Source organism: Miniopterus schreibersii (genome assembly GCF_964146895.1).
Source record: "Miniopterus schreibersii genome assembly, chromosome: 4".
Taxonomy (NCBI): Eukaryota; Metazoa; Chordata; class Mammalia; order Chiroptera; family Miniopteridae; genus Miniopterus; species Miniopterus schreibersii.
In genome coordinates, this window is record NC_138105.1 from 98,525,853 (window position 1) to 98,656,522 (window position 130,670).

Genomic DNA, 130,670 nt, shown 5'->3' on the forward strand with positions numbered 1-130,670 from the left:
TAATGGATGATGAAATGAGTGGATTAATGGATACAGGATGCCATCGCTTTCTCCGGGCGATGCGTTGGCGTTGCCAGTAAAATGTGTGTGTAGTCAGAACAGCCCGGGAGAGACTCTTTCGTGGCCCAAAGAGAACCAGGATAAATGTCGCGGTGGCAGAGATTTGTGGTCATGTTCACAAGCCCTTTTAGGAGCTTCGCTTCATCTCTCAGAAGGGCTGGCTTTGCACCCTGGCAGGCCAGTCCTGTGCCTGGCTGCGCCCAGAGGGAGGGAAAAGTAGGCTGGCTGGTGCCTGGGTGCCAGCCGCACAAAGCAATCAGCTCAAATGCCAGAACCCACTCTGCCCGGCCTCGGAAACAAATGCAAACTTCCCACGCATTTACATTAGTATTTTCCTGTGCCCCTACCCACCCTTCTTATTTCAAGGTCCAGAGTGATGATTAAATTCTGGAATTTTAAACAACGACGGGAGGACGTTGCAAAATAGAGCTGGCTGCTTGAAATCCCAGCAGCTGTGAGCCTCCTCGGACCCGGGAACTGATCGCTAGTTCAGGCCCAGGGCACCGGCCCGTGGGTCCACCCCGGCAGGGAGCCCGCGAGGCCGGGAGCTCCTCCCAGCTCCTGCAGGTGGTGCCGGGAAGCCCAGGGCGTTTCAGGGGAAGGGTGGAAAATTACGCCTGCCACCAAAAGGTAAGGCTGCCTTGCCAGCAGAGTAATGGAATGGTCTTCCATAATCCACCGGTTTACACTAAAAATTCCGAAATGAGAGAAAATGAGAGGACCTGGAAAACAGTCACTCTGTGACTGCGTGACTCAGCCGCACGCGTACCAACGCCCACAACACCCGACCCCGGCCTTGACCTTGACCCCAGCCACCCTCCTTCCTTTCCTTCTACCTTCTCTTCAGCCAGTCGGCCTCACCGCCCCCCTCCCCCGCTGTATTAATTTCCTGCGGCTCCTGTCACATCGCACCACAAGCCAGCTGGCCCAAAACAACAGAACTCTAGTTTCTCACGGTTCAGGAGGCCAGAGCCCACAATCAAGGTCTCCGCAGGGTTGGTGTCTTCAGGAGGCCCTAGGGAGGACCTGCACCAGGCCTCTCTTCAGCAGCAACCCCTGGTGTTCCCTGCCTCGAAGGCACCCCATTCCCCCCCTGCCTCCGTGTCACACGGCCTTCCCTCCCTGTGTCTCTACTGCCCTCCATGATCTTGCTTGAAAGACAAGTGTCATTGGATTTAGGGCCCATGCTAAGTCCAAGATGATCTCATCTCAGGATCTTTACCTTACTTCCATGTGCAAAGACTCTACTTCCAAGTGAGGTCACGCTCACAGGTACCAGGGCCAAGGACTTGGACATATATTCTTGGAGGGAGAAGTTCATTATTCAACCGACAGTGAGGTCGTCAAGGTTACCGGTGACCCCATGTTGCTGGATCCGATGTTGATTCCCCATCCGCATCTCATCTGACTGATGATCAGCAGCACCCCTTTTCCTCGGTGCCCCTTCCCTCTGCCTCTGGGGTCCCCTCTTCCCATGGTCCTCCTACCTCCCCGGCCTCACCCACCAGCCCCTCACCTCGGGGCGTCACCCCCCGATCCTCCTCTTTCTTTAGGTCAAAGTCAAGGCAATGCTATCAACTGCTCTTCCTCTCACACGTCTAATCCAACAGCTGGGCACCGTCTTCAGCCCAGCCCAGCCCAGAGTCCGGCCCTGTCCCACCACCCCCTGGTCTGAACGGCCCTCGGCTCTCTCTCGGATATGGCACGAGCTCCCTATGTCACCTCCCTCCTTCCACCCCACACAAATCCGTTCTCAGCAGCAGCCCGGGTGACCCTGTTCACACCAGCTCTGCTCTAAATCTTCCGATGATGCCCATCTCACTTAGAGAAGCCAGCGCCCCACCCCCTACCCCCACCCCCCACCGCAGGCCTTTGCTCCACTGTCCCCTCGTCCTGGGATGGTCTTTCCCCAGGTCCCCGAGTGGCACCCTCCCTCACCTCCTCCAAGTCCTTGCTCCAATGTCACCTTCTCCAAGAGAATCCCTGACCAGCCTGGGGAAATCACAAACTGCTCAGGGCCCCCCTGGTCGCTGTTGCCTCTGTCCTGCACTCAAACCGAGGGTCCAGGGCAGGATCTTTGTCTGGGTTCACCCCAGGGGGTCCCAAAGGCCTGGAATAGAGGAGACCGTCTCCCCTGGATATGTTTCTGTCTCCCACTTCCCTTGGCTCCTTTCTTCTTTCCTAAACTGCAGAGGAGCTGGAGGCCACCGAGCCAAACTGCCACACTGGTCCCCCATCCTGGCTCTGCCTCGTGGAGCTGGTCCCCCACAGCAGCTCCCTAACCTGTGGGTGCCTCTGCTTCCCCATCTGTGAAATGGGAATAAAAAACAACCCTCATGCAGGGGCCTGTGGGGAGGACTCAGAGCAGCCCCCGCACGCGTGAGCTCCGGGTGGAAGCCGCCTGTGTTCTGCCCTCCTCTCCCCCCACGGCTTCGGAAGGTCTGCCTCCTGTTTCTAGCATTTCAGCAGTGGGCCTGGCATTTTTAACATGGGCACTTAACCTAACAAACCTGACGTTATTTAGCACCTCCAGAGTTGTGAAAGGTGGCCCTGAACCATTAGGGTTTGGGGTGTTTCAATGCGCCTTACACATCCTTACTGCTGCTTCTGCTTTTCATGATGTATACATTTAATTCGCCTTGTTTTTAAATCGGCAATGTGAGTCTTTTGTTATTGCATTAAATATTTATCTGGCAGTGAAGAGACTTGGGTTTTTCTCTGGGAGCTTCCCCTGCATTGGCACGCATGCACCCACACACGCGTGCATATATATTCATACTCATGCACACAGGGGCGCCTACAAACACGCACACACAGAGACACGCCTGCACACATGCAGCTGCACACAGGAACACAGCCACACACTCATGCACGCAGAGAGTACGTCATTCCATGTGCTCAGAGGCTTTCCCCCAAAAGGACTGTAGCTAGAAGCTCCCCCCATGGGACACGCCAATATTTAGAGACTCAGCAAAGGATGCTGACGAGAGGCCAAGATTTAGAGCAACTTGTCCTGAGTTTTCTTAGATTCAATATTTGTCTATTTGTCTATTAATCATGGGACCAAACTAACGGTCAAATTGGTTCTGCTCCCCTCTGGTCTAACTTTCATGGGCACAGGAAAATCCTATGACAAATCTTCCAACAATTTCGAATCCGTACCCCCGGCTACCTCCTTCCTCTAACTCTCACCCACAAGCCAATGTTTCCCCTGCCCTAAATCACCCAGGCTCCGTAGGAGATAGCTAGAAACCGCCCGGGGCTCAGCCTGCCAACCTACTCCAACTACCAGCCCTGAGCCATGGCCCCCGCCCTGCCCAGTCTTTCCCTCAGAAACACAATCGAGGAGGTGGCCTACGCCGTCCCCTCCCCCTGGCTTCTGCCCCCGGACTCCTGTGCTGCCCCACGTGGCCCTGCGTGGACCCGCGGCTTTTGTTTCCGGGAGGACTGTAATAATAAACTTTTCTTTTAATGGCATTATCCTCTCCGTGTTCTCACCCAGTCGCTTTAATAATTTTTTCTTTTAATCTTCACCCGAGGATATTTTTTCCATTGCTTTTCAGAGAGAGAGGGAGGGCGGGAGGGACGGAGGGAAGAAAGGAGGGAGGGAAGGAGGGAGGGAGGGAGGGAAACATCGATGTGAGAGAGACCCATCGACTGGTTGCCTCCCACACCAGGGCACCAGGGATCGAGTCTGCAACTGAGGTGCGTGCCCTTGGCTGGAATGGAACCTGGGACCCTTCAGTCCGCAGGCTGATGCTGTAACTACCGAGCCAGACAGGCCAGGGCTCACCTTTGTCGTTTAAGACCTAGATAGAGATCACAGGCCCAGGGAAGGTGAGGTCACAGGCGCTAAGAAAGAAAGGAGGCAACCGCCAAGCCTGCTGGATGCTGCCGAGAGCACCCATTCGATCCGGGAACCCAGAGCTCAGAGGTGACTTTGAGCACTTATGACAGAGACGGGGACGGGGGTGCGGGACACACGGCTAACGGCCTGCATGGAGACACATGGATTCAGCAAGTGCAGAGAGCCGACCGGGGCTGTGCTCTGACCAGGAGGCGGGAAGAGGGCCGAGCTGGGAGGGGGTCGAGGGAGGGCTGCGCACAATGGGAGAAGCGCGTGGGCCTTGGCAGGCTGGCAAGAAGGGCCTGGGGCGAAGGGCACCGTTGCCGGTGCCCCCTCTGGCACCTTCCTACACAGGCTGGGCCGGTGAGTCCCTGAAGACCGTGAATAAAGGATTAAAGATCAACATTGATCCACAGGCCTGAGGCCCATTTGATTTCTGACTGTTGTCTTTTCTGGTGGTTGCTCTGAATAGGTGTGGAGAAGGCAGCCCCGGGAGCCTAGTAAAAATAGCAGCTTCCCTGCGCTTGTGCAACTTCAAACCCCTTTCCCAGCACCCTTTCCTAGCTGGCAGCTCTGCTCGCCCTGGCAGTGGCCCATGGGACCCGGGGTCTCGGGCCCTGTCCCCCCTTTGCAGAGAAGGGGGGTGGTTGGAAGGATGCCTTGCGGGGGGCAGTGGCCTGTCCCCAGAGCTGCCCTAATTCTGGCAGACGGGCTTGTGGGGTGTGAGGACAGGGCCTGGAGAGGGATGGGGCTGGGTGGAGAGTGTCTATGGCAGCCAGGGACCCTTTGTCTCAAGGAAACTGAAACACATGTTTAACAAGAGGCTTTTTTTTTTTTTCCAGAAGAACGTCTCTGTGAGGCTTCTCTTCAAACGACCGAGACACGTCTGAGATGTTCTTTCCCCAGCTCTACAAAGACATAAATTTTCCTCGCTCGTCTCCTCTCCTGATCTGTGAGTTACAGCAGTTTCTCGGTCATTTATTATCCCTCATTCTTACAGGGACATACCCAGCCATCTCATTCATTGTTTCCAAGAAATGCCTTCATCTTGCACCTTAAATGCTCGCCCGGCTGGAATTTCTCCTGGCAAACTCCTGGCCCTGCTCCGGCTTTATCTTTCCCCCGGTGGGCACGCTTGTGCTGGAACTTTATTGGAGATCTTGTAAAACAGCCCTTTGGAAACAGCCAGGGCTCCCATGTATCACGGATCATTTAGCACTCAGGGCGGGCAGGCGAAGGCAAAAATGAAACGGCCTGTGCTCTGCAGGCCGTGGAGGAAATTCAAGGCGCCACCATCGCCGTCGCCCCGGCCTGGGGAGGGCACCACACATGTCCCCTGGCTCATAGTGACCCCACCGGCTGCCACATCGGTGGGATGCCAGGGAAGGGTGAGGGGTGAAGCCAACATCGGCATTCCCCGTGGCCCGTCCATAGTCGGGAGACCCGCGCTGCCTGTGGGGTCCCTGAGCTGGAGGCGGGAGGGTGGGAGATTCAGGGGTTTCCCCTTTAGGTTAAGATCTGGAAGGGAAACCGGTGTGAATTTAGCAAAGGTGAGCAGAAGGGAGCAGATGCAAGGAAAGGGGCGGGCGCGGTGAGACGGGGCAGGCGCCTGCCTTGTCTCCAAGTGGCGGTCGCCAGTTTACTTCTGCTATGGTGCGGCATGCTGGCCCACCGATGTTTTTAATGTTGACAATTCTTTCCAGTTTTTTAAAGATAATAAAACCGTGTGGGCACGTCGTGTAAGAACCAAATAAAGCGTGTTTTCTGGCTGAGTCCAACCACTAAAAGGATAGAAGGACTGGACACTGGGAATGGGGGGGGGAGGCTAGCAGGGCAGATCATGCAGGATTATATTTATTTTCTAAGAGAAACGTGTTCCCACGCCTGGGAAGCCGTGACAGGGCCGTGGTCAAGGCAAAGGCACCGTCAGGTTCGCGTCCTGAGGAGCCACCACTGGATGGCATGTGGGGTCTGGCCCGAAGGAGAGAGCGTGGACGTGGGAGACCAGTTAGGAGGAGAGTGGACGCGAGTAAGGAGAGGTGTTTAGAAGGCAACAGTGGTGGGATTTAGAGACAGACAATCATTAAATAAGCCCGTAGTTTATTCCCTGGCAGAAGCCAAGACTACGCACTAGCATCAGCCCAGGAACGCACAGGGATGTGGGTCCGTGGCAGGGCTCAGCCACCGCCGAAGGGAACCGGCTGTGACAGGCCCGCCTTGGAGAACGGTCTGAGGGTTTCCTTGAGGAGTTAAACATACGCCCACCATATGACCCATCCTTTCCACTTCCAGGTAACTACCCGGGAGAACTGAGAGCTGTGTCCACACAAAGGCTCGTACATGCGTCCGTAGCGGCTTGCTTCACAATAGCCCCAAACTGGAAACAACCGAAATGCCCATCAGTGGGTGGGTGGGTGAAGGAATTGTGGCTTCTATTTTCCATACCATGGAAAGCTACTCAGCAAACTATTGCTACCTAACCGTGTGAAAGAGTCTCCAATCATTATGCTGAGTGAAAGAAGCCAGGCAAAAGCAGAATGCATACGGCATGCCTCGTCTTTATAAAATTCCAGAAAATGCCAGCTAATTAAAAGACCCATCAGCAGTTGCCTGGAGATGGGAGAGAGGCGTAAGGAAACTGTGTGCATGTGTGTGTGGGGGGGGTGATGGGAATTTTTATCTTGAGTGTAGTGATGGTTATTGATACAGATATAGATAAACTGATCAAACGGTATACTTTTAAAATGTACAGTTTAGCATACTTCAAATATACCTCAATAAAATTGGGGGGAATCAACTCCAGAAACTGGTATAAAATATTCTGAGGAGAGCCCCACCTCCACAATGGCCCTGCATTTTCGGATTTTCAGGTCTTTTAACCCAACTTCTAATTTTAGATAGAAAAGAAGAGAGGGGGGAACACACCAAAGTGAGACATTGCTTTCGAAAGGTGTTGAAAATATATTAGACACTGAGATGTTACCATAATAAGTTAAATGAAAAATTTCAGATCTGTTTTGTCAAATACTTTTAAAAAAAATTAAAATTAGCAAGTAGAGAAAACCGCTAGTGTGAGCAAATAATTTTAACAAATCTATCCTATTACGTCCTAATGAGCGTGGCTTTTAAAATTTGATCCTATTTTTGTAACAGAAGCTTTTATTTCCAAGTCTTCTTAAAGCGACTTTCCCCCTAGTGCATGTTCTTAAAGTACAGTTGGAAGACAAGTTCGTTTTTAAACAAGGATGTTATGTTTCCACAAGGCACAGGCCGAGAAGTTAGCCAGTCCTTAGGTTCAGTCCTGCGTCTGGTTTCTTGCTCACCCTGAGGCCTCGGACAAGTCCCTGTGCCTGTCAGAGCCTCGGTCTCCCCGTCGTAGCACAGAGCTAGCGACCCCTCACCTCCCGGTCACCCGATGGAGCACACACTGCAGAGGCCTCTCAGGGATCTCCTCTGCATGTGGCGGGAGCTGATAATTATGCAGTTTTACACCTCTTGAGCCCTAAAGCTGCTGTCCCCCAGGAGGCTATCGGGAGGGAGGAGGGAGGACACTGTTCCCGTCGTTCAGGTCTGAGCGCTGACCGCGCCGTGTGCCCGACCCTCCGGGCGCATCGCTGAACATCTTCGCCGGTCCGCCCGGCGCCCGCGCCTGCAGGCGGCTGAAACGTGAGGCGGCCCCTTTCACAGCCGGCGCTGGCCTTCAGGCTCCTCGGCATCCCAGTCCCTCCCAGTTATTTTCTTATTTCCGAGAAGCAGCCCCTGGGCACTGGTACCCGCCTTCTGCTGTGAAGCGCGACCCCGCAGACCGCGCGAGCCCCCGGGAGAAAGGCCGCCTTCGCGCCTGGGCCCCTGGAGCCCGGTCCCCGCCGGCCAGCTGACCCTCCCCACAGCGTCACTGAGCTCGCCTGTCCCCCCAGGAAACCTGGAGAGTGGGGAAGGCCTTTCCTGGCCAGTTCGCCAGGGGCCTGGGGGCCGAGGGAAGCCCCGGTTAGCAGATGGGAGTCTGGTGGGCCCCGTCCAGGCCAGGCAGCCGTTCCTGGGCCGGATGCTGAGCTTGGACGAGATGGCTGGTCTCAGCCACCCCTCACTCTGGGTCCCCCGCCTTCCTGACGTTCCAGGGCAGGACGCCAGCTCTGTCCAACCTCGAGGTGGCCTCCCCTCTTTTCCTTCTCATCTCCTTGTTCCAAAGAGACGGACCCGGTTTCGGTTTCCTCCCTTGCTGGGCCTCAGTTTCTCAGTCTTTAAAATGAGGGTAGAAAACCTGCCAGCATGAGGTTTTTTGCTTTTTGCTTTTAATAAGAAGCAAATCAGACGCTGGCAGCCGGCACGCTTTGTAAATTACCTGGGGGTGATCTGTTATTGTCATTGTCATTCCTCCTTTGCTTCAGGGAGCCACACTCCCCCTCCCGCCCCGGGCCCCACGGCAGGCACAGAATTGTCAGTGTTGCTGACTGTGTCCCTGCAGAAACGCTCCTCTGGGGAGCTGGCGCAGCCCGAGGCCTCTGAAGGAATCATTTAGTGACTCGGGGAGCGCCAGCCTCCCCCAGGCAAAACTTCTGAAAAGTAATTTTAGTCTCATTAATTCTAGAAACACACAAGCACAGAGAGAGAAGGAAAACGATTACCCAAATTACAGGACAAGGCAGAGAGTGCCTCAAGGGACCACGGGACACGGGGACCCCAGACTCGGCACAGACACCTACAGCCAGGTGGAGGGAGTGAGGGGTGGGGCCCACAGGATGGGGGGGGCTCTGTGGGCATAGTGGGGCTTGGGAGGGGCAGGGCCCACAGAAGTGGGAGGGGAAGGAAGGTTAGGGTTAGGGTTAGGTTAGGATTATGTTAGGGTTAGGGTTAGGTTAGGGTTAGGTTAAGGTTAGGGTTAGGGATAGGGTTAGGGTTAGGGTTAGGGTTAGGGTTAGGGTTAGGGTTAGGGTTAGGGTTAGGGTTAGGGTTAGGTTAGGGTTAGGGTTAGGTTAGGGTTAGGTTAGGGTTAGGGTTAGGGTTAGGGTTAGGGATAGGGTTAGGGTTAGGTTAGGGTTAGGTTAGGGTTAGGGTTAGGGTTAGGGTTAGGGTTAGGGTTAGGGTTAGGGTTAGGGTTAGGTTAGGGTTAGGGTTAGGTTAGGGTTAGGTTAGGGTTAGGGTTAGGGTTAGGGTTAGGGATAGGGTTAGGGTTAGGGTTAGGTTAGGGTTAGCATTAGGGTTAGGGTTAGGTTAGGGTTAGGGTTAGGGTTGGAGGGACAGGCCCTTGGTCCACAGGTGGGGAGTGGAGGGAGGGTGGGGCAGGGTTAGGGCAGGAAAAGCCAGGGTCACCGGCCTTATCTGAATCTTCCAGGATGACTGAGTTATGCAGATAAAGAAATAAGGGAAAGGACATGGGGGGAGGGGAAACATACCCAAGTGTTATGGGTTTAATTGGGCCTCCAATATTTCAATGTTAACACCCTAATCCCCCCACCTCCGAAGGTGATCGTATTTGGGAATGGGGCCCTCACAGATGTAATTAGCTAAGGGAGGTCATTCCTGTGGGCCCTAACCCAGCATGACCTGGGTCTTGCAAGGTGAGCGTTTTCCTGGGAACTCGTTTCTGTCTGGGTTCACCCTCCCCAGCACGCTCAGAAAGCTAATTTTCATTCATTGAGCTGGCTCCACACCAGACTTTGATTTTGTGGGCACAGTGAAATGGCTGCATCTCTCTTGGGGGTGAACTGGCATGAACCAAGTTCAAAGAAAGGGGTAGATGAAAACCACAGCGCCAGCTGAGTTATCTGCCCTGTGAGACACAGCCCTCGGGGTGCAGGTTACAGGCCAGGACCCTCTGTCCTTCAGACAGGCCCCGTGACCGTTGGCTGCTTGCTTTGGGTGAACAGGCCTCGCAGGCCAACTACATTTTTTTGTCAGCAGGCAGGCCTCCTGGAAAAGGACCGTGATGTCCCAAATCCACCCAATTGGCCCAGAATCAAAACAAGCAGAGTGAGGTAAACCTGGGTAGGGGCTCTGGGCCTGGGCAGCCTGAGGCTCCCTCTCCTGCACCGGCGACCAGCCCTGGCAAGACAATCTCTGTGTCTTAGTCAAGATGCCTCAGCCTGGCTCTGGCTTGGTGGCTCTGCTCACTGCTGTCACCAGGCCCTGGCTCCCTCCCCCTCTGTCTGCGGGATCTGTCTTTGCACAGGGTATGATTCCATCGGCCAGATTCCATCAACTCAAACTGCAAACCCACATCAGGTGCCTCCAGGCAGCTGCCCAAATCCCAGGGCACGGGAGTTCTGAGTCTCCCAAATCCTCCAGCCTCTCACTCACTCCCAGACCCTGGGTCCCACCAGCCGTAAATCCCAGGCAGGGTGGAGATGCGACTTTTCTGGGAAGCCTCATTCCCAGAGGCAGATTTTTGCTAAAGCTAAAGGAAGCCCCAACATTAGGACCCTTCATTCGCTTGGGCTCCTGTGAAAGCTGGGAGACGCTGGGAGACACAGAGCATGCTAGGTGGGGAGAGCAGCCAGGCTGGGATCAGCAAACACGTCTAGCAAATTACCTGAAGAGATCGCAGAAGAAAGGGACCTGAATTCCCGGGGCTCCAGTACATTGGGGTGATTTCCTTTCTTACTCTAAATACACGCTCACTGTCATACCTAAGTTTATATTGTCTTTATGTACTCTTTTCCCCAAAGGGAACCCCTCAAATTGTCTGAGCTCACAAACCCTGGATCGCTCCTGCTAGTTTCCCTGGAGTCTCACGCCAGTAGGTGTTGGGGGCGGGGGTGCCCCTCTAAGACAGGTGGCTCCGTGCCTTCCGGGCTCCAAGGGACTCGGGCCAGGAGGCGGGTGGACAGGAGCCAGAGAAAGAGCCTGGAAGTTTCCAGCACATAAACCCTCAGCGTAGCGGCCATTGGACCTGACGTCTGCCCCACGGAGACCACCACTGCTGGCAATGCCACTGGGCTGGTGCAGCCAAGCTTTTCCTTCATTTCATTGAAGGGAGAGGCTTTCTTTTTTTTTTTTTCTTCTTCTTTTATTATTATTATTATTCTAACCCTCACCCAAGGATATTTTTTCCATTGCTTTTCAGAGAGAGTGGAAGGGGGGAAGAGAGAGAGAGAGAGAGAGAGAGAAACATCAATATGAGAGAGACACATTGATTGGCTGCCTCCTGCATGAGCCCCAACCAGGGCTGGGGATTGAACCTGCAACCAAGACACGTGCCCTTGGTCACAGTCGAACCCGGGACCCCTCAGTCCACAGGCCAACTCTCTAACCACTGAGCCAAACCAGCTAGGGCGAGGCTTTCTTTTTTAAATAACACGTCTTCATGTTCCTTTCCAGGGACATTTTTAAGCTTAAAAAAAAAAACAAAACACAAAACTTTGAAAATTGCTTTAAAAGTTAAATCACGAATTTCTGTGCCTCCCCCTCAAAATCAAGATAATGTATTTTTGCAAACGACAGAAACACCAGAGTCTGCCCTCCAGCATCTGTCTGTGGGACTGACACATTTCTAGGGGCTGGCAATGGCGGGCTTAATCTACATCTTCGTGTGTTTGAACGAGCTCTGTGTGGATCTGGGGGTTGCTCTGTGGTCCTGCACCTCCCATTAGTCTGGCTGGGCGTGGTCTCCTCACCTGCCACGACTGCTCCCCCACCCCGAGCTTTGTTTCATATCTGCCGGTCCCTCCCCAGCACACCCCCGAGTCAGCTGGGCTCCATATGGGACGGTTTGAGGTGCCAAGTCCTCAGATCAGGATAAAGTCTGTCACATACCGACCACGTGTGCGGGCGTGGCTGAAGCCAGAGACCCGTCGCCACTGTGGCAGGGCCCTGGGGGGCCAAGCTTCCCCTCCGGGAGCCCACATCCGTCTCCCCATTCCAGGGCCCGCTTCCTCCCGCCCCCTGGCCCACGCCCAGCTGGAGTCCCTGGCCCTGCGCCTCCCACGCCGCGCGGCGCCCACCCTCCCGTGACGGGCGCCGATGCATGATTCATGGGCGGCTCTGGGCCTGGGAGCGAGTGCCGAGGGGGAGAGGATCACGAGGCCCGCGGAAGCACTTTGGTTCAGAGAACATCCTCTCACTGCACATCTGCGCCCTCCTGGAAGTGCATTAAAGAGAATCCAATGTGCCGCTACTTCTAAAATAGCTTCTGAATGTGCAAAGCGCCCGGGGAGGAAGGGCATGGCCAGAGCCAACGAGGCGCTGGGCTGTTGGGCTTCACTCTGGCTGTGTCCTTGAAGCACAAAGCACAGAGTGACCTGTAGTGGCCCTCCTGGGCTCTGGGGACCCCAGAGGCCTGTCTCGGCAAGGGTGGGCCACCCACGTGGGTGGAGCCACGGTCCCCGCTGAGCCTCAGGCTACACTCTGGCAGCAGGTGCGGCTCTTACAGCTGGTGCCTGTTTCACAAGCAGAAAAGGCTGTGTCATCCTGGCCTAATGAGGAGAAACACACACACACACACACACACACACACACACACAGCTAAAGAGCTTGACAACCTGGCTAGTCCCAGCCCCACCACCGTCCTGGCCTTGGGTAAGTCCTCAAGCCTGGGATGGGGAAAGGTACACCCTCCTGACTCTAAAACCCCAAGTGGTGTCCCGCCAACGTCTGATCTGCATATCTCTGTGCAGACCACACGCTACGGAGGGACTACCTGCCCTGGGACCAGACCTCCAGAGCTGATAGCCAAGGGACACCAGGTGGAGAAGGTGTGCGAAGGCCAGGACTTGGGTCCCTGGCACAGGAATTAATCATGACTCCCAGCGTAAGGGACTGAAACCCCAGCACAACTGGGCCTTTCACAAAGAGGGAGCTTCTAGGTGTCCATGGTTTTAGAAGTGGCTTCAGGCATAGCTGTATCCAGGCTGTGTTGCCCAGACTCTCCGCTGCTGCGGCCCATGACTCTACTTTCCCTGTTGGCTTCGATCTCAGGCAGGCCCGGTCCACGGGGTGCCTTCACGGTCTTGCAAGTCCGGGGGAAGATGGCCACTCTGGTCCAAGGACTCAGCTGAAGTCCCAGGGCCAGACACCGTGTCCGGGAAGGTGGATGGTGCAGTGAGCTTGGGGCTGAGAGGTGTCGGCACTGCCAACCCACAGGGAATGGGGGAGGGATCCCGAGAGGGGACTCAGAATCATCAGAAGGACGCAGGACAGTGTGCTGGGAGGAGAAGAGCTCCAGGGCCCCACCACTGGTCTGTGCTGTCCAGACAGACTGTTCAGACAGACGGAGGCAACCGTTGCTTCCCGGCCATGGAGTTTTAATTGTGCAAAGTGAAAACGTTCGGAGGTGGGTGGTGGTGACGGTTGAACAACAGCGTACATATACTTAACACTACTGAACGCACACTTCAAATGTTTAAGATCGTCAATGTTATGTGTATTTTATCACAATTTTATTTTAAACTGGAGGGCAGGACGGCAGGAGAAGCCAGGGTCTATCCCCCACCTCTTTCCTGGTGGCGTCACCAGCATGGCCCCTCCTCCTCCAGGGCTCTGGCCCCGATACACAGTCCCTCCCTCCACGGTCCCAGCTCCCCACAGGCTCTGGCCGTGACCCCACCTCCCCCCAGATGGCTCCAGGAAAACCAGTTCCTCCGTCAGTGTGGCCAGGGCCGGGGTGGCTGTGGCCTCCTGCGTCGCTAACCTCTGAGCCGCCTCGTTGGACACTTTGGCTTCTCCGCTCTTATCCCCTGGGTAACCAACAAACTCACGCAGCCTTCAGCACGCGGGTGGGCTCTCTTTTCCTAACGCAGGCTGCCTGTCATTCGCCCTAACGAATGGCTCTCCTGTGGCCAGCGGGGGCAGGGGGCTCCCCGGCAGCAGCCCCCAGCAATCCCTGGCCGGCTGGGCGCACGGCAGGCCAGGCAGAGGTCTGCGCTTTGGCCGCTTCGGGGGAAATCTGCCCAACCGTGAACCGAATTTCACCGCGAACAGCCAGCCTGGAGCCTCGGCTTCCCGGCAGGTGGGAAGGCACCTGGCAGACACTCCACAGGTGCAGGGGAGAATCAGGGAGAACCCACAGGTCCCCTCGGGTGGGGCCCTGGCTGCAGGGCTGCATTATTTACACCGGCCTGCTCCTCGAGCATGGGCTGGGCCTCCACCGGGCCCTTTCCTGCCCTGGGCTGCCCTTACGGACCCCCTGGGAATTGTCCCAGGGCCCCTCGAACCCCTCTACTTTTCTTCAGATTGGACTCTGATCTCCCCCTGCATCCAGGGCCACCCACACTGTCCTCTGGGGACAGCCCTTCTGCAAAACCAGGAGAGAGGAAAACACATCCTACTCCCCAGGGGGCCGAGGCCCGGCCCAGTCCCGGTGCTTCTCATCAATGGAGACTCCAGCCTGCCTCCTGGACACAGACGGGAGCATGGAGGGGCGGCCTGTACCCTGGACCAAACTCAGAGACACAGAGAGCAGAGGTGAGAAGGGAGCCCCCTGAGGACCCCAGGCACCCACCCCCCATGCAAGAGGAATGAGACACGAGGAGAGAAGACGATGTCTGAGGTCACACAGCCAGTTGAGCAGCCAGGGCAGGGTGGCCCGGGAGCCCCACTCCCAGGAGAGGATTGAGGGGGTGACCTGATGTCAGGTTTGTTTTCACCGGGCCTCAGGGGGGTGGGACCCAGGCAGCCTGAGGTGCCCCTGCCAGAAGGGTCCCAGGAAAGAAAGGCCCTGCCCACCCCTCTGTCTCTCTCCTCTCCCGCTGAGTGCCTCTTGGGACTTCCCATGGGCGAAACCAAATCAGACACCAGAGAGCAAAGGAGCCCACGGCTGGGGTCCCTACGGAGCCGCCTCCGGGGCGCAGAGCAGGTGGGGAAGGGCGCAGGGAGGGCCTGCAGGGGCAGGCTGGAAACGGACGACGCCCAGCCCCCACCCAGGGAACAGACAGAAGGCACACGGCGAGCACGTACTTCGGACTACAACACAGCCGTCGGAAGGAGGGAGACAGAGGCACAACGTCAGCGGGTCCTAAAATCCGGTATTGAGTTAAAAAGGGAAGAGAGACATAAAACAAGGCAGCGAGCACACCGTTCCTGCACATTTAAAATGAGCACATACGTGAAACCAAATCTTTCCAAAGACACGCGTACATCCAAGGCAGGGACCGGAGGAGGACCCTGGGGATGCGGGCGGGAGGCAGAGGCGGGAAATACAGAGTAAATGGAGCAGGAGCGGGGCCTGCCAGGGACCCACAGGACTGACCAACTGGGGAGTGTGATGGGCGCAGCTCCCCGCGCCTACGGGCAACTGACCGGCGCCTGCCTGCACCCCCAACCCTGTCCTGTGAGCGCCGAGTGCAGGTGACAGATGACAAGCCGGTTCACCCCTCTCTGGAGGGAAAATATGACAGTGGTTTCAAAATCTTGGGGTCAGCCCGGCCGGCGTGGCTCGGGTTGAGCATCGACCTGGGATCCAGGAGATTGGGATTCGATTCCCGGTCAGGGCACGTGCCCGGGTTGTGGCTCGATCCCCAGTGGGGGGCGCGCAGGAGGCGGCCGATCAGTGGCTCTCATCATTGGTGTTTCTCTCTCTCTCCCCCCCCTTCCTCTCTCTCTAAAATCAATACGATATATATATATTTTAAATCTTGGTGTTAAATGAACTGGCCTGAGCCCAGTGTTCCTTAGTGCTGCAGTTCCATGAGCTCTTCGTTGATCCTGCCTCTCCCTGGAGGAGGCGTTGTTGGGATTTACTCTCGGCCTTCATTTCCCTTGCAACCCAAATACACTGGGCTGTCCTCAGGGACTGGACTGGTCCCTGCGCAGGGCACACGAAAGAAGGTCTTTAAAATGGGCCTCATCGAAGGGGAGGCCCAGGCTTTCGCACAGAACCTCACATGGAAATTTCCTGAAAGTTGTCTAAGACATCTCCCTCCCTCCCCCAAGTCTCCCACCACTGGCATCTGCTAAAATATATCTGGAGCTTATTCGTGCCTCTCTCTGGGCCATTTACTTCTCCCTCGCCCTGGCTGAGCCCCTCACCCACCCGGCGTTTCCCCGACACCTCCTCCCACGTGGCCCTTTACTTACCCTTCGTCTGAGAATTAGCCCCTCCTGGGAGAAAATGAATCGGGATTGCCACTCGTCACACCCCCAAGTTCACACTCACGCTCACTCTCATGTCTACACACCAGCTCGCACACACACTCACACTCACACATATTCACCCACACGGTCACATATAAACACTCAGACGCACTCGGACACAAATCCACACGCACATACACAGTCATAGGCACCCACTCAGACATACGGGTCCCCACTCACAAGACACTTACACACATACATACCGTTCCTACGCAGGCACACACACACTCACACACTCTCATACCTGCGTGCACATGCTTACACACGCACTCGCACCAACAAAACTCCCCCCTCTCATTCAGACTCACCCGACACGTGTTTACAGACACTCACACATGCATACTTAAACATCACATACACACACAGGGGCAGCGTGCACACGCACACATATCCGCTCACACACGTCTTCTCCCACTCACACACTCACACAGGATCACACCCTCACACCTGCACGCACACGTCCCCCTTGCTCCCCGGGGCCTCTGGAGACGCTGTCCGACCCCATCAGCTGGCCCGTCCCATCGGGCAGAGGCTGGGGCGTCAGACGTCCCCCAGGGGTCAGAGCCCTCGCGGCCAGCGCCCCTCCGGCCCGGGGCCTGCCAGTGTTGGGAGGGGAGCTGCATCCAGCTAGGCCCTCCCCTGGGAGGACTGCTGGCTGCTGGATGTTCCTTGCTGCCAAACCTGACGAAGGCGCTGGACTATCCCCACTCCCAGATTTCTAAAAAGCCCCTGGGCGGTGGGTCCATGACACGCCAGGGCACAGGAGACCAGGCCCCGTGGACATGCGTTCCTGGCCCACCCTCCCCACTGGGCGCAGGCTGCCCACAGTTCACCCTGCACCCCCCCAGCTGGTGCACGCAGGGCACCCTCAGGGCAGGGCAGGGATGCCTGCCGCCCACACCCGCTCTCCATCCAGAAGCAGCACGAATTCTGCACAAATGAGACACCCCCGAATCAAGGCTAAAATTACTCCCAGCCCCCAAGTCACGAAGCTTTCAGACTCTCGGTTTAGGGAATCGTGTGAGAATCGGGTCCCCCAAATCTATGGCGTTTCCGAGCGTCGCCCCTTCGGCAGCAGCGGTACCCTAAGCTCCGAGAATCCCTTTAGGGACATGACATTCCACAGTCAGGCGGTGCGTGTGGCGTGTGGGGCACCCACCACCACGCCTGACACAAAGGAGGCTCTCGGAAGATACTTCTTTTTTAAAATCCTCACCTGAGGATGTTGTTTCCATTTCTTTTTCAGAGAGAGTGAAAGGGGGGAGAGAGAGAGAGAGAAATATCGATGTGAGAGAGACACATGGATTGGTTGCCTCCTGCACAGGCCCTGACCAGGGCTGGGAATTGAACCTGCAACCCGGGTCCATGCCCTTGACTGGGAATCAAACCCGAGACCCCTCGGTGTGCAGGCCACCGCTCTAACCACTGACCCACGCTGGCCGGGGTAAGATTAGCCTTTGAATCCTTAGACTCAGTAACGCAGATGTCCCTCCCCGACGTGGGTGGGCGTCATCCAGTCCACTGAGGCCCGAATTGAACAAAAGGCCAAGGAAGGAGGGATTCACCCCCTCTTCTTGCCTCACTGTGCCGGAATAGCTCATCTCGCTCCGTGTTCTCGCGCCCCTCCAGCCTTGCTGGGCCTCCAGCGTGCAGATGGCGCCGTGGGGCTCCTCAGCCTCCACAGCTGCGTGAGCCAACTCCTCGCAATACGTCTGTATAACTTAGCGCGTTTTCTGGAGAGCCCTGACTAACAGACCGGCCTAAGCTGGGCTTAAGAAGACGTGCGGTCCTGTCTCCTCGGGCACCCCCGCTGTGATTACAGCAGCCTGCGTCTGCGCGGCCATCTGAAAGTCAAGGTGAGAAGACAGGGTGAGCTTTACGATGCCCTCGGATGATCCAGAAAGTGAAGGCTGCTCTGGTCCCCTGTCACAGAGGAAAGAGTGCAGCTCAGGGCAGCCCCGACCTGCCTGGGGCCACACAGCCCGCAGGCGACAGAGCCCGCCTCCAGCCTCCGTCTTGGTCCAGGGCGTTTCCAGGCCACCGCGCTGAGCCCGCACGTGTCAGACCCTGACCCAGAAACGCCGCGAGATCCTCAGTAATTCAAAGAAAGCTGCGGCCGTATTTATTCTACTCCGTGGACCCACATGGGCGTTCTGGAGGATATTTTTCAGTATGAATTTGAAAGTTGGGGCCCAAGGGGCCCCTGATGAACACTCAGTTAATAAGCACTAAGACACCGCCTCCCGGCCCCCGCCGGCCCCTCCGGGTCTGCAGAGTAATTAGGCTGCATTCCTGCCTCCGGCCGCTCTGCTCCCTGAATCTCTAAGCAGCCCAGCGCCCGCTGTTTGAAATGGGGGCGAGGACAGACGGCGTGTCTGCCGGGCTTGGGCATAAACTGAGCCTGCAGACATTCCGAGGTCACTCTCCACGGCTTACCCCCCAAACAGACGCGGGCCAGGGCACCCTTTCCTGCCCGGGGCTCCTCCCACAGCCTTCCAATACACTTTTTTCTTTTAACCCTCACCTGAGGATATTTTTTCTATTGCTTTTCAGACAGAGTGGAAGGGGGGGGAGAGAGAGAGAAACATGGATGTGAGAGAGACACATCGACTGGTTGCCTCCTGAGCTCGCCCCAACCGGGGCCGGGGATCGAGCCTGCAGCCGAGGCTCGTGCCCTTGGCCAGAATGGAACCCGGGACCCTTCAGTCTGCTGGCCGACACTCTAACCACTGAGCTACACTGGCTGGGGCCCAATACACTTTTTTTTTTTTTGCCTTTGAAAGGGGTCCACACGCAGCTCCGGCCGGGGAGCCGTGGCTTACAGTCCGTAGAGCAAGTTCAAATGCAACCTCCACAGCTCGGTGGAGAACCTCAGGCGCGGTATTGGGCTTGCCGGGCTGTTTCTCTGCCCACAAATTGGGGGCAAAAGGGACTCCCATACTCAAGCCCACCCAGCGCGGGGCGTAGGGGAGCCGGGGATGAGAGAATGAACCCCATTCACACACACACCCCGTCTGGAAGCCCAGCGTAAGTGTGGCTGGTGAGATCACTGGAAGCCTGAGTGAGCGGACGCGCTCACGTGCTCCCTCGGCCTGAGCCGGGGAGGGGACGATGGCCGCCAATGACATGGCCCAGTGGGGGCTGGCTGAGCAGAGGGGTCTGTCCCAAGGGGGCCTCTTGAGGAAAAACATTGAGTGGACTCAGAGGCACTGTGAGCGGAAACCGGACCCCTTCAGATGCCCCGCTGGGATCACTGGCAGAGCCAAACCAATAATATTAGTTCAACTCGAAAGCCAGTTTTGCACGACTGTGTCCATTTTCTCCCCAAGAAATGTCACACCTTGACACACATGAGACTTTAAGAAGGAGGAATTTAATGTTAAGTAGCATTTCCAACCGTGGAGAGGGATTTGAAAACGGGGCTTCTCTCTTGTGGCCAGTGGGCCCTTCCTCGACAGTAAAACCCCACGTCGGCTCCTCACACAAGGGCCGTGTACATGGACGGTGTCTTTGTCTCCCCGAGGATATTTTTCCCGTTGCTTTTTCAGACAGTGGAAGGGGCGGGGGGAGAAACACCGATGTGAGGGAGACACACTGATGGGTCGCCTCCCGCACATGCCCAAACTGGGGTTGGGGATCCAGCCTGCAACCCAGGTACGTGCCCTTGGCAGGAATCGAACCCAGGACCCTTCCATCCACACTCTTACCGCTGAGCCAAACTGGCCAGGGCCAGGTGGAGTCTTTTGAAGGGAGGTTAACGAGAAAGATGCCTGCAGCTACAGTTTAGGCGGCATCACCCAGCGTCCAGCGGGTGCCCGATAAATGTTGGGTGGACGGATAGGTGAGTGGGCCATTCAGTGGTCCCCTCACAGGCCAGCACTCGTCGCAGCCGTCCCCTGAAGACCCAGGCGCAGGAGAGGCGTCTGTGGAAAAGGCAGGAAGGAAACGCGCAAACCCTCCTGTTGGCTCACTCTAATAATTCACGCTCGCCTGCGTCTAATAAAATATGGAAGCGATTTTACAGGAACATTTTGTGCTTTAGCAATTCATTTAACTATTTCCTCCAGGGGGCAAGTCCTCTATTCCCATCCAGATGTGCGGGGAGTTCCGTGAATAAATCTGCAACTAGCAAGATGAGCTGCTACCCACCCCCACCCGAGCTAATAAAGCACGGAGGTGGGGACCGACGAGTCACTCTGGCCTCCACCGCTGCTCAGCGTCTCCAGGCCCCAAGTGCTCCGGGCCTGTCCTCCTGCTGGAGTGACCTCGAAACTGCTAGAGGAGCCCGGTGCCCAAGTCGCTCTCCTCCAAGGACTTTCCTTGGTCAAGTTCAACCCGATACTCAGCAGGGCCTGGAAAGATGAGCATCTCTCCATCCCACCTGCCCCTAACTGGAGAACACAAGAGGGGACACTGAGGTACCACAGTTGCTGCCACTGTCCCCTCAGATGCCACGCAGGGTCCCTTCCCTGGGCTGCAACCCCCCAGGCCAGCAGCCTCCAAACTCCTTGCACAGTTAGGAGCTGAGGAATACAGCTGAGTAACTTTCCCAGAACCGCCTGTCATTCCACTCGCGTCTCGATTTTGTGGGTCACCACGTTTTTTAATTAAAGTTTTAATTTTGAGATCATTGTAGATTCACACGCAGTTGTGAGAAATTACATGGGGAGATCCGAGTACCTTTCACTCAACTCTCCCCCTCCCTCGCTGGCAATATCTTGCAAACCCGTCATACAATATTCAGTCTCCGATTTTAAAAACTGTAGCATCCCACACCTATTGGCTAATGTGTGATAGGAAGTGACCAGATCGAGACCCTTGACTCCCCCCGCCCACTCTCAATCCTGCCTGACTGGACCACCCAGTACTTCCCACTGGGAGACGCCCCCCACGAGCACACAGCCCCACATCCGCCCTTGCGTTCGTCTAAATCCTAACTAGCAACCAGGCCCACACATCCTGGTTCACCCACTTGTCACACTCTCTGCCACGGTGACCCTGGCGTCCGCCTCTGCTCTTGAATTTTCAGGCCCAGTGGAAAGTGAACCTATGGAGCCCCTCGTCCAAAAATTACTAAGAATTTCTGCCCTGGCTGGTGTGGCTCAGTTGGCCGAGTGTCGTCCTGTGCACCGAAAGGTCGCTAGTTCCGTTCTCATTCAGCCAGGTTGCAGGTCTGATCCCTATTCGGGGCGTGTGCGGGAGGCAGCCAATTGACGTTTCTCTCTCTCTCCCTTTCTCTCTCTCTAAAATCAATAAAATCAATCAATCAGAATTTCAATAGGGTGGCAGCACAGCCTCCAACCAAGCACAGGGCCCGTCCGAGTACAGGGCAGTGGACGGCACGGGCCCTGCACCCACGAAGCCCGCCCTGCCCTCACCCAGAGGCCACCAGGAGCCCAGGATGATCAATACGGGGTCTGTTGATTCGATCTGACCAGCGTGAGCATGAGCACGCAAGTGGGGAAGCCCAGGCGTCTCAGGCACGTGTTTCAGGACTGGGGCTTCTGTGCTATGATCTGGGGAGGGTCCAGGGGAGCGTGGCTCTGCTCTGGGTCGGGTGCTGTCAGGAATCAGGGGAGATGCTAGGATCGGGGACCTTAGCGATTCTTATCTGGAAGTCAAAGGGACAGAGCCAGAGCTGCGATCGATTTTTTTTAAGGAGTCGCGTTAGCCGGGATGGAGGCTGTCTGGTTAATTCTTGGTTTGGACGACGTCCAGGTTTCGTCTGTGTTCAGACGTGGTTTCCGGGGGTCCTGTTGCTGTCTTGATCCCTCGTGGTCACAGCTTGGCCTTGTCTCAGCTGGTGATCCGTGAAATTGTTCACGCCCCGCGGGCGGGGGCCCTTCTCCCCCTCGCCCATCGCCTCTGGCCCAGGGTCCAGCAGGAGCCCATGTCGCTGGCCTCCGGCCTGGTCTCTTCTGCACACAGTGGCCAGCGGGCCTGTGAAATCAGAAGTCAGATTAGTCGCCGCTCTGTTCCAACTGCGAGGGGCCCCTGTGGTGAGTAGAAGTGTGTCTCCCCAAGAGGATATGTCCAGGTCCAAACCCCAGGACTTGTGAATGTTACCTTATTTGGAAATAGGGTCTTTGCGATGAGATTGGGTTAAGGATCTCAAGATGCTGTCGCTGGGGTCCTTATAAGAAGAGGCGAGAACACATGGGCACACGCACACACACACACACGCACACGCACAGGGAAGACCCTGGGAAAACGGAGACAGAGGCTGGAGTGATGCAGCCACAAGCCAGGGGCCACCTGGGGCCACCAGAAGCTGGAAGAGACAGGGAAGATCTCCCCGGGTGGCCCCGACAGTACCGTGACTTTGCGCGTCTGGCCTCCAGAACTGAGAGAGCACCTTTCTGTTTCGAGTCACCAAGAGTGAGCACTAACCCCTCGAAAGTACCCTGTCGGGTGGGAGGAAATAAAGGACCCGGGGATGCCTCCCATGTCTGCGTCTCACCCACCCAACCACCCCAAGGCTCTGGGCAAGTGAGGGAGAAAAGAACAGCCCCTCAGGAGGTTCTAGAACAGGCCCAAGGCCCCAGGTATGGATGGCCTGCCTCAAAGCGCCCAGCCCCGCTCTGTTCCCACGCCCCCCCCCCCATCCATGTCTCTTCAAAGTGCTGTTTGTCCATCCCTCTGCCCACCTGGGTCCTGAACTCCAAGGGAAGGGGTCCAGCTTTAACCAGTGGCCCCTGCAGGGCACCTGGGTGCTCTCTGGACCCCAGCTCTGTGGGCTCCGCCTCCAGCTGAGCAAACGCACCACGGCCTGGAGCTGCCCCTGGCACCCGGGCACCCCGGGTCTTCCTGGGCCTGGCCCCCTGCCTCCAGCTCCTGGGCTGCCGCGGGGCGGGGTGTTCCCCTCTGCGCTGGCATTTCCTGGCATGTTTCATACGATATTAGCATTTTGTTGCGTTGCTAAACAATCCCAGGAAGCAGAGACGAAGTGGGCGGATAGAGAAATACATTTTTTAAGAAGGAAAGGGAGCGATAGGGTGAAGGGTAACCCAAAGTGAGAAGGTGAGTGATGCCCGGGAAGAAATGAGGGGCGGGCAGGGCTGGAAATGTGCCAGAAAGGAAACCTGGAGAAAGAAAATGAAGCTTTCACACCGCGTGAGCCCAGTCCCGCCAGGAGACGCGGCCCCGGGGCCAGCCACCCGCACGGCCTCAGCATCCTTCCCGCCTCACGGTCAGCACGGCGATGATTCATCTGCCGCAGTGATTTTTTTATTTCCAGGTTAAAAAAAAAAAAAAGAATGCTTTGGTCCCTTTGGCAGCCTCCATTCCCTCAGCCCCAAGGATGCTGTAAACAGAGGCTATGGCCAACCTGGGTTTCTTTTTTTTTCCCATTGACTTTTTTAGAGTTCTTTACAGAGAGTGAAAGGGAAAGAGGGAGAGAGAGAGAAACATTAATGTGAGAGAGACACATCCGCTGGTTGCCTCCCGCAGGCGCCAGGACGGGGCCAGGATCGAACCTGCAATCCAGGTACTTGTCCTTGACTGGGGATCGAACCCGCAACCCTTCAGTGGGTGGGCCAATGCTCTAACCACTTAGCCACACCGGCCAGGGCCAACCTGGGTTTCTTTTGACAAACGTCTCAGGAGCGTTGATTTCCAGCTGGTTGCGGGGTAGGATTGGAGGTGAGCTCCTGGGCCACGGAGGCACCCGACGTACCTGATTTGATGCTCACGGGAGGCACTTTGAGATAAATATTCCATCTGCCGTAGGAAAATGTGCTAGAAAAATATCTGCAGCTTGTTCCGGGTGTGAAGGGAGGTATTTCCAGCGTCTCATCGTTAGCGCCCTCCGCCAGCAGCCGGGACCCGGGAGAGAGGCTGACTCACGGCTCAGCTTGGCTGCCCCGAGCTGCGGTGCGGGAGCGACCTGTGGGGCGGAGGCCGCGAGGCCCAGGCGGGGTCCTCCCTGCCCTGAGCAAGACCCATACGCTGAGTCCACGCAGCCCTGACACTGGGAGCCAAACAACGACCGGTTATTGTTTGAAGCCACTGTGTTGCTGTGGTTGGTTACGCAAAACTGGATCATCGGGTCACCGTGTGGCCAGTACCCGCAGCAGCAGGTGCGGGGAAGGGAGGCGGGCCATTTCCAGGTCAGCGTGCTGATGGCCCAGGTCACGGGCAAGTGGGTGGTCCAGGCCCACAGCCCACATCAGCCCAGCCCCTTGCAGGACCTCACTCCGGCCTGTCTGTCTGTCTGTCTGGCGCCCCCTTACCCTCGTTTCCCTCCTTCCCTGTGGATAACCATTCTGCTGGAGTCATGTGTACACTTTTTTTTTTAGTATATCTTTTATTGATTTCAGAGAGAGGAAGGGAGAGGGAGAGAGAGAGAAACATCAATGATGAGAGTCATTGATCGGCTGCCTCCTGCTCGCCCCCGACTAGGGATCGAGCCTGCAACCCCGGCATGTGCCCTGACCGGGAATCAAACCTGTGACCTCTTGGTTCCTGGGTTGACGCTCAATCGCTGAGCCACACCGGCCGGGCTAAATTTAAAAAATTTAAAATTCGGCTATGCACAGCTAACCCGTGACTCCTGACACCTCACACCACTCTGCAGCTTGTTCCCCCACCTTGCCCGCCCCTCCCTGAGCGAGGCCACCAGGCCGCCTCCGCCTTCCCGGTGCCCTGAAGGTGGGCACGTCCTCAGACAGTCTCTCCTACAGACCTGGGTGGGGCTGTCCCAGGAGAGTGAGCATCTTCCGAGTGCCAGGTGCCCTGGGTGTGTTGTCTCTTTGCCTCACTCGACAGCGATGGGGGTGGCAGGACCGGGAGGGAGGTCAGGTGAGGACATGGCTGGGACAACCTCGAGCAGTTGTTCCGAGTCAGAACTCATCCCTCAGGAAGCCACCCAAGGACAGCCGAAGACCAGGGGTCACCTGAAGGGCTGTACCGAGAGCAGCCCCACTGCTACGCTGGTCCCTAGGCAGGCGGCAACTAGAAAAATTCCTCTTTACAGAAAACTGAGTGACATTTCGGTCCCCCACTGAAAAGCCAGTTCTCTGCCCTCTGGTGAAAGCTTCCCGTTGCCATGAATAGAGGGACAGGGACAGCTGGCTTCGTAGAGAGAAGGCAGGACCCTTCCCTCGTGGCCGTGGGGATGGAGGAGACGTGCAGATGGGGGGGGGGGGGTGTGAGAGGGCTCACGCTGCCCGATTCTCATTTCTGGGTGGAGTTAGAGGCCCGGCTTCCCGGAGGCAGAAGGAGGGTTGGGGGGCTGGAGGCCAGAGGGGAGGCCCGAAGTCCTCGCAGAGAGGGCGACAGCAGGCCTAGGGGAAGCGGGGGGTTCCCGGGCAGCGCCCACTCGCTCGACGTCCCTGATCATGAGTTTAGAGCAAAGGGAGTCGAGCCCACGGTGCGATTTTCCCCGGGGATGCTCGGCCGCCCAGCCAGTGTGTGTCATCCATGCTGGGGTTTGCTCAGCCGGGGGCGATGGCAGGAGAGAGAGAGGCGAGGGAGTTGGTCAAATAAGGGCCCGTGAGCAAGGAGGGGAGTGACCCAGTGAGGAGGTGATGGGAGCTCTGGAGAGGCAGCCAGCAGGTGGGGCTGGGGCGGGGGCGGGGGCGGGGGTGGGGGCGGGGGTGGGGGGTGCTTGGGTCTCCTTTCTAGAAGGTGCAGGGTCCTGTGTGACCATAGGCAGGGCAGGCTAGGTCGCCGTGTTGGAAAGATCACTGGAGGTGAGGCCATCAGGGGGTAAACCAGGGGGTAGGGTGGCCATCCACATGGGTCATCGAAATCCGACAGGAGGAAACGGTTGCCCAGGAGCAGAAACCTTCAGTGAGTGACCAGAAGACCAACAGGCGGCAGTCCCCGAGAGGGACATGCCTTAGAAGCAGCTGTGGCAAGCATGGAGACAGCCCCAGCTCAGATTCTGAGGGGAAGGGGGGGGTGTAAGACAAGAAAGGGACCCCACAGGAGAGGGCACCAGGCGAGGTGACGAGCCAGGTAAGAGGGAGCAGAGCCTGCCCGGAAGATGCCAGGGCTCGAGGGGCTTGCTGGCCGCAGATCTGGTGGTGCCAGGGTCCAGGCTGAGCAGGTGAGCAGGATGGGGGTAGGGAGGTGAGTTGAGTCAGATTAGAGAATGTGCGGGTCTGGAAAGCGGGTCCGTGACTGGGAGGCTTGATCCTTTGGCGGGGGGGGGGGATGAACAGGGTAAGCAAGGCATGATGGGAATAGCCCTGCCTGGCCCCCAGAGGGAAACACCATCGTTTCAAGCTGTGCAGTTTGAAGTGTGGGAGCTTCAGGCAACTGGTGGGGTGGCAGCGCCCCCTGGTGGCCGAGGGAAGTAGGCGCTCTGCAGCGTCAGCCCCACACCTGGGCCCCAGAGCAGGTGGCAAAGGGGCTGGGGCGGCCCCAAGGACAAGCGCCATGGCGCACAACCCATGCTTTCCCCACTATTGTCACCTGTAGGAAGATTCCAGCTCAATAAATTCATTGTCAGGCATAAAAACCAACAACCTCCCGATGCGTCGTTTCCCCCCCAGGATATCTGCCCGCGAATGGCTTAACACCTGTTACCCCCGAGACACAAATGTATCTCCCTCCAAGTGGTAGGCTTTTTAATTCAGGAAAGATCCTGATTTAAAATATGTGGGCATAGGGTACCAGCATCAGAATTTCCCTCCAACATTTCATTATAAAATGTTTCAATCTTCATAAAAAATTGACAGAATTTTATAGTACATTCCCATAGACCCACCACCTGGAGTCTCTGATTAACATTTTATTATACTCACTTTATCACATATCTATCCAACTCTCCCTCCCTCCATCCATCCCACAAGCTGTCTATTTTTTTAATGCATTTCCAAACGAGTTGTGACATCAGCGTATTTCACCCCTAACCGCTTCAGCACAAATATTATTAACTAGAGTCCAGTGATTGTTTACAGTCCCTTTTTTCTTTTGAGGTCAGTATGCATACAATAAAACGCGCACATCTTAAACGTACCATTCAATAGATTTTGACAAACGCAGACACCTGTTTAACCCATGTTTCCATCAAGCCGGGGCAGCACGCCCACCCCAGAAAGTTCCTTCCTGCCTCTTCCCGGTCCACCCACCCAGCCCCTTCCCCCAGCCAGCCCCTTTCCGGCTGTTCCCCCCGTAGACTGGGGTTTGCCTGCCCTAGAATTTAATATAAACGGAGCCGTAAGGCACGGGCTCTTCAGCGCAGCTGTCTCTGACTTTGAGAGGCTTCCCAGCTGACCCTGATGTGCCGGCCGGGCTGAGGCCCGCTCAGGCCCAGGCCTTTCTCATGTTACAGAGGAGGAAACAGGCTCAGGGCGACTTGGCGACTTGGCGACTTGGCGTTAGGTCGCAGCTAACTGGCTGCAGAATTGACGCGAAGGGCCGACGCTGCTGGGCTACTGAAGCAGGTGCTTCTGTTCGGCGAAGTGAAGGCCTCTGAGGCTGCTGAGGCCTGAGGGGCGCGGCTCCGGTGGGTCCCGGGAACCGGGGGTGGTGGTGTCTCACAGGGCAGCCTGGCCCGGTAAGAAAACTCACATTCTTCTTCCTGCAACCTTGAAACTGCTGTACTAACTATACAAATAACTGTATTTATTTTGCATTTGTATTTTGTGACTTATGTTGCATATTGTTCTCGGTATCTTAGGACAACTTGTTTCTTTAAAATATGTGAATTTACATATTTGCTGTGATTTTAAAGTGGGATTTTTACAACATTTTGGGAGTGGAATTCTTTGTCCTGGAGGAACACATTTCCAGTATTCTAATGAAAGCCATTGGGAAAGTGAGACTCTGCATATAGAAAATTACTTTAGGGACAAATTTTCAATATCTTTTTTACTTAAAAAAATGAGTCGTGTTGTTATTAAAAACAACTTTAGTCTATTATGTTTATTTCTTTATTTTATACTCTTATTCCATATAGATTTGAAATGACTCTAGAATGAACACATGATAAAATAAAAATTAAAAAGCTAAAACTGGATTAAAAGTAGGACTCAAGGCGAATAAAAGTAAAAACACAAATATGCAGGCCCTGCAGACCCAAGCGGTCAATGTATCACCGTCGGGCTTTAAATTTGGCTCTGAGCTCCCTGGCAGCTGAAGGGAAAAGAGACACACTCTTTTAATGATGCTCATTTTGGGAAAAGAGGAAGCGTGTCAGTTCCTGGGAAAGTAGAGCTTTTCCCAGGACTCAGCAAAGGATGAGACGTATTGCGACGGAGGGAGCATTGCACAGTGTGACGGGCCGTGACCTTGACATTCCTAACCCAGAGAGAACAGAACCACCCCCCAGGAAGATCCTTTTCGGTCGTGCTCATCTGAGGTCCCGCGGGTGACGCTGCACTTGCAAGTTTCTCTTTATCACCAGCCGAAGTGTTTTAAGACGTTTAACTGTTGGCACCATCCTTCCGTCAATGACTCCAAATTTATATTCTCCCGACTCCAGACTCACACATTCAGTGCCGCCCACACATCTCCTCCTGGGCTCCAATCCACTTTTTAAAAATGTCTCTTTTCCGTTCTGTTTTAATTCTAATTGTAGCCAAGGATGTTTTTTTAAATTGATTTTGAGAGAGAGAGAGAGAAACACTGATGTGCGAAACGCTGATCGGTTGCCTCCCATACATGCCCCGACTGGGGATCGAACTCACAACTTAGGTGTGTGCCCTGACCGGGAATTGAACCCACCACCTTCTGGGGTATGGAATGATGCCCAGCCCACTGAGCCGCCCGGCCACGGCTCTAATCCGCATGTTAAACTCAACAGGCCGACGCTCCTGCTCTTCCCCTAAAAACCTGCTCCGCCTGCAAGCTCCCCCACCCTCAGCTGGCGACAATTCCACTTCGCTGTTTTCCGAGGCCAAAAGCCTTGATGGTTCCCACCCCCCACCTACTCCATCAGGAAACTTCATCCTTCCACCTTCAAAACCTACCCAGACTCCGGCCACCAGACCCCTGCTCGCCCCCTCTGCCATCACCACCCACCTGAGCTGCCAGTAGCTGTCACCTGAAACACGCGGTCACCTCTTAAATAGCCCCCACGTCCATCCTGTCCCCCACCCCACTCACTGTCTAGTCTCAGCCCGGGTGCCAGGCTGATTCTCTAAAAACACAAATCACATCATGGTCTGGGCTGAAATCCCTAAGAGGGCTCCCTCTCACTCTCGGAGAACACGGGGAAGTCCTTCCCCGGGGACAAGGCCCCCACTGCGAGGCCCTGTGACTTCTCTGACCTCACCGCACTTGGCTTTTGTCACGTCTCCCCTCTGCGGCTCCGTGAACCCGTCAGACGTGCCTCCAGCCTTTTGACCTGGCTGCTCCCCTTGCCCGGGACACTTCTCCGGACGGCTGCACTTTTCAAAGATCACCTACCTTGATGGCCTTTTTAAAGGTCCCTCTTCCTTCTTCCCCGACATCCAACCCCCTCCCAATACCCCGTATCCTGCTCAACGTTTCTTTTCCCTGTGGCTCTCGCCTCCTTCCGGCAATCTGCATAATTACATGGTATAGACTATTTCTTTGTTATTGCATCAGTCAGAATAGGCCAGGGGATGCCGCCGTATAACAAACACCCCCAAAACCTCAGGGACTGTAAATAAACGTTGCTTTTCCCTAGTGCTACGAGTCTCAGGGGCCTGGGCCGACCGTACAGCCTCCATCGGAAACGTTTCTGGTGTCCACATCAGGGGGCAGAGGGGAAGCTCTGGAGGGTCTCCACCAACGCATAAATGCTCTGGCCCGGGAGTAACGCGTCACTCCTCACAATTCACTGGGCAGAACTGGCCTGTGGTTCACCCAGCCTCAGCTAGACCAGGAAGGCAAGTCCCACCGTCTTCCCCCAGCGGGGAGACCTGGAACTATTTGGAGGACTGATGGCCCTGAACACGAATGACTACTATAGACGGGCCAGTTTTTATCATGTGCCTCCCACCTCTAGAACCCGAGCACCTAGCAGAACAGTGCCTGGAACATGGTAGGTGCTCGATAAATAGTTTTTTTGAGTGAACGGACCCATGGTTAGATCCCTATCTGGGACAGAAAGTTAGGAGTGACGTCTAAGCCCCGAATCAAACACAAACACGGCAAACACGTAGGAAGGAGGCCCTTAATCTACTCCTGTGCTATTCTTGAAGCTCATGAAATTATTTTCAAACTCCTTCCAAGGAGGGACCCAATAGTTTTCACCAGGTTGTCAAAGGTAACTTTAAAATAGATCAAGAACCGATCCGGGAACACAGGGAGTTGGGGTGTGTCAGGTGTGAGGCCAGAATCCGCAGCCAGTATTAATCAGGGACTGAAGGTGGCGGGCGGCCCTGGCGGTGCGGCCAGCTGGCTGAGCGTCGCCCGCGCACCGGGGGCTGGTGGGTCTGATTCCCGGTCAGGGCGCGCGCCCAGGTTGTAGGTTCAGCCCTGGGCTGGGGCGCGTGGAGGGGGCAACCGATCAGTGTTTCTCTTTCACACTGATGTTTCTTTCCCCCTCGGCCTTCCTTTCTCCCTCAAATCAATTTAAAAACGTATTTAAAAATAAACAAAGGATAGCAGGTGAGTGACTTCACCTCTCCGTGCCTCAGTCTCCCCATCCTTGAGCTGGGCTGCCCGTGGGCATCGGATGAGTCAATGTTCTCCCTCCGGCGAGTCACTCACGGAAGCTGGAATCTCCGAGGGGCGGGCGACATGCTCACCTGTGCGGCCAGGGCGCCATCTCGTGGGCACAGAGGGCACCGGGGCCGGCACTCACCCGGCCCTTCTGAGTCCCAGGGGGCAGCTGGCACTCGGGAAGGCTTACGGGGTTCCGAGTCTGTGCGAACGAGGGGGCGACACAGGTCCACCTGCACCCCTCTGGTTCTCAGGCAGCGACTGGGGCTCGTCCAGAAGGAACCAGACTGGACAAGTGAGGCGAGGGAGGCCGCTGACTGAGCACAAAACTGAAGGGAGCGCCAGTGGCTCGCCCTCGAGATACCTTAATGCAACGCTTTGGAAAAACCAAAATTAATGGTGAAGGGAATTTCAGATCTCTCCACCTGCCTCAGGCCATGAGAAGGCTCCCAGGGCGAGTGACAGACCCTGTGCCTTATCACCCTGGCCCTAGAAGAGCCTGCAGGGACCAAGGGGCACACCCGCCACAGCAGCCAGGGGCTGAGCTGGGCCAGAGCCGGGGCCCTGCACACACCACCCAGAACCAAGAAGCCCGTGACCTTGCAGAAGCTCCAGTCCCCGTGGGGACTCAGTTTACCCGAGAGAAAGCTGGTGTACGTTCTCTCTGCAGTGATGAGACAGGCAGGGAGCCGGGGGCCGGCCCTGCCCCCCAGGGCCCACCAGGAGCGGAGTATTAGGGGCCTCTCGGGCTGGGCTTTGAAAAACAGCCGCCTGGGGGAGACAGCGCCCAGCCTCGAGTAGCGAACTAGCCCACAGGGACAACTGCCACCTGGTGTCCTTTCCCCGCAGCAGCAGAGGATGCACTGCCCCCTCCCCAATGGCTGGAGCAAAGTCCCTGAGATTCTGGGGTCCCTTCGGTCTGTCATGTACAAAGTTAACACCCACAGGCTTGGTTGGTGTCTTGCCTCCTGGCAGAGGCCCAGGATGGGGGCGCCGGGGGGGGGGGGGCATTTATCTCCAAGTCAAACAGAGCTGCCTCCACACCTGTGACTGGTCGTGTTTACTGATGGTTGTCGCATCCACGGGCTTCCTGATCCCCGTGACTCAAGCTGCTGGTCAGGGTGCGTCATGCCTTGACCCACCCAAACAGGCGAGAATCTGCCTCTGGAAGGGACCCAGTCACCGGGCTAAGCTGGGGTGACACCCTGGCGGCAGCCTCGTCGATGCCACGTGTGCGAATCTCACGGCATCTAGCGCCGTTTCTCACGTGAGACGAAGGCTCCGCGCGGGCAAACGTCCTGTCCAAAGACACAGGCGGCAAGCGACAGGGGGGTTTGTTCACTGTCCGGTGACACAAGCAGCAAAACCAGGCCAGGAGCAACGGTCACAAAAGGCAGAGGCGGGCAAAACCAGGTTGGAAAAAAAATCTAGCAGGTCGCGGAGATCTCTTAAGTGTGGGCCCAAGTCCCAACAGCAGGTCCCCGGCTTCCTCCGAAGCAGCCTTTTCCAAACGGTGGCCTGGGAGCCACTGGTGGCCCAGGAACAGCATCTTCAGCCTGGTCACCTGGCCCATCTATGGCCGCCCCCTTTACCGTCGCAACTGCTGAAGGTCAGCGGCTCAGATTGGGTGTGTCACCAAAAAACAATTATAATGAACCAAAAAGTGTTAGAAAGAAGAAGCTGATGGTCCTGCCAGAAAGAGGAGGCAGGAGAATGACAGAGAAATATCTTCGGGGGGGAAATGACGGCTTCAGGAATGGCTTGATCCAGGCAAGTCAGGGGAAAAAAAAAAAAAAAGTGTTAACTCTGCAAAAAGTAATGATGGTGGTGATGATGATAATTAATAATAATAAAAGCTGAGCCGTAGCCAGTTTGGCTCATGGTTAGAGCGTCGGCCTGCAGACTGCAGGGTCCCAGGTTTGACCCTGGCCAGGGGCACGCGCCTTGGTTGCAGGCTCAGTTCCCGGCCCTGGTCGGGGCAAGTGCGGGGCAAATGTGTCTCTCTCACGTCGATGTCTCTCTCTCTCTCTCTCTCTCCCTTCCACTCTCTCTGAAAAGCAATGGACAAAATACCCTCGGGGGAAGATTAAAAAATAATAATAAAAGTTGAAATGCGGCTGCACAGTAGTTGTACAACCTGGGAGGGCCGTGGCAACTCCGTGCGACTTTCCCAACCAGGCTAGGAGCCCGAAGTGGGGGTGAGAGAGCGGGCCAAGCAGCCCCAGCGGAGTTGCGATCCCTGTTGACAGAGGCCTGGCGTGACCTAGAGATCAAAGGCAGACTGCACAGGGGAGAGGTGGGGAGCGGCTGCACCCTCAGCCTGGGGACCCACGATCTTCCCCCAGCCCGGCCGCCCCGGCCTCCTCCTGGCCAGCAGACGGCCCGGCCTGCCCGGCGGCCCCTCGCTCCTGCGTGTTCCGAGGGGGACCCGGGCAGGGCCGGGCCGGGGAGCTGCATCCCTGGGCAAGTGCCCCCAGAGAAAGCTGGCCGCTCACTGCCCCCAGGGTCATCTGGAGTACTGCCCACCTATCGATCGGGACACGGGGGCCCAAGTCACCCAGGGATCGCCATCACTGAGACAGAAACTAAATGCGCAAGACCTATGCCCTTCCCACTATGCCGGGCCCCTGTCCTCACGCCCTAGCTCATTTCAGTGGCAGAGGAGACCCCAGTCCCCAAGTCACGAAGGGGACAGGCCCCGGAGGGCAGGACTGCTTTGATAACATGAGGCTTACAGCGGCCTGGAAACACCATAAGCCCCACATGCTGCTTTCTCCCAGCTGCTGTTTCTGCGGAGGAAGGACCCGGGGAGCCTGCACTCGAGAGTCTCCCCGAAACCCCAGCGCCTCGCTCAGTCGGAACAAGAGGAAACACAGACACACAAGTATTTTGTCCGCTGAGTGTCACAGATCTGAGCGTTTCACAGCCCAAGGAGCCCTGAATGACACTGTGTCCTAAAACCCCACCTCCTTCTGGGTTTGGAAGGAAGCCACTGCGCTAGGAGAAACCTTCCGAGAATTATGGGCTCAATTACAGGCCCGAGATGGATGGTCGCCGCGAATCACGACGCGGGGACGCCTTCCTGCCCCGCAGCTCTGGGGATGCCGTTGCTGTCGTTGCTGTTGTTTTGTGGGGACAGTAAGTGACTCAAAAGCAAAGCCGATGATTAGTCTTTACAAGGTTTTTATTTGCCGACGTCGAAAACGATTCAGAGATGTTTTTCTTGGAAGAGTGGCTTTGCAATCGTGCTCTTCAATGAAAAAATAAAAGTGCTTAGACAAAGTAGCCTGAGGATAGAAACTCACAGATAATGGGGGGTTTCCCCCGGAGAGTCCCCATTTTAATAGCATTCCCCCCTTTGTCTCGATAATCCTACTCTTATTTGGCAGTCCCTGGGTCTTTTTGTTTGATCTCCGAAATACGGTCGTCCCCCAGATGAAGAAATCTAAACGTATTGAAATTTCAAAAGGCCCTTTCTCACTGTTTGGATTTTTCTCACTGTTTGGATTTTTCATTTGGAGATTCAGTACATTTGCGTGTGTGGACTTCAAATTCCCCCCTATTTTTTTTTTTTTTTTAAATATATCTTTATTGATATCAGAGAGAGGGAAGGAGAGGGAGAGAGAGAGAGATAGAAACATCAATGATGAGAGAGTCATTGATCAAGCCCACAACCCAGGCATGTGCCCTGACCCGGAATCGAACCCTGATCGCCTGGATCCTAGGTCAACGCTTAACCGCTGAGCCACACCCGGCTGGGCCCCCCAATTTTTTAAAAAATATGTTTTTATTGATTTTAGAGAGAGAGGAAGGGAGCGGGAAAGAGAGGGAGAGAGAAATATCGACTGGTTGCCTCAGTTTCCCCCCATACACACCCTGACCAGGGATCAAACCCACAACCTGGGCGTGTGCCCTGACAGGGAACCAAACCAGTGACCTTTTGGTGCATGGACCAACTGAGCCACACGGGCCAGGGCCACCCCCCCACCCCACCCCACCCCCCGCAACTTGACCAACAACATGTCACTTGGGAAAGCTTTCAGACGCACAGAACACAACACCCGGTGCTCCGAGCTGCTGGGTCCCGCTCTCCCTCCCTGCTTGCTGGCCTCGGTTTCTTGCTTTGAGCTTGCAGGCGGGGACTCTTGCACAGACATCACGTCTGCTTCCCAGGAAGTGACCCGGGGGCTGCCTGAACCCCAGCTGTTTCGCTTTTTACCCTCCTAGCGGATCTTCGTTTGCTTGACCTCTTTGGCCAGAACCGCGTGTATCCTGCCCCTGCCCACTGCAAGGGGAGCCGGGGAAACCCAGCTGTTGGCCCTGCAGCCCCCGTACGAGGAAAAGGGGGTGCGTATCTGCAGCCTCACGTCTGCTTGTTGCCTGACCAAGGCCACAGCAAGTGCAGACTTTCAATATCGCTCGATACAGCCAATAATGCATAGAATGCGTGTTTTTCGCTGGTGAGTGCACCCTGTTGGAGACTATTAAAACAGTGGAGCACTTTCCACCATGGATTCGCGTTTCCTATTTCTGGGCCCGGAGCACCGCCTGGCTTCATAGCCAAATGCATGCTTAAAGTTTTATAGTGATTGGGTCCTAATGGGATATGACGACCCGACCGACCGGCTTAAGTGGCAAAGGCTGCCCTTCCTGCTGGGCAGAGTTCCCTCCCATTGATTCCGAGGCCCCCTTGTGCTTCAATGTCAATATGTCGGGGACGTTTTTAAAGAAACACATAAATTACGACCCGAGGTTTTTTGCTTAATTATTTATAATTGCATGCATTTGCCTAATGGAAACGTTTGTTTTCTGCTGAATTTCAAGATCCGCGGGCCTCCTGCTTCCTCTTTTAGCGAAGCAGTCGCGGCCCCTCGTCCCGCGAGGCTCTCAGAGGTCCGTGGAAACTCGGAGTCAGCCGGAGCCTGGGCACAGGGCACAGGGGCAGGCACCGGGCAAGGGGACAGGAGGTCGGAGCTGCTCTGGGGAAAACGCCCTGGAAATGCCAGCGCCCGACGCTGAAGGGGCCCGTGTGGGGAGGTGGCGCCTGGCAGGCGAATGGACACAAACGTGCCTGAGAAGGCCGGGAGGTTCCGACAGAAACAGTCCAGCGGCCGGCCTTTGCTGTCCCCGAACCAGAAGGGGCTGCCCGTCAAACGTCCTCCTGGAAGGGACCGGCCTGCTCCTCGGCGCCTCCCTGCTGTCCACTTTGGGGAGCTGCTTGGCAACCCCGTCTCTGCCTTCACTGCAGAGGGGGAGAAACTGGGAATTGTTTATCTGGCTGGATAGGTTTCTGTAAAAGCACTTCAGCACAGTCTTTTTTCCAAATCTTCCCTCTCAGAAAAAAGCGCCCCCCACCCCAGGTAAAACCCTTCCAGAACTTACTGATCTTGTACATCAAGGGAAAATACTGGGTATGCTGAGCAAGGATTTCAGTCCAGTGAGGGGGAGGTTTGCAGATGTGGTCGATGTTTGGAATTTGCTAAACACAGAAAACAAATCTGCTTAGGACAAGAAAGTCTGGAACTTTCTCCGCTGACGTTTTCCCATGGGAAAAACGAAGACAAGAACAGAGAACATTACCCAGATCTCCTTCCACACGCCGGCCGCCCCCCCCTGGAGGCCCTGTCGCTCAGGGGTTTTCAGGACAGCAGCCCCTGCGGCTCCCTTTCCTGCCCTTGGAAAGGGAAAGAATGTTCAGGTTATCTCGGCCTCTGGCAAGCAGCCTCTCTTCCCGGAGGCCAACCGCACCTAGAGATAAGAGAGACTTTGGAATCAGTGCCGTGTAGAGAAGTTAAAAAAATATTATTTTTCAGACAATTTCAGAACTAAAAGTAACTTGACGACCAACTACCCTTGTTCAGAGGTGGAAAAAAACACACACCAAAAAAAAACCTGAGACCAAGAAGCGAAAAATGCCTCGCCCTGTCCTACCTACGGAGAAAGGCAAATAGGAAGGTGATCCTTGGCCTCCCGGCCCAGCCCTTATCACTCCACCGCAGTCTCCAATGCAAACGACAAAGGCCCTTTCAGGCTCCTGGGAGACTGAAGACCCAGAATTCCTCCAATTACAAATAGGTAGTTGTGGATAAAATGGAACAAAAATACTTTAACACGTAGCTGAGTTTGCAAGTAAAAGAAAAAAAAGGAAACGTCTCTGGAACCAACGCACAAAGGGAAGGCAAGGAGACCAAGCCCTGGAACAGGTCCTATGGCAGCCTTGGGGGTATGGATGGGAGGGTTGGAGCTGGAGACGGGCCCAAAGGGTCAGGTGTTTCCAGTGTTACGTGTTTCACCGGTGCCAGGGCTGAGCCCTGTGCGGGTGGAGGGCAGACACTAAGGCCCTTCGTGCAGGCGGGGCCCTCTGCGCGCCAGTAAGAGGGGGAAAAGGGGGGGGACAGGGGAGCTGGACTTAATTGAGATCTTTAGTAAAAGAAAATAATACCCTAAGAGAAATTGACCTATCGAGCCTGTGTCATGGGGCAGGTGCCGAGTCTGAATTTCACACTCTCCGCTGGAATGCCTGCCTACCAGGAACAAATGCAAACCCTTTCCAGAGCGACACTTTATAACCCAGGCCACCGGGCGCTTACAGACACTAAAAAGACGACTTCATAATAATAAAATAAAAGAGAAAGGCTGTAATCCACCATCATAGAGAATCGGCAGGCACAACCGTGACTGAAAGACACAATAAACAACCAAACAAAATAAAACAGACAGAAAGCACACAGAGCTATCTGGCAGGGACCATAAAGGAATATTGTAAATAATTAAAGAGGTAAAGAAAGAGAGATCATAAGGAAGCAACAGTCTGAAAAAAGAAACTGAAAGGCATGTAACAAAAGACAGGAGTAGTAATTTTAAAACTTTCCATAAAGCAAAGTTCAAACTTAGATGGCTTCGCTGGCGAATTTTACCAACCATTTAGAGGAAACATAAATACCGATTCTTCATAAGCTCCTCCCAAAAGCAGAGGGCGAGGGAGCACTTCCGAAACCCTTCTGCTACGGGGCCGGTGTTACCGTAATATCGAAACCAAAGACTTCGAACAACATAATGCCCCTTCTGAACAGACACGAGCGTCACCGACAAAATATCAGCCAACTGAATCCAGCGATAACATAAAGGATCATACACCACGGCTGAGTGGAATTTAATCCAGAAACGCGAGGTCAATTCAACATACAAAAATCAGTCATTGTAATACACCAAATCAACAAAATAAAGGACAAACATCACATGATTATCTCAACAGACACGGAAAAAGCATTTGACAAAATCCAACACCCTTCCCTGATAACACTCAATAAACGAAGAACTGGAGGGAATTTCCTCAGTCTGATAACTATTAGAACTAAATAAACAAGTTTAGCAAGGTTGCAGGTTAAAAGATCAATATACACAAATCAATTCTATTCCTATACACTGGTGATGAACAATCTGAAAATGAAAATAAGGAAACAATTCCATTTATAATAGCATGAAAAAAAATGCTTAGGAAAAAGCTGAACAAAAGAAGTGTAAAACGTATACTCTAAAAACTATAAAACGTTGTTTTAAAAAATGTCAGGCGGCCTAAATAAATGGGAGGACGATCATGTTCATGGATCAGAAGACGTCTGACAAGGATTTTCTTGAATCTGGGTGGTTCGAGAAGGCCTCTCGGAGGCTGCACTAGGCTGAAATCCAAAGTTATGGGGAAATGCTGTGGGGGCTGGGGGAGCACATTCTAGGCAGAGGCCACCCCTAAGTGGAAAACTGTGCAGCAGAAACGAACTGGGCAGGCTAGAGAAGTTAATGCTGCCTGGATTGGGAGAAAGTTACAGGAAAGTAAATGAGTTTTCAATTCACATTTGCTCTTTCAGAATAAAAACATTCATTCCTGACGGTTTAGCTGTGTACAGGAATCAGACCTCTCTTTCACACCCCCTCTCTTGGTATCTTACACAGGAATTGGCCCAAAACTACTGTTATTGGCAGGAATCTCTTCTGTCACAGAACTGAATTCTCGTGGACGTCCCAGAGGACCCATCAAGGCAGAGCAAGAGCCCCACAGCAGGCTCCACAGTCCGTTCAGAAGAAGTCATCCACCCGCAAAGCAGGGCCTGTTTGGAGCATGGCTTTCAAAGTCTTACTGACATTATCACCCGGAAATTGCGTCCTACAACTTTTGTTCATATAAACAGGATGTTGGATTATTTTATTTTTATTTTTTTAAATATATCTTTATTGATTTCATAGAGAGGAAGGGAGAGGGAGAGAGAGAGTTGGAACATCAATGATGAGAGTCATGGATCGGCTGCCTCCCGCACGCCCCCTGCTGGGGATCACGCCTGCACCCGAGGTCCGTGCCCTTGGTGGGAATCGAATCCGGGACCCTTCAGTCCGCCGGCCCACGCGCTCACCACTGGCCAAACCAGCCAGGGCACCCACTTGTTCTTTTGTTCAGCAGACACCTGCCAGGCACCCATGTGCTAAGCACTGAGCTGGGGGCTGAAGGGCACTGCTCTCCGTGACCATTCTCAGAGACGTCTAAAGGAACAGAATGGTCCTACCCGGGAAATTATTTCTGTAAAGGAGAGTTAAAAATGGCCCAATATCTGTTTGAAGATTTGCATACAATTGTGAACCTGGGTCCTTCGATCAAATTCCAAGTTTGGCAATCAAATGGGGCCATCTGAGATGCTTGCTGGTTTTATGGTGGTTTGCTAATCTGTCCTTTCCAGCCCGAGATCGCACTGCTGAGCTGGAGGGTGTTAAAGGTTAAGCCTCTGCCCTCTTTCCAGCTCCTTGGTTGACTGCCTTGCAGCTGGGGTCAAACGGCCCCACTCATCAGGAGTGAATTTCGAGTTTAAATTAAAACGAACAGACCTTCTTTTTTTGTTTTATTTTTAATCCTTACCTGAGGATGTTTTTTCAGAGAGAGTAGAAGGGAGAGAGAGAGAAACGTGGATTGGTTGCCTCCCACACTGGGGTTGAGCCTGCAACAGACATACGTGCCCTTGGCCGAAGTCGAACCCGAGACCCTTCAGTCCGAGGGCCGACGCTCTAACCACTGAGCGAAACCAGCCAGGGCCTCGCAGACATTTTTGAGAAGCCTAATACATAACGGTGGTAATTAGAAGGCCCTGCGTACATCTCAATATAAGGAAACCCAACTGGCAAATCTCACGAGCCCAATGCTAGAAACCTGTTTTTAAAAAGGAGGCAGCTGCTTCCACCGCCTGAAACTTAGACCTGATCTGTGATTTCCCCCAGCTTCCAAGAACACAGAACCTTTTGGTTGCTAAGCACGATATGTTTTAATAGCTTGCAAATCCGATAACACCGTCCCAGAGTCCAAGCGTTTGTCTCTAAGTCCAAGCAGCATCTCATGCGCTTGGAGCTCCCACCTGGGCCACACAGTGCTTTCTTTGTGTGCATTTTCCGGTGAACTTGATCACAGGAGCAGTTGAGAAGCTTCGCATCCTAACAGCCCATAAAAGGTGCAATTGCACCCAGGCAGTTTTTTAAAAAATCAGAATATAGCCCCTCCCGCCAAGCTTGTTGGATGAATGTCTCAGATGCTGAGTGGGGGTTCCGGCGGGGAGAAGCCTGTTCTGGGTGCGCAGGGCCCGGGCTGGGGCTGGGGGGACAGAGGGGAGGCTGGGGAGCCAGGGCACCTGCTCGGAGGGGGCGCTGAGGGGCCGAGCCGCCTGCACCCCTCGCCCTGTGTGGATTTCTAACTCCAGTAACGGTCTCGCGACCAGCGTGGGGAAATTGCATCGAGGGAAAAGGGTCGTTCTTAAGGCGAAGAACCAACTGCCATTCCTGTAACCAGATCTTGGCATTTGTTAACTTTTGACATGTGAGGGGCAAGTGGCAGGGCCCCTCTCTTCATCTATGAGAGCCCGGGTAATGGGGTCCCTCCAATCCTTGGGGTCAGCAAGAGGGGTGCGCGGGAAAAGGGTCCAGCGGGGAAATCAATTCAGCGGGGGGACGGGGGACGGGGGACCCCCTTCCCGCCGTCCACAAAAGGCAGGGCCGCGAGTGGGGGCAGCGCCCGCGGGGAGCGTGGGTCGCGGGGCCTCCGAGACCGGCTCCGCGCAGGACACGAGGGGCTCGGGGACCACAGGGGCCCGGCCGCCTTCCGTGCGGGTCAGGAACCTGAGCTCCCCACGCCCGCGGGGTCTCTGCGCCGCCAGGGGTCCCCCGCCCGGAGCGCAGGGCGCGGGGGCCGTCCCGCCCGCGCCGCGCAGGTGGGGAGCCCCGCCCCCCGGCCCGTCTCCCTCCGCCCGCCCCCGCCGCAGGCCCCGCCCCGCGCCCTCAGGTGGGCCCGTCCCGCCCGCGGCCCCGCCCACCCGGCCCGCCCGCCGCGCCCAGGTGGGGCGGCCCGTCCCGCGCGTCCGGCCGGCGTCAGGCGCGTCTCGGGGCCTCGCGGTCGTCGCGCGGCCGGCTTGACACTAAGGCGGAGACGCGCGCGGCGCTCGCGGGCCCACGGCTGCGGCGGCGGCGACCCTCGGGGCCCTCGGCCGCGCGCTGAGCTCCCGCCGCCCGGGGTCGGGCGCCCACGAGGCCCGGCCGCTCCCCCCCGCGCGCCCGGCGGCCGCAGCCATGTCGAAGGGGCCGGAGGAGGTGAACCGGCTCACGGAGAGCACCTACCGGGTACGCGGGCGCGGGGGACGCGGGGGGCGGGCGGGCGGCGCGACCGGGCTCCTTCACCTCCCGGCGCCGCGGGGACTTTCCGCGGGAATGGCCTCCCCTCCCCCTCCGCGGGCGCGGGGACGCCCCGGGAGCCGCTGAGTTTACACCCGACGTATTGGGGGCAGCTGGGGAAGGGGGTCTGCGCCGCGTCGGGGGCCACGTCCTGCTCCCGGCTGCTGCTCGGAGCCGTGGCGGCGCCGAGCGCGTCTCCTCCGAGGGGCGACCGCGCGGGGGCCGGGGCGCGACCCCAGGTGCCGCGGCCGCGCCAGGTGAGCGAGCGCGGGGCCCCAGGGCGCGGCGGGCGGGGAGCCGGAGCCGCTTCCCGACCCTCCTCCCCCCCCACCTCGACCCTCCCCCTCCTCCCCCTTCTCCCTCCGACCCGACCCTCCTCCCCCCCACCTCGACCCTCCCCCTCTGCCCTCCCCCCGACCCTCCTCTCCCCCACCCTCCCCCTCCTCTCTTTGACCCTCCCCCTCCGCCCTCCCCCCACCCTCCTCTCACCTCTCCCCCCACCCTCCCTCCTCTTCCCCCGACCTCCCCCCACCCCCTCTTTCTTACCCTCACCCCGACCCCCGTCCCCTCTCACGCAGCTGGAGGTCCCCGCAGCCCGGGAGCCCCGGGGTTTTCACAAACTCGGCCGAGCCCTGAAGGCTCATGGCCGTTCCCTTCGCTTGTCTTTATCCTGAGAGAATTTTTCCAGAACCTGACGTGGATTTGGGATTAGCGGCCGGTGGAGTAGCTTTCAGTACTTATAAATGAATTCCGGGGGAAATAAGATACATGTTTAATCATCTGCTATTAATAGAATACAAAACGACTTTTGTTTCAATTCAGCCGAGGCTGGTGGAGCCCCTGAGACTTCTAAAGTTTTCCAAATTCATTTGTAGTTATTTTTAAGGCCCACGGTGTGGTCATTTTTTATAGACTTAAAAAAACCAAACAAACAAACAGAAAAAAAAACCCTAAAATTTGGTTTCTAGATTTGCAAGGTCTTGTGAGCTCCTGAAATCAGAGGAGCTTATTGACTTCTGTTGGATAAGAATTTTAAAAGAGCATGGAAATACATTCATAATCCATCTTTTGAAGTTCAGAAAATTTTCCTCCATCTGAATGCCTAAGTACTGTAACATGTGAGTTATAACTTGCAGATACACAGGCACACTGGACGCAGCGGTTTTGAGCCCAGTAAGCCACGGTGACCAAAATCTGCCTTATTCCTGTCTTTCCTTAGCAGAGGGCATCTAGAAAGCCCAGAAATCTGGGTGTTAAAGTTTAACCTTCGCATTGGGGTTGTTAATATTTAAATGCTCCCACAGACAGTGGGTCGGGAAGTGTGAGGTCCTGTCAAAGTGCGTAAGTGAAACATTGTTACTCTCAGACTTGGGGAGGAGTAGCTACTCCATGACTCTCAGTGAAGGAGAAACTATGTAACTGAGGAACGCAGACCGTGGCAGGTTTGAGGCAGGCTCCAAGTGTCCGCAGGGCCACAAACGCTTTAAAAAGTGAACACGTAGACTCCTCTCCCCACTCCCCCCGAGAGGCCGGCACCCGTCTATCTGCCCCGTCCGGGTGGAGATAACAGCTCGGACGTGGAGCCATGGGCACCGCTCTGCTTTGCTCCGCGGGCGCCGACTTTCACTTTGAGCGGCCACTCCGTGGAGGGGCAGTGCCCTCCCGTGGGTTACAGGCCTCCGGTACCAACCACTTTGGCCTGTCGCCTTAACCCGAGGAACTGGAGCGGGGCCGGGGCGGTGGGTGGATTTCATAGTTTCGGTTCTATGTATTTGTTAGATGCAAGGCAGTGGAAATAATTTCTGTACTTTGACAGGTTGTAACACCCAAGATCAGACGCCAGGACATACCTCGTTGCTTTCCGTCCCCAGGTGTTTCCAAACATCCTAAAAGCTCACAGATGTTTGCCGAGCGACTTTTAATCACGCTTTCCTTGTTAATGTTTCAGGACCATGTTTTTTTTTATGTTGAGATAGTGGAATGAGAATTTTTCCGCTGTAGACAAGTTTATATGTAATCAGCCTGTGAAGTAAGTGCTGCTACTCCTGCTTTGGCTGTGGTGGAAACGCACAGTGAAATTTCACGGTCACAGGTCTAACCGAAAGCCTGAAACTCTTACACCCCCTGCTCGCTTGGGTTCTTGCTCCCCGGTGCCACCTCTCCACTGCCAAAGCTGAAAACAATTTAAGCCTTAATATGGTAAAAACCGACCGGCGGTGTTGACGAGTCTAGCGAGTTCTTTTTAAAAAAAAAAAAAAAAAAAGTCTTCCTTTCTGTTACCTAGCAATCGACAGTGTTTTACTAATAGAACTATAATCTAACCAGGTGCGTTTACAAAAGCCACCTGCAAGTGAGATTTTATGACTCGCTTGTGTGGGCTTTAGTTTTTGGGTGTTTGTTTTTTCTTAAACACTCAAATTTCTCCACCTTTGAAATAAAGGGAATAAATTCTTGAGAGAAAATGGGGATTATAAAGTAGTGTGATCCTCTGTACGCCGTATCGGATATCTTTAAATATTTGCACAGTGTACAGTTTTCCACATGATTACTGGAGACCCATGCTCAATCCCAGAAGGACGTTTGTTTTATCACTTCACAAACAGCTGGCCTGCTAATAAGCCCCACGATGTCGAGTCACGTGACCGTTGCTAATTAAGAATCAGACCAGAGATCCCTCCCCTTCCCCACACTTCAATCTATAGTGTGCCCATAATTTGTAGCTTGCTTGTAACTTTGCGTGGTTTTCTGATGAGTATGTGCTTTAGTGGTACAAGGAAGAAGTTAAAAAACAAAAAAAAATACACACAACACCTTAATTGAGAGTAACCACAACCTTCCTAGAAGGTAGAACCGTTCAGGCCTTAGGAAGCTGAGGAGGGATGGGTGTGATGCCGGCCGGGGATGCCATGCCTGCCTTAATCTTGCTAAAGCAGCAGCGAAGGGAGGAAATGACACTTAAAGAAAAGGGGACACAGAAGTCTGTTTAAATGTCACCTTCCCCGAGAGGCCTCCTCAAACAACGCTTTAAAATTGCAGACAGCGCCGTCCAGCTTTCAACCCTACCTACCTGCCTTTCCCCCCTCTTTCTACCTTAGGGTATAATATACTTATTTATTATGTTCGTCTCTCTTCCGGCGCCGACTAGAACGTGAGCAGCTCCCAAAGGAACGGAGCTTTGTTTTATTGTGTTTGAACATTAGGATAGGTCCCGGCACATAGTAGGTGTGCATGTGTGTTGAATAAATGGGTTTTTGGTAAGCACCTATCTTATGCCAAGTTCCCGCCCTGCCTTGACAGCTTTTATAGACTGTTTGCTTCATTCTAAATATATATTAGCCCTCAAGGTTTGTTTACCATTAAGAAACGGAGTCCCATGCCCTGGCCGGTGTGGTTCAGTCGACTGGAGTGTCGTCCCATACACCAGAAGGTGGTGGGTTCGATTCCCAGTCAGGGGCACATACCCAGGCGGTGGGTTTGATCCCTGGTCCGGGTGCATGCGGGAGGCAACCCCTCTCATCCAAAATCAATTTAAAGAAGCTGAGTCCCAAAGCCTGTGCGTGAGCGGCGCCCACGTGCCATTTACCGAGCCAGCCCCCATCCCTCCCATGTTTGTGGAGTGATTTAGTTTTTAGTGACTAACCAATACACAAACCAGGTTTTTATAATTTGGTGATCTAGGTTGTCACCAACATTGTCTGTCATTCTGGTAACTCGTCGGCGGCGTGTTTTGCACAAACGTTTTTTACTAATAAGATGAGATACTTTGTTTTCACTGGAGACAGCACGCGGTCCAGGCACGTGCGCTCGGTTTTGTTGGCTTGTGTGCTGGTTTTTTATTTCCTCCGCTTGGGTTTGGTTGGGGCTGTGAGCGGAAGTCCCTGCCCGGTTGGTTCCTCGTGCAGACGGGGCTGTACAGGTCTAGCTTCTGAAGCTCTACGCCACCCTCTGTGTTTATTGCGGTCGCTTTTCACGGTGTTGGATGTCTGCGTCTGTTCCCACCCCCGCACCTTTCCTCAGGCGTGCCGAAGGTGAAATGGGATTTGCAGAAGCCCAGACACCGTGCCCTCGGCTCCACGGTGACTAGGAACTGGGATAGCAGGACTCACGCGCCAGGTCGTGGCAGAGGGGTTGCCAGGTATCGATGTCCAGCAGAACAGCCCAGTATTGTAGCTTTCTGTCTGGGGAACAATGAAAATACAAAGCCAAACAATAGATGTCTTTTTCTGTCATAACATTTTTTCCCTTGGTTAGAAGGGAGGTGTTAGAACTGTGATAACATGATTTCTCTGCAGACAGAGCGGCAGCCCTTTCTTAAGAAGCCTGGGAGCCTGGGACCACTCGGACAGGTGACACCGCCTGCAAGTGTCGGGTTGCTTTCTGAGTTTGTGACATCCAGTGTTGGGCATGAATCCCTGCCGTGCGCTTCTGCTGCAGGAGCCACAGGCCCGCCTGCAAGGGACTCCTAACGTGTGTGGAGTTGCAACAAACTGGGTTTTTGTTTTCCTCAACATCCCACACAGCTGTTTCTTCTGCAGTTCCAGAGTACAAATGCTTCTAAAAGCATTCATTTCACTTCTGTTGGCATTTGCAAATATGTTTTTAATTTGTTTCTAAAACTTTTTTTTTTTTTTAATGAGATACAATGTATACCCAGAGGCCTGGCCGGTGTGGCTCAGTTAGTAGGAGCTTCGTCCCATATCCCTCAGGGTCCCGGGTTCTGCTCCTGGTCCGGGCACGTGCAGGAGGCAACTGGTCGGTGTTGGTTTCTCTCTCTCTCTCTCCCTCCCCACCTCTCTAAAACTCAATGAAAATGTCCTTGAGTGAAGATTTAAAAAAAACAACAACACGTACGGGAAGGTGTGCTGAGGTGTAAATAGCTCATTAAATTGTCACACACTGAACACCCCTGTGCCCGGATCGAGGCGCAGACCGTGACCAGCCCCCGGAGGTCGCGCGCACACCCTCCTGCAGCCCCTGCCCCTCCAGGGTAACTGCTCTCCTGCCTTCTGACGGCACCGAGACCAGTTTGGCCTTGTCGGCCTCCTTTCACTCTGCGTGTTTGTCAGGTTCGTCCCTGTTGTTGGAGTGATTGTAGGCGGCTCATTCTTCTCGCCGCGTAGTATCCGCTGCATGAGTATCTCGCGCTTCTCTCAGGAGGCGCTGGGATAGTTTTCCGACGACTCCAGGATATTAAGAACGATGCTGCTGTGGACGTGGTGGTGCATGTCCGATGGACAGAGGCGTTCCTTTCTCTTGGGCATATCCATGGGGGTGGATTTGCTGGGTTATAAGGTATTTGAATATTTAGCTCTGGTGGAAACTGTCGAGCAGTTTTACACGGCGACTGTATCCATTGGCATCCCCACCAACAGTGTGTCAGAATGCCTTTGCTGCATATGTTCCTTTTTATTTGGCCTCTCTGATGGGTGAAAGCAAATAACCATTTTTAATTAAAAACAAAACAAACAAGACCGTTTGCCCCAGGCTTACTGGCTGGACACCCGCCACCTCAGCAGGAGCCTGGTTTCCATAGGAGTTAATGTCCGAAGACAGAACCAGGCCCGGGGAACATGGGTCTGAGAGGCCGTCCGTTGTGGTATTTCAGTAGAATAAAACATGAATTTAACTTTCCGAGACTCAAAAACTGTCCCCGCTGAACACATGGAAGGGTTTGTGTGAGCGATGTTGGGGGCACACAGATGTACACTAACTGGAAAGCGGGGGGCGTGCGGAGTCACGGTTAATTGAGTTTTATTGCTCACTGAGTATTAATGAAAGTACCTTTCACTTATTTTTATGTGATTTTTCTTGCAAATGTACCTACTGGTACAGGCATAACAGACTCGTTTTTAGAAAGAATGTCCGTGAGTTGCAGTTGAATCAAGAGGTTTTAAGACTAGTACTTTCTAAAGGAAATGTTTTTTGTTTTTAATATATTTTTATTGATTTCAGAGAGAGGAAAGGAGGGGGAGAGAGAGAGAGAAACATCAATGATGAGAGAGTCATTGATCGGCTGCAGCCCGCAACCCGGGCATGTGCCCTGACGGGGAATTGAATGAACCCTGATCGCCTGGATCCTAGGCCGATGCTCAACCGCTGAGCCACGCCGGCCGGGCGGAAATGTTTTTAATTGGGGTCTTCTCCCTGCGTAGGTTGTACTTGCTTGAGAACGCGTCTGCCAGATTGTACGTGCTTCTTGGCATTTCCAACAGTTATTCATATTTTTATGTGTGTGTTTCGGTTTTAATCTCAGTTTTTTAAAACTTTATTCTCTGCAGCCAGAAATTAAAAAAAAAAAATTTTTTTATTTATTGATTTGAGAGGAGAGAGGAACATGGACTTGTTGTTCCACTTATTCATGCATTCATTGGTTGCTTCTTGTATGCACCCTGATCCGGGACCCAACCCACAACCTGGGAGTATTGGAACAAGACTCTAACCAACTGAGCCACCCAGCCAGGGCTGCTGCCAGAAAATGTCCAACATTTCTATGAATATTTATACTGCAAATGAAAGTCTCCTGGAAACCCACACCCAGAGATAACAGTATTAACTCCTGTTGTCTCTCTTCCCAGTATTTTTCAGTTCATCTTTCCACACCCGTCAGTATCCTGTGCCTCATTGTGATGACTCCACGGAGCTCCGTTTTTTATCATAATTTATTGATCCAGTCCTCTGTCCTTAGACATAACATCGTTGCCAGTACTTTGCTTTTAAGGTACTGCAGTGAACGTCATTGCAGATAAAGCTTTGCCCAGATCCCTGGTGGTTTGTTGAAGCTAAATCCCCAGGAGGGAATGTGGGTCGGAGGGTAGGTGCGTTTTAAAAACATATTTGCTACATGTTGCAAAAGTCCCTCCATAAAACATGCCCCAAATTGTGCTGTAATTTGATGGTGTGTGAATGAACTTTTCTGAACCCCAACCAATGAAGTAGATATTTTCAAACCACTTCCTTTCCCGTAACCCATAGAGGACTTTTTTTAACAGTAATAAAACACGTACACTTACAATATATAGTGACTTACGCACATTTACCACTACTGGGTATGATTTCCTCCATAAACTTTGTAACTTGTAGGTGTGTACAGAGCAGTTACAGCTCTGTGACCTCTCAGGCCAGTATACTTTTGTTATTTTTTTCAACCTGGGTTTATACTTCTATTTTTCTAGATCTTGAGTGTCTTTCTAGTTGATGTGTTTTTTTAGGGACTGTGTTCTGGTTGTAGCGTCTACTTTCTATCTTTGTGGATAAAGCTGAGATTTGTGTCAGTGAGATACAGTGTTGCTGAGAGATACAGTGTATCTCTCTCATTCATAACTAAATAGAAAGTGTTACCAGAATGTGTTTCCCAGCCCAGGGAACAGAATTAATGAGCACCCCACCGAGCCCAAACCAGGGGTTCACGGCCGCCTTCTCTTCTAGAGCTATCTGTGCCTTAGAACAGCAGGCAGGTGAAGATGCCCTCAGGTGTGTTGCTTTTATTTATATGGAACTTTGGAGGTTTAAAAGTCCCTAAACAGTAGCAATTCCTTCACTAAAAATATCAAAGCATAGTGGTGGTTAACACTTGAGTAGGGTTGAAGGAGACCGGACTTCTCACCTGGAGTCTGCCTTCTGGAGTGTTCACCTTTCCTTTTGTGAATGGATGACTTTTATAATGTTTAAGTAAGCTTTTTTTTAAAAGAGCAGAAATTGATATATATTCCATTTTAATGGGTAAAAAGTTTAAGGAACTAAATATATGCCCTTTTTCCCCTCTGTTTTGCACATTAACATTTCAAAGATAAATCTCACTTAAAATTGTGAGCGCTTTCTCTTAATTTTTACTTGTGGGGAGAACATGTTTAACATTTACTCACCCGAGACTGTGAGTGGAGCAGAAAAATAATTCTTAACTGAGAATGCCCAGATTCCAGTTCTTACAGTTATCTTTTCAAGGTCTTATTCCTGATGTTACAAGCAGCTGTATCCCCGAAAGATGCAAAAGTAGTCCTAATAGCCTGTCAAAGGCAAGTAGCGATGAGAGTTCGGATGATTAGAACACACAGCCTAGAATAAACCTGAGAAAGGTCGGGTTTGGGGGTCAGAACAGCGCTCAGGTGGCGAGTGGACTGCCAGGCACCCGCAGCGCTGCTCTTCGCCTTCCCCTGTCCTGGGTTAGGAGGAGGGAAGCCCCTGCTTGGGGGGGGGGGGGGCAGGAGACCACCCTGGTCACCTTCGGGTGCCTGTCAGATGCAGATACCCGAGACCTAAGCTAACAGATCGATTCATTTCTGGCCACAAAAAACTCAAGTGGCAAAAGAAAATCAGGAAAATCACAGTAATTCTTTATACTTAAATGCTGTGATTTTTTTTTTTAAATAAAACTTTAATGGTGTTAACAGACTCAGTGGTGTATTTTATCACAGCAAGGGCTTCCTCTTACCATTGGAACAGCTTAGGTGCGAGACACCAACTGCATCCGACAGTACGGTGTATTTAGGTGTGAAAACCACTCTAAACATGCCAGAGGTGCTTCTTATTTGACACTCCAGTTGTGCCCTTCGAGAAGACAGCTTCTGCAGCTAACCAATCCATCCCTCATGTCATCCCAGATTTTATTTATTTTTTTTGTTAATTCTCACCTGAGGATATTTTTTTCCATTGCTTTTCAGAGAGAGTGGAAGGGAGGGGGAAGGGGGAGAGAGAAACATCAGTATGAGAGAGACACATGGACTAGTTGCCTCCGGAACTCGCCCCGATGGGGGGCGAGGAGCTTACCTGCACCCCAGGTACGTGCCCTTGACTGGGGATCAAACCCCAGACCCTCCGGTGTGCGGGCCGATGCTCTAACCAGGGAGCCACAGCGACCAGGACTCTGCCAGATTTTTACATGCGCTCGGTCCCGTCACATTCCTCCGCGAGACCTGGTGGCTCGGTTTCCTCACCTGCACTCAGTTGTCGCAGAGGTGGGACATGCTAACGCAGGAGAGCCCTCGGGACAGGGTGCCGGCCTCCAGCTGCAGGGCCGCGTTTGCCAGACGGTAACCACCACAAGAGCGCAGATTTTCATCTGTTTACTGTTTATCCCTAGTTTCGTATCCCCAGGGCGAGGGACACAGAGGTGGAGCTGAGTAGATACTAGATAAAAGAACAGTGTTGAACAGTTATTGGCACGAATCTTTCTGTCAGTGAGCTGTCCATTCCTTGGGGGGGGGGGGGGGGGGTTACGCTTCATAGTGCTGTTGCATGGTAAGAACTCAGAAATATTTGTTGAATAAATAAATACTGAAGACCTCTGCGTTTCGCACAGCTGTTGCTGAAGCCCTCGCAGTGAGAGCTTCGAGTCCCGGCCCCGCTTATGTGTGCGCCTCGCTTACCGCCCGCACTCAGGCTTTCCGCACCAGTTTTCTTCTGTGTCGCAGCTGTGGTCACCCCTGGGGCCCACACTGGACGACACCCACAGCTTATAGCTCACGACAGGACAGCGGTGCCAAATTTTAGCGTGTCCAGCCTCCCCCCTCCACTGTGGCCGGCTCAGCGTCTCCCTTCCCCACCCTCCCTCCCAGAGTTCTTTGGACTTTATTTCGTCTCGTGATGGAAGTGTTGGAAGAGGGAAGGGAGCCAATAATACGACGTTTAGAGTTCCTTAGGCCGTTCCTAAGGAGTCTTTGGAAAGTTGGATGCGTGAGAGAAGTAGATGAGAAACAGTAACAACAAAATAATTTTGGAAATTTTGATTCTCGACTGGCATTTGAGAAATGTAAGTAATGAGCTTGAACTGTTTTATTTTTTTATTTTTAATCCTTGCCCGAGGATATTTTTTCCATTGCTTTTCAGAGAGAATGGAAGGGGGAGAGAGAGAGAAACATCGATGTGAGGGAGACACATTAGTTGCCTCCTGCACGCGCCCCGACCAGGGCCCGGGATTGAGCCTGCAACCGAGGTACATGCCCTTGGCCAGAATCGAACCCGGGACCCTTCGGTCTGCAAGCCCACACTCTAACCACTGAGCCAAACCGGCCAGGGTGAACTTGAACTGTTTTTTTCATTATTTTGCAGTTTTGAACAATATTTCTCAGACTGTAAGAGCGATGATTTTAATACAAAGCAGAATGACCCATCTCATGGGGTCTGGTTGAGGGAAGTTTTCCAGAATTTCTAGAATTACTCCCAATACTATTCCTAGAGGCATTTAAAGAACTAGTGAACTAAAATAATAATAAAATGTCACTTGCTATATGAAATCAGCAGCTTACTTTGGTCTAGTAAACGTCCTATTACCTGCTAAGTGCTTGGGGACTTTTCTAAACAAATGATGGAGCACATGAGACATTCTGTCCCGTAAACTCACTGCTGGCTCTGTATTTCCATGACACACCTTTTAAAAACAACTAGGCAGGCAGGAACCCTTAGCCAAACAGTCTAGTCTACTCTGTAACCTTCAACATGTGTATCTTTTGACAGCTATTTTAAAACAAACAAACTGGTAACTAAACAGTTACTGTTTCCTTAACATAGGACATTTGTCCCTGATAAAGTTACATGTTTCTAAATGGTATTCAAGTCACATTAGAGAAGTTTGCATCTGGTCTTTTCACTACATCAGCCTGGACCGCCTCGGGCTCTTCTCTCTCCTGCCTCCCTATTAGACACGCGTTTTTAAAGGCCCGGAACCCTTTCCTGATTTACCCCTGTGCTCCCCGCGCCCAGCGCAGCGCAGGGCTGGGCTTGGGCTCCGCGGGGATGCGGTAAAGACTGAAGTGTAGACCGTTTCAAAGGCCCAGACGTGAGAAGGGTTTTACAGAGTTGGTGGAGTGAAACGGGAGCGCACGTATTATCTAGTACTTGCCGTAATCTCATCCCCACCCACCCACCCAAACACACACACACACAGGAAAATACCAGAAAAGAGGCACATTTTCAGATTCTGACCGAAAGTTACATAGTAGCCTCCCTGGGATGTAGCTAGCTGTAGGGAGGATTGTGTGTCCATCCTTTCAAACAGGAACGTGTACCTCTATGCACCAAGCAGAAATGGATACTCGTATTATCTTAGTTGGAATTCAAACAAGTGGTCTCACTACTCCCCCTTTCTGAAGTTCAAGGTCCAAAACTTGCTTGAATCCTGGGACAGGGTCCCCTAGCCCCCTGTCCAGTGGAAGCCAGTGCGGCCTGGGCGTTGTTGTGTTGTCTGATAGCCCGCTGATCACTAAGGCTGGGAACGCCCGCTTTCAGCCCCCAGAGCTTTCTGGGCACTTTTGAGAAATATATATACACACACACACACACACACACACACATATATATGTGTATATATATAAAACTATGTGGAGTCGGAGAACAAGCTGGACCTTGGACCCAGTACAATCGTCTGCACTTAAACTTCAAGGAAAAGTGCTTTCAAATGATCCCACCCTCAGACAACTGTAAAACCTTTGTCTAGAATGAAACTTTCTAGTGTTAAACCGGGTTCAGACTTTTTTTTTTCTTCCAGGTTACTCAGATTGCCTGTAATTTGGTTCTCCGTCCACATTTTTAAAAAAAAGTTTGAAAGCCTATATTCTTACACTAATTTGCTGGGTGGGACGGCTCTGAGACTTAATTTTTCTAGATACGCTCGATCATTTCATCCAAGAGGTTTGCACGGTTATGAGACAAACGTCTTCCCTTTTCCCACCAGGGTGTTGGCACCTTTCTGTTTTGCTGGGTTGTGTTCTTGCTTCAGAACAGCAGTTCTTGCTGCCTCGGCGAGCAGGGAGTAGGGAACGTGGAGTTTGTCACAGGAAGCGGCTCCTTTAAACAGTGAAATAAAGGTCCCGGAGATGTGCTTTCAGTAATGGGTTGGAACAGGTCGCCCCCCACGCCTTTCTGGTGGATCACACCGGTTCTCATCACCTGCTTGGTCCTGAAGGAACTCGGGATCTAGGAGGTGTTTTCAGGGTCTTCTGAGAATATTCTAGGAGAAGCGAAGGAAGCCCAGAGGGGTGGCCCTGTGCTTGCTGACCACTGGCCCGGTGGCTTCTCACGCTCAGATCACGCGCCAGGGACGGAGCCACGTACCCCCGTGGGCCTCAGGGCTTCATCCCTAGCGTGCCCTTTGCCTCTGAAGAACCACTTTGGCGGAAATCGTTCTTTATAAACCAAAGTCCCGGTTATGGATAAAGAAAGGAAAGGAGGAATGAAGGTAGACAGTGTTTAAGTCACAGTGGAAGTTTCAGGGAGTGTTTTCTTGGGGTGGGGGGAGGCTGAAGATTTCCTATGAAACTACCTTAGAAGGACCCAGTAGTTGCCCAATCCTTAATTTATTGCCTGGAGACATGGTTGCCAAGCTCCTTCCCCAGTCACAGCTGGGAAGACAACTGCTAATCCAGCAGAGGTTGGTCTCAAAATAGCTGGGTTATCTTTTTCTGCTAATGGGTCCAATTGATTTTCACCAGAGGAGGGGAAGTTGCTGCAAACAGCCACGTGGGCATAAACACTTCGCAGGCCGGTAGCGCTTTTCTGGCAGGTCCTGGACCAGCGTTGGCGAAGGACAGCGGGTGGCCTGCGTCTCGGTTCACCCGGCTCCTCTGCGGGCAGGCTGGTGGGAAGGCGCCCGGGACGAGCCGGCCGCAGCTCTGTGGCAGTAACGATGGCGGGGGGCCTTCGTCCTCGGCAGCCTGGGACGTCCCACAGAGTCTAGGCTCTTTTTAAAAAAGAAATAGCTTCGGGCCTGGCCAGGAGAGTGAGTTGGTTGGTTTCGGGTTCGATCCCTGGTCAGGGCACATACCTACGTTGCAGGTTCGATCCCCAGTCGAGGCTCATATGGGAGGCAACCGATCGAGGTTTCTCTGTTGCATCAATGTTTCTCTCTCTCAAATCAATAAACATATTCTCAGGTGAGGATTTAAAAACTAATAAAAAATTAGAAGAAATCACTTTATCGAGGTGTAATTTGTAAACTATAATATTCATTCATTTTAGTAAATTTGCAGAATTGTGGAACCATCACCACTGTCCAGTTTTATAACATCTCCTTCGTCCCCGTTTGCTGTCATTTCTCATTGTCATCCCCAGGCCGTCACTACTCTATTTTAGGTCTCTATAGGTTTGGCTTTTCTAGATATTTTGTAAAAATGGAGTCATACGGTATGCGGTGACTTCGTGACTGGCTTTCACTCCGCGTAATGCAGTTCATCTATGTTGTTGCGTGATGGTGCCGTGTTCTTTTTCATGGCTGAATAATATTCCGTTTATGGATGTACCATGTCTGTTCATCTATTTCCCGGTTGATGGACGTTCGAGTCATTTCCAACAAGGTATTTTTTAAGGGCTCTATTACTGCCTAATACCTAAATAAAAGCCCCCCTGGAAAAACACAGGCTTAGGAAGCAAAACTCACAAGGAAAGCCCCGGCGTTTTGGGGTTCGGTAAGCCCGTTACGACTTCTAGGCAGAGGGCAGAGCCCCGTAGCCTCTGTGACCTGTGGTTGGCGCTGTCCCTTGGAGCTAAAGAAGTTGAAAGCAGTGGCTCCGTTACCTCTCCCCCGGTTTCGAGGCTGACTGGCCACTGGGTCGCTGCGCCTGGGGCAGAGTGTTCAGGTGCGCGGAAGGCACGTCACGCGGCCGACCCGGCCCTGAGCACGCACACGCCCGCCCGCTGCTGGGCGCCGGGGGGAGGCGGCCCGGGCTCCCTGGCCTGGTTACCTGCAGTTCCTTCTAAAGAGACAGAGTAGACGGACGGTAATATCGTGTGAGGTAGCGACAGGCCTTTTGGAAAGAGGGAAGCGAGGAACCGCCAGAGCCCTAGGGGGAGGCTGGGGTGCTGGCATCCGGGGTGGAGGGGGGCGGGAAGGTGTGTCTGAGAGGTTGGAGCTGGGACCCAGGTGGGTGGGGACCCGGGAGGGGCGCCTTCCAGCGGGAGAGCGAGTGCAAAGTCCCTGTGGCGGGAACTTCCCGGAAGGCGTGGAGCCGGAGCACAGGGATGGGGGGTTAGTGGCCGCAGCCCAAACCTGCTGGATTAGGTAATATCCAGGCTTTACACGAGTCACCGGTGACATTACTCCGTGACAGTCGTGAGAGCTGGAGATAACTCGAATAGTCATCGCGATTAGCAACCGGAAACACTGTGAGAAAGGCGTCGCTAGGCAGTGTCCTCACTGTGCAAACAGCCACACGGGCCGGCCGGTGCAGCCCACGGGCACCTCGGCCGCAGGCGACAGCCCCTCGCCCCGCCGCTCCCACCCTGTGGAGCCTGTTACTGCGCTGAACCCTGCAGGCATTTGTAACAACGGCAAGTATTTCTGTATCTAAACAGAGAAGAGATACAGTAAAAACACCGTGTAAAGATGAAGAGATACACCTGGATGGGGCACTCACCGTGACGGGACCTGCAGAGCTGGGAGTGGCTCTGGGCGAGTCGGCGAGCGAGTGGCAGGGATGTGAAGGCCGGGACGTTACTGTACACGGCTCTAGGCTTTGTAAGCACTGTGCACGTAGGCTTCACCACATCTATAAAAAATAGGATTTTTCTTCAGTAATAAATTAATGTTAGCTTCATGTCACTTTCTTTACCTTATAAACTTTTTACTTTTTTAACTTAAAACACACATTGTACAGCTGTACCAAAATGTTTTTTCTTTATGTCCTTAGGCTATAAGCCTTATTTCTATTTTAAAAAAAATTTTTTTAACTTTTTTGTTAAAAACCAAAACAGACACACACAGTAGCCTCTGCCTGCGCAGGGTCAGGATCAGCAATATCACTGCCTCCCAGCTCCCCGGCTCGACTGGAAGGGCTTCAGGGGCCCTGGCGCAGGGAGCCGTCCTCTCCGCGATAACAGCGCCCTCCCCGGACCGCCTCCTGAGGGCCCTGCCTGGGCTCTTCCTGAGGAGGCGGCACTCTTTCCAGAAGGCTGTCCATGGTCGTTTCCTTGGTTGGTTGCTTTTTTCATCACAGATTTCCTTAGAAGCGGATCATCCACCGTGCACGTTCCTACTGATGAAAACCTTCTTGGGTCAGGGTCCATGGCTGAAACTTTCCCAGGGGCTTGCTGAGGTCCGCAAAAGCTTCCGCTGAACCCTTCCCTGTGAATTCTCTGGGGGCTTCTTTCTCGTGTGCAGTTTCTGGGACACCGTAAAATGGGAATAAAGTCAGTGTGTACCAAGGTGGACAGGTCTCAGGAAAAATGTTAAATAAAAATAGTAAGATGTGAAATTGAAACGTATTATATACAACACCGTTTATTTTTACTAAGTGCACAAAGCAAAATTACGTATTAATCGTGACTAAATTCTGCGTGTGTGTATAAATGTGTAAAGTACTTTTAGTAAGTTAGAAAGTTAACAACAGTCTTAATTAGAGGTTCCCTCTGGGGAGAAAAAACAGGATTTGAGACTCGGGTGAGGTGATTGAACATCGTGTGGTTTCGTAATGCAGTTCTGTAATGTTTTAATTCCTTTCCAGCAAAGGAAATCAATATGCCAGTGTTCACCATTATTAATTCTTGTGAGGTAGTTGTGGGTTCTCCTTTTTTCTTTCCTTTTTTCTGTAAGGGGAAGGAAAGGAGGTTAGAAATATCTGTTTACCTGGGCAGAACCAGTCCACTATATTGCGATGCTATTAGATTAATTATATCCATAAAAAATCAGGGGGGAGATCACAAGAAAGCTTCTATAAAGAAAATATTGTAGCGACTCCGTAACTTCTCACGCTGAAACGGTCCTGCGTCATCAAAGCATTTTCATCTCACTTTTATTACACAATTCACGTCAAGGAACTTGTATCCGGGCCGGAGGGGTGAGAGCAAAGGTCAGTTAGGGAGGCTCCCCGGGCCTGACACCGCTTCTCGCTGCCTGTGGGGCCTTCAGCAAGGTTTTTAAATTTATTTACTCAAAGATTTGTTGTCTCTTCTGTAAAATGGGGACAGTAATAATCATGTTGTCAGGATCTAATGAGACCACCCCTGTGAAATAGAGCCTGAAACGTAGTAGCGCTCCGCAGGTGTCAAAATGTATCCCAGATGGAAACAGGAATGAGATGTCCCGGCCTGAATGAAGCAGATGATGGCCCTTTCCATCGCCTTTCCTCAGAGCAGGAGAGCCAGTATCGCTCGCTTGCATGTCACGGAGCGGCCATGAGGTACCGGGACCCCTGTGGACCCAGGCTTGCTCGTGCATTTGAAGAGCTGGCGGATATTTTAAAGCGTGTCTTTTGTTAATTGCTACAAAGTATCAAGTGCCTGAAAGAGCACACAGTGAGCGCTCCCTAAGGATTAGTTATGATCTCATTGAATCTTCACACCCCTCGAGCTGTGGAAATGATCGATATTCCCGTTGCCAGAGGAAGAGACTGAGGCTCAACAGGGCGGTGATGTGATTTGCCCAAGGACTCCAGGCCGACGTTTTTCTCATGCCATGTCCCCTTCCCCCCAGGCCCACTGCTGTGGGGATGGCATGTTACACGTTGTATCAAATTGATTTGTAGGTGGATAGCTAGAAGCATAAACACATAGCCCAGGCCGAAGGGGAACCAAAGCATTGTTCACGTTTGACTGGTGGGAAACATTTTTGCGTGCTTATATATTTGAATTATATATTTCAATCCAAGTGTTTCTGCCCTAGCTTAAACAAACAAACAAAAATCTCAGTTGTCTAATGTCCCTTTACTTGCTCGTGGCCCCCACTCTAGATGGGCGTGGGAAGCGTGGCTCTGCTGGCCGCCCGCGCCCACAGCGGCTGCCTTTTGGCCCCATCTACTCATTCGCATTTTCCCCAAAGGCAGGGACGTAATCCAGTATCGAAGCTCGTCTAGAACAGCAGCTCCCAAGAACACGAGGGCGGAGGAAGCGAGACTTTCTACGAGTGACGTCCATCTAGACGTATTCTCAAATATTTAAACATTATTAACAGACGTTCTTATCGCATGACATTGAATTAGTTTAAGCATTTGCAGCACTGCTAAGCCCATGTGTAGGAGGTGGTATAGGACAGAACAGTCTGGAAAATTTCAAGGGTACGTACACCACCCGAATCAGGTTATAAAACTCACTATTTACTTAGAGATGCTTAAATCACTTTTAAAGCTTATTTGGGGGCGAGTCGCATCCACATTTTCAACTGGGAAAAATAAAGCCCTCAAGTTTCAAATAATTTGTCCCTTGGTCATGAGGAGAACTGGAAAAAGAAACAGAAAGAGAAACCGATTCTTTAAAAATTTAAAGTCAGCTCAGTTTAGCTGGTCATAATTGTATCAATTTATGCTTCATCGTCTATAGGTCAAGGTTGGTCAAAGTAATAATTTTTCAAAACTGAAAGAAAAAGCTAAATGGGGAGGAGGTTAGCCCTAGCCAGTTTGGCTCAGCGGTCAGAGTGTTGGACTGAAGGGTCCCGGGTTCGATTCTGGCCAAGGGCACGTACCTCGGTTGCAGGCTCGATCCCCGGTCCAGTTGGGGCACGTAAGGGAGACTGCCGAGCGATGTCTCTCTCACATCGACGTTTCCCTCGCTCATCTCTCCCTCTCTCTTCCACTCTCTAAAAATCAATGGAAAAAATATCCTCAGGTGCGGATTAACTAACTGAATGAATAAATAAGTAAATAGGAGGTTAAAGCCATCAGAAGACGGTGTGATTCATTTTGAAATTATGGCCTGTAACTCCCAAGTGGGCCAGCTCGAAACCTGGTGAAAAGTGCCTGGCGATCCCAAGTGTCCTGTTCTTAGCAGTTTTTGTTTGTTTGTGGGTGGTTTTTTGTTAATCCTCAATTGAGGATATTTTTTTCCATTGATTTTTACAGAAAGTGGGGGGGGGAGGTGGGGAGAGAGAGAGAAACATCAACGTGAGAGGGACACATCGCTCGGTTGCCTCTCGCACGCACCCCAGCTGGGGCCTGGGATCGAACCTGAAGCCCAGGTACACGCCCTTGACCGGCAGTTGAGCCCTAAACTCCTCGGTGCTCGGTGCTTGGGCCAGCGCGCTCACCACTGGGCCACACTGGCGGGCCGGCTGGGGCCCTTGTTTTCCATGCAGCAGCTAAGCCCCGGCTGTCCAGGGCCGGGAGCTCGCGCAATAGGCCGGCGCCCGCGCCGGTGGTGGTGGTTCTCTTTCTTTCGGCCCAGGCTCTCCGGCCCAGGCTCTCCATGTTCGTCTCTGAGCCGAAACACCCCTCTTTCTGGATGAAACTAGTTTGGCAAATTACCCTCCTTGCCTGGCAGTAACCGATGGGATGTGCGTATTAAGCTTTCGTTATTGATTATAATAAAATAGTGCTTGTTGGCTGGTGAATACCTTTTATAATTTATTTTGCTTTTATACTTGGTATGTTAAACCTTTTGCTCTCCGTTTAGATTAAATTAAAATGGGTTTGTTCGTTACTACTGGTGACGCTCGCTAAATTTTAGCCTCTGTAAACATTTCAGGCCTTCACAGGCCTTCACAGCATGACCTTTGACCCAGCTGCTGTCCTTCCCCCCAAAATACGGGACCCATTCGATCCACAGGGACGTGCCCACGGCTACTGTAAAACTTCATAGCTTGTGGAACACAAAGGCAGCACTGCTTTTTTGTTTCTGGGTTTAAAAATACATGTCCTTCAGTGAAAATAGCTAAATTCATGGCCAAGAGCCAGTATAGAAACGGATTTTCCACTGTCCGGAGGCCAAAATTTACAGAGGGGAAATTTCTGTTGCTGAGCCTAAATAGTAAAGAATTGAAGTATATGTTCAACTTTCCAGCTTAAAAACTCTTGTGTGTTTTTGGTGAAGCTAGTTGTATTCTCAAGTCTTAAACGTTTTTTCTTTTTCCGGGAGGATCATTGGGATAGTGGTTTATGCTTGGTGTTAACTTTGGAAGTTCTCATTAATGCGTTGATTTTTGGCATTTTAAGATAGGAGTTATATGTAAACATTTCAAAAGTTGTATAAAGAAATCAAATTTTATTTTCCTTTTATTTGGATACTAAGAATAGTCATGAGAAAGAACAAAGATCTGGGCTTCTTTTTGTGACTTTTTATCTGCTAGAGGACAGGTTGGCTCTGTATCCGGTTCCTTAGAGTTTTACTCTGCAGACTTAGCCTCATAAGATTATTATAAGAATTTTAATGGGGTGAAGGGGATCTTACTATATGGTGACAGGAGAAGAGATGACTTTGGGTGGTGGGCATGCAGAGCAATATACAGATCTTGTAACATAGAAACCCACACCTGAAACCTGTATGTTCATATAACCACTGTCACCCCAGTAAATTTAATAAAGTGTTACTAAAAAAAAAGAATTTTAACTGTTATTTTAAACTTAGCTTTATCTTTTTATTAGAACTTATATTCTTGCCATCCAGACTTGATCTCATAAGATTATCGTAAGAACTTTAAGTGAGATCTTCGAAAAATCATTTTTTTATTGGAAAGGAACCGTTTTTCTAATGAAGTGATTAGATTTTTAAAAAATTATTGGACTCTCATACATTGCTGAGGGGACTGTAAAGTGATGTGGACACTCTTGGACACAGTTCAGCAGTTTCCCATAACGTTCAACAGGGACCCACCACGGGACTCAGCAGCTGAACTCCCAGGAGTTTACCTTGGAGATTCGGACACTTAAGTTCACACGAAAACCTGTATGTGATGGTCCGCATCGGGTTTATTTGAAATTGCCCCAAACTGGAAAGCAACCCAAATGTTCAGTGGGTATGGGATGAACAAATGGTGATGCTTCCATATTATGGAATAAACGATCGATACACCCAACAGCGTGGGTGGCCCCTCAGGGCTTTGTGCTGGATGAAAAGCCAGTCTCGGAAGGCCTCATGATTGCAGTTATGTAACATTTTCGCAGGTGACTGAGGTCAGTGGCTGCCGGGGGCAGGGTCGGGGGGGGGGGGCTGTGAAGGGGGCCTCGGCGTTGGCGTTGGCGGAACCTCCTGTGTTACAGTTGTGGTGGGGATTATACAAATCCGCGCACGTGATAGTTTCAAAGGAACGGCTCTGTTGTACCAACGTCCGTTTCCTGGTTTCGGTAATGTGCTCCATAATGGTTACAGAAGTCTATCTATTTCAAAATGAACAGCTTAAGAACAAAACAAGGGAATTGAGGAAAGACACAGAAACAGCCGTGAGGCTGTCGGTCCCTCGTTGGTCCCTGGTTCGGGAGGTTGGGGTCTCGCAGAGGCCGGCGAGGGAGCCGGGCTGCCAGTGAGTGAGGCTTGAAGGGCTGGCCGGCTTCAGGCGCACGGCGCGTGGACCCAGCGAGCGTGGTGCGTGGACGGGCCACGTGTTCCTGCTCTTTCTGAGAATACATTAAAGCGATGGCAGAAGCACTTGAAAAAAACACAGAACGAAACTGTAAATCCATAGTGTGGAGACCTGCAGAAGGAAATAATAGTTGGCAAAAGGCCTAAAGAAATTTGGGGTGATGGAAAACGGACGTGGAGTGGTAACTGTCTTAACCTGCAGAGAGGAGCACGGATGGGAGCTGGGCCGTTCATTCTGACACCCCAAAGGCGGGGGGCAGACCCCACAGACGGCGGGAGTGGAGGGGACACACGGGGCAGTAACAGGAGTTCTACAAGGTGGTTAAACTGCCAGGTCCCCTTGCCCACCCCAACCACCGTCACTTCCCGCAGTGCCCTCTGCCAGGCAGACTGGAGATTTAATCTCAGAATATAAAGTGGCTCAGAAGCACCCACCAAGGGTGGGGTGGGGGGAGCAAAACTCAGAGCTGAATAGAGAGGAATTCAGTAAAAATCCGCTCCATAAACTGGAATTGCCAGCCCCCTTCCCGGCTGGGAAAGCCGACCTCCTGGTGATTGCCCTTCCCCCACCCGGCGGGCGACCGGGAATTAGAAGCATCTCTGGAATGACCCTGTGGCCTCTGGGTCCTGCTGAGTGGCCAGTTTGTCTACAGCCAACCTGCTGTCAGTTGCTCCACAGGAAGCCTGCTGGTCCTGGGCACCCTGCGTGCGTCCCCCACCCACAGGCTTCCAGAAACAAGCCCTCCCCCCCAAAAAAAAGAGTTAAACAGAAAGTAGAAGACGTGATCGCCAACGTCTCTGCAGCAGCCCTGGATGCTGAAGACAGGGGAGCCGCATCTAAAAATTCTAAAGGGAAAATCACTTTCGATCTATAATACTCCAGCCAGCAAGTATCAGTCAGATGTCAAGATAAAGATAATTTCAGCCCGGCCCGGCGGGGCTCAGCGGTTGAGCGTCGACCTGGGATCCAGGCGATCGGGGTTCGATTCCCGGTCAGGGCACAGGCCCGGGTTGGGGCTCGATCCCCAGTCGGGGGCGTGCAGGAGGCAGCCGATCGATGACTCCCATCATTGATGTTTCTCTCTCTCTCCCCCTCTCTCTGAAATCAATAAAGATATGTTTAAAAAAAAAGAATTTCAGACACACGGGTGCTCAAATTTACCTCTCATCAGTTCTTAGGCCTTTTTTTTTTTAATATATCTTCATTGATTTCAGAGAGAGGAAGGGAGAGGGAGAAGGAGAGACAGAAACATCAATGATGAGAGAGTCATTGATCGAGCCCACAACCCGGGCATGTGCCCTGACCGGGAATCAAACCCCAATCGCCTGGATCCCAGGTCGCTGCTCAGCCCCTGAGCCCCGCCCGGCCGGGCTCTGATGTCGTTCTTACAGAATGATTCCCAGGAAATGGGACTAAATGATGACAGGAGGAAGCTGAGGAATCCACTGGTCAGAGCTCTAAGGCAGGGACCAGAAAGGGACGCTCAGGCCAGGCCGGGCCAGAGGGCGGAGCGTCCTGGAGGAAGGGCTGGGCAGAGGACGGAGTGGAAGGTTAGCTGACACCTCTGGGCGTTTGGAAAATAATATCGATGGGCTTCTGCTGGATCCGACGGGGCACGTGGAACAATTTAAGGTCGATCACATAGACATTTAAGCGTGGGGGGATGGGGAGGAGAGACGATTGTCACCCCCACGAGAAACAAAAGGCCGTACCAGGAAAGGAACTGTAATCCTCGGTACACGTCCGCCTTTGTGGTGACCAGTATTGACAAAGTAACAAAAAACCCTGAACTGTTGATTTACCAGGAGATTACCGGTGAACCTTGTGGGAAGGATTGGGGAAAGGAAAGAGGGTGGGGTGGAGAGCCACGGCCTCATCTGTGTGGCAGAACGCCCGTAGTTACGACCCCAAAACTGAGGCATTAAGACTAGTTACGGCCCCAAAATCGAGACGTTAAGACTACTCCAAACGACCGCAGTAAATGCAAGAACAGCACAGCGGACAGTGCCCTTGGGAGTAAGGCCGGCGGGGCGGGGGTAGGTCAGGCAGCGGTGGTTTTTCCTAATAAATAAGCCTTTATCACTGTTGGATAAAACAGTTCCGTCCCCCTAGCCCTGGCCGGGCGGCTCAGTTGGTTAGAGTGTCGTTCCAATACCACCAAGGCTGTGGGTTCGATCTCCAGTCAGGGCCCAGCAAATGCATAAAAAGCGGAACAACAAATCCGTCTCTCCCGCTCTCTCAAATCAATAAATAAAAAATTTAAAGAAATAAAGTTTCATCCTCTAACTCACAACGGAGAACCTTCATACCCAGAATAGCCCGTGTCAAGTGGATGCCCCTTTGTTGCCTGCTTGTCGCCCGGCCCCCCACAGGTGTCACACGCTTTGGGGGAGGGGCTGAAGGGACCGCGTCGTCTGCCCCGGGCGGTTAACGGTGAGACGCTCACTGTTTGCAGGTGGAACAAGTCCATTCAGTCGCTGTGCGTCTGAGTCAAGCCAGAGTCCCCCAGGGATGCTTTCTTGTCTGCGCTTCAGACTTGGGATATTTCCCCGTTCGACTGACAGTCTAAATGACTGCCCATCTCATACCTGTCACAGCATTTGTCTCTGAGTTTATGAAAAACGTGGCATCTGCAGAGACATGACATCATGAAATCCAGGAGGGGGAACCATGTCTCCCCGCCCCCCACTGGGCGCAGGACCCAGCGCACAGGAGTTACTCCCTAAGGACTTAATAAATACGCCGATTACAGGACAGGGGCGGGGGGGGTGCAGTGACCCCCTTAGAAAGTGCCCTAGAGCTCTCAGCAGCCCCACCCCCACCCCCTCCCCGGTCATTAGGCGTAGTAAAAACAAAATCTCTTGGAAATTTCTGTCCCGTTGAAAGCCAGAAATATAATTGCGCTCCCAACACTAGAAAGGCAACCGCGGACCTGGTTGAACCCTCCAGCTCCTGGGGCTCGGCCCCTGCCGGGCCTGCTTGGTCGAGGCGGCCTGGCTGCTCCTTGCTGCATGTGCAGTGGGTTCAAGGCAGCCCTCGGGCAGCTGGACAGCTGACCGGGGCGGGCCCCTGTTCACTGGGAAGGAAACGCGGGCCCTTCACTGTCTTCAGGTCGGGGTTCACGACGTGTAGACTCTACTGTGTGCACACACGTATCCCAGGCTGCGCGGTCACCACAACTGAAGACCACGGGGCCTCTGTCTGCTTGTCTGATTGATTCGTGTGTTGTTTTGTTTGTCAGAATGTTATGGAACAGTTCAATCCGAGGCTACGGAATTTAATAAACCTGGGGAAAAATTATGAAAAAGCCGTTAATGGTAAGTCCTTCTATTTTCTAAGTTTGTAAATATAGAGCGCACGTAAAAGCCATTCCGTAAATAGTTTACTTCATTATTTTAAATGCTCGCTATTGAGTTTTTAACATACCTATACATGGGTAGAGGTTATTTACAAGTAACTTAAGCTACAGAACTTTGCAATAATAGGATATTAATATATTTGAAATGAGTGAATTGAATGAAAAGCTACTCCAAGTTATGTATTTTAACGGTCAACTCACACTTTTTGACATAGTTCAGGCTTTTATATTGTTGCCAAAAACACGTTCTCTACTTTTTCAACCCAATTGTTTACGAGCTGATGACGTATTTAAAACGTATACTTAAGACATTGATGTCAGTATCCCGCAGCATAGGAATTATCTTATTTATACAGAGGAATCTCTTGCCTTCGGGTGTGTCTCTTTTGATAGTGATATGAGAAGTAAAACATTTAGCCTGAATGGAAAAACATCTAAATTAACGGTTGACCTTAGAGCCTCGTTTCACAGTGAGCGTGAGCACTGGCCGTTGCCTCTCTTGGAGAACCAGAGTCGTCTGCTGGTTTGAAGAGGTTTCCTTTGAGGAGGTTGACGTGTCTCTGCACGTGTGTTTTCCTACTCAGAGGTGAATCTAGAGCACACGTAAAAGCCATTCAGTAAATATTTCACTTAATTATTTTAAATGCTTGCTATTTTAAATGCTCCATGAGCCCCTCAGAAACTTGAGGTGTGAGCAATCACCAAACTCTAACGTGGTCAAAACAATGTTCCCTTGGTAGCTGCCATCGCCCCCAAAATAGACCCCGGTTTCACCCGCTACCCCGGTTCATTAAGACCCACAAGGGACATTAAGTAGAACCCTCGGTTTCCAATGGTTAGGTTTTAAAGAGGCTTCAGGTGCCGTTTTGTGTCTTTTGTGTCAGTTGATGTTTTTCTTTTCAGATTTAACCCTTTGGAATTAATAATTATTCAAAGTGTGTATACATTTTTGGGGGACACCCTATGTATCTCTTATTTTTCTCTTTCACCAAGCCCCACCTCTGGGTACTCCCTGCTAGTATTTTGAAAATAAACCTGTGGCCTCCCACACCTTCCCCGTGACCATGCCCCAGGTAAGGGGGGTGCTGACCAGGCCTGTGTGGTCACTGCAGAAGCAAACGGCTTATTTCCTTCTGGGTCTCTGTGCTGTTTGCCGGACGACAGGCCTGGGACTTGGTCTCCCTCACCCTCCAGTAGTGTGGGTGACTCCAGTGACTTCTGCGGGTACCCCCCCCCCCGTTTCGCAGAGCAGACGTCTTGCACAGCTGACTCTCCCTCGGCGGCGGCTTGGTCACAAGGCTGCAAAGTCATTGCTCTGAGTGCCCCTGGGAAGGAAGTCACCGTGACCTACAGTGATTTTCCTTCTAGCATTTGCTGCCTCTCTGAGGCAGAATTGTACAAGGTGACTCAGTGAGTGGCCTGCAGCTTGGCCTCCTGCTAAAAAGGTCCTTCCCAAAGGGCTCTTTTTTTTCTTTTTAATATGTTTTTATTGATTTCAGAGAGTGGAACGGAGAGGGAGAGAGAGATGGAAACATTAATGATGCGAGAGAATCATCGATCGGCTGCCTCCTGCACGTCCCCTACTGGGGATCGAGCCCACAACCCGGGCATGTGCCCTGACCGGGAATCGAACCGTGGCCTCCTGGTTCATAGGTCAGCGCTCAACCACGGAGCCACGCTGGCCGGGCTCCCCAAAGGGCTCCTATCACTTTAACACCTTCCGGGGACTATCCCACACTACCTAAAGTATTTCCAGAATTTCTGCAGGCATCTGGTTTTTGCTGAAGCCATTGAGAAATTTAGATAAATTTGTAAAGCCCCTGGTCAGGATTTTTCGTGTAGTTGAGGTTGCCAGGTGCGCAGTCAACAGTGAGGTGGTAACTCAGGATAACCCGCACGGCTAACACCGAGCGTGGGGTGGGCAGTGGGGGTGGGGGTGGGGAGGTGAGCGCGCAGGAGGCCTTGTAGGAGCTGAGCCAGCTGACAGGCGTTAGACTTTTGTAGGCGGATGGCTCCATGGAGTGCTTCAGGCAGGAAAGGCACTATCCAAGCCAGACCTGGGGTCCACGCCGGCATGGGCGAGAAACTTGGGGAACACTAAAATATAGTGTGGAATAGGTCAGATTATTAATGCATTTCAGCGCGGCATCCGCCGTCTGTTGCCACATTACAAACTGCTCCTACACCTGGTGGCTTAAGCCAGCAATAGTTTATTATTTCTCGGGGTCCTTTAAAGAAAGTACAGTTCTCTGGATCCCGGGGTCTCACTCCTGCAGGCGTAGCAGGCTGTCCTAAGAGTGCAAGCCCCGGTGGGAGGTACACTTGCTGGTCCCCCGTTGGCCAAAGCAAGCCGCATGCCCAAGCCACCCGTCCCTGTGTCGGGGACCCCGCAGGCTGGGGACCCTGGGAGGAGTGATTCATCGAAGGCCGTCGCTTAAAAATCTATCGTGGACTCGGGGGGGTGTGGGCTTACCTCTGAGCAGTGGGAGGCCCTTGAAGGTTTTGGAGCAAACCTGTAACCTAATGAAATCATATTTTAAGGAAAAGTCATCCGGTAGAAGAATGTAGATTAGGTTGATGAAGTAGTTGGTCTCAACCATTAAAACAGCACGAATATGAGGGTGGCATCAGCATCGTGGCAGAGTAAGAGGACTCCAGTGTTTCTCCCCTTCAATGTACAAGTCAGGCAACTGTAACTACACAGGATCCCCTGTTCGGCACCCAGACACACCTGAAAGACCCACACCTGGGGACCCCCGAAGGTGGGTAGGTTGGAGGCCTGACAGGAGGAAGGACACGGAGGGTAGCCTCAGACCCACGGGCGCCCCGGCAGTCGGGGAGGAGTCGGGCTGCAGCTTACGAGAGACAGAAGCAGCTTCCCTCCCAGAAAAGGCATCTCCCTTCCCCCTTCCTCGACGTGGCAGAACTGGGTGGAGGTGGCTGGGAAGCTGTAAACAGGGCGGGGGGGGGGGGGGCTGACAGCCCTATCTAGAAGGGTGGGGCAGAACTGCCAGATCACAGACTAGCCTCCTCTCCCCCACACTCCCTGGTAGGGCCCGGGAAAGCCAAAACCCCAGCTGAGAAAGGAAGTCGCTCTAGGAGTTCACAGAACTGTTCCCCCACCACAGTGGGGGTCCCCCATAACCAAGGTGAGCCGCTCACAGAGAGGACACCCCCAATCCCAGAGGTGCAGATAGTGCAAATAAGAGAAAACAAAAACTTGCAATGGAGCACCGTCTACTGGAAAACAGCCTGCTGAGTTGTTGAGAGCAAAATGGTATCTGAACGAGAGAGCACTTACCTCGGACGCGCGGGCAGAGAAACAAGCCGTCAAGCACCGCGAGCGTCCCGGGTACCGTGGAGCAGAGAGCGACAATGAAAAGTGAAATCTCGTCAAAGTCGTGGAAGACGGTGAAGCGAATGACGGGATTCAAGATCGCGGTTGCGGAGAAACTCAAAGCACACCAGAAAGCTCAGAAGGGAGTTTGCTGAACTCAGGAGTGAAACTAATGCACAAAAGGAGTGCTTGACCAGAGAGATCGAAACCGTAGCCCTAGCAGGTTTGGCTCAGTGGTTAGAGTGTGGGCCCACGGACTGAAGGCTCCCGGGTTCGATTCCAGCCAAGGGCACGTATCTCGGTTGCAGGCTTGATCCCCAGCCCTGGGGCAGGGGGAGGGGGAGGAGGCGCATGCAGGAGGCAACCCATTGATGTGTCTCTCTCCCCCTCTCTCCCTCTCTCTCTCTGGAAAAAGAAATGGAAAAAATATCCTTGGGTAAGGATTGAAAAAAAAAAAAGAAACTATAAAAAACAAACAAACAGAAACTCTGCGGCTAAAGAACTCCGTAAATGAAATAAGGAACGCATTAGAGAGCGTTGGAAATAGAGCAGTTCCGATGGAAGAGAGAATTAGCGAACTCAAAGATGGGAACCTGAACATGACCCAGGAAGGAGAAGAGAGAGCTAAGAGTTTAAGAAAATGAAAGAAAGAACGACGAGAACTATCTGACGACACCAGAAAGAGCAACCCCAGGATAATCGGTGTGTCAGAGAGAAGGGAACAGAGTCTGCTCCAGGAAGTAATTGATGAGAACTTCCCAAGCCTAAGGAAAGAACTGTACTTTTAGAATAGAGGAAGCTAATAAAACATCTAGTTGTATCAACACAAAAGACCTCAGTCAAAAATTAATGACAGCCTGGCCGGGTGTGGCTCAGCTGTTGAGCATCGACCTACGATCCAGGAGATCGCGGTTCAATTCCCGGTCAGGGCACATGCCTGGGTTTTGGGCTTAATCCCCAGTTGGGAGCATGCAGGAGGCAGCCGGTCGATGGCTCTCATCATTGATGTTTCTATCCCCCCCACCTTTCTCTGGGGTCAATGAGGATATATTAAAAAAATAATGAAATTAATGACAAAGAGTTCTCAAGGCAGCCAGGGAAAAAGGAACTAACCTACAAAGTAAACCTCATTAGATTCAGATCAGATTTCTCAGTAGAAACATTACAAGGCAGGAAAGAATAGAAGGAAATATTCAAAATATTGAAAGAAAGGAACTGTCAGCCAAGGATAATATATCCAGCAAAGCTACCATTTATTTATTTATTTAATTTATTTATTTATTTATTTATTTATTATATTAAATATGGTTTTATTGATTTTTTTTTTTTTAAGAGAGAGGAAGGGGGAGAGACAGAGGAACATTGATCGGCCGCCTCCTGCACGCCCCCTACTAGGGAATCAAGCCCGAAGCCCAGTCATGTGCCCTGACCAGGAATCGGACTGGTGACCTCTCGGTGCATGGGATTATGCTCCACCCACTGAGCTACACCAGCCAGGGCCAAGTTATCCTTTAGCTATGAAGGAGAAATAAAGTTTTTTTTCCTCAAACAAAAGCTGAGAAAATTTGCTACCACGAGACCTGCATTACAAGAAACGTTGAAAGAAACTCTTCTACCAGAAAAAAAAAAGAAGTATGTAAAATTTTCAGTAAGGTGGTTAATAGACAGAAGCAGGAAACTGCAAATCTACTTCAGAATAGGTTATTAAACACTTAATTATGATTTAAAGGTTAAAGTGGAGAAAGAGAGCTTAAAATTACTACAGTTTGGTAATGAATGGACAACATAAAACGGGAAAATTTGTGACAAAGTCATAAAAGGGGAAGCAGAAAATGACTGAATGGTTACAGGTGAATGGAGATAAGAGGCAATCAGAAGAAAAAGAACTATTGTACGTATGAGCTATTTTACAACTGCAAAACAAAAATCCAGAGCCGAGACAGGAAACAGGGAAAAAAATCGTCAAAAAACCCCAAACTAAAATAGCAGACAGAATCATAAGAGAAAAGAAACAGTCGAGATACAGAGCAACCAGAAATCAAAAGATAAAATGGCTGTAGCAAGTCCTCATTTATCAGTAATCACTCCAAATATAAGTGGACTGAACTTACCAATTAGAAGGTAGAGTAGTAGAGTGAATTAGAAAACAAGACCCCACTCTGTGCTCCCTGCAGGAGATTCATCTCGGCTCCAAAGAACAACATAGGCTCAAAGTGAAATAAGCAAGTGGTGGATTCACTAAGGAAAAGAGAAAAAAGACTCATATAAAATCAGAAATAAAACAAGTTACCACGGACACCACAGAAATACTAAGGATCATGCAAGAATACCGGGAAAGGCTATACGCTACCAACTCTGGTAACCCAGAAGAAACGGACAAAGTCTCGGAGATATACAACCTCCCTAGACCGAACCGTGAAAAACTGGAAAACCTAAGTAGACCGATCCCTGGTAAGGAAATTGAAACAGGAATCAACAACCTCCTAAAAAATGAAAGTCCAGAACCAGATGGCTTCACTGCGAAGTCTGGAACAGAAGATTTAATAGTCATCCTCCTCAAGCTTTTCCAAAAAATCGAAGAGGGAGTGCTTCCTAACTCATCACACAAGGGCAGCATTACCCTGACACCAGCACCAAGCAAGGACAACACGGAAAGAAGAATATTACAGGTCAGTATCTCTGACGAACACAGATGCAAAAATCCTAAAGAAAATACTAGTGAGTTGAATACAGCGATACCTTAAATAGGTAAATACATCACCATCAAGTGGGGTTCGTTCCAGGAAGGCAAGGATGGTTCAGCGTCTGCAAATCAATCCGTGGAATATGCCACACTAACAAAATAAAAGATAAAAACCATATACGATCATATCCATAGGTGCAGAAAAAACATTTGACAAGATACAACACCCATTCATGATTTAAAATACTTCCCAGAATGGATATAGAAGGAAAGGACCTCAACACGATAAAAGCCATAGGTGGCAAACCCACAGCTAATAACATCATCCTCAGCGGTGAGAAACGGAAAGCTTTTCCTCTGAGATCAGAAGCAAGACAAAGAGGCCCCTTTTCCCCACTGTCACTCAACAGAGCCTTGGAATTTCTAGCCAGAGCAATGAGGCAAGAGAAAGAAAAGGCATCCGAGTCAGGCACGAAGCGGTAACACTGTCCCTCTTTGCAGACGACGTGATTCTATACAGAAAACCCTAAAGACTCCACCCAAAGACCACTGCACGCAATAAACAAATACAATCAAGTTGCAGGATCAAAATCAAACAGAAATCTGTCGCGTTGCTGTATACTCGCAACAGAGTGTCAGAAAGCGAAGTCAAGGAAACAATCCATTTACAATTGCAACAGAAAGGACAAAGTCGCCCCGCTGGTGCGGCTCGTGTAGGATATAAAAAAGCAACAGACAAACTCATAGACACAGGCAACAGAGTAGCAGTTACCAGAGGGATAAAATTGTATACTTGCAATTTATACAATGTTATCAACCAATGTCACCCCCCCCCCAAATTTAAATAAATAAAACATAACTAATATGTTCTATTCCTTAAAACAGTAAGTGGTAGGAAGTCTCTTAATGTGTTCACAAAGGGGGCCAAAATGATGAAAATACTATTTTATTCTTTATTCCGGGTAAATTATATAATTTTTAAAGTTAATTCAACTTTATCATAAAAACAAGGATATTTTACTAAGAAGGTTTTAAATAGTTTTAAGCATAAGTCAACAGAGAATGAAAAATCTCAACTTCAGTACGTGGATTCGGACCAAAAATTTTGTTTAAATATTGTGTAATCCCATATACCGTTCTCCCACAGGTTTGCGTTTCAACTTACCAGGACCTTGCCTTTTAAAATCTTCATACTGAGACATTGCGTATATTAACTGGACAGTTTACTGGCTACAAACTTGTTTTCAGGTGGAGTCCTCTCTTTTTCAGTTCTGAGGTCAGAGAGTCAAAAAAACACCGAACGTAGCGCTTAGGAAGCGAAGCACCTTGGCTGGCGTGTGCACGCCCTCTGCCTTGCCGCCGACCTTGGGAATATCTCCGAGCGTCTCCACTCCCCTTCAGGAAACACCGACAACATCACCGGCCCACGCTGTGGGCTGGGACAGCTTAGGCAGTGGCTTGGAAAGTCTGCCTAAATGCGACTTATTACGGTTCTTTTTTATTCTGCTTTAAGGTTTTCCTCTGTCTTACGAAATAACTCTGTGGTAGAACATTCCATTTCCTAAGCTCGTATACATACAAGGTGTCCCCCAAAAATGTTTATAAAGTCAGTGTCTATTCACATACAGTCCATTTCAAAATTTAAGAGAATCAACGGAAATAAATTTTTTGCCAGTGCCTGTTTTCAAACTGATGACCGTTCGGGTCCAGACACCGCTGATAACATGAATCGCAAACACCGAGGGTCATTTCTTGCGGTATTTGTGTGCCCTCAATGGGTCGACTGTTGCCGGTTTTGTACCATAAACTTTATCACCGTTAAAAAACAAAGTCTGGTGGCACTTTAGGATAAATTTTCTTTGTTCAAAGCTTAGTCTGGCTTCACCCATTATTTCAGATCAGTCAAACCTGAAAAGGAGTGAAAGTTAAGTGAGTTATCAACTGTTCAAGTGTGTGTACATTTGGGGGTGGAGGCCTGTGTATAGTAAAAGCCGTAACTTTTATGTCAGGAACACATCCATCCTGGACCTGGCGTCAGGAGCAGGCAGGGCCTTCTCTGGACGTCCAGTGCCTGCTGCTGGGCTCTTCCCAGGGCTGGTCCAAGGCGAGGATCCCAGTAGTGGGGGCGCCGGCCCCCGGCACCGCGATCAGGCCCACGCCCTGCCTCCCCAGAGCCACACCGGCTGCACCCAGTCCTTCCTGCAGCCACAGGGACTGTGGGATGGTTGGAAGAAACCCTCTGTAATGCTTCGCCCTTTCCTTGTCTAAGTGGTGATTTTGTGTGTCACCTTCCCTGTCTAGCTATGATCCTGGCGGGAAAAGCCTACTACGAGGGAGTGGCCAAGATCGGTGAGATTGCCACCGGGTCCCCTGTGTCGACAGAGCTGGGTGAGTTGACCGGCGTTCTATATAACAAACCCCACTCGAGCCTCAGTTTCGGGGCTTTCATCCCGCGAGGGCCGATAAGAACAGGGGAAGTGGCCCAAACCCGGGCTAGAAAGGAGAGCTGGCCCAGCACCCCAGGGTGCTCACTTCTGGGGTGACGGAGTTCACTATGGTGTGTCGAAAGTGGAGGCAACGCCGGTGCCCGGCCTCCCTGCTCCTTAGGACTCGGGCTTCTGCCCCTGAGGCTTAAGTTCAACACGCACACACCGCCCCCCCCACCGCCCCCCCAAAGCACAAGGCCCAGGGAGCTCTGACCTACATTCTTAGCTGGAGGAGCTGGGCCGGCCCGGCCTGGCAGGAGCGCTTCCTGTGACTCACCAGCAGAAAGTCAGCCCTCCGCGTCCTGCTCTTGGCTCTCGCCGCTTCCACGGTTGCTCTCCGTGGTGATTTTTCCGGTCTTGCTGGTATGAATCGGTCTCCTGTGCACACGCGGCCGGCGGCCACACCCTCGCCCTGCCAGCTGCCAAGGGAGCCTGGGTTTCTATTTACAGAGCCAGCTCTCCCTGTCCCGTCTCCTAAGGGGGAAAGATTTTTTTTTTTCTTTTTTTACTAGCCCCCCCTACATAAATGAGTTTTAAAACTTGTTGAATATGTTTTACTTTACAAAGGGTACAATTTCTGGCTTCAAAATATTTGTTCTAATTTGGAAGGTTCAGAAAATCAGAGGAAAAGACTGGCCGAGTGTGTGCGTGAAAAAAAAAAAAAAGTGGCCCTGGCTGGGTTGGCTCAGTGGGTAGAGCGTCGGCCCTCGGTGGACCGAAGGGTCCCGGGTGCGATCCCGGCCAAGGGCGTGCATCTTGGGTGCAGGCTCTGCCCCAACTGGGGCAAGAGCGAGAGGCAACCAGCTGATGTGTCTCTCTCACATCGATGGTCCTCTCTCTCCCTCTCTCTGCCTCTCTCTCTCTCTCCCTTCCACTCTTTCTGAAAAGCAATGGGAAAAATATCCTCAGGTGAAGATTAAAAAAAAAACAACCAGAAAGAAAAGTAGGTCTGTCTCCAGTTAAAAGGTGGGAAGGGAAGCAGAGGACAGGGTTAGGGGCACACACTTATTTTTATTTTTTAAATATCTTTATTGATTTCAGAGAGAGGAAAGGAGAGGGAGAGAGAGACAGAAACATCAGTGATGAGAGAGCCATTGATCGAGCCCACGACCCGGGCATGTGCCCTGACCGGGAATCGAACCCCGATCGCCTGGATCCTAGGTCGACGCTCAACCGCTGAGCCACGCCCGGCCGGGCAGGGGCACACACTTAAAGTTCACATAATTCACACCATCGCCATGAAAGGTGTCTTGAGGGTTTGCCGCCTTGCTTGGAAAACTCGTAACTGACCCGTAAAAGTGCAGGGACGAATTCGGGGCGTGGTGACAGTGCTGGGGCTGAGGGCCGGGGGCCCACTCAGACTCCCTGGCAGATGTTGCAGTTGGAGCGTTTGTCGTCTTAAAACCTGGAGACGAAACCTGTGCCGTACGGTGGATGCTGTACTCCTGTGCTCAACAGAATCGGTGACACGCAGGAGTTTTTCAGAACCCTCCCCGACTTGTGCCCTGCTGGCCCGTGGCTCCTGCGGGCTCCGGCGAGGCCCGAGCTGCAGTAACTCAGCGCCGAGCAGGACCCGTGTAATAAAACGCACACGGGGCCGCGGGAGGGGTGCCGAGATGATGACAGGGCTCCACCGCCTAATGTAAAGGAAAAGGAAACATCCTATTTGTGTCGGGCGTGGGGGGCGGGCCGGGTGCATGACCCTCCCATGAAAACCTGCGGGGCCCTGACTCACCGCCGCCCGGTTCACCGGTTTTGTTTTATGGGTCCTGCCCCTGTTTGAGTAAGACGCGGCCCCGCACTGGTTTTCGTCAGCTGTGGGTTCACCGTGTTGACTCAGCTGTTTCCACAGCAACCGTGTTGTCAGGAACACGGCTTAAAACTTCAGTTTCGACAAGGAAAGTGTTGCAACGCTGAAGTTTCGTGTGGAGGGAATGGAAATGGCTTCTGTTGCGTTTTACGTTTGTTTCAAGCCGTCCTTCCGCTTACATTCGTTATCTCCTACAGTTACTAACTTTCTGTACATTCATTAACCTCCTTTGTGGGGCCGAACGTGTTATCTTTGGAGCAGCTTTCCGGCTTCTGTGGGTAGTCAGCCAGCCAGACCTGAGGCTGCAGAGTTAATCAGTCACAGAGGGTTAGACAGAGGCCAGCGTCTCCCAGGTGCTTGTCCTGCCCGAGAAACGCAGCATCTCTGAGCTCCCCGGCACCCCCGCTCCAGCCACGTGCAGTCAGTCATGTATTTTGCCTCTCGATTTGGTTATGCTGGACATTTCCTATAAATAGAATCATACAATATGCGATTGTATGACATTTTTTCCATTGCTTTTCATAGAGTAGAGGGGGGGGGAGAAACATCGATGTGAGACAGACACATGGATGGGTTGCCTCCTGCGCGCACCCCGAGCGGGGCCGGTGATCTAGCCGGCAGCCGAGGTTCGCGCCCTTGGCCGGGATCAAACCTGGGACCCTTCAGCCTGACGCTCTAACCGCTGAGCCACACCGGCTAAGGATTATGTGATCTTTTGTGACTGGCTTCTTTCACTCAGTGTAATGGTTTCACGGTTCATTCATGCTGTAGGAACCGGTCACCAAGGACCGCGGTAAGAATCGGCAAACTCTTTCCAATTCATTTTGCTAAAGCATCGCCTTTCATCAGTCATACCTGAACTGCAGGTGTGAGCAAACTCGAACCAGGGAGCTGGCCCGCTCCTATCTGTATATAAAATGTGCCCGGACCACGGCCTTTTGCTCATGTCTGTCCGGGGCCGCGTTCAGCGGGATCGGCGCAGCCAAGGGGTTGTAGCAGGAGCCTGGCCCTAAGGCCTGAGCCGTTTCAGACCTGGCCCTTCCCAGCCCTCACCGTGGCGGTGGAGACCCTTAGTTACGCACAGTTGCTTAGATGGGAGGCCTGAGTGAGCCTGTGAGGGACTCGGTATCTTTTTTTCTCCCGAGGAAAGGCGGTTCCTTGCCGCCTGCTTGCCTGAGCGCTTGGGCTTAGGGACTTGAGCGCCAGCATCCAAGCACCACGGTGGTGCGAGAAGCCCGAGAGCTTGTCCTCCTGCCTTGTTGGGAGCAGTGAGCTAACAACAAAAAGCCAAAACCCAGGGGTCTGTAGTCAGGACCTGGCGGGTAAAATATTTTAATCCCCTGTGTTTGCTTGTTAAGTAATAAGTCGCATGAATAATAACTCACATGACTCAGGCCGTCGGGCGTGTACTTGTAATCACACACCTAAGTCTCTACCCCATGTCCCCAGTTCAGCTCAAAGAACTGCACTCATTTAAAAGAGGAAACTGGAATCTGTGCGGAACTCCCAGTTTTGTCCCTAAATCAAACACCATTTATTTTTAAAAACTTAGAAAATATTGCAAAGGTAGAGAGGAAAAACACACGGTCAGGGGGAAATGCTTTGGCAAAATAATTTAAAAGAAACTCTGAACCTGTTTTAGCATCTTTAAAGCGTAGAAAAATAAAGCTTGTTCTCGTTTATTCCTCAAGGAACAACGGGACTTTCTTCGGGAGTTGACAAGTTTGCTCTGAGGTCCTTGCAGCTCACCGTCGCCTAAATTTAGACTGTTATTTTGTACTCGTTTACTCCGCTATTACATTATTTCGAATCAGTTATTAAATCGTTTGGGCCAGTTTCTTAAATTGGGCACAAAACAGATTCTTTTTATCCCCTCACCACCGGGGAACATAGAAAAATCATAGGTTTTTTTTTGTTATTGACAGAATGTTTACAGGTCATGCAATTTAAAATACATATATTTATTACCGTTTTTGCCTTGTTGATACTCAAAATTCAACGTGACAGTCTTAGGTCTTAAAAATAAGAGCAGGGGGAAAAATTCTGAAATATTTTGAAAGGTGTGTTTTGAATTCACAAGAATGTTACAAATCTATTCCTAAGGTTTAGATAAAAGAATTCATACCAGAGTTGATGAGAGAGCCAAGCTGAGCCAGAGCAGTGATCATTGACCAGGATCCCTGATCTTTTTGTTGCAAGTTTGACTCGCTTTAGAGAGATTAATATCCATCCCACAAAAATAGAAAGCGTTGAACAGGGAGTTTAGTTCATTTGCTGAGCACAGCGCCTGCTGCGTGCCTGGCCCGTTCTGCGCACCTTACACATGCTAACTCCCGTCGTCATCGCCTTCGCCCTCTGGAGCACCTCCTATCATCTCCACTTTACCGGCGAGGACACGGGGTTCAGAGGGAGTGCGTAACTGCTGAGGTGCCCGGCTGGTTCATGGCTGGTTGATTTGACCCAGGCGGTCTGCCAGCCACTCTGCCTATCCGGCTGGTTTCATTGTGCATGTGTCCAGAGATGTGCTTTTTCTAACGTGCTTTCTCCTGAGGCCGGGGAGCTGGTCCTGCCCATTGTAGTTTAGCAGATAAAAGGCCGTGTTAAATAGCGAACCAGCATGTGGCCTAAAACAGACTCGGGGTGGATACGTCTGTATCGTGTGTTTCCTTCAGACATAATCAGGAGATGTTTAAGAAAAGCATCACTTCTCTCAGCTTTGTTTCCACTAGATGTGGAAACAAAGTACTATAATTAGTCAAAAGACCTGCGGACGTAAAAGCCCAGCTGTCCCATCAGGATTCCTCAGTGTTGCATTTAATGCCTCCTGACTGCGGCATGGAGCGTGGGGAATGGAACTTGCTACATTGTTGCCTATGGCTCGTTACACTGTGTCGCACTTGCCGGTTCTCTTAACTCTGCATTTTGAAGCGTGTGAAGAGCAGAGTATCTTGTTTAAACCCAATTTTCACAATTATTCAAATTGGTCTTTTTCTTCTTGAAAAGATAGCGTGTGTGCTCTCAACTCGAGGTGGGGAGGATGTAGGAGTCCCCCTCCCGCGCTCAGCCACGGCAAAGACCAGCTGGCCAGGGGTCCACAGCAACTGCACAGGCCGCAGGGAGGGCACCCAGGGGACCCTGCCTCACCACCGTCCGTGTTCACGAGAGCGACGCACGTCCTCTTACAGACTTGCAGTGTCCTGCTCTGTGTGTGGCACGGTGCTAGGCCTGGAAGTGCGTGGCAGGAGTAACACCGAGTTCTTTTTTTTTTTTTTTTTTAATATATCTTTATTGATTTCAGAGAGAGGAAGGGAGAGGGAGAGAGAGAAACATCAATGATGAGAGAGTCATTGATCGGCTGCCGCCCGCAACATGGGCATGTGCCCTGACCGGGAATTGAACCCTGATCGCCTGGATCCTAGGTCGATGCTCAGCCGCTGAGCCATGCCCGGCCGGGCTAAAACCACTGAGTTCTGACACACACAGAGGAGGACAAGGGGCTTTAAAACATGCCAGGAAAGGGTGACTCAGGTCTGATGCACGGGAAACCCCAAAGGGAGGCGGCCCCTGTGCCAGGTTGACGAAGGAAGACAACTAAGTGAAAGGGAGATGGGCGTAGATAAAATCCCGACGTGCGTGAGGCCCGGCTTGATAGGCCTTCCCAAGCACGTGGTGATGTCATAGCGGAGGGCGGCGGCCTTGGTTGGGATCAGGTGGATTTTTTGTGAGTGCCAGTGAGGTTCTGAAAGTCTGGGGGGCGTGAATGCATTTCCACTGGTGCTCCACATCATCGGCCACTAGGGAAATGCAAATTGTAACCACAGTGAGATAGCACTTCACCCCCAACAGAGTGACATCATTTTTTTTAAAAATATGTTTTTATTGATTTTAGAGAGAAAGGAAGGGAGAGGGAGAGAGAAAGAGAGAAACGTCGATGAGAGAGAAGCATGGATCGGCTGCCTCCTGCACGGCCCCTCCTGGGGATGGAGCCCGCAACCTGGGCATGTGCCCAGATCGGGAATCGAACTGTGATCTCCTGGTGCATGGGGGCGACGCTCAACCACTGAGCCACACCGACCAGGCCAGGGTGACATAATTAAAGAGACCGCCAATAACAAGTGTCGGCGAAGATAAATCAGAACCCTCGCGTGTTGCGGGCAGGAACGTGAGGCGGAGCAGCTGCCTTGGAGAAGAGCCTGCCGGTTCCTCAGGGCTGAAGCAGAGTCACCACGTGACCCAGCAGTGTCATTTCTTAGATACTGCTCCCGAGGTGGGACGCCTGCGCCACTCAGAATCTTAGCCGCACCATTCACGGCGGCCAAAACATGGAAACAGCCCCCGCGTCCAGCAGCTGATGAATGGATACACCACATATATCCACACAGGGGAATGTTATTCAGTAATAAAAAATGAAGCACTCATACACCCTACAGCACGCCTAGTGAAAGCAGCCAGATCGAGAGGGTCACTTCTATGAAATTTCCACGGTCAGCAGGTCCTTAGGAGGCAGGCAGCCGATGGGTGGGTGCCGGGGGCTGGGGGCAGGGAGAGGGTGGGGCCTGGCTGCTTAGCGGGGGCAGGTTTTCCTCTTCAGGCGGGGAGATGTTTTTTGAACAGGATGGTGGCGATGGTTGTACAACATTGTGACTGTGCTAAATATCACCGGCGGTAAATTACGTGATGTGTTTTCTATCACCAAAGAAAAAAGAACCAACAAAAAAAATGTGTGTGCCGCTTCTGAGAAGTCCCCGGTGTGGGGTGTCTTAGTTAATTCACACTAAATATAAGAGAGATTGTAACGATTTGGAGGCTGTTGACACGCACTTCCCGGCCCCTAGGAAGGCAGGCGGCCCGGCAGGGCTGTTACTGACGTCCAGCCGTGACCGCAGTCTTCTCGGCGGTGCACCGAGGAGAACCTGGAAACCTGAATTGGAACCGGGCTGTCGGAAACCAGACAGCCGGCGCTGTGCTTTGCAGCACGTCCCTCCCGGGCGCCTTGCGACCGCGGCGTGACCCCGCGGAGAGCCGTCGGCCCGGCGCAGTGCGGGCCACGCAGCAAAGGGGTTTGTTGGCATTGCTGGAAGTGCGGAGTTCAGGAGTCTGGTTTAATTCTCGCGGCTGTCCTCCGAGCGGGGCGTGACCCGTCGGCCGTGTCTGCCGCGGGGACGTTCCAGAGGGGAGGTGGCGGCCGCTGTAACGGGCGCGCCCGCCCTGCCCTGCCCTGCCCTGCCCGGCAAAACTTGGTGAGGACGTGAGGGCCAGAGACACTCTAGGATGAGCTTACATGTGTTTGTTGATCGACTAAACGAGTGTATCCGATGAGGGGTTGGGCTCTTCCGTTCCCACTCTGTGGACCAGGTTTCCCTGGGCGCTCTTGCAGCCACGGCTGTCGTCTGCAGCGTTAACAGACTTGGTCGGGCCTTAGCCGGGTGGCTCGTTTGGTTAGAGCGTCGTCCTGATACGCCAAGGTTTCGGGTTCGATCCCCCGTCAGGGAGCAACCGGTGAATGCATCAGTAAGTGGAACAACACATCGGTGTTTCTCTGTCTCCCTCTCTGCCTCTCCTTCTCCCTTCCTCTCTCTCTAAAATTAAATAAGACTTGGTCCCTACCTTCAAGATGCCCGCGCCGTAGAGAGGGATACGACGGAGATGTACACACACGGGGCTCACCCAGGACCGGGACAAGAGGAAGAGGAGGGCACACCCGCGCGCGGGCCCGGGCGGAGGGCGGCAGTGGCCGCGGGGCCCCGATGGCCCGCGGGGCGGGCGCAGAGGATGGCGGCCTCTGGTGGCAGGGCGGCGCCGTTCTTGGTGCCTGGGATTGGGGCTCACGGAGGGACCGTGGGAGGTACTGCGACAGGTTAAAATGGGAGCCGCGTACTTCCAGGCGCCGGGCCGCAGGTTCTGTGTGCACGTCTCGTTTCAAATAAGAATTCGTATTATTAGGACCGAGAGAGGTTGTGCGTTATTAAAGCTGACTAATATTTTAGGAGCATGGGTTCACGGATAAAATAAAAATTACAAGGTGACTGCAGAGGGAAATTACATGGCAAGCTCTTTACAGCTAAGGCCGGTACTCGGAGCGCAGAGCGAGCCTGTTCCCGTGGCCGCCGTGTCCTCGAGTGCGGAGACGCTGGGGGGGGGGGCGTGCGACTCGGGTATTTATAGCTCCGGCCGCGGCCGCGTCAGCAGCTCCCGTTGTTGTAACAACCGAAGTGTGAGACTCACTGAGAGCTCTTTCCCCTGCGTAGATACAGGATTAAATATCTTAATCTCGCCTCACTTTTACTCTCTACCGGATCCTGCCCAGCTCCCCATTTCATGTAAATATTTTAAAGCAGCTTATGAGTCTTTAAGAAGTTTAGAACAAGACTTTCATTTTATAATGAGTATGAAAATATACTTCATTTTTTTTAAAAAATTACCTTTACTTAAAAAAAATGAACCTCATAAACAGTTTCTGTCTTTATTTTTTTTAAATATTTGTTTTTTGCATAATTAAAACCTATGACTATATAAAACTTTTTGGGCACTGCTTTTTTTTTAATCGTCACCCAAGGATATTTTTTCCGTTGCTTTTCAGAGAGAGAGAGAGAGAGAGTCATCGATGTGAGAGGGACACGTTGATTGGTTGCCTCTCGCACCTGGCGGTCAGGCCTGCAACCCAGGTATGTGCCTTTGACCGGGAATCGAACCCGAGACCCTTCAGTGCCCTGGCTGATGTCCTACTACTGAGCCACACTGTCCAAGGCTTGACCTACGTTTTCAAAGGTTCTGCTGGAAACAGAGCGACTGGTGGGGAGGCGGCTGATCCAGGCCGGGTGGGAGGGACGGCGGCTGGGCTGGGCCGGGCCGGAAGGGGCAGGCGGCCGAGTCGGGTGGGGAGGGGGGGCTGTGGCGCTGGGCCGGCGGCTTGGCTTCCAGACGCGCTGGGTTTGGGGTCCCTGTTCGACCGAGTGGAAACGCCGACGAGGCAGCTGGGAACCCGAGCCCGGAGCTCATTGTGTGACCGGGTAGCTCTATATCCCTGTGAACAGGACGGGCCCTGTGTCGCCTGCCCAGCGACGATGATACTGAACACTCCTGCCCTGTGGCTTCCCTCAGCCCCGAACCAACAATTACTGAGGATCACGGTGGTCAGATGCTCCACTTCTGGGCTCTCGGGACTCTCAGCATCCTGGGAGGGGCTCGTGATGGACAGGTGTCCCGGGGGGGGCAGGGTGGAAACGGGACCGGAGGCCTCCTGCACCCAGCCTTCTCCTCGCGCCCCTTGTCCAGCGTGAGTTGTGTGGGAGGCAGCGGGTTCCCTGCCATCTGAAATGGATAATCCTGTTTTCGTGCCTCCCTGGTTCCTTTAGTGTCTCAGGACGTCAGGTTCACCCAGCCAGGTAGCCGTCGAGCAGTCCGTTTGACCTGGAGTTAGTTCCTCGCTGTGTCCTGGGGCCGGACAGGTGGGCCGGGGGCTGGTCTTCAGGGGCCTGGGGAGTCAGCCCCACGCTCCAGCCCTCGGCCAGTGTGTTCCTGCCTCTGCGATAGCACCCAGCCCCCCAGAGGCAGCCTGGGCCACTGTCCCACAGCACTAACAGAGTGTCCCGGCCGATGCTGAGGGGACGTTCCCTGTCCTGGAACCCTCGGGTGCTGGGCGCTGTTCCACCCTTGGGTGCCCGGCAGAGAAAAATCTAATTCCTGTTCCACAAGATTTCTCTTCACACGTGTGAATCAGGGTGCAGGCTTGGGCCCTGGCCAGTGGGGCTAAGTGGTTAGCACGTCGGCTCGTGAACCGGAGGGTCTCCAGTTCAGTTCCCCGTCAAGGGCGCGTACCTGGGTTGGAGGTTCGATCCCGGGCCCAGGTGGGGCACACGTGGGAGGCAGCCAGTTGTGCGTCTCTCACATTGATGTTTCTCTCCCTTCCGCGTTCTCTGGAAGATCAATGGAGAGGATGTTCCTCAGGTGAGGACTGACCCCCCCCAAAAAAACCCAAAAATAACTGAGATGGTTTTACTCAGTAATATTGAACTGAAACCATCTCTCAGCGCCTTCTCTGCCTGGGCATCAGCCAAATCTTTGTGATGCTGGTTCCCATTTCAACATTTTTAAATATCTTTTTAAAATTTCGGATGTAGCGTTTTTTTTTAATATGTTTTTATCGATTTCAGAGAGAGGAAGGGAGATCAATGATGAGAGAGTCATTGATCGGCTGCCTCCTGCAACCCCCTGCTAGGGTTCGAGCCCTCAACCCGGACATGTGCCCTGACCAGGAATTGAACCCCGATCTCCTGGATCCTAGGTCGACACTCAGCTGCTGAGCCCCCCCAGACGGACGGGTGTAGCATTTTTTTACGCATGAATGGCAGTGCCTCCAGTGAATTGGTGATGCCATAAGGAATAACTAGGTGTCGGTTTCATTTGTTATTGAGGATACACCTGCTTTCATTTTCGCTCGTATCAAAATGGTTGCATTTTAGCCTGAATCTACTGATCAATGAGAAGAGACGATGAATAATTAATATTAACTTGCCTCACTTGATAGAATAGCTTGTGGGAAACTCTCAATCTTTTTAACGCTGTATTTTACATTCGGGTGGACATAAAACAATCCCTTGTAATCTATATATGGATGTAAAATGGATCAGTTATCTCTGTGTGATGTATAATGGATCAGCTTGAATAAATGGGCATTGTCCTTTTTGCTAAAATAAAAGCACATTAGCCCGGCCAGTGTAGCTCAGCGGTTGCCATTGTCCTGTGAACCAGGAGGTTGCGGTTCGATTCCCGGTCAGGGCACGTGCCCACCTGTGGGCCTGATCCCCAGCAGGGGGCGCTCAGGAGGCAGCCGATCAATGACTCTCATCATTGATGTTTCTCTCCCTCTCTCTGAAATCAATACAAGCTTTTTTTTTTTTTTTCTTTTTTTTAAGTAATACAGTAAAATCCGACTTGGGAAATACATGTTCTTTGATGCAAATCCTGTGCTTTCACTTGACGGTGCTAGTGTACAGCAGGGCAGGCAAAATTAGTTTAATTGCTAATCAAAAATGAAATGGTTAAGAAACATTGGGTTCTCTCTCTGGGTCGATTTGTCGATCTCCGTGACAGAAAATCATCCCTGAGCCCCACCCTCCCTGCTCCGTGGCATGACCGTTAGTTACGGTTTTCAGAGAAGACCTGCTACGACGTGTCCCCTCGCGTTTTGAAAGACTAGATCTCTGAAACCCTAGGCTCGCGTTAGCTCTCTGCCTTGCTGAAAATACTTGATCTTAAAACGTCCAGAATATTGTATTTTCAAAGCATTTCTCACATACACGTTAATAATTCATTCATATGTCAGTTGTACCGGGTGTGTTGGTTTCCACGCATTCTTCCCTCAAACCGTAAGTCATCCCCTTTTCTCAAAAAAAAAAAAAAATTTTGATTTCAGAGAGAGGGAGAGAGAAACATCGATCGGCTGCCTCCTGCACGCCCCCTGCTGGGGATCCAGCCCGAAACCTGGGCATGTGCCCTGACCGGGAATCGAACGGAGACCTCCTGGTACGTGGACGGCGCTCGACCAACTGGGCAGCGCTGGCTGGGCTCATCCCCTCTTAAAAATGTGTGTTGCCTTCTCGAGCGACCTTCTTACGTCGCTTTCCTTTTACCGCCAACCTTCCTATGTAAGGGGTTCGTCCCGGCTTTCTCCTTCCTGCACCATCACCCCCCCCCACCTCCTGCCAGCGATCGGGAAGCTGGAAGGAGCCTAACACTGAGCCTTCTGTGTGTCTTGCTCTTGGCAGGCTCCCCTTGTTGGGACGCTCGATTCTCTCAGCTCGGGCTGCCAGGCGTCCAGCACTGAGCCCACACAGCCGGGTATTGTAGCTTCTTGTTTGGCAAAATGAAAAATTTGTAAACAAAAATGTCCCTTGTTGTTTTTGGGTTTTTTTTCTTTTTAAATTATCTTGTTTGTGGTTCAGGATCCTCTGAGACCTGACCTCTTATGTTCACAAACCTTGGCTCACTGAAAGCTGCCAGGAATTCGCTCCTGAAAACTCTGAGCCGGAAACAGCTCCGTGTGGAGGCCAGTCCTGCCCGCGGGGCGCGCTCTGCCAGGGCTCTGGGTCACCGGGGGTGGACGCTGGGCGCCCACGCCCCAGAGGCTGGTCACAGAAGCCTCTCCCTTCATCCGAAAGTCGTTTCAGTGGGGGAGGAGGGTGGCGAGGTGACGGCCGGGCTCTCGGGGTCAACAAAAGTAATTTTCCTGTAGGAATTTCTACAATAACTATCGTATTTATTATAGAAATGAAATCCAGTGCTGCAGGCGCCACCGTCGGATGGGTCTTGTCCTGTCGCTGTCCTTTATGTCCTTTCTCTCTGCAGTTACCCTTTCATTTGTTCATTCGTTCAGTATACTTGTTCATTGGCCAGACGTTGAAGGCCTGTTGTCCGCCACATGGGCACACAGGTAACTGAGAGTCAGGTCGAGCTCTTGTCCGCCTGTGGCGTCCCCCAGGCAGGGGGCTGGTTCCTAATGACTGCAGGTCTCAGATGACACCTGCAATGTTTGTTTTTGTTGTTAACAGACTATTTTTTTGGAGCAGTCGTAGGTTTATAGAAAACTGAGCAGATCTCACGCGGAGTTCCCACGCTCTCCTCTCTCCCCTCTCAGTTTCCCGTTGGTAACATCTTGCACTGGTGTGTTACATTTGTTGCAAATGAGGGACCAGTGTTGATACATGATCAACTAAGACCCATAGTTTACATTGGGGTTTACACTCTGAGTAGTGTGAGTTGTGACACATGTTTAATGACACATATCTACCATTATAGTATCCGCACCCCACTCCCCCCACCCTTGGCAACTACTGATCTTTTTTTTTACTGTCTCTAGTTTTGCCTTTTCTAGAATAATATCACTTAGTTGGAATTACAGAATATGTAGCCTTTTCAGACTGGCTTCTTTCACTAAGCAATGTACACTTTCGCTTCCTCCATGTCTTTTTGTGGCTTAATAGTTTCTTTTTTTATCCCTGACTAATATTCAGTTGTACAGATGGATGTGCCACAGTTTGGTCACCCATTCATTTTGGTTGCTTCCGGTTTTGGGCAGTGTGAATAAAGCTGCTGTAAACATTCATATACAGGTTTTTTCTGCGGACATAAGATTTCAGGTGAAAATGGTGAGACCGTTTACCTTCGTGAGAAACTGCCAGGCGGCCTTGCGAAGCGGCCGCACCATCTTGCATGCCCAGCAGCAGCGGGCGGGAGTGCCCGTTGCCCCACGCCCTCACCAGCACTTGGTGGTGTCTGTTCTCTGGATTTTAGCCATCCTGATAGGCGAGCCGAGGCATCTCGTCGTTTTCATTTCCGGTTCCCGCTGGCATCTTTTCATGTGCTTATCGTCCGTGGTGTATCGTTTTTGGCGAGATGCCTGTTCAGATCTTTTGTTCTTTGTTAACTGAGTCGCTCGCCTTCTCACTGCTGAGTTTTAAGAGTTCTGTGTCTATTTCGGATGCAAGTCCTTTGCCAGATGTGTGTTGTACATATTTCCCCCGGTCTGTGACTCGCCTGCCATACACCTTATTCCGTTCTTTCCCTTCCAGCCTCTCTGGATCCCTGTGTGTAAGGTTATAGTTGGCTATTGTTGTTTCTTTAACCCTAACGGTAAACTGGGGTACACCGTGATCAGAGGCAGAATGACAGTGTCCGCACAGGACAGCAGCTGGCACCGTGTCTGTAGCTGGGTAAGTCCGAAGCCCGGCTCCGCAGGACCGTTCGGGGCGCTCACCTGTTACTTGGCATTGTCGCTCCCGGCGCCGTGTCCCTGGGCGTGCCAGCGCGGGCCAGGGCGGAGCGCCTCCGTGGCGCCCAGGCCCAGGCCTTAGATAGCCACCGGGAGCCGCTCTTAGACGCTGGCCACGCCTTTCGGGCGAGGTCCCGTGTCCGTGACGTGACGGCCTTTCTGCAGTGACGCTTGGGTCCGGTCTGCGTTGATCCGCGCGGTGTAACTTGCGGCCGGGCGGCTTCCGCCCTGGCGTTCCCTTGGCCGGCGCCCCGGGAGTGATGAGGAGTCGTTGCCCTGTGCTCTCCTGAGATGATGAACATTCTGATCACTCCTTATCAGATGTAGACGGAGGAGACTGTGCCTGTGTCCACACGTGCTCGGTGCTGGCAGGGCCCGTTGGCCGCCTCCATTTGGTTCCTCTAAATTCATGCTGTGAACGGATGAAGATGATCGAGCTGAAGACATACTACTAGTCCAAAGACTGGCCTGTGTTTCAGATGGAAACTGTGTTTATACCAATTTATTTTTTTTTTTTAATTATTAGAGACAGACATCGATTTGTTGTTCCACGTATTTGTGCCTTCATTCGTTGATTTTGTCTGTGCCTTGACCGGGGATCTAACCCTCAACCTTGGTGCATCGGGGTGACGCTCTAACCGACTGAGCTGCCTGGCCAGGGCCTAGACCAATATTTTCATATTTTTTTAAACTTTAAGCCCATACTGCCTATTGTCTAAATACGTACTTTATTTTTAGACGGTATTGTTCAAAATGCTGGACATATTTGTTCATAGTTCCTAAAATTAGCTATTATTTATATGAATTTTAGGGGGAAAATTGGTGGTAGACACTGGTTTTATGTCAAGTTCGTGATTTTTAAATAGGTAGGTACTTAAATTCCTGTCCTATTGCCATTTAAGAACGTAATTTATTCAGAGTCGCACGACTGTACTTGCTGTGAGTTTCCTCCCAAAATGTTGACTCGGAACCTAAAAGGGCAAACGAACGGGGAAGGTGGGTCGGTGCCCACGGAGCTGACGCTTCGGGGCCGACACGCTCGCTCCCGCCTGGGGATGTGTTTCGTCCCTTCCGCCTGAATCTGGGCTGTGCTTTCTCTACTCCACCCTCTTTATTAAAAAAATATTTTTTTTCTTAAATGTAGTTTATGAAAAAGGAGGTTATGGGACTAAGAGCCAACAAACGTGCGCGATACCACATTTCAGACGTAAAATAACACGTGGCTCAGAGTGAACCTCTGCAGCTTAGACATAACGGCGGTGTTCACGTTCCGTCTCAGGATACGCTTTTGGCCGCCGGCAGGACCACAGGAAAGGTGTTTTCTATTCCTCTTTACGACCCAGGACTCCGTGGCTGGCATTTGAGTCCCGGAGCTGAGCCTCGAGGGCAGGTGTTCCCCGCCCGCCCGCCTGTGGCGTGAATGGGCTTTTCCCTGGGCCTTGGGGCCCTTGCGCCCAGCTGCCCCGGGGAGGCGCCTGGCGGGAGCGCTGAGGGCGCTGGGGGTGCCGAGGCGTGCGGGGAGCGGCCCCCAGGCCAGGGCGCCGGGGCCAGCAGCGCCCACAGGAGCACGTGCCGTGGTCTTGGCCGCGTGCTCCTCCGACACGCATTCCATCGGGTCGTGGGAGTGAAGCCCGTGAGGGCGGGAAAGGAGGCGAGGGGACGGGGTGGGGCTCCTTAGACCAGCGAGGCTGCAGAGCGTTTGCTGTCGGCTGCGTCCCTCTGCGTCCGCCCCACGGTGGGGACTCGGTGGGGACTCGCCGGGTCGGTCAGCGTCCGAGCCTCAGGGACTGGCGCCCGCGGGCCCTGAGGGCGGCGGTGGGCTGCGCTCTCCTGGTTTACTTTCCCTCGCCTCTCCACAAAGCCCGCGCCCCGGCTCTTCCCCCTCACGTGTCCGGTTTTGTCCTCAGGCCACGTTCTCGTGGAGATTTCCAGCACCCACCAGAAACTGGACGAGAGTTTTAAGGAAAACGTATGTGAATTCTTTTTTTCTATTTCCGCAGAATGTATTTTAAATTTTATGTTGCTTAACGTCTCTAATCTGGTCTGGGGTTTTTATTTCCTTTCCTTCACAGTTCAAAACGTTTCATAAAGAGATTATACAGGAGCTGGAGAAGAAGACGGAACTGGACGTAAAATACATGAACGTGAGTCCTCGGTCCTCCCCACCTCCGTGGCGGCGGCGGGTGGGCGCGGGCGCGGGGACCGGGCTCTCAGGAGGCCGCCCTTGCCGGGCCTCCGAGCCCGAGAGCCGCGCTGCTGGCTCCGCGGCAGCAGATCCGATGGAGCCTGTGTCCAGGGCGCGCGGATGCCCAGGACGCACAGGGCGGGGCCCTCGGGCTGAGTGGGCTCGTTGCTGCCCCCCCTCGGGATCTTGTTGGAAAGCATAGAAAAGGTACTGCGGGGAGCCCTGCTGCCCCTGGAGAGCCTTGCTCTCCGAGCGCCCACGTGCTGGTGGCTCACAGCCGCTCTGGGACGGGAGGGGTTCCTGGGAGAACCGTCTGGGGCTCCAGGTCTCAAGTCGGAGCCCGCTGACGCCTGGTGTGGTCAGGTCCAGCATTTTCTCCTTCCCTCTGGCACACAGGGCCCTTTCCATGCCCCTGACTGCCACCCAGAGTCCCCTTCTCACCAAGACTCCAGGTGGCAGTGAGCTGTGCAGTGTGAGTGGGCGTGTGCAGGGCCACGGCCAGGGGAGGGGTGTGAGTGGGCGTGTGCAGGGCCACGGCCAGGGGAGGGGTGTGAGTGGGCGTGTGCAGGGCCACGGCCAGGGGAGGGGTGTGAGTGGGCGTGTGCAGGACCACAGCTGAGGGGGTGTGAGTGAGCATGTGCAGGACCACGGCTGGGGGAGAGCATGTGAGTGGGCATGTGCAGGACCACGGCCAGGGGAGGGGTGTGAGTGAGCATGTGCAGGACCACGGCTGGGGGAGAGCATGTGAGTGGGCATGTGCAGGACCACGGCTGGGGGAGAGCATGTGAGTGGGCGTGTGCAGGACCACGGCTGGGGAGGGCGTGTGAGTGGGCGTGTGCAGGACCACGGCTGGGGAGGGCGTGTGAGTGGGCGTGTGCAGGGCCACGGCTGAGGGGGTGTGAGTGGGCGTGTGCAGGACCACGGCGGGGGGAGGGGGTGTGAGTGGGCGTGTGCAGGACCACGGCGGGGGGAGGGGGTGTGAGTGGGCGTGTGCAGGACCACGGCGGGGGGAGGGGGTGTGAGTGGGCGTGTGCAGGACCACGGCTGGGGGAGGGGGTGTGAGTGGGCGTGTGCAGGACCACGGCCGGGGAGGCGGTGTGAGTGGGCGTGTGCAGGACCACGGCTGGGGGAGGGGGTGTGAGTGGGCGTGTGCAGGACCACGGCCGGGGAGGCGGTGTGAGTGGGCGTGTGCAGGACCACGGCTGGGGAGGGCGTGTGAGTGGGCGTGTGCAGGACCACAGCTGGGGGAGGGGGTGTGAGTGGGCGTGTGCAGGACCACGGCTGGGGGAGGGGGTGTGAGTGGGCGTGTGCGGGGTTGGGGGGGTGTGAAGTAAGGGGCAGGCCAGCCACGCCCCGTGGGAACGTTAGCAGAAGAGCTGCCTGCGGGTGTGCTTGCTGCTGCCGTGAGGTAAGTGCCACGTTTACCTTGCAGGCCACCCTGAAACGGTACCAGACAGAGCACAGGAATAAGCTCGATTCCCTGGAGAAGTCTCAGGCCGAGCTGAAGAAGATTCGACGGAAAAGCCAAGGCGGGCGGAATGCCCTCAAGTACGAGCACAGGGAGATGGAGGTGAGCTCCCGGCGCCTGGGTGCGGGTGGCCTTGCAGCGTCGGGGAGGCTGCCCCTCGGTCAGCCCCCCACTTCGTCCACTCCCTGCCGAGCTGCCTTTCAAGTTAGAAATCGGCCCTTGGACGTGGCGTGAGCGCCGCAGACTCTCCCGGGGTTAAGGATGATTAGCCAGTGGCCTTTAATAACGGCGTTCGCTCCTCGGGGTCCGTAAGCATTGTTACCCCGTTTTACTGGGGGGGGGGTCAGGTTCAGTCGTATGCTTGGCAGTTGGAACTGGGGGGTTGAGCTCAAACTTTCTGGTTCCAGAGCCCGTGGCTTCCCGGTCGACCCGGCTCCTATCCCCAGAGTACAAAGCGATGCTTTGTGCCAACGGCCCCAGGAATGTAGGGCCTCGGGCAGCTCCCGCGTGAGTCAGGCCTTAATGAGGCCGGCGTCTGCTCGGGTCGGGTGGCGACTCCGTCATTTTGTCTGACCTCCGTCTGCGCTGAGCACTCAGTCCGTGATCCAAACAAACGGCGTGTGCAGATGGCAGAAGATACAGGTGGGGCCGCGCGGCTGCTCGATCGCGGTGTCGTTCCTGTGTAACCGTTACCTACTGTCTTAGTACCTAGAGACCGTGACCTCCCGCCAGAGCGAGATCCAGAGGTTCATCGCCGAGGGCTGCAAAGAAGCGCTGCTGGAGGAGAAGAGGCGCTTCTGCTTCCTGGTGGACAAGCACTGCGGCTTCGCGGGCCGCGTGCAGCACTACCACCTGCAGGTGGGCGCGTGTGCCTGGGTGCCCTCCAAGCGCTTCCCTCCCCGCCCGCCCCACGGAAAGCCATGGGGCCCGTCTCGCCAACGAGAGGGTTTCATACAAATAGTTTCGGGCCCACTTGACTGTGTAAACTGTCAGGCATGCAGATGAAACGGTCAGCTGCCAGCTTACTGTATTGAGTCGGTGCGGTGATACGTGCGTGTTTACAGTCATTCGTGACGTGGTGTTCGGGGACTGAGAAACGGCACGTCGCTCTTCCGTGTCTCACCCGTGAGCCAGCTCGTCTCGGGCTCTCGGGGCAGCATCTTCGGCCTCAGAGCCGCTGAGCGAGTCCCCAGGCCCAGGCCCACTGCACCTGGGGTCTGAGATGCTCACCTTGAGGTCCACGTCTATGTGTCACTGGAAGCTGTATCCAGGCCGCTGACCCTGTTCGCAGCCTCAGGGCAGGTGGCCGGAGCGGCTTGTCGTTCCTCAGGGCGGTGGGGGCGGCGATCTCATCAGCTTCGCTGCCCGACTCCGGCGGGTGCAGTTGTGAGCTTATGTCCCCGAAAATCATTACAAGACGTGTGAAATCTCCCTTCCTCTTTTTTTTTTTTTTTTTTTTTAAATTGTGACTTCTGTTGGGCCTGGGTAAGCGTCCAAAAGCAGCATCGATTGGTGTCAGTCATTCGTAGTAATTTGGAGAGGCCTGCGTGATATGAGACGCTGTGGAAGAGCCTGGAAGTCAGGCGGCTTCCCTTTTTTTTTTCTGGTGGGTGAAAAAAAACCAAAACACCTTGGCCTTTTATGTACGCGTAGGTCATACGTTACATATTCTGTAAAGTTTCTGCAACTCTAAGGACTATTTTGCCACCCAATCTAAATAGCGAAGACAGAAACTTCTTACAGGAAGGAGCCGCTGTCTTAGGAGCTCACGCCTGTGAACTTGCCCCTGTTCTGGTTCCAGCTGCGTCGGTTTCCATGGCGAGGTGTCCTGCTGGGGCAGGGTCCTGGGCTGGGGGGGTCAGAAGCGACCGTGGAGCGCTCTTCCTTGGCAGCGCCCTGCTGGCGATGGGGCACGCCCGATGTCACGAGGCCACCTGGCCGAGTCTCTGAGAGCTCTGGTCGCCGGCAGCCTCTCTTACACTTAACCTTGGGCCCCAACTAGACTTCTTAGAGGGACACAGACCAACCCTGCTGCTTTCTGTAGGCGAGTCTCTCATTCTGAACATCCTTGTGGGCCGTCTCCACCCCAGCTGAGGCCCCCAGTCCTTCCAGCCGCTCTTGGGTGAAGCGGGCCTTGCAGTCAGTATATCGGGGTCACAGTCAGGACAGAGGTGGTTTTGGGGGGACTGGGCTTCTCCCTCTCTTAGGATGCCCATCAGCACCTCCAGCCCACACCCGATAAACAGACTCCAAGTACAAACCGTGTGGTTGCAATGAAAACAGCTTCAGGAAAGTCCCCGGCTTCCCTTTTTCCAGTCCGATGGCTGCCCTGGAAAAGAGAGTTCGCCGAAAGGCTTTTGGGGAGCCTCCAGTCGTGAGAAGCAGAGCCAGGCCCACGGGGGCCCGGGACAGATGCCTCTGTCGCTGTGGCCGTGGGACTCACTCTGCATCTCTGCTCCACAGCCCAGCTCCGCCGTCCGCCAGCCCCAGGAGGCCGAGTGTCCCCTCGGCTCCGTCTCTGACTGCAGAGCCCCCCGCACTTTGACTCGCCTCCCTGACTCGTGAACCCGTCTCCCCTGGGCTCCGAGTCCACGCGGGTCCTGCGCCCGCCTGGGAGGTGTGTTCCGCAGGAGCGCAGGGAGAAGGCGCGGTTGGATTTGTTGGGCCGCAGGGAAACACGAGTAGGGAGTGCTCGGCCCTTCCCTTTTGGTCCTTGAGCTCGTTCTGAGCCATTTTCAGTCCTTGTGTCGGCCCGAAGCTCCGCATTCCCGCGGAGGGAGAGAATAAGCTCTGTTAGCACAGCCGCCTGCGCGTCCTCAGCGGGGAGGACGCAGATCCGCGCGGGCGCCCGGGCTGCTCCCCGAGCCCGGCTCAGGCCCCCCTGCCCCTGGTGCGAAGCCGGAGCCTGTCTGGCGAGAACGTATCGGTGATGTTGTCGGATGTCATTTTTGTCAGCTCTTCAAACACTACGCACCTGATTCAGTTTCGTTTCCCTTGGATTTACAGTCTGCAGAGTTACTGAATTCCAAGCTGCCTCGGTGGCAGAAAACCTGTGGTGACGCCACCAAAGTCCCGGAGGAAATCATCAACATGATCGAAGAAATAAAGACCCCAGTGTCCACCCCGACGTCCTGGACGCCTCAGCCCTCACCCATGGTCGAGAGGAGCAGCATGGTAGGAACCGGTCACCTCTGAGATTTCAGTTGTGTGTTAACTTTTTAAAAAATGTGTTTTTATTGATTTTAAGAGAGGGAGGGAGAGGGAGAGCGCGAGGGAATCATCAGTGATGAGAGTCATTGGTCAGCTGGCCCTGCACGCCCCCGGCTGGAGAGGGAGCCTGCAGCCCGGGCACGTGCCCTGACCGGGAGTCGAACCGGTGGCCTTTTGGTGCACAGACACCACCCGACCAACTGAGCCACACCGGCCAGGGCAAAATCATCCAGGCCCGGGGGGCGGGGAGGTAGGTGGGGCATCCATAACACAGACTGGCCAGGAAATAACTGTCGAAGCTACGTATTGGGTCCGTGGAGATGCACGGGGCTGTTCTCCCTACTCTTGCACCTGTCTGAAATTTTCCTAAAATAAAAAGGTTTTGTTTTTCATATCTCCCTCTGCCCTCAAAACAACAACAAAACCGTAGCAACAGTAGATGGGCTCGTTAAAAGAATGGAACCTCTTGGAAAATTAAGCCCCAAACGCTTCCAAAACATGGCACAAAACCAGAAAGGGGACGATCCTAATGCTAGAACCAGCTGGGACGTGGGAGGTCCACTCCGCCGCCGGCCCGGCATCACCTCCGGGTGTCTCATGCGCACCTCCATTCCGCTTGTCCAGACCCGGCAGCTGACTGTTTACTCTCAGCCTGTTGCCCACAGTCTGCCCCGTCCCGTAAATGGCAGCTTCTCCCTTCCGGGAGCTCAGACACGAGACCACGATCCTCCCCGCCCCCCCCCCCCCCCCCCCCCCCCCCCCCCCCCCCCGGCCACTGTCCCTGCCTGGCCGCCCCTGTGTTTCCGTCTTAGCACGTCCCAGTCCCGCCCCTCGGCCCTGCACCGCCCTGACTGCGCCCCTGCGGCCGCGACCTCAGCCGCCTTCTGCCGGGTCCCACGCGGCAGCCAGGGGACCCCGGACGAGCGGAAATGACCAAAAACCTCGACAGACTGCAGAATGTTAGGAATAAAGAACATTCTGAAAACCTCCAGGGAGGGGAAAATAGATCACTCGCAAGAGAAACCTTCGGCCCGGCCGGCGTGGCTCAGCGGCTGAGCGTCGACCTGGGATCCAGGCGGTCGGGGTTCGATTCCCGGTCAGGGCACAGGCCCGGGTTGCGGGCTCGATCAGTGACTCTCTCATCATTGATGTTTCTGTCTCTCTCTCTCCCTTTCCTTTCCTCTCTTTGAAATCAATAAAGATATATTTTAAAAAAACAAAACAAAAACAAAGGGAAAACTCTGTTAGCAAAACAAGGTTTCAGAAACGAGTGGAGCCGCGCACTCGGGGTTCTGTGGGAAAGTTGTCTCAGAGTAGAATCCTCTGGCCCACGATCCGCAGACACGGAAAGTAGATCAGGGGGCGAGAGGGTATGGGGAGGAATGGCTTTGGTTTTGTTTTGTTTTTAAAGATAACTGCATGTTGTTTGTTTGTTTTTAAAGACAAAAAAATTTAAAAATGATATTCTTGAAATAATTCAAAATGGGCATTGCCTACCACTAAGAGCTGGGAAAAATTGGAATTTGGAGCATGCAGTACGAACCGCCCTGGGAACCTGATTCCATTGCTCTGATACACTGATATTAAACCACCAAAGGTTTTTCTGCAGGCTGGGAAGGACTACGACACCCTCTCCAAGCACTCTCTGAAGGTGCCCCCGGCTCCCTCGGCCAGGGCCAACACCAGCCCTTTGATTGACATGTTCGACAACCCAGAGACCGTGGCGCAGAATTCAGGTAAGGTATAAATACCTCTCTTGGTCTTTAAAAGAGGCATTTGGGATAAATGTATCATGAGGTAGAGAGGAATGAGCTCGCGCATGGCACACGTCCGGCGCTGGGGACCTCACACCTCAGGCAGACACAGCCTGGGTTTGGGATAAAACCAGGAGACGCTTTATACGCGACAAATACTAATTCTTTATGCCGATTGGTGTTTTCAAGAGCAGATATTCTACTGAAAGGCGTTGCTTTTGAAATAGGATGCAACGTATTTCAACAGATTGGGACCGGTGGTTGTTTGCAGACGTTGCAGGGGCTTTGGGTAGACTCGGCTCTGCCCACAGTGGAGCCTTTGGCACCCAGGACCCTGGAGACTGTCGAGGCCGGGAGCCCCGGGTCCGCCTGGGTGTCTCGGGCCCCTGGCTGTGAGAGTCGTGGCGATCGCGCCGTGTGCTAGAGAGACGCCGGGCAGGCCTTTTCAGAATGGCAATGGGGAGATGATAGTCTGGGGTCATTTGCCTCTGAAGGAAGGACTGCAGATTATATACCATATGAAGTTAAAATAGGTGATGCCGTGTGCACCCCGGCCATTCACGTGAGCCTTTGGTCCTCGGGTGAGAGTGAACTGAAGTTGCTGGTGGGTGCAGCGCCGCCGAGGATCGGAGGGCGGCCTGGTGAGGGGTCGTGGCCCTTACGCTGTAATTAGGCTGCGGGAGTAAAGCAGAGAGCGCTTAGGTTGCTTCGAATACTAGGCCGGCGACACTGGACTGGAAAAAATATCTTAAAAAAAAATCTCCGTCCCAGTTTCTTTTTGGAGTGGCGAGTGTCAGGCTGTATGTGAATGGGGACGCGCAGTGCCCGCCGCCCGCAGCTGGCTCCTGGCTCTGCCACGCGCCTCCTCGGCAGCTGTGACACTTTGAGCGCGCAGACCGGTCCCTCGGGGGGCTCGGTAGCCGCGCTCGTCCCCACGGCAGCATTTCCAGTTCCCCCTTTCCCAAGCCCAGGTCGCGGGCAGGTGGGTTGAGTCGAGGCCGGTGGTTCGCGTTGAGGGAGCGGGGGAAGGAAGACGCGCCCGTCGGACGGCGGGCGGCCGCTTCCGAGAGCCGCCCCGACAGGCGGTGGTGAGGCACCCCGGCCGCTCCCCTCGGCCTGCGAGGGGGTGCCCTGGGAGAGCCCCGGCCGGGCTGTGCCGGATGCGGCCTGACCCGTTCCTGGAAAAGCCGTCACCGCCGTGTCACCTCCCGCAGCGACTGCAGATGACCCCAGCCTGCAGCGGTCGGTGTCTGTGGCCACGGGACTGAACATGATGAAGAAGCAGAGGGTGAAGACCATCTTCCCCCACACGGCTGGCGCCAACCCCACGCTGCTCAGCTTCGCACAGGGCGACGTCATCACGCTGCTCGTCGCCGAGGAGAAGGACGGCTGGCTTTACGGCGAACACGACGCCTCCAAAAAGTACGTCTCCGGGCGGGGCGTCCGCGGGGCCGGGGCTCCCGTGAGCGGCGGGTCGTCCGGGACACACTGTCTTTGAGCCGACGTTGGGTCAGGTTAGTTGCAGGTCCGGCCTGGTTGGCTGGAGGTGTTCTGTCCCAGCCGCTTTCTGCACGGCATGTGCCTGTGTGGGTAAACCTGGCGGCGAACAGATCGCTGGGTCACGTGAAGTCACCTCTGAAAGTAGGTGGAAGTGTTCTCGGGTTTTTGGTTTTTTGTTTTTTAATATATCTTTATTGATTTGAGAGAGAGGAAAGGAGAGGGAGAGAGACAGAAACATCAATGATGAGAGAGTCATTGATCGAGCCCGCAACCTGGGCATGTGCCCTGACCGGGAATCGAACCGCGATCGCCTGGATCCCAGGTGGATACTCAGCCACTGAGCCACGCCCGGCCGGGCAGTATTCTCATTTTTTAAAAAGCGTGACTTTGGGTTTCTCGAGCACGTCAGATGTGCTCTGGGACTTAGCACATTAGTTTAGACGCCAGCTTCATCCATATCACCCTGAGAAGCGCACGAGCCTCGCTGCGAGTAGGTGAAATTGCTTTTCTATGTTGCTGACCCGTCTATTAAATAAAACCAATACGGGGGGAGGTAAAAAGGGAACCCAAATGAAACGAACACCGAATGCCACACACACGTTGCGTAACGTGCTGAAACGTCCTCGGTGTGTTCGCTGTCCGCCCGTCCACCGCGGGCACCGTGACCCGGGTCTCTCTCTCCCTCCGCACCTGCAGGAGGGGCTGGTTCCCGTCCTCCTACACGAAGCTGCTGGAAGAAAATGGGAAGGAGACAGTGAGTGTGCCCTCGCCAAGGTAGGGATGACCGCGCTCACGGTGCCGGGCAGTTCGGGCGTGTCCCATGTCTGTCTGATCTGTGGGAAACCCCAGGTCGCGGGGACCGAGTGGGCGATTGCTGCTCCACACTCACGTCCTAGGGAGTTTCCGCGTCCACAGGCTTTACTGATGGTCTGGGTGACGATTCACAGCCCAGGCCGCCAGCCCTCTGGGACTCCTCCCAGCGTCCCCACCACCCACGGGGGCTGTGTCCCAGGCCCACCTTTCCCTCGATGGTGCTGAGCCGCCTGCAGCACTGGGGGACACGTGTCTGCCACGCCCTCCTGACCGGGCCCACTGTTTATTTTCCTTGCACCTCAGCAGCATCCCTCTCAGTGTCCTCACGGGCCACTCCTCCGCCCTCTGTTTTTTGTTGTTGTTGTTTGGGGGGGGGGGGTAACCTTTATCGGACGAAAGGGAACTTTAGTTCCCTGCAAGGAGTGGGTCCCGCTGGCCGAATTTAAATGCTGACGGAATTTAAGTGCCGTCTTTTAAAGGTTAATGCTTTTATTGATTTGAGAGAGAGGAAGGGAGAGAAACATCAGTGATGAGAGTCATTGATCGGCTGCCTCCTGCGCGCCCCCTGCTGGGGACCGAGCCCGCCCCCGGGCCTGTGCCCCGACTGAGCCACGCCGGCCGAGCGTTCTGCCCACTGATTGAACACAGGGTGCTCCTGGGACCCCTCCCAAGTCCTTTTACCTTTACTTCCCGGGCCACCTCGTCGACTGCCACGGTTTGAATCACATCAGTGGGCTTCCCCTGGTACCTCTATCCCAATAACCCCTAAATCCGCCCTCCGATCTGGGTAATGATGATGATATTGCGTGTGTGTGGTGACCCCCGCCTCCCGCGCCCGTTTTTGCGATTAGCCTGTCGTAGCCCTGATCCTGGCACCCTCGGGGCCTGGGACGCGGCGGCAAGGTCTTCCCTGACCGTGTTCTCTCGCCCGGGCCGTTAGCCCGGCCCCCATCAGGAGCATGAGCACGGTGGACCTGTCGGAGAGGAGCTGCACTGCCGTTCCCATCCCGCCGCCCGACTACCTGGACTGCCTGGCGACGAAAGCGGCTGCCGACAAGAGAGCCGACGTCTCCAAACCTCCTTCCACCTTTAAACCCCCGGCGTCCGGACCGGACACCGCGTCTCCTGTGAGTAGAGCTGCGCGCAGCATCCGGGCGGCCGCGTGTGGGGCGGGAGCTTCTCCCGCTTCTCTAGGTTCCCTTCAGTTTTCACGTCGTTTTCGGAAGGAAGGTGTAAGGTTAAAAGGGGTGACCTGACCTGTACGTCTTCGGGAGTGTGCACTTGGTACGCACTCTGCGTCATCTTTAATCCTGGGCCGCCCGAGAGTCAGCAGGCAGCTGTCATTCCTTTGGCTTCCGAGTGCCGGGCCCGGGGCGGGGGGACTGTGGAAGCCATGAAGAGGGGGCCATGTGCCAGCAGCATCCCTGCAGCCCAGAGTCAGGCCTTCGGTCCTGAAGGGGGGATCTGGGTGGCACATGACTACCTACAGCAGGTATGTGCCCTTGAACCCAGGACCCTCAGTCCGAGGGCCGACGCTCTAACCGCTGAGCCAAACCGGCTAGGGCTTGAACTCTTAATGAACACTGAAACCTTCTGTAAAAAGGCACATTTAGCAGGTACAGAGTCCATACCTACTGTGAGGTCACATTTGTAATCTTGCATCCGACTTCTGTGCCCATCCAGACTCCCTTCTGAACACCATCAGGGTGGCATGGGAAGTCGCCCCTCGGGGAGGGCTCTGGGCCGCGAGGGGACCTCAGCCTGGAGCCCACCCACTGGCAGCTGGCCCAAGTCCTGGGCTGGGCCCTGGGGAGACCAACAGGAGTGAGACCAGTTGAGCCCAGTGAGCAGGTGTTTATTTGTGAATTAGGTGCGCAGTGAACAGATAGCAGGCGGGGCAGGGCTCCGGCTCCTGGCAGCATCAGAGGCGGCTTCTTGGGGGCAGATTTTGAGCTGAGTTCAAAGGAAGAGCTCTGGCCAAGCGCAAGGCCTCCGGGCGTGCCCTCTGGGAACGTGGGTGGCTGGATGCTGCCTGGGGCGGCGGTCGGAGATGCGATGGGCGGACGGCCGGGAGTGGAGCCCTGAGCCCGGAGCGTGGGCTGCGTGCCGTCCTTCCGCCATCCTCGGGTGGGCGGCATCTGCAGGCGGCCGGGGGGTGTGCTGGAGCCAGGAGGGGGCTGGAGGCCATGCGGTCATCGGGGAGAGGATGTTCCGTGCGGACAGGAGGGGGACAAGTAGTAGTGACCAGGTGAGAACTGACGCTGTGACTAACCGGTGTGGCCTACAGGGGAGAAACCAGTTTTGTCGGAACTCTGGGAGCAGGTCTGGTTTACGTATTTTGAAGACTTTGTTGTCGTGGATAATTTATGTAATTTTGAGCTCCAGATCTTTAACATGCTAACGATATAAAAGAAAAACATTCTTATCTGAAGTTAAGTTACACATTTAACTACTAGAGGGGAGAAATTGTTTTAGACCAAGGTTCTGAATAATTAAGCATAATCAGTGTCCTGAAGGCATGAAAGCATTCAGGAAGGACAGCTACCTGTGGTTTTTAAAAGTACCTGCAATTTGAGAAAATCTCTCCCCATGTTTCCTAAACAGATTAAAAGTTGTCTTTCGTGGGGGTATTTATATAGCTTATGATTTGACCTACTGTGTTAAACATAGAAGGAAATGGCTTTATGGTGAAAGTTCTGTGTACAGTTCTACTACCGATAATCAGATGCTATGTGACCCCACTCTTGAGACAGAGATCGGATGCGCTCTTGAATTAACATTTATCCATCCCGCTACTCTGAGTAAACAAACCTAGGTTTGAATATTTTCTTCACCTGGTGGCTAAAGGGCAAAGTCCAAGTGTGTTCAGCGTCCCCTTGTAAAAATTAAAATATCTAATCATTACACCTTATTTTTAAAAATCTTTTTTTAAAAAAAATATTTATTGATTTCAGAGAGAGGAAAGGAGAGGGAGAGAGAGAGATAGAAACATCAATGATGAGAGAGTCATTGATCGGCTGCAGCCCGCAACCCGGGCATGTGCCCTGACCGGGAATCGAACCCTGATCGCCTGGATCCTAGGTCGGCGCTTAACCGCTGAGCCACGCCCGGCCGGGCTAAGGTATTTTTTAAAGTAACACTTTTTCTGTTTCTAAAAATAACCAGGAGCATTTCTGTTTTGGTAGTCTCTATTTTCCAAAATTTCTAAGTATTAGAAAATTTCAGCTATCTATATGTTAACAGTTCATTCTATTTCCTGTGAGATGGACGTAGGTAAATGTATTTAGATCTATAGTTTCTCCCTCCTTCCCCAGCGCCCACACGGACTGAGATCTTAGCACCTCTCACATCGTGAAAGCTGTCGGGAGGCAAAGGAGCCCCTGGCGCTGCCTCCAGGCCCAGGGACAGCACCTCCACCTCCACGCCCCCTGCCTTCACGGGCCCCCTGGGCGTGCGCCCACTTTCTGGCATCCCAGGAGGTCTGTGGGCCTTGTAAGGCACAGAGAGGTGACGGCAGCTCTCGGGTCCCAGAGGGGGTCGGGAAGCCCAGTCCGCGGCCAGCCGGCGGCTGACCGGTGTCCCTCCATCGGCACTGTCGGTGAGACGGGTGCCGTGTCTTCCGCGTGCTGGTGTGGGGTGCTGCCTGGTTGCTGCGTTGTATTTCTGACCGGGGGACACTGGAAAACTCCGTGTAATAGAGGGCACACGAAAGGGGAATGGACTCGCAAGGGTCAGCCAGGGCTGTGGGGTTTGAGGCTCTGCTGGCCGTGGCTCCAGGGTAGTCGCTTTTCCTGACCGGTCAGACCAAGTGCTCTGATCTTGGGTGGAGAGGGAGCGACCCAGAAACAAGTAGAGGGCGGGTCACGGGGGCGCTGCGAAGTTAAAGGACTGGCTCGCGTTCCATCACTAGCGTCTTTGAAGTGACATTTAAAGATCCTGTGCAAACGGCAGAAGGGAGAAACGCAACTCTGTCCCCAGCACACCCTCCCACCGCCTCGGCTGACGTCCTCCAGCCAATCAGACCGGCTCCCCGGGGACAAGTCGGAGCAGCAGTTCCCGGAACAGCAGGGAGCCGCGCAGGTCGCTGGGGGAGGGCAGAACCGGTTCTGCTCCAAAAAATAACCTCAGGAGAGGGGAAACTGGCCGCAGTGGCCTCTTGCAGGGTCAGCAGGAGGCACCGGATCCAGTCTTGTGTGTGTCAGGGAGCGGGAAAGACGGGACGTGCTTCCTCAGTACTTGAACCCGGAGATTTACGGGTCAGTCGGGAATGTTCAGACCCGCCGGGCGCGGGCAGCCGAGCACCTGGACAGCGGGTGGAGCTGAGGATTTTAAATTTTCCTTGTGTTTAACTTCAATCCGGCCACACATGGCTGGCGGGTGCCGTGCGGGCAGGCAGGTCTCGATCACACAGAATAGACGGCTGTTCATTGAGAAGCCCGGCTAAGCCGCGCGGTGGAGAAGTGCGTGTCGCCACCCCGCCCGGGCCTCGAGGGCGGCCGCAGTCCTGGGATTCTCTATCCGAACTTCTTCCGCCCAATGGGACCGATCGTTTATCTTTCCTAAAACTAGAATATTTAAAGCACCTGGTGACGCTGGGGAACAGGCAGGGGTCCCGGGGGTGGGCGAACCAATCTTGTACCTAGTGTTTATCCAAGCAGCCATCGTCCCTGTCAGTTACAGGAGAGGTTTTGTTTAAACACCAGATCCCGAGGGCAGGAGTGTTCCCGCCCGGCTAATCTAGACAGCTGCGCGGCGCCCGGGCTCCCTGCGATCCGGGGGCAGGGGCGTGCCAAGGGGGTTGCAGCGGGTGTTCTCTACTGTAGCGATAAGTAGGCTTTAAAAGGCTGTTGAACAGCTAAACTAGGCCCACCCTCCGTCCAAAGCGCACCTTTGCCACCTGTGTGCCGGCCCTGCGAGCCACCTTGTTTGCGTCCGCCCTCTGCACCATGAAGTGGGCACCTGGGTTCCAGAAAGAGCCCATGATCCAGGGCAGTTGTCTTTTCCCTGGCCGGGCTTCTGTGTCCCTAATTTAAGAACAGAGGGGATGAGCCCGGCCAGCGAGGCTCAGTGGTTGAGCATCAGCCAGGAGGTCACGGTTCGATTCCCGGTCAGGGCACATGCTGGGTTTCGGGCTTGATGCCCAGTGGGGACCGCGCAGGAGGCAGCCGATAGTGATCTCTCGTCATTGATGTATGTTTCTCTCCCACTCCCTTCCTCTCTCTGAAACCGATAAAAGTATATTTTAAAAAGAGAGAGAGGTGTTGAACTAGATAGGAGGCTTGCGGACTGGGAGGGAAGCCGGGCCACAGCTGAGGACCGGCATCTGCTGAAACATTTAAAACAAGCGCCAGGTCTGCTTATGTTGCAGGTGACAGCTGACCTCCCGCTGGCTTCAGAGATGGAGGCTTTGTTTGGGGGGAGCAGAGGTACAGAGAGGGCAGGCCCCAAGATGCCCTCAGGGCTGTCGCTCAGCACTAGCCCTGCCTCACCCTGACTGGGCCCACACAGGTCCCTTGCCCTCTCTGAGTGTCTGCCTCCCTGGGAAACACTGTTTCCTCCTGGGTGGTCTGAGCTGACCAGGACGACTCATAAGCTGGGACCAGGTCCCCTTCAAGGCAGGTGGACCTATGGAGGGCACTCAAGCAGAAATCTGGGTGGAATGGATGCCATGTGTCAGCAAGAGCCCCCTCAAGGTGGGCTTGGGTTTGGGGTTTTCTGAGGGGAAGTCACACGATGTGTCCTGTTCTGCCATTTCCTGCTTGGCGACGATCAGCTGACGGTGTGTGTCCTTCTGACCCTGGGCCCGCAGGAGCCATACCAAGACTGGTCAGGTCCAGAGACACAGAGCCCCAGGAAAGGCCTACAGAGGCTTGGTGTTCCTACAGGAGAAGACAGCATCTGCCAGATGATGGGGGGTGCAGAGACCAGAGACCCCAAACCCCACTGCTCGGTCAGAGGAAACCAGGGGAGGGACAAGCTCAGACTGGAGCTTTGGGGGCCATAGTCAGGACTGACGCCCCCTCACAGGGCTCCAGCCTCAGTCCAGCAGAGAGGAGGGTGGGGCTGTGGTCAGGTTTGAGGTGTGGGGGGCGTCTGGCCTGGAGGCGCCCTTCACTGCCCAGTAGGGGGAGGGAGGAGCAGTGGTTTGGGGGGACAGTGGTCAGTTGTAACCACGGCAATGGCTTTGGTGGGGGGTGTTAAAGGGAAACCTTTTTGGAAATGTCCTGTTTTTATGGTGAACATTGAGGAATAGCATATAAAGAGTGCACAGTGACTTCACAAAGCAACAGGCGTCACCAGCACCAGACCTAGAACCAGAACGCAGCCTAAGCCCGGGGCGCCAGCCCTGCGTGCGGTGGCTTCGGGCTGTCGTCTTAGGTTATTGGGCCTTCCTCCTCAGCAGAGCTGCTGCTTGTCACGTTTCTCTCCAGGATGGGCTGTGCTCTTCCACCTTTGTTTCTCTCAAGTGCTGTGGCAAACACCCAGGTGACACAAGGTGGCTAAACTGGTTCTGAAGCTCCGTGGGGCGGGCGGCCCTCTGGGAACAAGCCCCGAGGTTTTGCCTGGAGAGCTGGGGTGCTCCCAGCTGGTTGCCATTCGGGGCAGAGCCCTCCTCACGTGACACACATGGGAGGGAGACACTATCCCACCCTGGAAAGAGGCAAGAGGATGTGGTTTCATGTGTCACATGGAGGCTGAGCCTGGGGACTCCGGTTTGGCAGGAAGTGCACTTCCCAGGCCAGAGGACTCAGCTGCCCTTCCTCCTGACCCCAGGCCACAGGGACCTTCTCACAGGGGACTCTGTGCCTCCCCAGCCCTGGGGGCCCCGTTCTGGGCTTCCTGCTCGAGGCAGCACGTTTGAGCACCGGACTGTGATTGCGTGACAGGCATCCTGGTGTATTTTTATCCCTAAAGCATACAATTCAAACGCTACACCAGGAGTGCTTACTCGGGTCTGCGAGGACCCTGCATGCCCTGCAGGAAGAATCCATTTAAAACCCTTAGGGCAGAAGCTTTGGCTTCAGTGAGAAAAGAGACACTGAGTCGGGACTCTCTCCTGGTGCTGGGGCTTGCCATAGGGATGACCTTGCTGGCCCCGGGGTTCAAGGTCAAGATGTGAGGTCCTCAGAGGCCCAGAGACAGCAGGACGGGTCTGAGGTGGCCCCAGTGTCCCTAGCCCAGTAGAGGCCTCGCAAGGAACCCTCGTCCAGACTTCCCCTGGTGTGGCCGTCAACTCCCGCTGGCCGCAGGAAGTGAGAGGAGCTCAGCTAGTCCGCGTTCGGAGGTCTGTGCGCCTGACCGCGGGAGTCCTGGGAGCTCAGGTCAGGTCAGGGGGCCCCTTGGTCAGACAGCAGCACACTGCCCTCTCCTGGGCGGCCCTGGAATAACCCCGAGCTCCCAGCAGTGCTCTCCTAGAGCAGGGCAGGTGTAGAGCAGATTCTTCGCCTGAAAGCTTTACGGAATGAAGGGAAGAAGGCACATCCATGGTCCCTGGCCACCCCAGGAGGCCCCAAGTCCCCGGGCGTGAGGCCTGCGGGCGCCTGCAGGGCTGTGGTGGTTCCTGAACGCAAAGACGGTGTTTATAGGTCCATCTTCTCTCCTCCCCCCTTCGTGGAACTTCCTATAAGACCTCTGGGGAGCAGTCGGCACAGTCTAGGCACCAAAGCCCACCAAGGTCCCATTTTCACTGTTTCCCATGGCTCTAGTCAGGACTGGGCCTCTAAAAAGCCACCTGCACTCCTTAGTTCTGCTCCTGAAAGGCCCTGGGCAAGGAGCCGCAGGCCCTACTCTCTGGGTCCGGGATGTTGCAACACTGTGAGGGCCCCTCGCCGTATTTTAAAATGTCCTGTTCCTGCCTGTGTTCTCAGGTGAACTTAGATAAGTAGACAGTCTCAGACAAACCGGGACTCCGGGGCACTTTGAAACACTTGTAGCTTTAAACAGTGCCTTGTGTTTTAGGTGTCTTTACCTCAGGTGTTATTTAAAATGTCCCGATTTCATGAGCCTTCCATAAACTTCATCTTTATCTTTCCGCAGAATACAAACGGGACTGCAAAGCATCCTTTCCTCGGGTACGTGAACTCCCTCCACAAACCCTCCTGAGCTCCGTGGGGGACTGTCCCGCTGGAGGGTCTTCCTTGGTGCACAGCCCAGGAGGCCCGATTCTGAAAATGGCCTAGGTCTGTGGGGCCAGGGGAATGTGGCCACTGTGTTCTTACCACAGTCCAGGAGGCATCTGCCTGGATCCAGAAGGGCCGTCTCCTAGTCACAGGCTGTGCTTGGCAATACCCCCCCATAGAGGACTGCAGAGAGCGGGCTCCCGTGTCCGAAATGCTTACAACTTTGGGTGGTTCTGTAAGGGGTGGCATGGGGAGAACTGCCCCAGTGAAACTCCCCACGTTCAGAAATGCTGCCCGGAACTTATATAACGTGTATAGTTTTACAGACTGAGAACAATTGTTTTTAGTTCCTTTAAAATCAAGTTCCCATCTTGGAATATTTCTGCAGACTTTTTTTTTCTTCCCCCCCATAGTGGTGGAGAAAACCCCTTTGCTACTGTGAAACTCCGCCCGACGGTGACGAACGACCGATCAGCACCAATCATCCGATGAAAAGATGGCCAAGGCCGCCTCTGGACCTGATGTTCTCACTTGCACAGTGATAGGTGTGGTGCGCGCTGTAACTGTGTGACGCTTCACCAGAGGGAGGGCGCTGATTTCAAACGTTCTACTTGAGCAAATCAATGCATTTCCTCAATTTCACATAGTTGGGTTTGCACATTTCTGTCTTTAAAAAGATAAATTAGTTGAGTGACCAACTCAATCATTTAAAGTCTTTTTTTCCTATTCTGTTCGAAAAGCAGTAAATTTGGTTCCAATCCTTACTGTATCATTTTTTTAAATACTCAGATTATTTTTTAAACAGTCTGTGCTTTTGGGACTGGCTTTCGGTGCCTGCATGCAGGTGGGACCATGGTTTTATTTCATAAAGCACCTGCTCTGAAGTAGCATTGTGATGTTTATCTAGAGAAGAATCTTAAGCAATATAAATTATGAAAATATTATATAAAATATAATTAACTTAAAATTATTAAATTTTTGTTTAGTCAAATGTGGAGCTACCCAAGATGGAGAAACCCCAGCCCTCCCTGCGATTAGGCCCAGCTGTAGAGTGCTGGGGTGTTCCGCCGTCCCTGTCACAGCCATGGTGCTGAGTACTTGAATAATTCCCCAGAGCTACTGGGTTGGGCAGTTCTGAGGCACCAACTAGAACGACCAATGAACACACACCTGCCAGGCCAGAGGGAAACCTGTGTGCCCAAGGAGTCCACGTGTGGCAGCCAGGGTGCTCTTGCTAAGCTAGTTGACCAAAGCTGTCTGTCGCTAACTTTGACACTTTCCCATCAGGTACTGAGGCAAGCAGGGCTCAGAGCCAGGACCCCTGGGAGGGGCTGCCCTGTAGCTGAGACCCACCCTCAGGCGCCGGAACGATGGGCTGCACTGGGAGGGTTCTCTGAGCGAGTGCATCGCTGGCTGTCAGGGATTAGGCCCTATTCCGGAGGTGGGGCAAATGACTGTCACCCTCAGGCCATTCCTGTGGGGGCAGGGAAGGCGGCTTGTTGCTCATATGCTCCTTTGCTCTTACCATAAATACTGTCCTTGTTCTATAAGCTTGAACCGGCCAAGGTCAACTGCAGGTAAAACCAGTGTGTGTGTGAACTTCAGGTTCATGGTCCTAGCCTCTTCCCGCCTGGGTCAGTTGGGGGGCTGATGACCAGGACTGTGTGAGGGCTCCCCCAGGATTGAGTCGGGCAGAGTGCAGGGGTCAAGCAGCACCCATCCTGAGCAAAGATGCTCCAATCAGATTAAGTGGCCCACTGCTCCTCTCACCGCTTAGGTAAGAGCAGGGTTCACAGAAGCCCATTCTTTTCAGCAGTGGGGAGGGGAGGGAGGTGCAGGTTTTACAGGGAGAAGGGGTAGGGGTAGGGGTAGGGGTGCTGCCTGGCCCCGCCTCCAGAGCTCCGTGCACGCTGCGATCCTCTGGCTTCACTGCAGCGGGCCCTGGATTAGTAGATGCAATTCAAGGGCCCACTGGACTCACCCAATCCATCTCCACCTTCAGACTGGACTACAGTGGTCACTTACCTGCCTTACACAGGATGGGAGGGCTTGCCTTGTCCTTGGCACTGAGGTGCATGCTCTGTAAATGTCAAGGTATTATGTTTCATTATAATAATAAACAAGAACTTGAAAACAAGAACGTTTTCTTGAGCTGTAAATGCCTATCAAGAAAAATAAAAGAACTGAAACCAGGTGGGGGGTACATCAGGCTAGTCTCTCTCGTGTTGAAATCCTCCGAAGCAAGGCTGACTTCTGCAGGCGGCAATGTGCACACTGAATAAGCAGAACCAGGGGGACAGTGGTATGAATCTCATTTATTTAAAACAATTCCTCACCTTCCTCAAACCGAAGACTGCAAAAAATAAAAGCAGTGCTTTTCTGAGTTGTCATTAACCCTGGGAGCAGTGCTGCCGCATGTCCACTCATGACCCGTCCATGAACCCGGCGTGCACATGCCAAGTCTATCCCACCTCCCTACAAAACGGTCCTGAAGCTTAATCGAGTAAAGCTATTGTACACGACATTTACATTAGAAAAAGACAGCGGGGTGCAGGAGCGCCAGGTGTGCTGTTCCCTTTAGGTAAAGTTGGCTCCACAGTTGGGACATCTTCGCTTCCTCAAGGCGAAACAGCAGATGAACCCAAAGGGGAACAAGACGATGGCCAGTAAGATGCCCAGGAAGGTGAAGGAGTCCTCCAGAACCCCAACTCTGCGGAGAGAGAGGGGGCTCGGGTTAGGATCCTCAGCCTGATGTCCCACCAGCCCTCAGGCGTGTCAGTGACAGTGTCCGAAAAGGCAGTCTCACCCGCCTGCAGCAGCCAGCCCCACTGCCCGCCGTGTGCGAGGAAGGCAAGCTGCTGTCGGCCGCTACCAAGAAAAGGTGAAGGGAAAACTACCTGAAAGCTAGCGTCACTTACAAAGGCCAGGTTCAGCTGCCATGTAACCTGCCATGTTTTCTTTTACAAAAGAAAGCAGCAGCAAATGCTTGTTTCTATAATAATTCTTGCATCTCTGAAAACAGCAAAACCAAGAAAATCAAATCATTTAAGTATTTTTTTTCCCCAGTATTGAAAAGTTTTTAGGTATTATCCCCTGGAGGGAAATTCCAAAAATAGGAACAGTTCAGAATTGTTTTTTGTATTTTGGGAGAAAGCGGCAGATTTTAGTGAAAGACTAAAATCAGCCATGTTCACACAATGTCTGAAAGGCTACTTATCTTGAGAAATTTCACCTCAAAGCTTCCTCTTAAGAAAAAAAGTCAAGTTTACCTTAACGTGCACAATCTATAATTCCTAAGACACCCCAGAGACATCACCGAGATCAGGTGCCAATGAGCACAGGTCAGAGACCTGCACTCCACTCAAATCCAGGGTCCTTCTCAAAGGCCCCCAAAGTGAGGAGCAACAGCTGTGTGTGCAGCTCCACCCTGACTCCTTGGACTAGTTCTGGAAACAGCTGAAATTAAAATGAGACAACAGCGGGCTGAGCCAAATGAGAAATGCTTCACTGGGACCTGGGAGCTGGAGAAAGCCAGCAGGAACCAGTGCTCCCTGGGGGCTGGGCACCTGCAGCCCTGCCCGGCGAGCTGGGAGCTGAGGGCAGCTGCGGGGGGAGCCCGGCCCTCCCACTGCTACAATACCTCTGCACCCATTCCCACGCCCCCCACGCCCCCCCCCCCCCCCCCCCCCGTCCACCCCAGCAGCCTCCTCAGTGTTTCTGAAGCCACTTCTCTATCCACTCGGCCCCATCGGCAGCAAGTACTGCTAAGGATCCTATGCCCACAACATTCTGGAAGCAGCTGCTCTCGTTCTCCCACCGTGCACAGAGGAGGAAGGTTCAGCTTAACAAACGACCAAAAAAGGGTCAAGGTGAAACACGCAAAACAGAGGGCTTCCTCCTCAAAACGCCAGAGCTGCTGCGGCGGCGGCCCCTTCCCAGGACCCAGAGCCGCGAGGGCTGCTACTGCTCACAGCTGTCAGCCTGCGCAGCTGGGGATCCCGGGGCAGCACCCACAGCCCCGCAGAGCAGGCTCCCAGCTGTGGGGACGAAAGCGGGACCTGCCTGCTCCCTGCTCCGCTGGGAGTTACGAAAAAACACACCAGACTAAGAGGAAGTCTGGTTCTCAACGGCTTAAAGAAAAAGTCACACTCAATTATCCACCTCCCACCCACCGAAGAGGGAAGTGCCTGAAACATCTACAAGGGACACAGTCCGTTCTAGAAGCGTTTCCCAAAGGTGCTCATCCTGAAACACTAGTCCCGCTGGCAAGATCTGCAGAAAGTAAGATGGAGGTTCTTTGGTCAGTTTTGGGAAACTGCCCGTCTTCCCCTCCTGGAGTCACTGCGTGCATTAGTTTAGAAAAGGCTCTGAAGTCCTGCAGCAAAGACACCTGTTTACCTTTGTTTCACCCTGTTTCCCACACTCATGGTGCCCTTGAGTCTGTGTGCTGACCAGCTGGACTAGAGCAAAGGCAGGCCAGGTCTAAGGGCCAGCGATCAACAGGCCTGGATTTGTGGCAGTTACCACTTCTTGTATTCTAAGGACTACAAAGGTCAGGCCACCACACTGTCCATCAGCCCTCCCCCGCGGCTGTGCAGGGCCCTCTCTCAGACCACACGTCAGGACAGGTGGCGTAAGATCCAGCTGAAAAAGCACCTGAGGCCTGTTGCCAAAGTAGGGAATGGGGGCTTCAGCAAGGCCCTGAGCCACCAGCTGTGTCCCCACACATAGGTGGATGTGACAGGCTGCCCTAGGCTGAGAACAGACCTGCTCTCACAGTCCACAGTCACGGCCAACAGCTCCTACAACTACTGATACTAATCAGGCTGCTTTCGGGGGAGCTGGAAGTGGGCTGCTGGCCTCGGACCACTCAGCTCTGGCACCACGCCAGCTCCACGTCCTGCTTCCTCCTACAGCTGGAACCCTGAGAACCACATGGATTTGCACGTCCCGTTACAACATCCAGTGGAAAAGCAGAGTGCAAAGCAAACCAGGCTCACACCCAAATCACCTGCACCAGCCAAGAACCTTCCAGAGGGGAAGCTTGCCCTCTGAAGGAATCACCAGGGTCCTTTCCCAGTGACCTTCTGGGGACCGACTACGTGGCTGAGCACTCACCTGGGCTGGACACTCCATATTACCTACCTGACAATCAAAACTGTTAAGAGGCAGAGCCTAGAACCCAGCCATCCGATCAAAAGCTCTGGAAAGTGCTGGGGGGAAGGAGGCTGGGGCAAGTCACCCCTCCCCTGTTGTCCCCTCAGTGCCCTCCAGGTGGTGTGGTCTCCCTGCAATGCTGTCTAGTGAACCAGCCCATGCAACTGTCCAGCCTGCTGGTTACTGTTGTCCTCTGGGGTCAAATGTCAAAGGGCAGCAGCCCCCACCTGCCTCTTCCCTCATTCTCTATCCAGACCCCAAAACCCTAGTCTACACTGTCTAAAGCTGGAGGAAGCCCAAGAGGGCTGGACACTCTCACCAAGGTCCTCAGTGCCAGGAGACCAGCCCCACCTGAGCATGGATTCCCAGTGGCCACCAAACCAGCCTCAGGAGGCCCACACCAACCATGCTCTGCCCCTGGAGCTGCTTGGTGCCTCAGGAGCCCCCTGTGGTATTTTCTGCCCAGATTCATCACTTACCCCAGCCAGAGCTAGTTGGCACAGCAGGCTGCCCCTTCTGATGCTCTTAGTCAGGAGCAAGGGTGTGAGACCTACAAGACCACGCCCCACACACCCTTCCCCAGCCCTGCCTACCCAGAGCAGCAAGGTGGGGACCTTGCTGCCCGCATTCAGCAGGCTGCCCATGTCCCCGGGAGAGCCAGGGCGTTTCCCTTCAGTAACAAGGGAGCTGAGCAGAACCTCATTCCTGCCAGCAAGTCCATGACTGGCCCGAACCACCTTCCTCCAAGAGCCCAGGCCCAGGCCCAAGCCCGAGTGACCAGGGACTGGAAACCTGTCTGCCCAGCCAGCAGGAGGCTCTGAGCACAGGGTCTGTCCTCAGGTGCCACACCTGCCACTGGAGTCTACACCTCTTACCTACAATTCCAAATGCCAGAAAGCTCTGAAAGCAGAACTTTAAGTTTGCAGCACTGACCTAGCAGCCACGTGTGAACCGAACCTGTTTATGCACCTAAAGAGAATATTTGTGTCTTGCTGCAGAAATAGTAATGTTTTGACTACAGGCACTGCCCCAGACCTCAAAAGCAGTATTGGCTTAATTTAGTTTTTTAAAATCCAAAATTTTCTGGGTTGAGAAATATAGCCTGGTCTCTAGGCCAATTCTGATGCAGCAACACACACCCTGGTATCCGTTCCTGTGGAGCCCCGTGGGAGTGAGGGGACCCCTGCCCCAGGGAAAGACATGCTGCCCTCCTATCAGCCTCTGCCAAACAGCCCGCACTCTTCCTCTGACAGCCGCAATCAGTCCCAGATGAGTGAGTTTCAGCTCTTTGACAACTGGCTCAGAATCCAAACGGAGCAAGTGGCTTCAGCTGTGGCTGAAGGCCCCGCCCCCATTCTTGAGCAATGGGCCACATGGAAGCTGCAGAATTAGAGAATTGACTAATTCTGAAAACCCTTATTAACTCCTGACTCTGACCTTCCAGAGAAAGCAGCCACTCCATTCCACTGCCATCCCGGGGCAGGTCTGGGTGGGCCTCCAAAGTGAACAAGACAGAGGCCCTGCAGCCCAGAGCATCCCAAGGCCAGGCGCCCCACCCTCACCACCTGTGGTCCTCATGGCAACCCCGCCCAGGTACCATCCCTGCCCTTACTGGAAGCTGGAGCCCAGAGGAGGGAGAGCCCTGTTCAGGCATCAGTGGTGTGGTTGGGAGCAACCCACCCGCCATGGCCTTCGACTTCCTCGCCCCAGGCAGTTAGTGTTCTGGCGCCAGCCACCCTCCCTGTTCATCCGAACTCACTCACTGCGTAGCACAGGGTAGCTCGAGGCAGCATCCAGCCCTGGGAGCAACCCCAGACCAGGCATCACAGGACAGCCTCCTCCAGGAGGACTTCCTCCAGGTGGCCCAAGGCCTGGAGCCCAGGGAGGCGATACCCCAAAGCACCCAGCCGGTCCCCTTCAGAGACCACGTTCCATCTCCCCCCTCAGCAATGGGAGGCACATCTGCCTTGTCTGGCGCACTGTTCAGGACCTTCACAGAGCCACCAGCTGCCCGGGGCAGTTGTGAACAAGCCCAATGACCAGGTAGGCTCAGGCCTCAGGAAGAGAGTAGGCCAGGGCAGAGGACCCGGGGTCTTCCATGGTCCCCAATCAGTGGGGGCTGAGCCTGAGGTTAGGAACTCACAGAGGTGCACTAGCAGCCAGATCTGCCAGGGACTCACTGTGGCCCACTCAGGAGTAGCCAGACTAGAGACCCGGAGCGCTACCTGGAGGGCCAACAGGTTAAAAGCCAGCCCTGGGCCCCACGGTTGGTCTGCACAACTTGCCTAGTACAACCCAGGACACAAGTCCCTACTCATTTGTCTGCTGCTCCCCCCTCAGGCCAGGGAGAGCCCACAGGGCTGTGAGATGGGAAGGGCCCATCCTGGCAGCCTGTTTTCTAGCCAGTCCAGGCACAGCCAACTCCCCAAGGCCCTGTCACAAATAGGTCCCCTCCTCTCATGAGCAATCCACACTCCACCTTGGTACCCTGTGCCCTGTGTCACGCACTCGAAGCCTGCCTCTGCCTCCCAGAACTCTCCCAGGGTCACCAGCAACACCCATGCTGACCACCCATGCCACATCCTGGACCCTGAGAGCTGTTCCTTGAGCCTCTGATCTTGGCTTCCAAGAGCCCACTTGTTCCTGGATTTCCTCCTACCCTTCTGGTCACCCCCAAAACTAAATACCCAATGATGCTCAGCCAGTGTGGGCGGGGGAGCCTGGTGTTGGCCAGGCCCTATGCCTACTGCTTTTGTCACATTCCAGCCTCTGATCCCTGCTGCTCAGGGCCTTCTCAACAGGCTGCCCCATCACAGCCCAAGGTGAGCCCAGCAGGCCTGGATCCCAGACCCAAGGTTCTGCCACCTCATCCTGCATCTAGGGACAGCCACGTCCCCACAAGAGAACCAGTTCAGAGGCCATAGCCAGGGTAAGATGAGCACATGCTCACCTGCTAGAGTCTGAAGAAATGCCCATGCAGTCGGCTAACAAGGGAGGATGGTGGAGTCAGGCTGCTTAAGGAAAGGTTGGAAGAGGGCAAAGTGACAAGTGACACAGACCTCTTACGCCAGACCTCACTCAGGGAACTGCAGCCGTGTGACTTCAGCAAATTCCTGCCAAACTGCCAGGAGGGAAAGGGACGGTGCTTGGCGGGCTGGATGGAAAGGGAGGCAGCAGTGTGGTCATTGAGAAGTGGCCTGTATCCCAACCCTACGATGCCAGGCAGACAGTGGCTGCACTGGACTGAGCCCAGGGGAAACCTCTCCATTCTCCCAGAGAGGACCCTCCCCGGGGCCCCGCACCCGCACCCCAAACCACAGCGGCGCTTCCTCAGAAAGCACCCGGCCTCTCCCTCCTTGGTTCTGCCCAGCTCCCTTGCCCAGCCCCAGCCCACTGGCCAGCCATGCCCATCCCCCACCCCCACCGCTGCAAAGGCAGAGGGCTAAGGGGCCTCCCCCTCTCCAGCAGGAAGGGCAGAGACACTCCCGTGGGAGGAACCAAAGTTCAGGGAAGGACCCTTACTGCTAGCACCCATCCTCACCCCAGACGGGAGGGCCCACAGGAGGACATGCCTCAGAGGCAGTCAGAGTGTTTGGTCCCAACTCGCTCCCTCAAACTTGTTCTCAGAGCACCCTCTCCTTCTCACTGCCTTCCACCTACCACCCAGAGGCAGGAAGACAGTGCTCCAAGAAGGAAGAAGCCCGGTTCCAAATGCAGAAGCCCCTGCCCTCGGCCCAGCGAAGACCCTCCCCATAGAGCAGAGAACAGAGCCCGACCTTGGTCCAGATTCGGAATGATTAGGGGCTGTGGGGCAGAAGCCACAGGCCTCAGAAATGACACAGCTCCCACTTTAGGGAAAGGGAGGTATCGGGAAATGCTCCCCCACCTGGCAGCAGCCCAGCCAGTGGCCTGGAAGCTTCACAGCCCTGGAGACATCTCAGCCTTGGCTCCCAGCCTCCACTGGCCACAGGGGCCTTGTTGCTGGTGGGTGTCCACTCCTCTGAACTCAGGGGCATGGGCCAATGAGAGCCTCACAGACCATCCCATCAGGTATCCCCATTTCCCAGATAGGAAAACAGGCCTAGCTGGTAGCTGCCAGGGCCAGAATCTGAACCCATCTTCCCTGGCAGGCTGGGCACTGCTAGAAGGTGGCAGTGAGACATGGCAGGGAGACATTGAAACCCCAGCCAGATCCCTCTGCTCCCGGCACGTTCCTGATCCTCCTTGAATTTGTCAGCCTGAAACCCCTGCTTAAAATGCAAATGACTTAAAAGACCCTGCTCCAAAAAGTAGGCCCTTGGAATCCTCCAGCTAGGCTGAGTGGGAACAGAAGAGCCGTGCACGCACCTGGGCTAAGCACCCAGGGCCAGCGTCCGCCAAATACAGCAGGTTTCCCATCACCTGCCTCTTCGTGTAACTAACCAGGATTCCAGGTGGCTCTCCCCACATGGGACGGAGCCTTGACTCTTGCCCTGCCCAGAAGCACAGGACCAGCCTCCAAGTCCATGTTCCCTCTACTCCAAGCCCACCCATGTACCTTTAAACCCCAACAGCTCTGATGCCCCCTAGTGCCACGTGGAGAGAGGGGCACTGAGGAGGAGGCCAATTGTCTGCTCTCCTCTCCCTCCCCCTTCACATTTTCCAAAGGCCTAACTTTCACCAGCTGTGTCAGAAAAGACACCCTTTCTGGGTTTGCACATGGGGTTCCCTGGCTGGCACACAGCTCCAGGGGCTCTCCGCTGCCCACAGCCCCCTTTATTAGACACACGGTTGCTCTGGGAGTCCAGTCTTTGGCCTCTATCTGTCATGCCCTCCCTCTTTCCAAGCCCTGGCCTCCCACACAGCTGTCCCCTGTGAGTCTGAAATCATTCACTTCCCTTTGACTCGACTCTGGCCCTTCTAGATGTGCTTTTGAAATTAAGTCTAAGTGTAAACCAGGGTTTCTCAATCCCATCTCAGAGGCTTGAACTTCCTCCTCCAACAGAAAAAACGGCAGTGCCAACCTGCGCCGACTTTCTAAACTGTCTAAACTGTCGGAGCACTTGAATCCACCAAGGGCAGGGACCAAGTCTCATCTGAATTCAAATCCTCAGGACTCACACAGAACAAGCATCTCGCTAGCTGCATCTCAGGCCCTACATGTCACTAGAAGATTGTGGATGCTCCAGCTCAAGGATACAACAAATCCCTCCTGCCCAGGAGAAGGAGTCATGGATTTCCACCCTGATTCAGCTAACCGCCCTCTGTGCATGGAGCAGTGTTTACAGCTGCAGCTCTCCTGGCCCCTAGGACTCAGGCTTCTGGAACACACGACCACCCTGCCCGCATACTTAAGACAGCCCCTTCCCTGGGAAAGAGAACCTCCCATCGCCTTCCAGAGAACCTGGGATGCAAAACAGTCAGTTCAACTGTTAACATTTCTGTATCCCACTCACTTGGGACTCAGCGGCCCAAAGCACCCAACTCTCCAAGAAACAGAACCCACCTCACCTGCCACACGAAACATGTTCAGACCCAGGCTAACTGAACCCACTCTTGCCCACCACAGCTTGTCCCAGGGCCAGACTGACCCACCCCAACGACTCTGCCTGTGTAAGGTTCTGGGTGTGTGTGTTCCCGGAGGCTTCTGGGGGCAGCCCCCAGGCCTGCGACATACCTGCAGACTGGGCAGCCGCCGACGACGACGATGGAATTGGCAGGGTACCGGGTGACATTTCGACTGTGGATGTTGTAGACCCTGGGGTGGTGGGTGGGTATCCCTGCGGACAGGAAGGCACATCAGAAGAGGGCAGGGAGGACCATCTGGGGAGCTGGGGAACTGCTCCCGCCCTTCCTCCCCCGCCACGAAAAACTCTCCTTTTCAAAATCAAGACCACAGCTGCCCTCGCTAAGTGCCTCCCGGGGGCTTCATTGGGTGCTGGAGTGCAGGCTGAGCCTCGTTAATAAAGTTCATCTGAACCGGGCCGCGACGCTTCCCGGGAAGGGCGGGCCTCGTGCGCGCAGCCCCAGGTGCGCTGAGGGCACGCGGGCAGCGCCCAGGCGCCGGGCCCGACGGCGGCCCCCCGCAGCCCTTCCCGCGGCCGCCCGACGCGGGCCCCGCGCTCCCGACACCGCGCCGTCCCGGGCAGCGCCCGGGGAAAGTTGGTCTCGGGGTTAAAGGTCGCCGCAGGACTCGGACCCGAGTTGGCTCCGGGGCGCCCCGCCCGCTCGGCCCGCCCCCGGCCCCGCCCCCGGAGCCCGCGCCCCTGCCCCGCGCCCGGGCCCGCGGCCCCCGCCCGCCCCGCCCGCCGGCCCACCTGCGACGAGGTAGGGGTAGGGCGGCGGCGGGGGCGCGGCGGGGATGGCGCCGTAGCCGGGCGGGCCGCACGCGAAGTCGCCCTGGCCGGCCTCCAGGTTGTAGGCGGGCGGCCGGTCCTGCAGCAGGGGCTTGTGGTCCATGGCGGGCGGCGCCCACCGCGCCGGCCCCGTCCTGCTCCCGCGCCCGCGCCGGCTCCCGCGCCGCCTCCGGCTCCCGCTCCGCCTCCGGCTCCCGCTCCGGCGCCGACTCGGCCTCGCGCTCGCGGGGACACCCGGACGGCGCGGCGGCGGGTCCCGCTCCTGGCGGGCGGCGGCGGGACGGCCCCTCTCGCGGGTGGCGGGCGGGCTTCCCGTCCGCGCCTCCCCCCGCCGGTCACAAGACGCGGGTCACGTGGCCCCTCCCGGCGGGGGTGCGGCGCGGGGCGGGGCCGACGGCGTCTTAAAGGGGCCGCCGGCGGGCCACCTGTTGGCCGTGACCCGAGGCGCCTTCCGCCTGGGCTCCCCGCCTGGCATCTGTTGCTCCCAGATCTGCCACCTCGACACTCACACACACACACTCACACTCACACACATACACATGCACACAGATACATATACACTCACACACACACACACATGCACACAAATACATATACACTCACACACACACACACACATACACATGCACACAGATACATATACACACACTCACACACATATACACTCACACATACATGCACACAGATACATATACACTCACAAACACACACATATACACTCACACACATGCACACAAATACATATACACTCACACTCACACACATACACACACACATACACATGCACACAGATACATATACACTCACACACACACTCATACACTTACACTCATATACATGCACACACACATGCACTCACACACATACACACACCCTCACACACACATACACTCTCTACACTCACATGCACACACACAGATGCCCGCAGAGGCTGCACTGGAGTCCTGTCCTTCATGACCTTCGAACCCCAGCCCTACTCTAGGGCTGGTCCACCCATCTCTGAGAACACCGGGAATCCTAGAGCTCAAGTCCACCCACCAGGGGGCAGGGACCTGGGCCAGGATGGCCTGGAGGAGGGTCCTGGCTGCACAAGTTCCTAGGCCGCCCCCTGGATGTCACTGCCCCTGGGCAGAAGGACCAGGGCTCCACATTCTGAGCAACCCAGCATCCCAATCAGGACATACCCAGGGTCAGTGGAAGCACAAAGTCCTGCTGGAAAAAGCCAGGGTTGTGTCTGAACCCAGACTGTTCCCCTTAGCTGGGGATTTTTTGACAAATCAAATTAGGTGATTTATAGTACTGATTACAAATAACTCCCCCATTAGGGACAAAAACCCCTAAATACTGGGCACCTACTGTGTGACAGGACAGGCACTGTCCCACCTTTTTTCCTCCGTTTTGGTAATTCTCACAGCAACTCAGGAGGTACTTATTCCTAATTTACAGACTAGCGACTGGGGCTCAGAAGAGGGGAAGTGTCCTACACTTGATCAAGGAGATCACTCTGTCAGGCTCCCTCACTGAAGCACTTTTGTTGTTAGACTTAATGCTTAATGGGTTTGTAACAACACTTCAAAAAGAAAGATCTGCAGCCCTGGCCAGTGTGGCTCAGTGGTTAGAGCGACAACCTATATATCGGAGGATCTCGGGTTTGATTCCTGGTCAAGGGCACATAGTCGGGTTGCAGGTTCCATCCCTGGCCCCAATTGGGGTGCATGCCAGAGGCAACCAATCAATGTCTCTCGCACATCAATGTTTCCCTCTCTCTCTCCCCCTCCCACTCTCTCTAAAAACCAATGGGGACAAAAATATATCCTCAGGCAAGGATTAACAACAACAACAAAACAGAAAGAGAGAAATCTGCAAGCTTGAGGCCCCTCACATTTGTAGCTCCTCTGAACCCTCCAGGACCTTCTGTAACGTTTGCTGGGCCCATCCTTTCTCACGTGGCCTGCATTTTGACCTAGCTCGGGGACAACTGCAGCTCCTCTCAGACCCAGCCTGACTTTCAATTTCTCCTAACAGACCAAGGTCAACTAAAGCTCGGGCCCTGTGGCCAATTCAACTCAAAAGCAAGCAACCCTACTGGGCTGTTACAGCTCCAGTGTTACAGTAGCGCCAACCACCAAAGGCTTCGGTGTGAACTGAAAGCGGCTCCTGAAAACACTTACATAGAGAGAAATACCCACCCCCGGTCCCTGATTGGTCCATTTTCATGCAAATAAGGACTCCAAATTCTCAGCTTGGTCAAAGAGCACTGTCCTGATTGGTCAGAATGGAGTTGCTCCTATTGCTCAGTGAAAATGCTAATGAGGATGTAGTTGCGCAGCTCTGATTGGGTGGGGAAAGTCTCAGTCCTATTGGCCCAGTTTTGATCCTAGGAGCTCTCTCATAAGGAAGGGTCAGCTCAGCTGGGCTGGGAGACACTGCAGGAAGCCTGGCTGCTGTTTGTAGGTTTTCTCCTGAAATGCAGAGTACATGAGGGACCTTTGTAAACAGTGGCCCCAGCCTCTGGTTATTAATTTGAGCCCAATTAACCATGAGGAGTCCTTTTGGGCAGGTATATTCTTCTCAGCGTCAACATCATCGTATTTCTTTATCACAGGTTCAGCTCCTCAAAGCCCATTCCCATCGTCCTGCCAATCCTGTGGTGCCGGCCAGGTAAGGGCCTGGCTAGCATTAGGGGACAGCCAGATCAAGAATGGAGACTGGCTGAGAGTGGGTCAGCCAAGGTCCTGGCCTGGAGTGGCATGGTGTGGCATGGTCGTGGGCTCCTCAGAGCAGCCGTGAGAGATGAACCATAGGGTCAGAGCAGCTGAAAGTGAGAGCCCCTGCCAACGAAAACTGGGGTGCAATTCCATGCCATGCTTTATCATCCAGTGCGAGGAGAAGTGGGCTCAGGTCAGACCTCCTAACACCTGGACAGGTGTGAACACCCATATGCAGGCCCCTGTCCTTTCCTGCCTTGCAAACTGCTAACAAGCAGTGTCAGCTAGATCATTAATGTCCTTCCCTGCCAAACTAAAGTAAGGTGGCCGCTGTCCCTTCAGTTTCCCTCCCTCACAGGCTGTGTTTGCTAATCAAACTCCACAAAATCTGTAGCCTCTAGCTCCCTTCTCTTCCAAAAATTGATTTCCCCCCAGCAGAGCCCTCAGCTTGGAAATTTGTATTAGTGAACGATACGGTGTGGTTTGGGCATTTCCCAGCCTCACTTTGATGAAGGCTGCCCACTGACTCAGCGTAGGTCCCTCCCCTTCATTCATCCAGCAAACTGAGTGTGACCTGCCATCCCATGTTCCACGAGGAAGGCCTGGGGGGACAAAGATGACTGACTGGGGACACAAAAAAGGAACAGTCAGACAATAAACTCATGAGAGCAGTGCAGCAAGAGGGTTAGAGGTGCCTGTGAGCTCTGGGCACCTTAGAGTGCCAGGGAGGAAGCCCCACCTGGAAGGCCAGCGGTGACTTGGCCTGCGGGACCAGGGGACAAGCATTCCGGGCAGAGTGAATTGCAGTCCCAACGAGCGAGCCGCAGCCCACTACCTGCCAAGACTCTGAGTCACTTGTGGCTGGAGCCCAGGGAGCATCTCCAGGAGGCAGGGGTGGGGCTGGTTGGGGGGAAGAAGAAGGAGGCAGGCGGGCCCAGATATTGGAGGTGGGATGGCATCCTGTACAAGCTTACAGCAGAATTGCCCAGAGTTTAAACAGGGAGGAGCATCAGGTCTGCATATTAGAACAGTGACTTTGGCATCAGTGTAAAGAGTAAAGGAGCAGGGGCAGCCCGGCTGGCATTGCTCAGTGGTTGAGCATCGACCTAGGATCCAGGGGGTCACGGTTCAATCTCGGTCAGGGCACATGCCTGGGTTGCGGGCTCAATCCCCAGTTGGGGGCGTGCAGGAGGCAGCTGATCGGTGACTCTCTCTCTTCCTCTCTCTGAAATCAATAAAGATATATGTTTTTTTAAAAAGGAGCAGGGGCATTGAGGAGGAAGGGCCAGCTGCCAGAGGGAGAGGAGAGGAAAGGTGTGTAGAGGTTAAGAGCCCATTAAGACTTGGTGACCTCCTGGGTGGATGGGGAAGACTCAGGATGCTCAGGTTTCCCTCCTGGGTGGATGGGAAAGACTCAGGATGCTCAGGTTTCCAGCTTGGGTGTCAGTGGTGCTAGAGCCTGGATGTGGATCAGAAGCAGCGAGCTGGAGGGGGAGGGGTGGGGAGGCCGGGCTCCAACCCACTTGGTGAGTGCAAATCCCCAAGTGACCCCTAACTGAAGGAGGGCACCTGCAGGAAGGTATCTGTGAAGCAATGTCCTATGATAAAGGTCTGAGACAACCTCAGCGGCGAACAGCGGTCCTCCCCCTTGACATATATTTTGCAGCACATACTTTGCCCAGGAAGCAACAAAGCTGGCGACACTCTGCCTTGTGGGGCCCACACTCCACACTCTAACGGGGTGGGGGTGGTGTTGGAAAGTGGTAAGCGCTGCGGGGGGGGGGGTGTAAAAGGAGCAGGGTCAAGGACAGAGTGAGGTGGACAAGGCGGTGCAGTGGCCTGCGATTTTACATGGGTGTCGGAGTGGGCAAGTCGAGGTGAGCAGAACCTGGAGGGGGCCAGGAGGACCAGCTTTTGCGTGTTTGCTAGTTTGTTTTAAGGGGAGGGGAAGTAACAGCATGTTGATAAGCCGGTGGGAACAATCTGATCCGGAGAGGGAAGGAGGGGGCCTAGGGGAATGGGGTCCACGGCCTGGAGGGTCAGCCCCCCCAGGACTGGGGGAGAGGGCGGGGCAGGGGCACCAGGACAGGTGGGCAGCTGGAAGGCAGGGGCTGCTCGCTCCTGATTGCTGGTTTTCTGTATGAGACAGGAAGCAGGTCAGCGCTGAGACCGAGGACAGGAGAGGGAGTGTGGGGTTTGAGGAGGGAGGAGAGGGTGTGAGTCACGAGGATGGGGCTTGATCAGGCTGGAGAGCCACGCTCCGGGCGTAAGAGCTGACTGAGGCCTGTGGAGCGCACTGCAGAGGGAGACGGGGGCACCCTCGCCTGCAGCTCACTCTACGTCTCGGTTCACCCTCCGGCCATCCCATGAAGTAGGCATTGATTGCCCCCAACAGCCTGATGAGGAAACTGAGGCACAGAGAAGCTTCCTAACCTTTCTGAGGACTCCCAGCCAGGAAAGGTGACTCGTCAGATCCCAGAACCAGCACACGGGACCCTAATTATCACAGAGCACTACCTCCGTGCAAAGCGCACAAGAAAAGCCAGGTTTGCCGATTTTAACAGAAATGCATTCCTGCTGAAGGAGGTGGAACACACCTTCCTCTGCGCCTATTTTTCAGTTAGCTGAAATTCTGTTCTGCATCTACTTTTATACCATGCCCACATGAAAACAGATTTTAGCACCGCCATTTCCATAACAGCGAGTGAGTCTCATTTCAACTGCTGTGTGTACATGTTCGTGCTGGGAGCATTCAGCAGGGGACCTGACCTGGTGAGGCAGTGGAGCCAGAGGAAGTCAGAACCAGGAGCATGCCCTTCCTGGCAGGCTTGAGAAGTGCTGATAACCCGTCACATGAGCCTCTTGCACATTCAAGCTGGGACCTCACATGGTTGGGATTGTGGCAAAAAAAAAAAAAAAAGGAAGCCAATATCATTTCCAAATCCAAGGCTGCAACCAATTACAAGTGCCCAGCTCAGAGAAGGCCCTCACCAAATATTTGCTGAATGTTTGCTAAGTGTTTATCTTAGATAATCACTGAGTTTTATGGTAAGCCTTACAATTCTACTAGGCAAATGTTTCTGAATATTTTATAAATTAAGCACAAACATTTCTACATGACATACAACTTCATGCCAACTCCCATGGTAAATCCTAGCACAAGTAACATATATGTTTCTATATTAAAACCTGGCCTTAGCCGGCTTGGCTCAGTGGTTAGAACGTTGGCCCTCGACTGAAGGGTCTCAGGTTCAATTCCGGTCAAGGGCATGTACCTCTGCTGCAGGCTCGATCTCCAGCCCCAGTTGGGCACGTGTGGGAGGCACCCAATCAATATGTCTCTCTCACATGGGTGTTTTTCTCCCTCCCTCTCTCTCTCTCTCTCCCTCCCTCCCGCCCTCCCTCCCTTCCACTCTCTCTGAAAAGCAATGGAAAAAATACCCTCCAGTAAGGATTAAAAAAAAAAAAAAGTAATAGTCTAAACAATTTTTAAAAATCTGTACTACACCCTCCATTCTCTAGGAGGTGGTCCTCACTCCAATTCTGCCCCGTGGACCACACTTACTTGTGCAATGACACCTAGAAAGCATCTCTATAATTTTCTAGCTATTCTCACAAGAACAGAGAGTAAATTCAGGATAGCAAGCTTATGGCTGAATACGTTTCCAAGCAGCTGTACTCAAAAGCCCTGAAAGCCTTGCAGTGTTCACAGGTGTCCTGGCCTGCAGACTAGTAAGAGGCTCAAACGCGGACGTCAACATGTTTGTGGCCATAACACACACGGTTAGTTTAACACCTGTTCTCTCTGTCACATTCAGTGACAGTACAGGGTGCTTTTCCCAGACTCTGTGATTGGAGGCAGGGGGACCCCAAGAAGACTTCGCTAAACCTGGATGACGAGGGGAAGTGGGCTGTGGTCGAAACGGCACCTGGTTGCCATCTGGGTTGCTCTACAAACTCCGTGTGACTTGAGCACAGGGCAGCTGGCTCAAGTCGCCGCTATGAGCCAGCTGCCCCACACCAAGATTTCAACACCTTTTCAGAATTGTGTCTCCTCTGTGGAGGTACCTTCACCCCATTGCCGTCCAGGATGACAGAATCCCCATTTCTAAAGGGGACTTCAAGCCCGGCTGGTGTGGCTCAGTGGTTGACAGTCGACCCATGAACCTGGAGGTCACCGTTAGGTCAGGGCACATGCCTGGGTTTTGGGCTCGATCCCCAGCGGGGGGTCATGCAGGAGGCAGCCGAGTGATGATTCTCTTTCATCAATGATGTTTCTCTCTCTCTCTCCTCTCTCTTCCTCTCTCTAAAACCAATCAAAATGTTTAAAAATAAAATAAATGGGACTTCAAGAGAGAAGCCAACGTTTGCCATGCTTCCGTTGTGTGTCGGGCACTGTGTAGTGATTCATCGTTCACGTCGGGGCCATGGCACTCAGACGACATTACCCCTGATTCACAGATAGCTAAGAGCTTGTCTTCCCACTGAGGCGGGTCTACTGTTCCCCTTGCGGGCTGGGATGCCGTCTTATCTCTTACCCCCGACGCCTGGAACATAGCAGTGCTCAGCAACTATTTAATTGAACTCAAGATCACTTGCCCAGGACTATTTGGGTAGTAGCTGAGGACTCAAACCTACGTCCTCCCGCCTCCAGAACTGAGCTCCGGCCCACAGTGAAGTACATGCCCCTCAGGCTAGAGCTAGGTCTGGATCACTCCGTAAAGCCATTCCTGGTCTTGAAGGAACTCGAGGGACCAGATCCCATGGAAGCTGCCCATAAAGATGACTGATGCCCTTGGGGATCTCGCTGGGCGGCTTCTTGTGATTAGAGGGTCTCTCAGGGGAAATGACATAACTGAAACCTTCCTACCCTCTGCCAATGGCAGTTACTCAGATTTACAGCGGGTATTTCCCTGTGAAATCTGTCACCATTGTTTATGATGATAGAAGCCAAGGTGGACTTGGAAGTGAACTTGTGACTATTCACAGAGTCCTGCATTTGGTGACAAACCAGGCATCTTCCCTCGCTGGGGGGAAGCAAACGACCACCGCCGCCTTGAGATGGAGAGGCCACCTCCTGGGCTAAGGGGCTGTGTGAACCACCCCCAGATGGTGATTTTTACAGGGCCCTTGCAGGCCCCTGGGGTCGTGGTCTCCTTCTCGCAGCCATTAATTCTATTTTGCAGCAACACCCAGAGCTCGGCTCTCCTGCGGGCCGAAGAGCGAAGCAAGAGGACGGCGGCTCTGAGGTGGCGCGTCCCGGAGCCGGGGCCTTGCAGGACGGCAGCGGGCAGGGGTCTCAGGAGGAGGAGAGGCCCCGGCTGCCGCAAGGGCCCCCCTCCCGTTCCCCGCCCCTTCCCCTCCCTCCTCGCCCGCCCTGGCTCCTACCTGCTGCTTGCACTGTGGTCATGACCGGCGTCAGTGAGCTGCCCCCGGGTGGTGCGAGGGAGCCTGCGGACAGGGGTGGGAAAAGCCCCCTTATGCTCCCGCAGAAGACAGGCCGTGGCCAACGACATGGATGAGTGATGGAGGAGAAAGCCACGGGGGACGAGCCATGCGGGGTGGGGCGCTGGGAGGAACCAGGAGGGCCGCTTCAGAATGCAGCCTCACAATCCCGCCGCCGCCAAGGTTCTCAGGTTCTGAGCCGGACTCCGGCAGGGGACAGGCCCAGGGCGCCACCTGCTGGACTTCACTCCCGGCGGGAGGGTAGGGGAACTGCCGTTAGCACCACCGCCGGGCGACGGGAAACAGACCGGAGCCCAGAGGAGGGGACTGTAGGGCCAGCCAGGTGAGGGCACAATGTGCCAGGCACCAGAGACTTAAGTCCCAGAGTAAGGCTTTTACCTCGGTCCCTAGAAAGTGTCAGCAGGTCAGGTGGGGTGAGGACTGTGGCTTTATCCATGACTAGGCGAGAATGGCCCCCTAGATTCCAGGACCCAAGCCCCCCTCCAATGAGACTGTCATTCATTCGTCCGCTTTTGTGTCGCCCCGCTTGCTTTCCCTGGACAAGTTCCTTCTGCAGTTCCAAAGTAGACCTAAGAGAAAGGGACATGCAGTTCTATCCCTCTGCCAGGAGAAAGGGGGTACCCAGGAGCTGTGCGTAAAGCTGGTGTCTGGGTCCAAAAAAGCACGGGCTCGTGGGAGGAGCCCAGCAGGGTCCGCTCTGTCCAGGCCCTGCCCTGCGTTCACTGACCAGCAGTACTCCAGGCTGGCTGCTGCCGGTTAAAAACTGCAACAGGTGTGACATGAAGAAGAATTCTTTCTTTTTCTGAGAGAGAGAGAGAGAGGGAAACATTGGTCCACTGTCCCACCTATCCACGCATTCATCAGCTGATTCCTGCACGTGGTGCGCCAGCCTGGGATCGAACCCAGAACCTTGGTGCATCGGGATGCTCCAAAACAAATGAGCTACCTGGCCAGCGCCTGCAGAGTAATTCTTAACTGCATACCACACGCCCCATTGCCCGAGGGATCCAGTTCCGAATCTAAGCTGTCACCTCAAGTTCACGACGACAACTAGCACATCCACACAGCAACATTTTCCTCCTCATTACTTTCAGTGAAAACATACCCCCTTCCTCTGTTTCCACATGTGGGAAGCAGGACCTGTAGTCTGTTCTTTTTTAAAAACAGCCTCATTGAGGTAGTGTCGTGTGTTCGCGCTTTCAAAGGCTACACAGCCTTCCTTTCCATCCCGGGACTGCGGGTCCCGGTCTGTCATGTCCAGTCTCTCTGCGACCCCCTCACGCCAACGACCAGAAGATCCACCTTTAGGAGCCAGGTGCTCAGCCATGCTCACCAGCACTCCCTGCCTGAAACCTCCAATGGCTCTCCACCCCCCAGTATAGAGTCCCAGCGCTTTTCTGCACCAGCCGAGACCTCAGACCTCAGACCTCAGACCTCGTGCCCCTGCGAGACGCACCCTCCCCACAGGCAGTCTTCCCTTCCTCCTCCGATCTTCCGGGTCACTCATTGTTTTCAGGGGAACCTCAGTTCATCAGGATAGAGGCAGAGAGGTAGGGAGGGCTCTCCCACAGCTTGCACAGACTCCAGGAGGTCGGGCTGTCTGGGTTCCAGTCCTCCATGTCCTTGACCTAACTAGGAGCCCACTTGTGACAGTTTCGTCTATAAAATGGGGTAGGAATTGCAGCTACCTCACTGGACTCTAGTCAGAGGCAAACAGGCAGGGGGTGGCTACTGCCTTCGCACACTACGTGCTGCCTGGGGACCTTGCTCAAGGCACCTGCACATCAAGCGTCCACATTAGGTAAAACATGAGAGTCCCCTGGCCCACCACAGGCAGCACAGTGAAGGCTTTAGAGTGGGTGGTGTCACCTTTTTCCGTTAGTTACAGGTATATGTAATTTACTAGGGCTGACTTTTTCCCCATGTGGGATCACACTGTTTTGTTGTGCAATTTGCTTTTCTCACTTAGAGATCCCTGCAAATCCATCGAGATGCTGAGATGCGGTGATCCCTGTCCTGTCTCATTACAATGCAACAGATGTCCGATTGCTGGAAGTTCCCACTCAGACTCGGGAACCTAGATGCCCTGTTCCTTGTGAGGAGGTTCCTAACTGTCCCAGGAGCGTCTGGCACAGAGAGGACATCTGCACTCCCTGTACTGTTTAATGCTCAATTTAAGTTCTTAGGTATAATGAATCAGATTTTACAAATCTTTGTGGGTTTTTTTGCACATCTAAACAGGAATTGCAAATAGATTACAGTGACTCTGAAACAACAAAGCCTGCAGAAATAAATAAGGCATGTCTGGTTCTCCTGAACAGTGCAATCACCTTAGGTAGCAAAGCAAGCATACACTAAGGTAACAGCAAGAAAACTGACTTCTTACTCTAAATGTCAACATCATGGATGTAACCAACAGGTTTATTATTTCCTTTACTTTAAAAAAAAATACTTTTTTGGGTTACAGCTATGTGTACTTTGATATTTTTTGAGGGTTGAAGGCGCCAGAGAAAAATACCGTCCCCCAGAGAGTCAAGGCATCTTCGCTGTAGGTGGTCCAATTCCTGGCAGGGGCTGGCTCTAGAATACCCTTCCCAAAGCCATCAGAATAAAGTTGCTTTAAGCTCAAGCCTTTCATGTAGGTTTTAGTTCTCTGAAACCTTGTGTCTCCCTTAAAGTGATGCATTTTTAAAGTCTTGCTTGGTAGCATTACACAACGCATCTTTAGTTTTTTATGACTGGCTAACCTAGTCTTGTCATTGAGAAAGTGACTTGATCTGTTAGCATTATTAAAAATTTATGTTTGCCTTCTTAGTATTAAAATTAGCAGGGTCATCTAAAAATCTGTCATCAAGAAATGAAGGACTGCGTGTTTGTGGTTGTGTCTGCTCTTGGGGACACCTGGGTAGTGTATGATCCCGGGAACGCATTGCCGACTCACTCATTACCTGGCTTTTGTGCGTGAGCACTGGGGCGGGCAGCTCTGGTTCTCAAGGGTAACCACCAGCGCTCACAGTTCCTGCTTGTTCTGGGGCCAAGGGCTTTGTTCACTGGTCCTGTGCATCACGTACACAGCATCACTTTATAATCTGGCAAAGCAACATACCCAAATGTTAGCAATCTCCTGCCACATTCGTTTTCTGAGCTACCCTACAAATTACCAAGACTTAGCAACTTAAAAAATGCACATTTATTTATTTGTCTTTATTGATTTCAGAGAGAGAAAAGGGAGAGGGAGAGAAAGAGAAACATCAATGATGACAGTCATTGATCGGCTGCCTCCTGCACGTCCCCCACTGGGGATCGATCCCGCAAACCGGGCCAAGAGAACTTTACACCTGGAGTGGAAACGGTGCAATGGGGGAGAGAGACAGAGGGCAGGGAAGACTCTAACCCATTGAGGTTTATTTGAGTTGTGTGTATAAAGGTGGTTATTAGGGGTGAAGGAGGGTAAACTAATGTCAACAGTAAAGTACAAGGGTCAGGAGTGGATCAGAGAGAGCCCAGGTTAATCTGCTGAACATGAACTATGCTCCAGGAAGCAGAAACACTCACACGCGGACCTCTAATTGAAGCCCTGACATTTCTGTGCCCTGACATTTCTGTGCCAGGAGGCACAGGGGTCTGCATCCATCTGGTGGACCAGAAGCCTCTCCCACAGGACCCGCCTCCACTGCTCTGTGCATTACTCTGCACTACACTATGTGACCGGGCTACTGGCTCACAGGCGTTTGAGGAGCTTCTACTGGCAGTAAACTCAAACAGTCTGTTCATAACCAAATATAATCTGTGTTATATCTGCGTGTAAAAGGAACATACTGTCTATTTTTACTCCGGAAATATAACTTGTCAGGCAATCCAATTGTAACTAAGATGTCTTTGTGTTTTACAATCATTTACACACATGAAGTTTACGATGAACCTACTCCAGAGTGACGTTTCCTGTCCCAAACCCCACGCAGGTCTTTCCAGCACAGAGACAGAGCTCCGCCGATGGCTGCCACAGTGGGATCTGCCCTGGGTAGAAAGGAATGAAGCAGGTCCTGGCCTCACCTCCGCTGAGCTCACCCCAGCTCTCCCCAGGCACAGGGCACCCAGGATGGACACCACCAGGCCCACAGGCGTGAAAGCTGGACCAGATCAGGCTCTTTCTCTCCACCGCCTTACGCCTCTCCACACAGCCCCAACAGCCAGCAACCTGCAATGGCCAGAATGAAACGAGCAAAGCACCGCTACTCACTCTTAGAAGGAAAGCTTAAGGAAATCTCACGGGCACTTTCGAGAGTGAAAGGGGGGTGATGCTAACTGAAGAGAGACGTGAGGACCAGAGGTATAAACGTGGACACAGGGCCGCCCTAGGTAGAGACCGAAGTGTGAAACAAAACAAACCTTCTAGAAGATGTAACATCCTTAAGACCTTGAGATAAGAATTTCTCAAAAAAAAAAAAAAAGATGTAAAGAAAAGATGCAGCCCGGCCGGGCATGGCTCAGCGGTTGAGCATCAACCTAGGATCCAGGGGATCAGGGTTCGGTTCCTGGTCAGGGCACATGCCCGGGTTACGGGCTTGATCAATGACTCATCATTGATGTTTCTGTCTCTGTCTCTCCCTCTGCTTTCCTCTCTCTAAAATCAATAAAGATATATTTTTAAAAAGAAAAGAAAAGATGCAAGTCAACTACTTTAAAATCAAGAACTGCTCTTTCTCAGGACGCCTTTTCCTTACGAGGGTAAAACGAAGTCACAGGGTGTGAGAAGGCAGGTGCCACACCTGGTGTCACCTGCACGGGCTGGGCCAGGCGCACAGAAAGGACGGCCAACCAGCAAGAACAAGACAAACATCTCAGCTGGAGGGGGAAAGGGGCAAAAAACCACGAAGGGGCACCTGAGAGAAAAGAAATACAGATGGGCAATAAGCTTAGGAAAAAGTGACCTGGCCGGGCAGCAGGGGCGCGCGAATTACACCCGCAAGGAGACGCCCACCAGGCCGGCGGAGTGGAAGTGCGCGCTCTCGCTGGGACAGGAGCCGGGCACTTTGCAGGGAAGGCGAAG

The 130,670-nt window shown here is 53.5% G+C and overlaps 2 protein-coding genes across 2 annotated transcripts; one reads left to right on the forward strand and one right to left on the reverse strand.

Annotated features, from left to right (window-relative positions):
* The first annotated feature begins 41,091 nt into the window (after positions 1 to 41,091).
* On the forward strand, positions 41,092 to 106,655 carry BAIAP2L1 (BAR/IMD domain containing adaptor protein 2 like 1). The gene is made up of 14 exons (XM_081137286.1): positions 41,092 to 41,200; positions 64,702 to 64,777; positions 73,140 to 73,226; positions 88,812 to 88,873; positions 88,977 to 89,048; positions 90,522 to 90,659; positions 91,263 to 91,415; positions 93,564 to 93,731; positions 95,377 to 95,503; positions 96,736 to 96,943; positions 97,718 to 97,795; positions 98,775 to 98,961; positions 105,872 to 105,906; positions 106,368 to 106,655. Exons 1-14 carry the CDS (start codon positions 41,150 to 41,152, stop codon positions 106,444 to 106,446), a joined length of 1,521 nt encoding a protein of 506 aa, XP_080993412.1. The 5' UTR covers positions 41,092 to 41,149; the 3' UTR covers positions 106,447 to 106,655.
* A 1,594-nt stretch (positions 106,656 to 108,249) lies between these two features.
* On the reverse strand, positions 108,250 to 117,771 carry BRI3 (brain protein I3). Its single transcript, XM_081137287.1, has 3 exons — positions 117,408 to 117,771; positions 116,768 to 116,870; positions 108,250 to 108,664 (listed from the first exon to the last, which is right to left on the reverse strand). The coding sequence occupies exons 1-3, from the start codon at positions 117,547 to 117,549 to the stop codon at positions 108,532 to 108,534; spliced, it is 378 nt and encodes a 125-aa protein (XP_080993413.1). The 5' UTR covers positions 117,550 to 117,771; the 3' UTR covers positions 108,250 to 108,531.
* Between the last annotated feature and the right edge of the window lie 12,899 nt (positions 117,772 to 130,670).

What these genes read in the sequence shown, in the direction of transcription:
- BRI3 (XM_081137287.1), bottom strand. Translation starts at nt 117,549, where the DNA reads ATGGACCACAAGCCCCTGCTGCAGGACCGGCCGCCCGCCTACAACCTG. An exon ending in CTACCCCTACCTCGTCGCAG is followed by an intron (nt 116,871 to 117,407) that starts GTGGGCCGGCGG and finishes TCCTGTCCGCAG; the next exon opens with GGATACCCACCCACCACCCC. An exon ending in GGCGGCTGCCCAGTCTGCAG is followed by an intron (nt 108,665 to 116,767) that starts GTATGTCGCAGG and finishes CTCTCTCCGCAG; the next exon opens with AGTTGGGGTTCTGGAGGACT.
- BAIAP2L1 (XM_081137286.1), top strand. Translation starts at nt 41,150, where the DNA reads ATGTCGAAGGGGCCGGAGGAGGTGAACCGGCTCACGGAGAGCACCTAC. An exon ending in TCACGGAGAGCACCTACCGG is followed by an intron (nt 41,201 to 64,701) that starts GTACGCGGGCGC and finishes TTTGTTTGTCAG; the next exon opens with AATGTTATGGAACAGTTCAA. An exon ending in TGCAGCACTACCACCTGCAG is followed by an intron (nt 91,416 to 93,563) that starts GTGGGCGCGTGT and finishes TTGGATTTACAG; the next exon opens with TCTGCAGAGTTACTGAATTC.